Genomic DNA, 136,467 nt, shown 5'->3' with positions numbered 1-136,467 from the left:
AGCCTCTTGCCCCGGCCCTCCCTTGGTCAATCTCTGTTTCTGTCTTCCCTCTGTGTACCTTTTTTCCTCTTCCTATAAGGACACCAGTCATGTTGGGTTAAGAGCGCCCCCTACTCCCACATGACCTCATCTTAACTGATTCCATCTCCAATGACCCTATGTCCAAAGAAGGTCACGTTCTGAAGTCTTAGGGGTTAGGACTTCCACATATCTTTTTTGGGGGAAAGTTCAACCCATAATACCTATTGAGCGCCTTATACTTACCATGTCCTAACGGACTCCATACAACTGGTACCTGGACCAGAATACTTGCTGTCCTCCTCAGACTGACAGTCACACGCCCTGTACATACTACCTCTCAAATGTCTTCATTTCTACCCTTCCCAGCGTCCCTGCCTAGTCTCCCCCATCCCTCCTCCTCTCGTGTCCCAGATTTCTCCTTTGAGTCTAGCCAGTAATCCTCCCCCTTCCCCTATACAACAGTGGGGCAGGGAGGCCGGGTGTCTTTCTAAAGCACAAATCAGACCCTGTCCTTCCTTGCTCAGAACCCACTGCCTGTAGGATTGCATTCAAGCTCCTTAATGTTGCCCATAAGGTCCAGCATGAGCTGCCCCTGACCCCTGGACCCCTACCCATCATGGGACATATGGTAGAACCTCATACAAAACCAGGCCCGGTGAAAGTTGCCTTGTTACCCACTGTGAACCTGCACACACTCAGAGTAATGTAATTAAAGAAAAACCCAACTCACTTCAATTTCAAAGCCAATGACCTTGAATGATTGGGTCCATTTGTCTACATTTCCCTGGCCACTCATTCACTATATCAGGGTTTTCTCCTGTGTCTTCCCTAACCTCAGGATCTTTCTCTCACCTCAGACCCTGCTTCCTACTCTCCTGAGACAACCTAAGGAACAGAAGAGAACATTAATACGTTCCTGACAGCACATCTTGCCTCCTGCCTGCCTCTGTGTCCTCCCCATCCCGCTGTTTTCTGTAGTTGAACAGCTCTTGCCCCTTAGGCCACCCTCTACTCCTGCCCTGGGTCCCACTTACTGTGTCTATTTGAGGACATTGCTCCAGACACTCTCCCCTCCCTCATCGGCACCATCAATCTCCCCTCTTCTGAATTATCGTGAATGGGCACACAACATACTGTTACAACTCCTATCTTAAATAGGACCCCAGGACTTCTTCCAGATACACCCCTTTGCTGGGCAAGAAAGGACCATCTACACTGGCTTTCTCCAAACCCTCTCAATCAATTGATCGATCTTTTTTTTAAGGTTTTTCTTTTTTTTTTAAGGTTTTATTTATCTATTTGAGAGAGAGAGAGAGAGCGAGAAAGCGTGCATGAGTGGGGGGGAGGGGCAGAGGCAGAGGGAGAAGCAGACTCCCCAAAGAGCAGGGAACCAGATAGAGGGATGTCAGGCTTGATCCCAGGACCCTGGGATCATGACCTGAGCAGAAGGCAGATGCTTAATGAACTGAGCCACACAGGCACTCCAATAAGACCTCTCTTGAACCCATCCAATCAGACTACTGCCCCCAAGAAATTGCCCTCCTCAAGATTACTAATGACTTTCATACTGCTGGTCCCAGTGGTCAGTTCTCAGGTTCACTGGACTTGGCCTCTAGGCAGCATTTGGCCTCATTAATTCTTCCTTCATCCTTGATTTACCCCCTTCACTTGGCCTCCAGGACAGCAGACAGCCCTGGTTCTCCTCTCATTTCACTGAATGCACCTGCTCAACCTCCTTTGCTGATGTCAGCCATCTACCCTGGAGTGCCCCAGACTCGGGCCATGGACTTTCATCTACAGTTGCTCCCTCTTTAACCTCGCCTATTCTTAGGGATCTACATGTCATTTAATCACTGACAACTCCTAAAGTTATAGCTCAAACCTGAACCTCTCCCCTGAAGTCCAGTCTCAAATATCCAACTGCCTGACACTGGTACTTGGTGGAGTAAAGGGCACCTCAGGTTTGGGCAAACTTGAACTCTTTAAGATTTTATTTATTTACTTGTCAGAGAGAAAGAGAGAGAGCACAAGCAGGGGGAGCGGCAGACAGAGAGAGAAGCATGTTCCTCGATGAGCAGGGAGCCTGATGTGGGACTCGATCCCAGGACTCAAGATCACGACCTGAGCTGAAGGCAGACGCTTAACCGACTGAGCCACCCAGGCACCCCTTCCCGCCCTTTTAAAAAATATTTTATTATTTATTAGAAAGAGAGAGAAATAACATGAGCAGGGGGAGCACAGAGGGAGAAGCAGACTCTCCTCAGAGCTCCATCTAGGGACTCCAGGTTCCGCTCACCTGAGCGGAAGGTCAACCACCTGAGCCACCCAGGGGCCCCTAAACTTGAACTCTGGATCCTCTTGCAGCCCTGCCCTTCTTTGCTTCTGGTAGCTCCAACCTTCCTTGCTTTGGACAAAGATGTTGGGGCCATCCTGAACTTTCTTTCTCGAAGTTTCTGTACCCCATTATGCTTCATTTCACCTCCACAGCTAATACCCTGACTGGAATCACCACCTGTCTCCTGAACCACCTCTCTCCACAACTCAAGGGGCACCCGGCTTCCACTCTGGCTTCCTAAACCCAGTTCTCCAGAGGAATCCTCCTAAGACCAGAATGGTCGGATCGTGCCCTTCCTTTGCACAGGGGCCCTCCTGTGACTCTCACTCATGTAAAGGCCAGCCTCCTTACAGGGATCCACGAGGCCTGTGCCATCTACTTCCCTGCCTTCCCTCCTCACTGGCCTCCTCCACAGTCCTGGAACACAGGAGGCACTGTCCTGCTTCTCGCAGCACTGGCTCCCTCACCTCTTTCGTGCGTCTACTCAAATGTCATCTTCTCAGGGAGGGCTCCCCTAACCACCTTATTTTATTTTTTAAAAGATTTTATTTACTTATTTGACAGAGAGAGACATAGCGAGAGAGGGAACATAGCAGAGGGAGTGGGAGGAAGAGAAGCAGACTTCCCGCAGAGCAAGGAGCCCCCATGCGGGGCTGGATTCCCGGATCCCAGGATCATGACCTGAGCCAAAGGCAGGTGCTTAACCGACTGAGCCACCCAGGCGCCCCCCCCAACTTATTTTAAAATACAGACATACACATGAGCACCATAACCCCCAACCCCGTTTCCTACCTCCATTTTTCCCCATAATACTCATCACCTCCTCACTTAGGTATCTTACTTTGCATATCGTCTGTTACTCCCGACTAAAATGTGAGCTCCATAAAGGTATAAATTTTTGTCTTTTGTATTCACTGCACTTGGAACCAAGGAGGTGCTTAATAACTATTTGTTGACTAGATGAATGAAATACCGATTCTTGAATGACCTTGAGAACTCCTGCAGGATGCAAAACAAATTTCTCGGCCGGACTTAACTCCATCATGCTTTCTTCCAGCTCACACAACCCGTGTTCTAGATTCACTCCTGCTTCCGTGCATTTGCTTAAAGTCATACCTGCGCCAGGATCACCCTCCCCACTCGCCAGGCTCTCCCTCTAAATTCTCCCTCCCCGCGCCATGACGTCAGTGTGTGGACAGGGGGCCCCCCCAGGCACGGTTGGAAGGTTGACGGGTTGCCATGGTTACCGCACCCGCCTGAGGTGGAATATCCCCAGGGTGCCCCGCCCCAACGGGTAATAGTTGGTTGGCGGATCCAGAGCAGCTCCGCGCTGGGGCAGGTATGAGCCGGCGGCAATCGGATTTTCGTACGCCCCCACCCCACCCACACAGTTGTCATGGAAACGGAGCGCTTGCCTCCAGCGCCGTCTCCCTCCCCACTCTCCTAGGTAAAGACACCCAAGCAGGGTAAGAGCGCTGGGTTAGGCAGGAAGACTGTCAGAAAGGCGAGGACGGCGCTCGTTCTCAGCGATCTCTCCATCATTTCTCCCACCACCTCCGAGGATTGCTACGCCTGCGCGGGGACAGAGCCCCGGGTACCAAAGCTTGCGGGAGAGCCAGGGGCGCGCATGCGTGCACAGAGTTTTCCGCGTACGCCGCCGAGGCATCAAGCAGCTCCGCGACCTAACGCCTGCGCAGCTAAGCCCCGCTCGAGGCGGCCGGTGGAAGGCAATTCTGCGCTTGCTCCGTGGGAGGGGCGTGAAATTCTAGCGGTAAGGGCGTTGGGGGCTGACTGGCGCTAGGTGCGCCTGCGCCGTGGCTCTCGGGGCGGCCGGGGGCGGGGCCCAGAGGGGGAAGAGAGAGGAGGGGGGAGGAAAGAGGCCGCAGAAGCCCGAGCCTTGACCGACGGGCAGGCGGGGGCTGCGGCGGCGCCGGTGAGTGACCCGCGGCCCGACTCGGACCCCACCCTCCATGACCCTCACTCTTCCTGGAGTCCCCCACCGCCTCCGTTGTCCCCTCTTACTCCTGGACCGCATTACCCCCAGAGCTCCTCTTAATTCCTGGCAATCCCCAGAGCCCCCACAATCCCCGCAGACCCTAATCCCTCGTATTTTATAGTCCCAGCTCCTTCACTGTCCTAGAAGCCCCCAGCTCACCGTTATTCCCGGGCATCCTTTCTGAGGACCCCTTCTCAGACCGTTCTTACGTCCTATTGCCCCTGAACCCCCAGAGCGCTCCTCTGCTCCAGATCCCCCCTTCTTGCTGCATCTCTCCTTCAGCATCTCCTTACCCCCATCACCCCCATGCTTCTTCGACCCCGAGACACCCCCATTCTCCCTCCATTTCGCATCCTCCTATGCCCCCATTCTCCTCTAACTCCTGCAGACACCCCCTCTTTCGCTTTTCCTTATTTCCCTCCACCCCTCCAGACCCTCCCCCAATTTCCATCAACTCCTCGGCGTGGCACTTTGCACCGCGCGAGGCACCAGAGGAGCGCCCAGCGGGTGTCAGCTATTATTAGGCACTCTGAATGTCCCGCGTGGCCCGTCGCCCCCAGCCACGCTTCACTCCAACCCCTGGCCCCGGGGACAGAGGAGGCGGTGTCGGGGCGGCCGGGGTGGGGCGGGCGGCGCGCGGACGCCGAGCCCCCGCCAGCGCCGTGCGCCCTGTGCCTGCAGCGCCGGCGCCCCCCCATGCGCCAAGCGGCCGGACGGCGGCGTCGGGGGGCGCCATGGCCTCGGCGGCGGCGGGCGAAGCGGAAGAGACCACCCGGCTGCGCAAGCCGCGCTTCTCGTTCGAGGAGAACCAGATCTTGATCCGCGAGGTGCGCGCCCACTACCCGCAGCTCTACGGCGCGCAGAGCCGTCGGGTGAGCGTGGCTGAGCGGCGGCGTGTGTGGGACGGCATCGCCGCCAAGATCAACGGCATCACCAGCTGGAAGCGCACCGGCCAGGAGGTCCAAAAGCGCTGGAATGACTTCAAGCGCCGCACCAAGGAGAAGCTGGCCCGAGTGCCGCACTCCACGCAGGGCGCCGGGCCTGCCGCCGAGGACGCCTTCTCCGCGGAGGAGGAGACCATTTTTGCCATCCTGGGGCCGGGCGTGGCGGGGCCAGGAGCTGGTGCAGGGGCCGAGCAGACCTCCGGGGCCGCTTCCTCACAGCCGCCAGCCCCAAGTGCCGGCGCCCAACGCTACGTGTTGTCTGAGGACCGCAGGGAGGACCGACGGGCAGGTGAGTTCGTCCAGCCTCACCGTAGCCGGAGCAGATGGTCACCAAGTCAGCTGTGTTCTCGGCACTGTTCCCAAGCCCTCTCCGTGGCTCATCACAACCTCCCTTACAACCCTGTGAGGTGGGTGCTGTGATTATGCCCATTTTAAATCTGGGGAAACTGAGGCTCAGAAAAGTGAAGTGACTTACCCAAAGTCCCACAGCTCATGACTGTCAGAGTCAGGAACGGAACCCAGACCTGGCTCCAGAGTCCACACCTGGGATTATCAGCACACACACAAGATTTCATTGAAGGCGATGTAAGGTGGTAACAATGGAGGCAGGCTGTCTGGGCTCCCGTCACAACTTTGCCACGCAGCTGTGTCATTTTGGGTAAGTTCCTGTGGCTCAGTTTCCGCCTCTGTAAAATGGGGTTGAGAAAAATAGTCCCCACCTCAAAAGCTTGCTGCAAAGATTAAAGGAGCTAATACGTATAAATTGCTTAGTACATCTCCTGGACACTCACTTTTAGCTCTTGATAGGATTATCAGTGCTGGGAGGTATGAACTATTTTACCATTTTATAAATCAAAGACTCAGACAGGTTTGGTATCTTTCCCAAGGTCATGCCATGAGTAGAGCAGAGCAGAGTGCACAGACTCTCACTTAGCCTCAACTTTGGATTATTCTTTCTCCTACAGCTATTTCCCGAACACCTACCCTATGCTGGGCAGTGTTGGGGACACAGTGGTGACTGAGACATTCCCAGCCCTGCCCTCCTGGGGCTGAGCTGTGGGAGTGCGGAGGGGGCATGTGACCCAGGCTGGGAGGTCAAGGAAGGCTTCCTGGAGGAGGCGACATCAGAGGGACAGAGCAAGAATGAGGAGCTGAAGAAGTGTTCCTGGTAGAAGGAACAGCATGTACAGTGGCTTTGAGACAAGAAGGCTTAGCCAGTTTAGGAACTGAGAAGTTTCCAAGTTAGGGGAACGGGAAAGTAAAAAGACTGAAGAAAGGAAATGTTTTGAGATGAGGTCGGAGAGGTCAGCAAAGGCCAGACCAGATAGTGCCTTTTAGGCTGAGGTGAGGAATTCCATCCTAATTGCTAGAAGAGTCACTGGAGGGTTTTGAGGAAGGGAAGGACGTGGAAGTGATCAAACAAGTTCAGGATGATGTGATTCAGAGAGGTTTGTTCACCTGCCCAAGGTTACACAGCAATTAAGTAGTAGAACTGGGTCTCAAATACAGGTTGTATCCAACTCACAGCGCATGCACTTAACCACTGGGCTAGATTGCCTGGCAATCACAGCAACAATTAATATTGACTGGGAGTTAATGGGCATGCCAGAATTAGATCACACGTGGTGTGTAAGTGAAGGTCATCACTTTGGACTTTATCTTCAGGGCACTGGGGAGGCCTGAAAGCGTCCTCGGCAGGAGAGAGACACAGTTGCTTGGGACCCTTGTTCTCAATATAAATCTCAGACCCCATTGTTTCTGTGAAATGCCCACGTTGAACCAGAGCAGAGATGGCAAACTTATTTTTTCAAGAGTTGTACAACTATTTTATTCATTCATTCATTAAGTCAGCACATATTTATTGAGCACCTCTTCTGAGGCAGGCACAGTGACAGATGCTGGGAATACTGTGGAGAGAAAGACAATGGAGCTGGCTTTCCAGTTACTGGAGACAGACCACAAGTAGCCCCCAAACAGATCATATACCAAGAGGTGATAAGAACTAAGGAGAAAAATAAAGCACTTTAAAAGCATAGTGAGTGATGGAAGGGAAGTAATAGAATAGAATAAGTGAGTCAGTTGGATATCTGGGAGAACAGCTAGAAGAAGCCACACATGCAAAGGCCCTGAGGCAGCAATGTGCTAAAGCACCCTTGATTGGGACCTCACATGGAGATTACCCACTGTGTAAACTCATAAAAGGGGAACTGCTCTGACTGCAGGACTGGAACAGGGTCTGGGGCAGCCTGAGGCATCTCTGTTGACACTAGAGGGAGAACTAAGGATAATTTCTCTCAGACCTAATATTTGAAAAATAAATAAATAAATAAAATAACAGTAACGGCATTGAAGATTTGCTGTGTGCCAGGCACTGGCCTCATCCCTGTGCCTGGGGTGATTCAGTTAATCCCCGTGATGGCCCTCAGGGAGATGTTCTGTTATTGGGTCACTTGGTCCTTTGCCCACACACACACCTATTTACAGGTGGGGAAACTGAGGCCCAAATTTTGCAGATAAATGATTTTAAATCTTGTGGTAGCCCTTCTATGATCCCTGTGGACATGGCAGCCGGGCAACTTTCTGTTGTTCAGTAGACTAGAAGAGTGGTATTTTGGAGTGGCAACAGTGCCCACATCCCTCATGAGGGGGACTCCATGCCCTTGGGCCCAGAGCCCTGTCCAAGGAGTAGGCAAAAGCATGGGTTCCATCTGGGTTCAAATCCCTCTTCTCCCATTCACCAGCACTGTGACGTCTCTCTGGGCCTCGGGTCTCCTCATCTGTAAAATGGGCAAATAATGACAGCACCTACCCCCAGAAAATGGCTAAGAGGACACATTGCAAGAACATAGGAGGAAAGGTTAGCTGCTTCACCCCGGGGCCGAGCCAGCAAAGAGTTCAACAAGCATTAGAACTGGTTATCACCTCTCTCCCCGCCTCCCCCTGCCTGGCTGGCCCAGGGAGGCTGGTGCCCCACCATTGAAGGCTAGAGGTGGCGGGCTGTTGCTGGGACAAGAGAGTGGGGAGGGAGATCAGATTTGGCCTTGGAGCAGGAGGCAGGCTTCCCCAAGGAGAGTCTCTGAGCTGGCCAAGGGGCCGTGCAAGGGGGGGTAACTCCTGGTGGAAGGAACTGCATGTTCCTTGGCTGGCCCTGAGCCAAGGAAGAGGGACAGAAAGGGGTAAGAGCTGAGGCCTTGCAGGCTTCGGGAGGGGCTGGCCTGTGTCCCCTGTGGGTGCTGGGAAGCCGTGGGAGGGTTGCGGCAAGGACCTGGGGCCCAGGGCCCCAATCAGGGCTGACTCCCTGGAAGCCACAGTTCTTATTTCATTAAAGAAAAAATTTTGTGCTGGACATTGTTCTAGGCGCTGGGTAAACAGCGGTGAACAAAACAAAGCCCTGCCTGATGGAGCTGACATCAGGAGGAGGAGACAACAAACACAGAGCGACCCCATGCCAGGTGGAGATAAGTGGTATAAAAGAAATCAGGTAGGGTTAGGAGAGAGAAAAGGACAGACGGGAGCTACTGTAGATAGCAGGTCATGGAGGGTCTTCCCAAGGAGGCCATATTTGAGCGGATATGCTGAGGGAGGGAGCCAGCCAGGTGTCTGGGGAAAGAGGTTTCCAGGCCTAGGAACAGCAAGTGCAAAGGCCCTGAGGCAGGGGCAGACCTGCTGTGTTTGTGGACCACCAACAAGAAGGCCAATGCAGCTGGAGCCTCCTGAATGAGATACAAAGGGGAGGGGTACAGATGAGGTCAGGGAGGTAGTGGGGCAAATTGTGGAGACCCTTTGGCAGGGGTGTGGGGGGGGGCGCACAAGGGCTTTGATATATGTGAGAGATGAGAGCCCTAGGCAGCTTTTGAGCAGAGAAAGACCACATGTGACTTGTGTTGTTTACACACCTTGATTGAGATACAATTCCCATACCGTACAGCCCCCCATTTAAAGCAGACAATGCAGGAGCTTTTAGCACATTCCTGGAGTTGTACAACCGTCACTAGCATCAATTTGAGAACATTTTCATCACGCCGAAAAGAAATCCCCGCACCTCTTAGCCATCACCCCCTGCTCTGGGCAGCTCCAGGCGACCACTCATCTACTCTTTGTCTCTTGTAGACTTGCCTATTTGGGACATTTCATATAAACAGATCAGAGGCCAGGTGGTCCTCTGCAGGTAGCATAAATGACATGTTATTTTGGCGGGACCTCAACAGTCCAAGTGGGACTTGGGTGGTTGGACCAGGAGGGGCTGTGGAGGTAGAGGAGGACAGAACAAACAGGTTGGATGTTGAAAATAGTCTGAAGGCGGAGCCAGTGACATTTGCACACAGAAGGTGTCTTGGGGGAGAAGAGAAGTGAAAGTTTTGGCCCCAGGGTGGCAGGAAGGACAGAGGGGCCATCAGCCCATGGGGAGAGGCGGGATGGGGGAGGACCAGGAGCTCAGCTCTGGGCCAGAGAGTGTGAGCCATTGCTAGGTGATGGAGGGGGTACGCAAGGACACAACTGGAGGAGAGGTTTCCAGCGGGGCTGGGAAACCTGGGAGCCTCTGTTGGCAGACTCTGTTCAAGTTCATGAGCATGAATGAAATCTCAGGTGAGAGGAGCCAGGAATCCCAGGCAGCAGGCTTGGGTTTGAACTGGTACAGACCACAGCTGAAATAGAACTCCTCCCACCTGATTGGACAGAGCCCAGCAATGAGGCCTGAGAGGTGTACGGTGGGGGAGTAGGGGTGGGGGCGGGGGGGGGGGTCCAGAGTGTTCAGAGCCTTCTAGAATGTTGGTTCTGCCTGGCTCCGCAGGGGACCTCCAGGACCCGGGTTCCACTAAGGCTGGCATCGGCCTTCAGGTGGTGGTTAAATACGTTTGACTCTCTCCCCTGTGTTCTCTTCCAAGGCACGATCTGACTCGGGTTTTGGAAAGATGGCTCTGGGGCCAGGGTGCGTGGGAAGTGGAAAGGGAAAATCAAGACAGCATGGGGGAGTCGCCGTCACCTTACGTACCTCTCTCTCTCCACAGATACACCAGCCCACAGCAAGGGGGGCTCCAGCAGCCCCGAGCAGTGGGCCCGGCCCTCCTGCAGTCCCCAGGAAGGGGGCTGCCCGCCACCCAAGGAGCGTGAGTCCCCGCCCCCTCCAGCCCTGCAGACGGTCCAGCTGCCCCGCCTGGCCTTGTCTCCACCGCCCCCAGCCCCTCCTCCACTGCCACCACCCACGCCCTCGGCCCCAGACCCCTCCCTGGACTTCCTGCGGGCTCAGCAGGAGACTGCCAACGCCATCCGGGAGCTGGCTGGCACCCTTCAGCAGGGACTGGCCAAACTGAGTGAGGCCCTCAGCGCCCTACTGCCCCTTCTGCCGGGAACCGCGGTGGACAGGCTGCCCCCGCCCCTGCCCCCGCCCCCGCCCCCACCTCCACCCCCCAGGCCCCTCCTGCCCCCTCCTACCCCCAAAGCCGAGATCACCCCGGAGCCGGTGTCCGTGGTAGCTGCCGTGGTGGACGGAGCGGTGGTCGCAGCCAGGGGGGTGATCATCGCCCCTAGGAGCGAGGAGGGGACCCCCCGGCCACCCCCAGCCCCGCTTCCTCCCCACGACTCACCCCCACACAAGAGGAGGAAAGGTTTCCCTACACGGAAGAGGCGGGGGCGATGGAAATCTCCGTGAAATCTGCTGTTGGGTTTGAGCTCGTCTCTGCTCCTCCTGCCTGCACCTCCTCCCCCCAGCTTAGCCCAGTGGAGGAGGGCGATGCACCTTCCCCATCTCAGCTGCCCCCGGGCTCCCCTGCTGCAGGGGCACGAGCACCCCACTCCCTCTACTAGTTAGTGCCTGAGTCTCAGGGGACCTCATTGATGGGTGCCCCGGCCCTTTCTCCAGTACAGCGCTGTCTGCCTGGCTGCTTCCCCAAACCCTAACTTCTAAGCCATCGATTTTACCTTATTTATTATCGCCCTTCGTGGGTTGCGGAGGGAATCCCTCGGGTCTGCACATACCCCCTTCCCTAACAACTCCTGGTCTTGACTTGAAGAGAATTGACCCGAAGGGGCCTCCTCGCTTCCCCGATCCAGACTTTGGAGGGGCTGGGAGTCTCGAGACAAATCAGAATATGGATGACAAAGGCTACAGCAGTCTGTACCCTAGGGAGAGGGGGGTGGAGTTCTCACTGGGGAGGTGCAGGTTGGGCCCTTTGCCTTGCATTGCTCTCTCTGACCTCCAGAGCTCAACCACCTCCTTTCTCCCCAGTGGTGACAAGATGCGAATAAACTTATTTTTAATACAATTACTTTGGGCTCTGAGACAGGCCTGGGGGTTTCTGCACTTACACCTGCCCCCACCCCTCTGTGGACAGGTGGTGTCCGGTTGAACTTGGAGGCTGGTGGTTTTCCAGTCCCCCCGCCTTTTCCCCTTTCTTTCCTTAAACCCATCAAATTCTGTGTTCAAATCTTATTCTTACTTACCCATCCTTCAGAAATTAGCCTAAGTGTCATCTCCTCCAGGGGAACCTTCTGGATTTCCTATTCCAGGCTAGAATGGGCCTGCTTAGATTTTTTTCTAGTGTCCTGTGGTCCCTAAATGAGCACATGCCTTTATCTGTTTAAGGCTGGTCACCATCCCCCCACCCTTCCCCAGTTTCATGAAGGCAAGAGCTGGGTTTGGTTTTTTTTGTTTTGTTTTGTTTTGTTTTACTCCTAAACCTGTTGCAAAGCGTAGTAGCAAAGTGGCTAATAATCACCATGCCCCCATCTGATTGAGTCAGACGGGGCCCAACCCCTGGCACTACCCTGGCCAGCTGTGTGGGCCTTCTTTTTCCTCATCTGTAAAATGGGTATAAAAAATATAGGAGTCCACAAGAGCTCCATTCTGTTTTCATCCTTCAGGTCTCAGCTCAAATACCACCTCCTCAGAAAAGTCTTTTCCTGGCACTCCCTCTCCCCCAGCAGTTAGGGGGAAAGCATAGTTAAATAATACTTGAGTAAAGTTAAGTAGAACATCTGCCTCCATCACCAGGATGAGCCCCGTCAGGGGAATGCCTGAGTCTAGCTAGATCAGTGCTGTGTCCTCAGCATGGCCCAGCACAGGAGGAGAGTTGTACCATTGAGTTAATGAGCAGCTTAAAAACAGTCTCCATGTATGGTGCTCCTTTTCTGGGCCAGGCACCATGCTAAACATTTATATGCATGTTTTCATTTTAACTTGAGGCTGCCCAGTGAAATGCAGACTCTAGTGGGGTTGGGGGGGTCTATGTTTTTTCCTGAGTTTAGAGACTTACACTAAACTTGTCAGGGGCCAATCGCAATTCAGCTGACCTGAAGCTGGACCCCAGCCAGAACTCTAGACCTCACCCCCCCAACTAGTTTTGTTTTTTTTAATTTATTTATTTGACAGACAGAGATCACAAGTAGGCAGAGAGGCAGACAGAGAGAAAGGGGGAAGCAGGCTCCCCGCTGAGCAGAGAGCCCGATGTGGGGCTCGATTCCAGGACCCTGGGATCATGACCTGAGCCAAAGGCAGAGGCTTTAACCCACTGAGCCACCCAGGTGCCCCCCCAACTAGTTTTTACTGAAGAATTGCTTAAAGGCAATTTTAGGTGATACGTGGATGGCCGCTTTTATTTTTTAAGATTTTATGTATGTATTTGAGAGAGCCAGTACAAGCTGGGTGAGGGGTAGAGGGAGAAGCAGGCTCCCTGCTGAGCAAGGAGCCTGATGTGGCTCCTTGATCCCAAGGATGCTGACCTGACCCAAAGGCAGACGCTTAACCAACTGAACCACCCATGTCCATATGGATGGCTTTTTTAATAGCTCTTATGTGGTATTAAACTTGATTAAAATGTAGCTAGTTCCCCAAAAATGTAGTTAGTACATTAAAAACCTACACTTCTGCCCATAATACAGACATACCTCGTTTTATTGTGCTTTCCTTTAAGATACTGCATTTTTTCCCCTACAAGTTGAAGGTTTGTGGCAACCCTGCATCAAGCAAGTCTGTTGGTGCCATTTTTCCAGCAGTTGCTCACTTTGTGTATCTGTGTCACATTTTGGTAATTCATGCAGTATTTCCAGCTTTTGCATTATTACTACATTTGCTATGGCGCTCTGTGATCCCTGACCTCTGAGAGCTCAGATGATGGTTAGCATTTTTAGCAATAAAATATTTTTAAATTCAAGTATATACATTGTTTCTTTGGACATGGTGCTAGTGCACACTTAAACTGTAGCATAGTGTAAACTTTTAGATACATTGGAAAAACCAAAAAGTTCATTTGACTTGCTCTATTGTGATATTTGCTTTATTGCTAGGTTTGCTGTGTTGTGGTAGTCTGGAAGGAGCCCGCAATATTTCTGAGGTATGCCTGTATTGCTTAGGATGAGGCAAAAGTAGATAATCTTTTTCTTTCTTTCTTTTCTCCTTCTTCTTTTTTTTTGGTTAAGGGAGTCAATTTCCAGAAAATAATACAGATGTTAAGCGAAATTGTGAAGCTGACACCGATGTTTGGATAACAAAATGAGCAGCTAGGATTGCAGCGGGATGTAGGAGAGGGAGTAGTCTGATTAGTTTGAAAGCCACTAATGAATGCAAGTCTGACAAGTCATTCAATTTTTGAGCTCTTAACACGGACCCAGGCTTAAGAGAGAGGAAGAGGGTGATGGGAGTTAGAACCTGGAGACTTGTCCCTCCCTCCCTCCCTCCTTACTCTTCCAGCCTGACTCGCACTGTTCCCGAGGCTGGGAAGAAATCCCTCCCCGGGGGCGGGATGGGGTGGGGGTGTCCCCAAAGCCTGGTTGGTCCGATCAGGTAGTAAGCACTGGAGGTTGGAGAAAAACTACTCCCTACAACTCTTGCTGACCATCTCCGGCCTCCCTCCCTTCCCCCAAGTTAGCGGTCAGTAGAGGGTGAGGATTCCCTCAACGCAGTGCTCCCCAAAAACCTAAAACCCCCAGAAATTGAGCCGGGGGTAGGAGACAGCGGCAATCGGGAAGGCCTCCCCCCCCCGCCTCCCAGGCAGCGGAAGTGCGTCAGTTTGTCCTCCCGGCAGAGCATTTTGGGAATTGTAGTGAAGTGGCAGTGGGCAGCTGGGGAGAAACACGGTGTAACCCTTTGTAGACCAGAGCGCGCCGGCAGAGATGAAACAGAGTTCGAGGGCGTTGGACCACTCTCTTTAATAGATGAGGCAACTGTGGTAGAGGCCTGGCCCAGAGGCGTTCGTTCTTCCTCTTTCTCCGGCTGCTTCCGGCCCCACTGGGAGAATGATACACAACATTGGAGGCAAACTGGGTGCCAAGCCGTACCCTCCCTCTCCCAGTTGCCAGCTTCCCGTCCCCTACCATGAAACCACCCAATCAGGGCCTCTCCTCCCCGTCCCAGGAGCTGCTGCGTCCCTAACCAGACATTGGCCCACCTTTGAAGGGCGGGGAATTGAGCCTCAGAAAGAGCAAGACTTTTGCCTAAAGCTGCACAGCAAGTCGGAACAGAAACTAGACGCCCGAAAGCATGTCCACTTCCTACCATTTCTGAATCCGTGATAGCTGTGACCATTCATTTCTCATCCCCGCCCCCAAGCCCTGTGCCCGAGCTCCTCCGAGTGCGTGGAACTCCCTGCCTCGCCGAGATGAATGGTAGGGTTTGCGCGTCGGAGAGGCTCTCCGCCGCCAGCCGTCCCCTTTAAGAATCGGCCCCGGCGGGACTACGTTTCCCAGAAGGCTTTGCCGGCGCGTTATGTAACTTTCCCTGCGAAGCGGCCTCTGGGGCAGAAGGAGGTGGAGGCGGCGGCGGCCGTTGCGGCAGCGGCGGCGGCGGCGGCGGGATCGGCGGGAGCCCGAGGCGGCGGCGCCCGCGGCCCATTCCGGGGCCCGAGCTGTGCGCCTCGGCCCGGAGCCCAGACCGGGCAGGGGCGCCGACGTGCCTCTAACAGGCTTTTCAAGGAGGCGGGAGTGAGGAAAAAGGCTTAGGGCCCAGGGGGCGGGGAAGGGGGGCCGGGCCTGGATCGGCGGGGAGGCCGAGTCGGAGGCCTGACTGTGGATTGCGCGGTCCCGGAGACACGAATCGAACGTCTGCGGCGCGGATCGAACGTCGGCGGCGGGTGGAACGCAGGGGCTCAGCGGCGCGCGCGCGGGGGTCATGGCGTCCGTGCAGGCGTCCCGCCGCCAGTGGTGCTACCTGTGCGACCTGCCCAAGATGCCGTGGGCCATGGTGTGGGACTTCAGCGAGGCGGTGTGTCGCGGCTGCGTGAACTTCGAGGGTGCGGATCGCATCGAGCTGCTCATCGACGCTGCCCGCCAACTCAAGCGCAGCCACGTGCTCCCCGAGGGCCGCTCTCCCGGGCCCCCCGCCCTCAAGCACCCGACCACTAAGGACCTGGCTGCGGCCGCTGCCCAGGGGCCTCCGTTACCGCCTCCACAGGCCCAGCCGCAGCCGTCAGGAACAGGCGGTGGCATCTCTGGCCCGGACCGCTATGACAGGGCCACATCGTCGGGCCGCCTCCCCCTGCCCTCTCCCGCCCTGGAGTACACCCTGGGGTCTCGCCTGGCTAATGGGCTGGGCCGCGAGGAGGCCGTGGCGGAGGGGGCTCGGAGGGCCTTGCTTGGCTCCATGCCCAGCTTGGTCCCCCCCGGGCTGCTGGCAGCTGCGGTATCTGGTCTGGGAAGCCGAGGCCTGACGCTGGCACCCGGCTTGAGTCCTGCCCGTCCGGCTTTTGGCTCCGATTTCGAGAAGGAGAAGCAGCAGAGGAATGCGGACTGTCTGGCAGAACTGAACGAGGCCATGCGTGGCCGGGCAGAGGAGTGGCACGGGCGCCCCAAAGCTGTGCGGGAACAGCTGCTGGCGTTGTCGGCCTGTGCCCCCTTCAATGTCCGCTTCAAGAAGGATCACGGGCTGGTGGGGCGGGTGTTCGCTTTTGATGCTACTGCCCGCCCGCCGGGCTATGAGTTCGAGCTGAAGCTTTTTACCGAATACCCCTGTGGCTCTGGCAACGTGTACGCAGGAGTCCTGGCCGTGGCTCGCCAGATGTTTCATGATGCCCTGCGGGAGCCGGGCAAGGCTCTGGCCTCATCAGGCTTCAAGTACCTCGAATATGAACGGAGGCACGGCTCAGGGGAATGGCGCCAGCTGGGGGAGTTGCTAACCGACGGTGTCCGCAGCTTCCGAGAACCAGCTCCCGCGGAGGCCCTGCCCCAGCAGTATCCAGAGGCAGCCCCTGCAGCTCTCTGTGGTCCACCCCCGCGAGCCCCGTCCCGGAACCTGGCGCCCACGCCACGCCGTCGCAAGGCATCCCCCGAGCCCGAGGGTGAGGCGGCTGGGAAGATGACCACCGAGGAACAGCAGCAGCGGCACTGGGTAGCCCCGGGTGGCCCGTACTCCGCCGACACCCCTGGGGTGCCCTCACCCATCGCCGCCCTGAAGAACGTGGCGGAGGCCCTGGGCCACTCCCCCAAGGACCCTGGCGGGGGTGGGGGCCCCGTGCGTGCCGGGGGTGCCAGCCCCGCAGCCTCCTCCACAGCCCAGCCTCCTGCCCAGCATCGTCTTGTGGCCCGCAATGGTGAGGCGGAAGTCAGCCCCACCGCAGGGGCAGAAGCTGTTAGCGGGGGTGGTGGCGGCACCGGGGCGACCCCTGGGGCACCCCTGTGCTGTACCCTGTGCCGGGAGCGGCTGGAAGATACCCACTTCGTCCAGTGCCCCTCAGTGCCCGGACACAAGTTCTGTTTTCCCTGCTCACGGGAATTCATCAAGGCACAGGGCCCTGCGGGGGAGGTGTACTGCCCCAGTGGAGACAAGTGCCCCCTGGTGGGCTCCTCTGTCCCCTGGGCCTTCATGCAGGGCGAGATCGCCACTATCCTTGCTGGAGACATCAAGGTTAAGAAAGAACGGGACCCCTAGGCCTCCACTGCCACCAGTCTACTGCCTCCCACCCCTTTGCTACCCACCGCTGCTGCGGATAAGTTATTCCCTCCCCCGCCCAGCCCAGTGCTACCCCCATTTGTGTACATACCCCCTTCCTCATCCCAGATGGGTCCCCTGGGGTAGATGCATTGAGGGTGGGGGGAGAAAGCTTGTGGCTTCTGTTCGAGGGGCTGTGTGGGGTCCCTTGGCCCCTCCAGTTTTCCTCTCCCCTCCTTGGCTTGGCTTTGCTGCTGCTTGTAGTTGGGGGAGAGGTGCCCCCCTCCTCCTTGAGAAGGGGCCTCCTGAAATCTCGCTCTTTATAAACAAAGCAAAAGCATTTTATTGCCCCCCCTCTCCCGCCCCCTTTTCCTCCTTCAATAAACCGAAAGATGGGGTTTTTTTTTTCCTCCTTGGTCCCTTAGTTGTGTGAGATGCTGCGCCCCCTCTGGGACCGAACTGATCCCTGCAGGAAAGGACTTTGCGTTGTAGCCTCCAGGTGGCGCCCTTCCCTCAGGCGGGCCGTTGGCTGTTTTTAGGAATGCGGGCCATTCCTCCAGCGTTCTAGCCGTCTGCCCGTTTTCCAGATGACAGAACTGAGGCTCAGCCAGAGCCAAGCTCGGGAAGGAGGTTTCCCTTCTGGTCCAGGCCCTGTGTCTACCCAGGATGGGGGAGACTCAGCGCCCTCGAGGGGAGGGGAAGGAAGCACCAGGCTTCCAAGAAGGGATGGGCAGTGAGTTCTTGCTGAGAAGGCAGAATATTAAAGCTGCATTTCTTAAAGGGACTGCCCTACGAGGGAGGAAATTTACCTCCACGGGGTACACTAACAGAATCCCTGGAAAACGAGGTGACTGCTTCCTGCCTCTGGTGGTGCCCTGAACTGCGCTCTTCAAGTCCATCTAGGGAGACCAGTCTCAACGGTGGCCATCCTAGGACACCAGGACTGGCAGGGTAAAAGGCACAGCCCCCGCGGCCGCCTCTGATGTGTGCGGCCTTGTCCCGCACCTGTCCTGATGGGCTGATCATTAACCAGGACTTCCTGCTCTCTGGCGTCAAGGGGCGGGGCCTGAGCAGGCTGCGGCAAAGCAGGGGTTAAGGGGAGGGGGCAGCCCCAAGAGCCCAGCCCCCACCCCTGCGGGCTCCCTCTGCTACCCCAAAGTGGAGGTTGCGGAGAAGGGGGAATGTGGGGCGCCATGGCCAATGGATGGATGGAAAGATGGGGAGTGAGACGCAGCACTGTCCCAGAGTCCTGAGACCCCAGGTGGCCCCAGATCTCAGAAACATAGGTGTTCTGTCACCTCAATCTGGAAGACCCTAAAGTCTTGGCCATATCTTCTCAACTATCCACATGTCCCATACCTATCTTGTAGACCCACATGTCTCAAACTCCAAATATCAGAGACCTGGGGACTTTGTCCTCAACACCTGAAGGACCCACCATTCTTAAAACCCCAGTTCTTGGGCTGGGGAGGGGAGGGGTCCCATCCCCTCCTCCACCCCCCCCACCCCTGGCATCAGGTCTCAGGTGTTCTGTCACCCCTGGTACTGCCAGCCTGAGCCCTGGGCAGGGCTGGGAAAACCACCCCTGATTAAATACACCAGGCGATAAGCCTGGGGCAAGGGAGACGCTGGATGGAGCTCCAAGCCTGGGAGCCCATCCTCAGGCAAGCCTGTGACCTCCCCTCCCCCAACTCTGCAACCCCCTCCCCCCACACACCACTGGGTAGTTCCCCCTTCCCCTCCTCCATCCCCAGGGCAAGAGGCCTCCAGACAGTAGGGTCCCCCGTGAGGGCTGAAGAGCTGTGGAGGACACCTGGTCCTTTAAGAACAGCTGGTGGGGGGGTGGGCAGGGGAGTCACCCCCAGCCTGGCCGGTGTGTATTCTAGATAGAGGTTGAGTTAACCATTAACAGAGCAGAGAGCCTGACCGGTGTGGGTGTGAGGGGCTGGATCAGTCCCCCTTCCTACCACCCCCCCCCACCACCGTGCCAGGGTGGGGCCAGAGTGGAGGGCTTCTGGATTGACGGGGTGATCAATGAGTAGGTGAAGAGACTTCCAAAAAGGAGAAATGGACAAGGAGAGATGGGAAACAACAGGTGGAGAGGGAGGTAGAAAGAGACCAGCTCACTGGAAGAAGACAGAGACCCAGAGAGGGGCAAGAGAGCTCAGAGACCCTCTGAGATGGGGGAGATGAGGTAGACACAGAGAGTCGGACAGACGTTCAGAAAGGAGCTAAGTAGAGAAATACCCAGATGCGTTCAGAGAGACTGAGATACACAGATGACATGCCAAGAATAGGGACCTTGAAGGAGGGAGAGAGGAGAGATGGAGATTCAGAGAGAGAGGACTTGAGAGGGGGAGAAAGGAGGAGAGACTGAAATCAGGGAAAGGTATAGGTTTGAACTAGAGTTAAGACCTCTTCAAACTCAAGTTCTATGAGACTGAAGGAGCGAATGGAGATCTGTGAAGAAAGGCAAGGCTGGGTTTGTCTTGATCACTTGGTCCCCAAGACAAGGCCTGGCTCATTCCCACTTGTCCTACACGTCTCAGCTGAGCTGACACCTCCTCCAGGAAGGCCTCCTTGACCTCCCAGGCTGCATCAGTTGCCATTTCTGGGCTCTCACAGACCCTGCACATTCTGTATCATCATTGGGGAATGGACTGTCAGCCCCACGAGGGCAGGGCCAAGGCTGTCTCAGTGATCACTACAAACCCAGCAATACCTATCACAGAGTTTAAAGGGTGGATAGATTAATGTGCTCCTTTCCTTTAAGAAATATTTATTCAGCATCCTCTGTGGGACAAGCAGTGTGCTGGGTGCAATGGATAGAGCAGGGAGCAGAATGCAGCCCTTCCTCTCACGGAGCTGACATTTGGGTAGGAGAGACAGATCCATAAAATGTGACAGCCATGGAACGGTAAGTCCTAAGAAGAAAGAGTAAACCAGAGGAAGGGCCTAGAGAATGACGGAGGTTGCTGCTGTAAAGAAGGAGGTAGAGAAGGGTTTGCTGAGGAGCAGACAGGAAACTAAAAGAAATGAGGGAGCAAGCCAGAAGAAATCCGGGGCAATGGCACATGCAAAGGCCCTGAGGCGGGAGCCTGCTTGGTTTGTTCCAGAAGCAGCCAGGTGGCCAGTGCCACTGTGGCAAAGAGGAGGGGTGTAAGAATGAGGTCAGACTGGCTGGCTCAGTCAGCAGAGTGTGCAACTCTTGATATCAGGGTGGTAGGTTCGAGTCCCGTGTTGGGTGTAGAGATGACTTAAAAAGAAGATTTAAAAAAAAAAAAAGAATGAGGTCAGAGTGATGGTAGGCCATGATAAGGCTTCAGATTCTATTTCCATGAGGACAGGTGGAGGGTTTCAAGCACTGGGTAAAGAGACGGAGGAAATGAGACAGAAGTGGCCCAGAATCAGCTGGGATGGACAGCATCTCATTGCTCTGTGTCTGGGGCTTCGCAGACAGCCTCGCACGTACGCCCAACAGCAGTGTGCAGTGTGGGGACAAGTGAATAAGCCCCAGGCCAACAGAGAAGAAGTCAGAATGACATTAGATGGGTGGACAGACTCCCAGGCAGAAGCCAGGTGAGGACCCGGGGACGCCCAGGGACAACAGACGCAGACAGGCAGACAGCAGCTGGCTGAGAAGTCCCGTTTCTTCCCCACCCGGAAAGCTTCCCCAGAGCTGGAAAAGTCCCCAGGCCCCCCTGCCCGCCTCGCCCGTGGCGTGCCCACTCACACCTCAGGCAAAGGAAGCTGGCAGGCCCCACAGGAACCTTTCTGTGGGGCAGGGGGGAGTGGAGGCGGGCGGGTGGCAGGGACGAAGGGAGAGGAGTGGCGGGCAGGCAGGCAGCGGGCAGAGGCTACACAAAGGCCCCAGTGTCTGCCCCTCCTGCCCCCGGGTACAGATATAAATAATATGTACATATACATTTATATATATACCAGCGGGCTGGGGAGCGGGGGGTGGGGGCCACACACTTCCCTAAGGGCCCGGGGATGGCAGAAGTCTGATCCTGCAGGGGGCTGGGGGGGCTCCGAGACACACGGAGAGAGTGGCCAAGCCTGACAGACGCGGGCTGAGAGGGACACAGGGACTGAAGGGAAGAGAAAGAAATTTACAAAGCACGAAAGAGCACCAGAAAGACGGGCAGACAGAGACCCAGAGTCAGATCAGGAAGAGAGGGAAATGACACCACCGAGCGACAACAGAGAAAGGGGTGGTAGAGGGACAGTGACCGAATGGAGATGAGGGTCGTTCCAGAGAAAGGCAAATCTTCAGAGTAACTCAGGAGAGAGGAGGTAAGGACAGAAAGGAACAGAGAGAGGCCAGGAGACACCCAAAAAGAGAGAGAGAGAGAGAAGCAGATGGACAGACAGGGCCGGGCCTGGGCTGGGGGCTCTGGGACACTTGTGACCGTGGCGAGGGGTGGGTCAGGGCACGCCTCCAGTGTGGGGACAGCACCTGCGGGGGCTTTGGGGCACAGCCCAGTCCCAGGCAGGCTGAGGGGCAGGGAGCAGAGGGGAGGGAGGTGGCCCTTGGGTTCCGGATCTCAGTGTTTACCTGTGGCAGGCATTGCAAACAGGCGCCCAGCCTGGCCCATGGCAGGCGAGGGTGGGCCGGGCTGGGCCCCCGCCCTGGCACCAGTGGGCCCGACACGCCCACCTGTGGCCCGGGCGGTGAGTAACACACACGGTGACACTGGGTAGATGGTGACACATAGGGGAACAGACATGGTGACAAATAGGGACAGATATAGGCAGACCCAGAGTGACAGAGACATAAACAGACCCGCCGAACCCGGGGACAGAGTCACCGGAACAGACCCAGTGATAGACACACACCAAGGACAGACATCAGGCTACGAGTACAGGCCAACAGGAGGCAAGGCACAGAGATCCAAGGACAAAACACAAACAGTGACAGAGAGGACACAGTGACAGACAGGCAGATGCACCATACACCGATACGCGGACCAGAGACACATCACGGGTAACACAGAAGACTGCGGCCCTGGGATCCCAATGCACTGACACCAAGCTAGATGTGTGACAACCAGTGACATGGACACACACTCAGACACACTTGTAACCCCCACCCGCCCAGGACTGCTGGCTTCTCCCGGGGATGCTTCCCTCCTCCTGGAACAGGTCGTGCCAGGAATGGGGCTGACTCTGAGAGAGGGCTTGGGACCCCAGGGCCCCGTGGTGCAGTCACTGCTCCCATTTTCCCCAACACCACGGTGGTTAAGGGCACTGACTCTGGGCCAGACTGCCTGGGGTTCAAGTCCTTGGTACCTCCCCCCCGCCCCCGCTCCAACACTATCCCTGTGACCTTTGACAAGTAGCTTTACCTCATCCTGCCTCAGTTTCACCAATAATAAAATGGGGGGGGGCAGGAAGGATTGGGTCAATCCTTTCTATCAAGTGTTCACACAATGCTGGACAGAGGATAAGCCCTAAAAGCCACTATTAGCATTTCTCTTTCCAGCATTGTTATCACATGCCTTCTGATGTCATGGGACCTCTGTCCACAGCTAGACGCTACCCTGGCCCTCTGTTTTCCCACCCGTGGGCCCCTCCCTTGGACCATGTCCCCTCAGGCCCACCAGGCTCTGTCCAGCTTCACCTATCCCAAAGCCGGCTTCTCTGTGTCCCTATGGCTATCCCTCCATTCACGATCCCTGGCACCCTCATGTCTGTCCATGTGCCCCACGTCTGACCGTGGTACTTTTCCACGCTGGACATCAGCCGGCTGTCCCTGGGGTGGGGGGTCACACCTGCCCACGCCAGCCGAGCCGGTGGCCACCAGACACCCTGATGGATGGCCCCACCCTCCCTCCAGGACCCTACAACAACACCCGCCCCTCCGGCCACCTGAGGTCCCTACTGGGGCGGCCTGAGGCCCAAGCCTGGGGACAGGAAGCCCCAGGCCTGGCCGCCCTGAAAGCCTCTTTCAGCCTGGGCCTCCTCCCGCCACCACCGGCTCCTCCTGCGGAATAATATTTGGGCTGTTGGCCGGGGGGCGGGGGCCAGATCCGGAGGCCGCCTGGGAGAAGCCAGAAACCGCAGGGCTTCCTGCCTCAGGCCGGCAGACTCCGGGAGAGACCCCCAGGCCCGAGGGAGGGGGGCAGGCGCCCGGGGAGACTGAGGGCCTTTCTCTCGGCCCCAGTTGTTTTTTCCAGGAACCAGGAGGAATTCCCCAGCCTGCCCAGGACAGCGGGGCCGGTGGGACGGCTGACGGCTGACGGGGAGCCAGCACGGCAGGGGGCGGGGGGGGGTGGTGACACGCAGCCGGCAGGGCGGGCACCGCGACAGAAATAGAGGGCCTGGCCTTCAAGGTGGCAGGTAGAGGCAGAAACTCTGGAAGCTGGAGAACAGAGAAGGAGGAGCGAGGCCAGAGATCCAACGTCGTTGGGGTGAGGGGGGGAAGGAGAACCCAGAAGGGAGTCACAGTCCCCAAGTAGGGGACAGAGACATTCAGAGCCCAGAGACAGGGAGGGAAGGACAGAGTCAACGCAAGGGAGTGAACGAGAGAGAATGCCCAAGGTGGACCGTGTAAGAGGTAGGCTACAGAGGATGAGCAAAGGTTTTCAAAAAAGCCAGGAGGAGACAAAGGCTCAGAGAGAGGACTAAGGACAGAGTGTCCCAGAGAGATGACATTTAGGAGACAGACAGACACACAGAAACTGGGGGAGACATCTGTCACACACACACACATACACAGGCAGCCCTTGGTCTGATGAACAAATTAATGAGCTGCTAGAGAATAAAAGACCAAGAAAAGCAAACCCCAAATAAGGAAAAGACAAAATGAGACCAAGCCCGCCCACCTGCCCTAACCTGGCTGAATGACCCTGGCCCAGTCCCTTTCCCTCCTGAGCCTTGGCTTCTGGTCATTGTCTCCCCCCAGCCCCGCCCAGAGCCATGCGCTCAGAATATCTGAGCTACTGACCCCAGACTCAGAGCTTAGGGAGAGCCCCAGAGGAACAGAGACACCCAGACACTAACCCTAGGGGCCCACAGCCACCCAAAGAGGACGGAGCTCTTCCTCCACACACCTGCCTGCTGAAGTGACTGCCGACCCTCCACGCAGAGGTGACAGGCGTAATACCCAAGCGCGGACAGATCCTTTGAAACATACAGGCGGATACTGACTCACAGAGGTGCACACAGAACACACAGTGACAGGCAGGCCTGCAACATGGATCGAGCCCCACACAGACCCCTTGAGGCGGTGGGTATGCAGACGGATGGACATGAAGACCTGTGCCTAACAGTGGGAGACCCACCAGGACCCAGGGGTAGGGGGACAAAGAGAACCACACACACGAAACCATAAGGCATCCCAGGACACCGATAGGTAGCAAGCACCCAGAATGTGGGACAAACCCACAGAATGGAGGGATACAAACCAGAAGGAACAATGGGAGGGCCACAGAGACCCCAGCGGGCACAGTGATATCCTACGACCCATGGAGGCCCACCCCCCCAACACACACGCACGCACGCGCGCACACACACGCACACCATCTCCTTCAATTAACACCTTGTTTGTGCTTTCCCCTCCTCCACAGTTTAACCAAAAATCAAGCAGCCCCTGGGCTCCTTGGGCCTCAGAGCTAGAGGTGTGTGTCTGGGGAATGGGGGTGGGGAGATGGCCTTGGTCACTGCAGAGCCACCTCCCCCTGCCCTGGCCCCAGAGCTGCGGGGGCTGCTATCTGTGAGCAAACTGTCCTTGGGGTCAGGGACAGCAAAGAGCCAAAGGTCAGGTCGATGCCTCCCCCAACCCCTCCCCCAGAGGCAGCCAGCTCTCGGGGGCAGGCAGGAGAGGGGACAGGGACATGGCAATTCAGGTGTTCAAGCCCCATAGGGCCCGCCCTCCAAAGAAAAGAGACATTCAGTGAGAGGCAGAAACAGTGCCTTTAATGGTCCAACACAGGCAGTATCCCGCTTCCCAGGCAAGAACCAGACTTCAGTAGAAATTCCCCACACCCTAGCCAGTCCTTTCTGGTTTCCCCTGGACCAGAGGGGGGAATGGGCTCTAGAAAAAACCAAGGAGTAGCCTCACCTCCATCCCTCACTCAACTCACCCCAAAGAGACGGTGACGACAATGGCCAACCCAGGGGCTGTGGCAACTGTCACGGTGCACAACGGTACACTGTTTATGACAGCCAACCAAGATGGTGACCATCATAGCACGCAATGTGCCCAAAAAAAGATGTTATGCAGAATAATGATCAACTCGCCTTCCAGTATGCCAAGAAGTCAACCAAAAAAGAGGTGATCACAGCATCCAACGGGCCAAAGAAGATGTCACTGGAATGGTATCACCATCCCATCCAAAGGGTCAGCCAAGAGGATGTCCATCACCATGTCAAAGGGCCAACTGAGATGTCATCCCAGGTAGCGGCCATCAGCACACCCAATGGATGGACTAATAACGTCAATCAACATGGCAGTCTTGGTAGAACCCAGTGGGCCCACCAAGATGTCAATGGCAATTATCACAGTACCCAAAGGATGGATCCGATGCCCTCAGACACCGCAGCCACCACAGTAATAGACCAGACAAGATGGTAACTGACGGGGTGAGCCAAGTGTGACCGGGAGGATCAGGCCCCAAGTGCCCGATGGTGTGAGCTATAGCCATACTCCACCCACAACGCTCCCACACCCCCACTAGGACGCGTTAAGCAGAGAGCGGGAATAGACACCCTGGTAGTAGACCCCAGGCTCCCCACTCTCCACCCCATAGCCCCCAAACCCCATGTCCAGCTTAGGAGGTGCTGGCGTCTGTTCCGACATCAAGTTGTTGATGGAGAAAGGGTGATTGAAGTTGTAGGAGGCATCAAGCTTCAGCTCCCCGGGGAGCTCCAGGCCAGTGAAGTAGGGTGAGGAGGAAGGGGGTGAGCCACAGTCCAGAGCCCCCACATCTTCCCCGGCCTGGGCCTCTGGCTCAGGGGGTGGAGGCTGGGGCTGCGGGGTAGAGGTGACCGTAGCAGCAGGGGTGGCGGCCGAGGCAGCCGGCCCTGCACTGTTCCTGGGGGTGGAGGTCCCGCCAGCCCCTTTCTTCACCTTCTCCTCCAGCTTGAAGCGCTTCTGGCGACGCAGGTAGCAGCCGTTCTCAAACATGTTCCCTGAGCTGGGGTGCAGAGCCCAGTAGGAGCCCTTGCCCGGCTTGTCTGGGGAGCGCGCCACCTTGACGAAGCAGTCGTTGAAAGACAGGGAGTGGCGGATGGAGTTCTGCCAGCGCTGCTGGTTCTCCCGGTAGTAGGGGAAGAGGTCCATGATCCACTGGTAGATCTCGCTCAGGGTCAGCATCTTGCCCGGTGCCTGCTGGATGGCCATGGTGATGAGCGAGATGTAGGAATACGGCGGCTTGGCGTGGGCCAGCGGCCGCCGGTAGCCTTTCGGCATCTCCTTCCCGTGCACCAGCCCCGGGCCCGGACCCCCGTACCCTGAGCCGCTGCCTCCGCTGCCGCCGCCGGCCCCCAGGCCCGGGAAGGTGGGCCCCAGGGGTGCTGCGGGCGCTGGGGGCGCCAGGGGTCCTGAGGGCAGCGGAGAGGCAGGGAGCCCCCCGGGGGGGTAGGGAGCGCTCAGAGGATTCAGGCTCATGTAGGAGTTGAGGGGGCCCATGGTGGGCACTGGGGTCACCGGCGAGTAGACCTGCAAGGAGAGAAAAAGAGATGGGGGGAGGTCAGTGAGTCGCCACTCTGCTAATCGGCAAAGGGTCGCCAGTGTGTCCGCCACTGTGTGTCCGTCCGTCTGTCTGTCTTGCCCCTTCTACAAGTCCCCTCCCCCATCCTTACCTGTGTCCGCAGATGGCTGTCTCTAGAAGTCTCTCTCTCTTCCCCATTCTAATGTACCCCCACCCCGACCTCATCTTCCATCCCCCAAGTACTGGAGGTCATGCTTTAGGTGGTTCTCTAAGTGGGGGTCTGGGGCACCCTGGGAAGTCTCCAAGACCCTTTCTGGGTGTCCAGGAGGTCAGAACTATTTGCCTGTAATGCTAGGAAATTACTAGCCTTTTTCACTGTGTCTCAGGAGTTACAGTGGAGTTCTCCAGAGGCCACCGGACACGGGACATTGCAACAGACCAAATGTAGAACCTGCCATGAGAATCCCGCCGTCTCCTATTGAACCAGACACTGGAGAGATTTGCCAAAAGTGTAACAGTGCCACTCCTCTCACTAAACGTTTTGAAATATAGTTATTCTATTTTACTTTTAATTTAAAAAAAAATTAAAATTAAAATCAATGTAGGGCTTGAACTCATGACCCTGAGATCAAGAGTTGCCTGCTCTACCGACTGAACCAGCCAGGGGCCCCTGGAAATATAGTTATTAATAAAAACATAGTATTTATGCTAAAAAACTGTTGGTTTTATTAACCCAAGGGCGCCTGGGTGGCTCAGTCGGTTAAGCGTCTGCCTTCAGCTCAGGTCATGATCCTGGGGTCCTGGGATGGAGCCCCACATCCAGCTCCCTGTTCAGCAGGGAGTCTGCTTCTTCCTCTCCCTCTCCCCACCCCCACCCGGCACCCCCCCACCCGACTCATGCTCTCGCTCGCTCGCTCTCTCTCTGTCTCTCTCTCAAATAAATAAAATCTTAAAATTAATTAATCCATATTTTAGGGGTGCCTGGGTGGCTCAGTGGGTTAAGCCTCTGCCTCTGGCTTAGGTCATGATCTCAGGGTCCTGGGATCGAGCCCCACATCGGGCTCTCTGCTCAGCGGGGAGCCTGCTTCCCCCTCTCTCTGCCTGCCTCTCTGCCTACTTGTGATCTCTCTCCCTCTGTCAAATAAATAAATAAAATCTTTTTTTTTTTAAATCCGTATTTTTAAAATTTCTCAGTTTTAATTTCTAATGCAGTGATTTTTCTTTTTTTAATCCAGTAACTATCGATAGACATAATTTACACAAGTGAAAGGTGTTTGGGGTCCTCAATAATTTTTAAGCATGTAAAGAGGTCCTGAAACCGAAAAAATAAAAAACTCCTCACTTATCTAACCATACCCTCTATATGGGTATGCTCTATCACCCTTTCAGGTTATAGAATTACAGCTGTTAGAGCCCAAAAATGTTTCAGGATTGGGGGGACGGGCACCTGGCTGGCTCAGTCAGAAGAACCCACAACTCTTGATCTCAGGGTCGTGAGTTCGAGCCCCACATTGGGTGTAAAGGTTACTTAAATAAATAAAACTTAAAGAAAAAATTTTTTAATGTTTCAGTATCAGAAATCACATGTCTCAGCTTCATCTACATCATCTCTTTCCCATATATCATTACATCTAAGGCATCGCTATTTGTAAGCTGTAATGTTATTTTAAAATTTTATTTTTTAATTTATTAATTTGTTAGAGAGAGAGAGCGAGTGAGCACAGGCAGACAGAGTGGCAGGCAGAGGCAGAGGGAGAAGCAGGCTCCCCGCCAAGCAATGAGCCCGATGTGGGACTCGATCCCAGGACGCTGGGATCATGACCTGAGCCGAAGGCAGCCGCTTAACCAACTGAGCCACCCAGGCGTCCCCGTAATGTTATTTTAAGTACCAGTAAGAATGATACCAGTAAGGGGGGGGCAAAAAAACCAGCCAGTCCTAGACACCATTGATTGTAAAACCCATGCCATTTTCAGAAATGTTCAAATGAAAAACGTGCATCTTAGCTCAATGAAATACAGTAGACATGGCTAGGTCTCTCTAAGTAACCATCTCTCTTTCATCCATTCAACAAATATCTATATGGTCCCCCTACGTAGTGCCAAGCACTGCTCCAAGCACTTCACAGGAAAGGTCTCCATTTCAACCATTACAACCGCGCTGCGACGACACCCACTGTATAATTGAGCAAGCTGGGGCCCAGAGAGGTCGTCCAGGGTCACACAGTAAGGAAGGGGCAGAACTGGGATTCTGATTTAGGCAGTCTGGCTCCAGACCAGAGCTCTGGATCATGAAACCAAAGCAAGACAGGAACAGCGATCCTCACAGACCTGACAGTCTAGCAGGAAATGAACGAGAGAAACGCGGAGAACAGAAAGCATGATGGGTGGTGACTTCTCCCTCGCTGTGCGTGTTTACCGGTTCAGTCCACTGTCCACCATCCCCTCTCCCTCAGTCCGACAATGGCTTCCCCCCTCCCCTCCCCTCCCCCTCCGTGTGCCCTGCTCCCTCCCCACGCGGGGGTACAGCTATCTTTCCAGCAGGAGCCACCTTTGCTGTGGGTCAGTGGGTTCTATCTTGTCCCCTGTCACTGCAAGGATCTGCAGGTCCCAAGGTCGTGAGAGCAAAGGGAATGGCCGGGGTCACTCAGAGACTCAGGGACAGGTGGCAACCAAATCTCCTCTGAGTGCAGGCAGAGAAACTTTTCTCTTTCACGCACTTCCAGGCAGTTCTTTCGTCTCCTCCGGTCTCTGAATCTCCCATCTGGTTCCACGTGTAACTGTCCACCTCCTTCCCCGTTTCAGTACCTCCCTGCTCCTCCTCTCTACTCCCCAGTCTCCATCCAAGCTTCCTCTCCACCATCCCCGTCTCTTTCTTGCCCCTCTGTCTTCCCCTCCTTCTCCTGTCTCTCTCTCCTCTTTCCCCAATCCCCCTGCCCAGTCTTTCCCTCCTTGTGACTCTCCCCAACCCCATCTCTCTCCTCCCACTCTCTCTCTCTCTCTCTCTCTCTCTCTCTCGGCCCCACCCCCGGGCCAGGTCTCTTTCCCCCCAGCACATATCTGTCCCTCTGTCTCATTGCTTCAGCATCATCTTCCCAGAAGCCTCCCATTGAAACTGGAGTCACAGGTACCCCTCCTCCATGCATTGGTGTCGCCCCCACCACCCCCTTGGCTGATTCTGCCCCCTCCCCAGGATAAGGGAAACGTGTCCTTCAGAGCTGAAGGAAGGCAATGGACTCAAAGAGCTCCTAGATCCCTCTGCGACCCCCACTCCAATTCTCCAACTCCATGTGGCTCCTCTGGATCGCAGAGGAAGATGGACTGGGACCCCAGGACTCTCCTTTTCTGAGTCCCCACCCACCCGGAAGTCCTCCTTGAGGTCTGACCTCAAGCACTCCAGCTGCCCTAATCCACCCTTGGCTTTCCCACGCCCCAGGGCTGGGATGAACCCCCAGTGTCCGGGTGTGAGCCGGATCTCCCCTGCCAGGGCGGGGCTGAGATTGGGGGGAAGCCCTCAGGGGACCGGCACCCCCATCCCAGGAGGCTGGAATTTCTCTCTCTTCGTTTCCTTATTGTCTCTGGGGGGAGGGTGTGACAGGGAGCACAGGAAGGCCATGTGAAGCCAGAAGCCTAGTTTCTAGTCCCAGTCCCAGTCCCAGTCCAGGTCCTCCAGCAGCTCCCCCCTTCCCCACAAACACACACTTGGAGTGACTTCTGAGTTCCCATCTCTAAAAGGGGGGAGAACTTGGACCAGCTGATCTGTGAAAACTGGAGGTCAGTGGGGACACCCCAGGGTGCTAACTTTCCAATTTCCTTCCTGACAGGGAGCCTGACCAGGGGTGTCAATCACCCCAGCAGGAGGGTGCTGTGAGCAAGAAGCAGTTTGGGGACCCTCTTAGTTCTTAGTTGCTGAATGAGTGCAGATGTTTCTTTCCCTATTGTTCGACCCGGGGGGGGGTGGGGGGTGGGAGGAGGTGGCTCAGTGCATGGGAAGGCTGGGGACACCATATTTCCATTTCCGGCCCCCTATATGTTAACTCTTCCAAAATATGCCCCCAAATGCGAATCATCTCTAGACTGTCCTTCAATTTCTGACAGTTTCCACGCAAGTTCTTAAACTTCAGACTGTGCCCTCATAGCAACTCCTCCATTCTAGACCAATACAACTTTCTTCTTAAAGATGTGCCCCCCCCCCCAAACATAGATCTGTAGTTGGGTCTTCTTCAATCATGTCCCTAGACTCTGAACTCTCTCAGCTGGGGCACCCCCCACCCTCACCCCCTTGCCGCCTGCCACTACCTGCGAGACTCCACTTCCCACCCGTTCTCTGCCTTCCCCACTGTACAAGTGACACCTCCAACTCTCAGCACTTCCAGTCCCTTCCCTGGTCAGCCTGCCCCATCCCACATGCACCTCACACCTCCACAGCCCCAAGACTGGCCCCTCCTGGGCACTCTGCCAAGCCCTGCAGTCCTGGGGAACCAGGAGTCCCAGCCCAAACTTCAAACCCCAGACCCAGAATTCAGGCATGGTGGGGCGCCTTGTAAACCCCCAGATCTCAGAATCCTTGGAGATCTCACACATTCCAGTCCCTCTGTGACCTGAAACCCAAAGTCTCCTTCCAGGTTAAGAACCCAAATATCCGGACCCCCATAACCCTCCTACTGGGACCCCTCCCTCTGCCATTTCACAATCTTGACTCTAGAAAGAACAAGCTAAAGAGGAGCCCTTGCAGTAGTGGGAATGGGAGTTAGACTTGGGGAAGGACTTTCCCTCTGTGGAGGTAAGGGAATTAAGATACACCCTGCCCCCTACTCCAAGGGCAGCCTTGTCAGAGATGGGACAAGTGAGGACATTAGCAATTACTGGAGATTACTGGAAGGCAGGGGTGTGAAATCTGAAACCCTCCAGCCTCCGAGTATCCCTGCTGAGGGTCTCTAAAAACAATTAAACCACTGAAGTTCAGTCAGGAGGGGTAAGGGTCATGAATAGAGATGGAGGGCGGAGACTGACCCCTCTCCTGACAATGCCGTTGCTCACATCTGCTCTCAGGTTCCCAACTCTGACCCCATCTGGGCTCCCATCTCTCTGAGCCCCAACTCTCACCCACCTGTTATTCCAGGCTCCCAAACCGTGTTGAATTCATCTCTGAGCACCTCTGTCTCTTAACTTTGAGCACCAATCCTTATTTCTGTGACTCTTAGATAATCACCCCGGAGATGCTTACCCCACAACCCCAACACTGATTTCTACCCCAGAAGCCCCATCTTTAACTATATTCCACCCCTGAGCTCCCACTTCACTTTCCTTAATGGTGAACCTTCTCTCCCATCTCTTAGCTCCGGCCTCCCCCCGCCCCCCACCACCCGCTTTGGAACCCCACCTCCTAATCCCCCAGCTCTGTCCCCTATCCTGGAACTCGGATTCCTATCTTTGCTTTTGTTTTGTTTTTCATTTTAATCCCTTGGAATTTGGGTCCCCAACACCCAGTCTTCATGTTTAAACTATGAGCTGCCCCTTGCCTAAATTTTTCCGTTTGAGCCTTCGCTCCAACCAGCCTAAACCGCACCCCCACGCCTCGTCCCCCATCCCGGACTCCTACACCTGGTCTGCGTGTCTGTAGTTCCTCCGCTCCTCAACTGTAGTTGGGGCCCCCATTGGATCCCACACCCCATCCTTGCCCCCATTCACGCTCGCACCCTGATTCATGCCCCCCACTTCCCGCTCCGCCATCCCCGAGGACACACCTCGCCCGCCTCCGGGTAGTAGCTCCACTCGGCCAGGTCATGGGCCTCCATCTTCACCGAGCCCAGCATCCCCCGGGCCTGCGCCCCCTCCCGCCCCCCTCCGGCCCGGGGGGAACCGAGCGCTTCAGATCTCTCAGCCGGCACGGCCCGAGTTGCGACCGGTGCCCGCCCGTCCGACCGCCCGGGGTCCCAGCCGTCCTGGGCGCTGCGGGAGGCGGCCACGCTTTATAGCTGGGACACCCCCACCCCCCGCCCTCGCACGCCCCGGGCTCCCCTCCCGCCTCCCCGAGGGCGGCGCGCTCGGACTGGGGCGCCCCCTGCGGGACTAAGCGGAGACAGACCTCAGGCGCCGGGAGCCGCAGCCCGGGGCCACGAGAGCTGGAGGTGGCTGAAGAGAGGGAGCTACGGGTGCGCAACACTGCCGAGGCTAAAGGCCTCCAGGGCAGAACTCTGGGGCTCTTCTACCCCAGCGGGCTTCATCTTCTCGACAGGAGAGGGCGAATGGCCAGAGCCCAGCATGACCGCGGCGGAGGAGAAGGGCCTCAGAGCGCTGTGGACTCCGGAGGTCAGTATATGCTACCATAAAGACTGTAAGAGACCCTCGAACCCACGTTCCCATTGGACGGACTGGAAGACTGAAGCTTCCGACAGCTGGAAAGGCTCCAGACTGCGTAAACGGTCAGGACCTAAGGTGGACGGGATCGAGGACTCTGCTTAGACTCCACTGGGGCAACAGACCACCTCCAGGTCCTCGGAGCTTTGCCGCCCGGACTCTCCGCCAGCTCTAACACCAGCCGTCCAGGACTCAGAACTACCAAGAACTCCATTTCCCAGAAGCCTCTACCTTCCTTTCCGTCCAATGCCTCCGCTAAGGGACTACATTTCCCTGAAGGCATGGCAATCAAAGGCCGGAAATGAAGGACACCCCGGCGTCGTCTGGGGGAGGGTGGAAGACCTCTCGCGTTGCAGGAGGTAGGGGCGGGGTCGGGCCGCAGTGTGGACTCCATTTCCCGGCGGCCCTGTGTGCGCGGCGCGTGCGCAGTGTCCCGGCGGCGAACGGAAGATGGCGACGGCGGCGTCTGTGAGGAGGCGCTGCTGAGGGGGCGCGAGGGGGACGGAGGCCGGCGCCGCGGTGAGCGGGGGGCGGAGTGGGGGCCCGGGAACGAAGGGAGGAGGGACCCTGAGGCGGCAGGGGCGCTGGCCGGCGGCTTGGGGCGCTGCGAGGAAAGAGGAGCAGTGACGTTCGGGACCCCAGTTTCTTCCCCAGCTTAGGACCCACCCGTGGCTCTCCAGTGCCCTCAGGGCAAAGTTCCAACGTGGCCCCTAAGGCGCGTCCGCCCCTGCGGCCCCGGCTCGGCCTTTCTGCTCGTTCCCCACTTCGCACAGCTGCACTGGCCTTCCGGTTCCCCAAACTCGCCATGCGCCTTCCCGCCTCAGGATTTTTGCACATGCTGTCCCCTTTGCCCGCAACATCCTTTTACCAATTCTGCCTGGCTAACTCCCATTCATCTTTCGGGTCTGTGCATCAACGTCACTTCCTCTGCGAAGGCCTGCTTTCCCGCCTTCCGTCCCGAAATCCGCCTGTTAAACCCTCTCATAGGTCCCTGTTCCTTTCCTTCATGTCACATGTGGTCTGATTTATCATTGGACCTTTATTTGTGGGGTTTTTCGATTAGATCCTTGGCCGTGAGGTCCACGGAGACAGGGACTTAGAGTGTGTGTTCCCAGCACAGCGCTGGTCGCACTGAAGATGCCCGGTTAATGTTCGTTGCATGAATGAAAGATACTCCTGGGGTTACTTCCTATATGAGGGGAGTCGTCATACTTCCAGGTGGGAGTGAGGCAGTGGGACTCCATAAGGAATACACCAGGAGGGAAGGGGAAACAGTGATGGTTGGTAATAGCAAAAAGACTGCAAGCACCCCCAGATGTTTTTCAATAGGGAGGCTGGCAGAAAAAAAGCTGATAATACCTACATAATAAAATACTATGTAACTATTAAAGGGGGGTTGGGGGGAGGGAATGAGGAAAATGTCTCTCCATTGATATAGAGAGTGGGCTCCAGAAAATATTAAGTGAAAACAAACAAAAGAGAAGGCGGTGCTAATTATGTGCTCCCTTTTTACTAATCATATGCTTCCTTTTTTTACAAAAGAAAGGAAATGTGCATATACTTTTTTTTTTTTGAAGGATAATCCAAAAAGTAGAAGAGGAAGAACACAGGGTTAAAAGAATAAAAAAGGTAGATTTCAATCTGTTATTGTCATGGAAAGAGTGGAAAGGTTGGAAAAGTTCATCATGAAAAGGTTCATTATGTTCTGATAAGGGACTGCAGTGTGCTGGTTGTCAGGTGACCATGCCCCTTGGCTTGCTTGAACAGACCTGTCCTGGAGGAGTGCCTTTCAGACAGGCAGGACTGCCTAGTGGTGAGGAGGATAGATTCTGCAGTCATACTGCTGGGTCTGTGTCTTAGAAGCTGTGAGCCTTTGGTCAAGTGACTTTACCTCCCTTACCTTCAAATTTCCTCATTTGTAAAATGGAGATTAAAAATAGTAACTGCCTCAAAGAGTTGGTGTTGGGAGCTTTAAATAAGTTAACATGTGTGTTCAAATTGTGCCTAGCACATAAATATTAGCTATAATTTTTCAAGTGTTTTAGAGCCAAAGGGCGGGGATACTAACTAAGTCCAGTGATTGGGGAAGCCCTTTGGCATTCATTCAGATATTTACTGAGCACTTACTCAGTGCCAGGCGCTGTTCCATGCTGGAAATCTAGAAAGTGAACAGACACTTGCAAATCCTGGCCTTCACGGAGCTCATACATTTGTAGTATGCTGATGGTAATAAATGCTGTGCAGAAAAATAGAGTAACACAGATAGAAGGGAGAAGGAATTGACATTTGAAATAGGGTAGCGGGGGAAAAAAAAAAAGAAAGAAAAAGAAAGAAAGAAATAGGGTAGTGAGGGAAAAGCTGGAACACAGAGACCCGAGAGGAAAGTGAGGGCAGAGGTAGAAGGGGCCGCTCATACAAGGTCTCCTAGGCCTTGGTGAGGATGAAGGCTTTGATGCAACAAGATGTGACTGTGACAGGTGGCAGGGAGTCTAGGAAGGAGGCTGCTGGATACTCGTTCATTCAGCAGACATCTGGTGAATAACTACTGTATTGTAATATATTACATTCCTTTTTTTAAATTTTTATTTTTTTTTAAAAGATTTTATTTACTTTTTGACAGATCACAAGTAGGCAGAGAGGCAGACAGAGAGAAGAGGGAAGCAGGCTCCCCACTGAGCAGAGAGCCCGATGTAGGGCTTGATCCCAGGACCCTGGGATCATGACCTGAGCTGAAGGCAGAAGCTTTAACCTACAGGCGCCCCTTACGTTCCTTTTAAAAGGTGCATCTTTTTCAGCCTCCTCAAATTGTTAATGGTTTATGCAACATCCTTCAGATCTTTTCAGGGGCACATAAAAATAGTAGCTGTACTTATCTTGTGTTTATTTTGCATACTAACTCATCTACTCAGAAAAGTCTTGGGAGGTAAACACTGTTGCCGTCCCTGTTTTTTGGTTTTGTTTTGAGATTTTATTTATTTGAGAGAGAGAGAGCATGAGAGGAGGAAGGGTCAGAGGGAGAACCACGCTCCCCACTGAGCAGGGAGCCCGATGTGGGGCTTCATCCTGGGATCCTGGGATCCTGACCTGAGCTGAAGGCAGCTGCTCAACCTACTGAGCCACCCAGGTGCCCCATCCCTCTTTTATAGAAAAGGAAACAGACCCAGTTCGTTGTGTGTCTACATACACAAACTTGACAAAAATGGATTGAATTAATATATTCTGTGATGCCATAGATTGTCGCAGTTGCTTTTTATGATGATATATTGAGACCCACCAGATTTATTTTACTGTTTTCCCTCTTCTTCTGGTTTTTGATTTATCTTTTCATTTTTTTTTTTTTTTTAAGATTTTATTTATTTGACAGAGTGATCACAAGTAGGTAGAGAGACAGAGAGAGAGAGGAGGAAGCAGGCTCCCCACTGAGCAGAGAGCCTGATGTGGGGCTCGATCCCAGGACCCTGAGATCATGACCTGAGCCGAAGGCAGAGGCTTTAACCCACTGAGCCACCCAGGCGCCCCTATCTTTTCATTTTTTAATATGTATGTAGATATAGATATACACGTGTATCTATATCTACATATATATGTATTTCTCTTTTGTAAAAAGGGAGGGTGCAGCAAACATTGTCTCCCACTTTGCATGTTTTCAGTTAATATATGTTGAAATCTACTGCTAATCAATGTATAGAGATATTCCTTTTTTTCATCCCTCGTTTTTTTTAAAGATTTTATTTGAGAGAGAGAGAGAAACAGAGATAGCGAGAGAGAGCATGAGCGGGGAGGAAAGGGAGAAGCAGGATCCCACTGATCAGGGAATCAGACGTGGGACTCTTCCTGGGATCACGACCTGAGCCGAAGGCAGATGCTTAACCGACTGAGCCACCCAGGTGCCCCCATCCCTTGTTTGTTTTTACAGTTGCATAGTATTTTATTACATGGATTTATCTTAGTTTTTCCAGCCAGTCTCCCTGTTTGAGAACACGGGTTGCTGATAGTCTTTTGCTGTAATTGATCCTTATTAAATAGTTCTGCCAAGTGTGACTCTGGGACAGATGCCCAAAAGTTCCCTTCCCCCCCTCCCCTTTTTTAAAAAAAAACAACTCCATAGTATTCCAGAAAATGACTGAAACCTAATTTATTTTAACTAGGCCTTTTCGGATGTGTTGAATACTTACCGGGTAGGACTCTGTGACTGGTATTCCTCAGAGCTCCCTTGCAGAAAGCTTGCTGTCATGTCTGGTCCCAAGTACAGCCCTGACGGCATGACAAGGCCCTGAAACCAGCAAGGAGGTTGCTGTGTGTTCATTTGTTCTGTCATTCAGCAGGTGCTTGTGGTCAGCCTGCTATAGACAAAGTCCTGGAGGTGAGGCCTGGCACTCCACAAGGGACTGTCTCCGACCTGGGAGACATCTGTCTCTCCCAAGTCATAACCCCTATGTACACACACAGTCTGAGACAGCCTTGATGGGAGAGGGAGTTCAGAAGACCCAACAGGGACAGGACAGAATGGAAAGGAGGGTTGCTCCCTGTGTGGACAGTCGGGTGAAGGTCCAGCCTATCCACAGGGTCCCAGAGCTTGATCGATCCTCTTTTTCTCCAGGAAGTACCGGACAGCAGCCATGGCAGGCAGCAGTGGCGACAGTGTCACTAGGCGGAGCGTGGCATCACAGTTCTTCACACAAGAGGAGGGGCCAGGCATCGATGGCATGACCACCTCAGAGAGAGTGAGCATGGAGAGAAGGGCTTAGAATGGGGGAGGCACAGCCCCTGTCTTATAGGGCAGTCCACCCCCAGGTGCGGAGCCCAGGGGGTGCCCAAGGGGCTGGGCTGGTAAAGCTAGCACCATCCCCTGCCTCTCCTCCTCCTTCCAGGTGGTGGATCTCCTGAACCAGGCAGCACTGATCACCAATGATTCAAAGATCACAGTACTCAAGCAGGTGAGGGGCTGGGGTGATGCTGGGCTAAGCAGCACAAGGGGAGGGACTGGGAACATGTGAAAAAGAAGACACTGGTCTGACACCAGTGTCCCCATTTAGGCATTTAGGATATGCTTGCTGTGCTGCCCAGTGCTGTACAGGCATGCTCTCTTTTAATTCTCACAAAAGCTCTGGGTAATTTGGTCCCCAGTTTCTATAGAAAGAAGCGGAGTTTCAGAACTTAAAATAATGATCCTCAGGTCAGTCTGCTAGGAGCCGGCTGAACCGGGACTTGCATGCTGGATTCCAGCTCCAAATCCTCCGCTCTTCATCCTCGTATTTCTTCTCTGCCAGGTTCCTGTCTAGTGGGGAAGATGTACAGGCCACCAGACAGTGGAAACAGAGGGGGCAGGGCAGGGCTGGGTTGGAGGAACCCAGCTTGCTGAGGAGCCTTGAGGGGCCTGCTGACCCAGCCTGTGGGTGGGAAGTCCAGAAGGGCTCTCCGGAAGAGGGCACATGGGAGCTGAGACCTGGGGGACGAGGAGAGAAACAGGCTAAGTGAGAGAGGGAGAGTGTCTCAAGTGAGGTGGAGGGCACAAAAGGTTATACAAAGGCAAAAGAAGACAGGAAGAATTGGAGGGGAGGGGCTGGGTGTAGTTAAGACCGGGAGGCGGGTGAAATTCAGGGTTGGAGGGGGTCAGGTTGTGTGGGTGAGAACCTTAGTTCTGCTGCTTGCTCGGTGTGTACAGCGTGTAGCCTTGGATGGCTGACTCAGCCTCTTAGCAGTGGGAGCCAGGCCTGTGCTGCCACTGGGCTTCTGTGAGAATGTCTGTGGGAAGGGCTTATTGCAAAGTACTTGGCAAGTCCAAGGACATCAGGAAATAGGTTCTCACTGTCATGAAATGCCTGATGAATTGTGGCAGTGTGGCTGGGGAGTAGAAACAGAAGGAGAATGGAGAGAGTTGATGGATGAGCCTCAGGAACGAATTCCGGCAGCATTCCCCGCTTCTTTAGCTTCCATCACGTGTCATGTGCTCCCTACCGACCAGGACCTTATACCTTATAGGATCTTCTTACTAAAGCTTCACAAGAGCCCTATGAGTTGGTGTTTAAGATCCCCATTTTATAGAAACAAAGTTGGGGGAATCCCCTTGCCCAGGCCATGGTTGGGAGTGGCAGAGCCAGGATTTGAACTGAGTTTATCTGCTGCCTGCCTCCATGCTGTTTTCTTTTACACGCTCCTGTCTGAACTGATTGGAGCCTGCTTTTATATGTGTGGCCCTCCTCCTCATCCCCAGTGTCCTTCTAGGTCCAGGAACTGATCATCAACAAAGATCCTACACTACTAGACAACTTCCTGGATGTGAGTGACCCGTGGGAGAGAAAGGGTGTGGGTATAGGGGTAAGGGGATGGATCCTGGCACGGCCTTGACGCACATTCTTGATGTTGGCAGGAGATCATCGCTTTCCAAGCGGACAAGTCAATCGAAGTGCGCAAATTTGTCATTGGCTTCATCGAGGAGGCATGGTACGGGGTGGCGCAGGGAGCCCCTGAGAGCACCCCGGTGGACATAGCCTCTTCCACTCCCCGCCTGGCCCTTCTCTCTGCTTCTCGGGCCCATTTTTCCCTCCCATGCACACTGATTCCTCAGCAAATACTTAATAAGGTCAAAGTCCTGGAGTCATTCATAATGGCTCTACTTCTCCCACACTTCACGTCTGCGTCATCAGTATGGACTCTCGGCTCTACCTTCAAAATCTGAACAGCATCTGGGTATTTTTCAACCACTTCCTTTGCTATTAGGCTGCTCCAAGTCACCATTACCTCCCACCTAGGTGGCTCCAGTGGCCTTCTGTCTGGTTCTCCTGCTTCCCCTCCCTCTCTTCTGTTTAGTTGAAGTAAATTCACATACCATAAAATTAACTATTTTTAAGTGAACAATTCACTGACATTTAGCACGTTCACCCATCTAGTTCCAACACATTTTTAACCTCCCCAAAGGAAGTACCAGACCCGTGCCCTGCTTCCTCTCACACAGTAGCCAGAGTGATCCTGCTAAAATGTAAACCAGCTCTCAGTGCTCCCCTGCTCTCAGAACTCCACTGGCCCACTGGCTCACTTAGATAGAAACCCAGACTCCTCCCCTCCATCCCATCTTCTCCTGGTGCCTTCCCTGATCTTTATTGACAGCCTCCAGCCTCCCTGTTGTTCTCAAAACCTACTGTTCTCTCAGCTTGCTGTGCCCGCGAGGGATGCTCACTCCCAGGGAGCCCCCTGGCTCGCTCCTTCACTTCTCTCTGGTCTTCCTCAGCCGGCCTCTCCTGGCCCTGCCAGTGCAGCCCCCCACCACTGGCACCCGCTCTGCACGGTCTTCTCTTCCCCCCAAAAATGTCAGCTCCACGAGGGCAGGCCTTCTCTATATGGCAGGCTGCTGTATCCCCATGCCCAGGACAGTGTTGGCACGGAGGAAGCACTGAATACATATTTGTTGAACAAGAATTGAACTGGAGGAGTGACCACATGGGAAGCTTACTCTGCCATGTGCTCTGTTAAGTCCCCTCCTCTCTCTTCACCTGTAACCTTCACAGCGGCCTTGGGAATGGAGGCTTTGTTATCCTCCTTTTAAGGAAAGGGAAACTGAGGCTCAGAATGATGAAGTGATTTGTTCAGGCTGAGTCATTTGTTCATTCAGCATTCATCGGATGCTTTGTGACTCAGAGGAAGTGAAATAGCCCCTAATTAGTGACTGTTTTCTCTTTGTCGGGCACTGTACTAAATGCTTTACCTAGTTTGTTATGTACTTCGATCTTCAAAAATAACACCATGGATTAGTTTTGTGGCCCATTTATAGGAAGACAAAACTGTGACTCAGAGAGGTGAACTGAGTTTCTTAAGGCCACACAGCCAGTATGTGGCAGGGCTGCAATTTTAGTATATGTGCTGCCGAAGCGAGCACTGGCAGGGCTGCAATTTTAACCCATATCTGTAATGCCATTGCCCAAATTCGTAATCTTCACTTTTTACTGGGAGAATTTGTGGTAAATTTCAGTATGCATTCAACAGGTGTATGCCAGGCGTTTGTGTCTCAGGCTGTAGGAATACAGCAGTGAGTAAATACAGATACTGCTTCTGACTTCACATAGCTGGCAGTTGAGTTTCATTTTTTCTTTAAGATTTATTTATTAGAGCATGCACACGAGCAGGGTTGGGGGGCAGGGGAGAGAGAGAGAATCTCAAACAGACTTCTTCCTGAGCACAGAGCCTGAGTCGGGGCTCAATCCCATGACCCCGAGATCATGATCTGAGCCAAAATCAAGAGTCGGCCGCTTAACGAACTGAGCCATCCAGGTGCCCTGAGTTCCGTATTTTTTGGCTGATTAGCTTAATATTTAACTTCAGATTATAGAATGTTGTAAAAATTATATTCACGATCTGAGGTCTAGGTGTGGCCTTCTTGAATTTTTTTAATTCATCAAACAAATACATATTTCATTCTTCAACAAAAAACAAGACTCTGCTCATATGACTAGAAAGGATCCCCCACTTTCAGAGCCCTCAGACTGAGATAAACAAATGAGTAAACAAAACTAGGGATTCCATAAAACAAAGTGCCTGAAAGTAATAAGAGTTTATATTTCTGAAGGCTTTCTATACCGTCTTAAGTACTTTATAAGTATTATTGCCATGTTCGCAACAAGCTATGAGGGAAGTACTATTCTAAATGAGACAATTGGCTTGTCCAGGTTCCCACAGTTGTCTGGCTGTGCTACCCCTGATGGGAACAGCTGGGCCCTACTAGAGTGAAAGAGTGGGCGTTGCAGGACTAACCCAGAGAGAGGGTTCGTGGGTGGCTATATCCGAAGGTGCCAAGCATTGTTCTTGGTTTCCGGACATGTTGACAAACAAGACAGATGCAGTCCCTGACTTTGGGCCCCCCCCCCCCCGTCTCCTGACAACACCTGACCTCGATTTCCCTTTCCTCATGGACCCCAGGCTTCCGTCACATACCCCAAGACCACACCTTGACCTTGACCTTTTTTCTTTACCCCCCAGCAAACGAGACATTGAGTTACTGCTGAAACTGATTGCAAACCTCAACATGCTCTTGAGGGACGAGAATGTGAATGTGGTGAAGAAGGCCATCCTCACCATGACCCAGCTCTACAAGGTGGCCCTGCAGGTAGGCGCTCGCTCCCACCCGGGGGCATCCTGATCTCACGGGTCTCATTTACAGCTTCGTCGGGACACGGGCAGGTCAGTTAAACCAGGAACAGATCAGACTCTTTACAGGCAAGACATGCTATTGATCTTTGGGAACAGGCGACAAGGGATCTAATTTCCTAACAGGGACTCGCCATCCGTACACTCAGGTGCTGCACAAACATTCCCTGAGTACTTGCTCTGTGACTCAGATGGGTTGGGTCCTGCCTTTATGGTGCTCATGGCCCAGTGAGGGAGACAGATGCTTATTAAAGAATCACAGAAATTTTCGTTTTGCTCCGAGGTCAGTGCTGTAAGGAAAAGCACACACTGGTGAGGTGTTCATTAGCATTAATGAAATAAATGAATCCATTTACTCTTGGCCACCACGTTGTGAGGGCAATATTGTTATTCCTGTGTCTTAAGATTTGAGCCTTTTCACTCTGGGTTGTCGCTGTCTGTGAACCTCATGAAGGCAGAACCTGACCTGGGTCTTATCTCCAGTATCATCTAGCACGGGGTCTGGGGCAGAGCTGTAGCTCAGTACATTTCCCAGATGAATTTATTCATCATCTTCATGGGTCTCTGGGTAGTGATGGAGTTGGCAGTCGATGTCTTGTCCCTTTCTCTGTCTCCATTCCATCCTGGCCCCTCGCAGTGGATGGTAAAGTCACGAGTCATCAGTGAGCTGCAAGAGGCCTGCTGGGACATGGTGTCTGCCATGGCTGCGGACATCATTCTGCTGCTGGATTCTGACAATGACGGCATCCGCACCCACGCCATCAAGTTTGTGGAGGGCCTCATTGTCACCTTGTCACCCCGCATGGCTGACTCAGAGGTGCCCCGACGCCAGGAGCATGACATCAGCTTAGACCGCATCCCTCGTGACCACCCATATATCCAATACAGTGAGTATCCATCAGCTTGTCCCGTCTATCAGTCACAAACTACACTGACTCCCTTCCTCCCCCTTTTCTTTCTCAGTTTTTCATTTCTGGAGACAGTGTGAGTAAGACATTGATTAAGAGGGGCACCTGGGTGGCTCAGTCGAATGAGCATCTGACTCTTGGTTTTGGCTCAGGTCATGATCTCAGGGTCAGGGATCGAGCCGATCGGGTTCTGTGCTGAGCAGAGTCAGCTTGAGAGTCTTTCCCCTCCTCCCTCTCTCTCCTCTACTCCTGCCCTGGATGTGTGTGCACCCACACACGTTCTTTTTTTTTTTTTATCAAATAAATAAATAAAATCTTTAAAAAAAAAAAAAGACACTGGTTAAGAGCTCTGATGCCAGGTTCCAATCCCAGCTTCACCACTTAAAATGTGAACTTGGGCAAGTTACTTCTCTCTGAGCTTCATTTCCTTTTTTGTAAAGCGGAGCTGTAGTTGTACCCCTTTCATGGGTTTGTCGTGAGGTTCCATGAGGATGTGAGCACTTAGTAAATGGTAGCTAGTTTTAAGTGGGGTTTTTTTTTTTTTTTTTTTTAAGATTCATTTCTCTATTTGAGGGAGAGTGAGAGAGCATGAGTAGGAGGAGGGGCAGAGGGAGAGAATCTTCAAACCAACTCCTCACTGGGCAGAGCCCACAGCGGGACTCAGTCTCATGACCCATGAGATCAAGACCCCAGCCAAAACCAAGAGTTGAACACTTAAGAACTGAGCCACAGGGCACCTGGGTGGCTCAGTGGGGTAAAGCCTCTGCCTTCGGCTCAGGTCATGATCTCAGGGTCCTGGGATCAAGTCCCGCATCGGACTCTCTACTCTACAGGGAGCCTGCTTCCCCCCCCACCCCCCGCCTGCCTCTCTGCCTACTTGTGATCTCTCTCTGTCAAATAAATAAATGAAATCTTAAAAAAAAAAAAAAAAAAAAAAGAAAGAACTGAGCCACCCAGGTGCCCCATTTTTTAAAAAAATTTTCTTTATTATTTATTTATTTATTTATTTAGAGAGACAGAGCATGTGCAAGTAGGGGTATACAGAGGGGAGAGGGAGAAAGAGAATCTTAAGCAGCCGCCACACCCAACGCGGAGCCCAGGGCAGGGCTCAGTCTCACGACCCCGAGATCATGACCCAAGCCAAAATCAGGAGTCACCCAGGTGCCCCTTAACTGTTTTTTCAATTGCAAATTATAAGCGTGGGTCATGTACACTAGTGAGGTATCAAGCAAAACATAACAGAGGGGTATAAAGGGAAAATACCACTCCCCAGTTCTACTTCCCAGAGATAAATACTACTAACAGTATGTTTCTTTCCAGACCTTTCTTCTTCAGAAATGGACATTTTATATATATATATATATACACATATATATATACACACACACACACACACACACACAGATATATATGTATATATATGTATGTATATAACCCCATTTTTTTTTAAAGATTTTATTTATTTATTTATTTGTCAGAGAGAGAGAGAGAGACAGAGAGAGAGAGAGCAAGCGTGCAAGCAAGCACTGGCAGACAGAGGCAGAGGGAGAAGCAGGCTCCCCGCTGAGCAAGGAGCCCGATGTGGGACTCGATCCCAGGACGCTGGGATCATGACCTGAGCCGAAGGCAGCTACTTAACCAACTGAGCCACCCAGGCATCCCACCCCATTTTTTATATATATATGACCCCAGGATCACGACCTGAGCTGAAGGCAGATGCTTAAATGACTGAGCCACCCAGACACCAGCTCCAGTGTATTTTTTCATAAAAAGTATCAAGATATCCACCAAAGTTATTAAAGGTTAACTTTTGGGGACCAGATCACAGAGAGTAGTGGTACAAAGGACTGAGTGCTTTGTGTGTACATACACATTTTTACATAGTTAAAGTTTTACCTCAACATCACACATATCATCAGATTCCTATAGTTGGATATTTAAAATCATTTCTAGTCGTTCACTGCTGGAAACTCATGCTTTGAGCATCATCTCTAATTTTTTCTGTTCCTTTCTTTTTCCCTTAAGTAAGCTCCACACCCAATGTGGGACTTGAACTCATGACTCTGAGATTAAGAGTTGCATGTTCTTCTGACTGAGCCAGCCAAGTGCCCCTAAATTTTTATACTCATAAGCAGTCTGCCTCATAGGATTCCTCAACCACTAAATTTTCTGGGTTTTTTTCAGCCCTTCCGAACCATCATGTGTAAGAATCTTTCTCCTTTTGGCTCCAAAGGCTGCTCTTTCCAGAGACCAGGGAGAAAGGCCCCTGCTAACTGGTACTCTTCTCTCCCTCATTAGATGTGCTGTGGGAAGAAGGCAAGGCAGCCTTGGAGCAGCTGCTCAAGTTCATGGTGCACCCCGCCATCTCCTCCATCAACCTGACCACAGCACTGGGCTCCCTTGCCAACATCGCCCGCCAGAGGCCCATGTTCATGTCAGAGGTGATCCAGGCCTATGAAACCCTGCATGGTAGGTTGGTCCTCTCCCCTCCCGCTCTCCACTGGCCAGTCTGCTCTGTCCTGAGAAAATGTGAGCCTGATAGTGGGTCCATGAGGGATTCATCCATCTAGTAGTTCTAGACACCGGAAGCATTCTCTGGATTAGACAGGAATCTTTTGGTTGCGTGTGACAGCTGTTTCAAAGCTGACTTTAATATTAAGGTATGTATGGATGAAATGACATGATGTCTGTGGAATACTTTAAGATATTTCAGCCTTCCCCCCTCCAACATTCCAACAACAAAAAAAGCAGGAAGGAAAGTGTTGGGTGCCTGGTGATTTGTAACAGTCTTTTCTCTACTTTCGTACATGTGTGAAAACTGAAATGTCCAGGCTTGAGGTGTGAATATGAACAGATTGTGGATCTGTCTCCATTTCTTGGCTCTTAATTTCCCCTTGTTGGCTTTTTTGTTCTGTGTCTCTTTCCTTGGGATAGCAAAGATGGCCCCTGATGGCTCCAGGCTTCCATTCTATCCACTTGGCAACCACAGGGGACATAGTGTTTCCTTCCCCATCATTCCAGCAAAAGTCCAAAGACTGATGCCCATTGTTCCTGATTGGCTGAGAAGACATTGATAGCCTATCTCTGGACCAATCACAGTGGCCAAGGGATTGCATTGTTCTGACTGGCCAGAGTCTGTTGCCCACTTGGACTGAGAATGGAGCCGGGGTGGTTCCCTCAAAGGAAAATGGGAGCATTGTTGGCTGAGGAAGGAGGGAAGGATGCTGGGCAGGCAAAATTACAGGCATCCTCTTTCTCTGTGGAACAGGGAAGGCTTGTTCATCAAGGTGACTGTTAGACATGGGACAGTCATTCTGGTGGCAGGACCAACAAGGCGCACTGTTGCGGGGATCAGTTGGGGGATTGTGGAGGTGACGATGGTGATGATAGCCTTCCCCAGGGGAGGCACACTGGAATTTCCAGACCAGAGATGGGGGGTGATGACCCTTTACGTTTAATAAAAAGACGGGTGAGCCTCCTCTTTGTTTTAAGGTTGACTAATCCTGATGGAAGCCTCTTGAGGGTTTCAAGCATCAGCTTGTACAGGGGGAAGGCTACACAGTAGATCCGAGAGCAAAGGAACTTTTCTAGGAGGTGCCTGCAGCCGCCCCCCTCGCTGGGGCTTGGGCAGTGAGATGAGCAGGGCCCCGTGGGCTGTGTGCACAGAACAAAGCTTCCGCTTCTTTCCTCACAGCCAACCTGCCCCCGACGCTGGCCAAATCTCAGGTGAGCAGTGTGCGCAAGAACCTCAAGCTGCACCTGCTGAGTGTCCTGAAGCACCCAGCCTCCCTGGAGTTTCAGGCCCAGATCACCACCCTGCTGGTGGACCTGGGCACGCCCCAGGCTGAGATTGCCCGCAACATGCCCAGCGGCAAGGACGCCCGCAAGCGGCCCCGAGACGACTCGGATTCCACGCTCAAGAAGATGAAGCTGGGTGAGCTGAGGGGCTGGGCCAGGCCTGGCCAGAGGCGGTGGCAAGGAATGACCCCATACATTTACATTAACTATGAGTTTCATTTGTATTAGTTAATAGTATATTGCAAATTACAGTGTAAGGATATGACATAGCAGATGATACCAGAATTATTGAAATGTGTGATACACATGTAATTATGAATTACTTGAATCGTGCAGAAAGGAATGGAATGAAGTCTCCCTCTTATTCCTGTCCCCAAAAATAACTACCCCTTAAGTATTAACCCTTATGTTTTCTTTCAGAAATACTTGAGTTCTCCTTTCCTTTGTTTCCTTTATAATTGGATTTTCTTTCTGAAGTAATTTCTTATTTATGTGTTTATTTACTTTAGAGACATGGCTGGTGCAGGGCTGGGGGAGGGGCAGGATGAGACAGAGAGAGAGAGAGAGAATCCTCAGGCAGACTCCCCACTGAGTGCAGAGCCAGATGCAAGGCCTGATCTCACAACCCGGAGATGACAACAACTGAACCACCCAGGCACCCCTCTGCTGCATCCTTTTAACGGTGGTATAATAGTCTCTAGTGCTTGTGGATCGCTTTAACCAGTCCTCCTGGTGATGGACATTTGTCTTTTTTTTTAAGTGTAGAGATTGCTATAGTAAGAGTCTTGAGTGCCTGGCCACTTACAAGACAGGTTCCTAGTAGCGGGATTGGTGCATTTAAAGCTGTTTTTTTGCCCTCCAGTTTTACTGTTTCCTCAAACTTTTTATTTATTTTTATTTTAATTTTGGACATGCAGACAAGTCATAAGAATAGTCCAGAAAGCTCCTGCATCCCCTCACACGTTGCACTCAGTTGTCACACCTCCTTAGCCTCCCTAATCGATTCCGCAGCCTTCCTCTGCTTCGTGACCTTGCCATTGTGAAGAGCCCAGGACTGCCTTTGGGTCAAATGTCCCTCTCTTTGGGCTTACCTGCTGTGGCCTCCTGACTGCATCCAGGTTCTGCACTTGGGGCAGGGACACTGCAGAGTTGATGCTCTGACCGCCTCCATGGGGTGTCAGGAGGCACATGATGCCGATTTGTCCCCTTACTGGTGATGGGAGCTTCGATGACTTGGTTGAAATAGTGCCTCCCAGGTTTCTCTAGTATCAAATGCACTTTTCCCCATTGTAAATCCTAAGTTGAGGAAGACACTGGTACTGTGTCAAACTACCTGTTCCCCTTCAAAGTTTGACCCGGTGATTTTAACATCTGCTATTGCTCTAATGATTATGAGAAGCTTTCCTTCTGTGTTTATCAGTTGGCATTCTGTTAGGAAGAGCTTTCTTCTCCCTACTTCATTATCCGCTGCGCTTGTGGATTCTCACTTACTCTCCGGGCTATGATCCATTACTCTCAATACTCATTTTGTGCCTCACACTGCCTCATATTGAGCCAGGGGAGCCTTTGAGCTGGCTCCAGTGACCCCTTGGTGTGTCCCGTAAGTTGTTTTGAGCAATTCTTACTTTCTGGCACAACATGATGTTCTGGACTCCCCTTGTACTTTCCTTACCCCAGCCTTGGAAGCAGCCTTTTCTCTAAGGAGCCCTGGTTTCTTTTAAGCAGGCAGTAGTTTCAGAAACCGATATCTGAGTGCTGAATGTGCCCATTGCTACTGCGTGCATGGACATTTTTTTTTTTAAAGATTTTATTAATTTGTTTGACAGAGAGAGAGCACAAGTGGCAGAGGCAGGCAGAAAGAGAGGGGGAAGCAGGCTCCCTCTTGAGTAGAGAGCCCGATGCGGAGCTCGATCCCAGGACCCTGAGATGACCTGAGCTGAAGGCAGAGGTTTAACCCACTGAGCCACCCAGGCACCCGTGAATGGACATTCTTTTTTTTTTTTTTAAGATTTTTTTTAAAAAAATGATTATTTATTTATTTATTTGACAGACAGAGATCAGAGGCAGGCAGAGAGAGAGGGGGAAGCAGGCTCCCCGCTGAGCAGAGAGCCCCATGCGGGGCTCAATCCCAGGACCCTGGGACCATGACCCGAGCCGAAGGCAGAGGCTTTAACCCACTGAGCCACCCAGGTGCCCCAAGATTTTTTTTTTTTTAAGATTTTATTTATTTATTTGACAGACAGAGATTACAAGTAGACAGAGAGGCCGGCAGAGAGAGAGGGAAGCAGGCTCCCTGCTGAGCAGAGAGCCCGATGCGGGACTTGATCCCAGGACCCTGAGATCATGACCTGAGCCGAAGGCAGAGGCTTTACCCCACTGAGCCACCCAGGCGCCCCAGTGAATGGACATTCTTGATAACTGTTGCCAAACTGTTTTCCAAAGAACCCACACCACTGTGCACATCCCCAGCGGTGTGTGAATGCCCGTTACCCCACTCTTCCCAGCCCTGGGTGCTCCATAAACCCTTTGGGTATAAACGGTATCCCTGGTTTAGATTCGCTTTCTTGCACATGTTGCAGTCAGGCTGTGTGTGTGTCATTTTACATTTATTAGCCGTTTGCATGTCTGTGAAGCGTCTGTTCTGTTCAGCCTTTCGTAGCTGACTTGTGTGTGCCCTTGCTCTTGGTTAACGCAGGGTGTCAGCTTTCTGTTACGTGCGCTGCAAACTTTTTTAAGGGACTGAATAACAGGGGTGCCTGGCTGGTTCAGTCAGTAGAGGATGAGATTCTTGATCGTGAAGTCATGAGTTCAAGCCCCACACTGGGCCTGGAGCCTACTTAAAAACAAAGAAAAAAAAACCCTATAACATTGCACCATATTTTTGCCATCATCTACTTAAATCATCACCCTATTAAATATTCCAGCTTCAAAAAAAAAAAAAAAATCCGGCTTCAGGGAACATCTCTGTACGTGAAGGTTTTTCTCTGTACATTGTACCTTCACTATACATTTATATGAGTTAAGTGTTTAGGGTCAATATCTAGAAGTAGATTTTCTGGGTCAAAAGGGCATACATTTAAAAGTTGGCACTACAGTCAAATTGCCCTTCTAGAAGGCCATACCAGTTCACATCTGCACAGTCCATACCCCTACTAACAGCTGTCACTACCAGCCTTTTTATTTCTTTGTCAATCATGTAGGCGAAAACTATCTTATTAGGTTGTCTTCAGGTTTTCGTGATTTCCTGGTGAGGTCGAGCCTATTTCAAAGATAGAGGTTTTTAAACAATAAAGCTCAGGGAAATGACTTGTTAATCTTTTCACCTTCTTGGAGTTTAGTGTAATCAGCCAGGCTGACGTGGCTTATTCCCATTTTGCAGATGAGGAGAACGGGCACAGACAGAGGCAGGTCTTTTCCCCAAGGTCACGTGGTGCTCTGATGGCAGAGCACGGCTACGGCCCGGCTTTTCGCCCGCTGCACTCTGCTGCTTGCTGGGGCCACCTGGATGCAGGGACCCCACTGGGCATCCGGAGGGAGAGGGCCTGTTGCTCACTCTGACACCAGCATCTGGTCTCCTTTCCTCTCCCAGAGCCCAACCTGGGGGAAGACGATGAGGACAAGGACTTGGAGCCAGGCCCGTCGGGAACCTCTAAGGCCTCAGCCCAGATCTCAGGCCAGTCAGACACAGACATCACAGCCGAGTTCCTGCAGCCCTTGCTGACACCTGACAATGTGGCCAATCTGGTGAGGATGAATGCGGGCCATTTCCCACAGGGCAGGGAGGAAGGGTTTCCAGTCCTTTTCCTACCCTTCCCTCCACGCTGCCCACCTCTTCCAGACGGTATTAGTCCCAGCACACCACTCTGGTCTTGGTGTTGGGACGGTGTGGTCCTGTGGGCCCTCTCTATCTTGGATGGACCTTTTCTCTGATCTTTACTCCTTTAGGAGATCCCTTGTCACCAACCCCCGAACCATCCCTCTTTGGATAGTCTGAGTCCCTGTCCAAACCCCACCCCTCTCCTCTCCTTTGAAGGGAGGGCAGAGTAACGAGAGCAGACCACACAACTTACTTGCTATGTGATGTGGGATTAGCATGGGTGGGGTGAGATGGCCCCCTTTTTCCTTAGATTCTCAAAGATAATCCTGCTCTACAGTGAAAGAACCACTGGTTCGAGCTGATGGTGTGGTGGCGGGGGGTATCTCCCATCGGTCCTCAGGCTGTAGCAGCACCCAGGCCTTTCCACTGGGTGCTCGTGACAGTGCCTCTTCCCATGCTCACCATCGGTCTTCTCAGCCTTCCCTTCTCTCTGCCTAGAGGCTCCACGGGGCTTAGTTCTTGGGAGAAGGAAGTGGGGTTTTTGTCACAAGGGTAGCAAGAGAGAGTTTTCTGTCCCACTCAGATCTCTTTGGTGAGCTCCAGGCCTGGAAACGTGTCTGCCTCTTGCATTGTTCTCCCCTTGGAAGTTCCACAGGCACCGCAGACTCATTATGTCAGAATAAACCTGTGGAATTTCTCCCTGTGCTCTTCTGCAGGCTGTCAGTGCCCTGTGTTCTTGGCATGCCTGCCTCCTGGTTCCCGACCCACAGACCTGGAGTTAAGCTCTTTGCCTCCCCACCAGGCCTTCCCCTCTTCTCTGTCTCCCCTGGCCCCTGCCCGGCCCCAGCTCTGCCTGTCTGCGCCCTGGCTCTGGCTTCCACTCCCCTTGCGGTGGCCAGAAGTACAGCTTGTGAAGCTCTCCTGCTCCAGCCCTGCCGTGGCACTTTGTTTCCTTCCAGAACCAGTTTGAATGCAGCTTGCTGAGGCCCCGTCTGGGGCTTCTGTTAACTCACCGTACCTGGTCTGTCCTCTTCACACTCTTCGAATTATTGGCCTAAAGTTTTTCACAGGATTCTTTTTTATCTTTATAATACCTGCTGGCTGCATAGTAACGTGCAGCTTTTTTGTCTCTAGCATTGGGTCCTTCACTCCTTTTTTTGTTGTTCAGTCTCACCATCAATTTGTTTGGTTTTGGTCATTCCAAAGAACCGGCTCCGAAGTTTCATTGGTACTCTTTTATAACCTTTTCTGTTGTTGTTTTTTTAAGATTTTATTTATTTCTTTGACAGAGAGAGAAGGAGAGCACAAGCAGGGGGAGAGACAGAGGGAGAGGGAGAAGCAGGTTCCCTGCTGAACGGGCAGCCTGATGTGAGACTCGATCCCAGGACCCTGGGATCATGACCCAAGCTGAAGGCTCTACCGACTGAGCCACCCAGGCGCCCCACCTTTTCCATTTTATTTCTGTTGTCTTTATTCTTCCCTGCTGCTTTCTTTGAATATTTTACCCCACCATTTTATGTTAAATGTTTCGCTTAATAGTTTCAGCAGTCTTTTCCAATGTAAGCATTTAAGGATCTGATTTTCCACATAAGAACCATTTTAGTAGCATCCCACACATTTTGATTTGTAGTGATTTCATTCTCTCTCTGTTCTAATTATTTCCTTATTTCATATATATATTTAAACATCTAAGCATGTGGGGAGTTGGAAATGACCTTTTGTTACCAATTCCTGACAAAACTGGATGAGTTCTTATTAGGATACCGATTTTTTTTTTTTTTAAGCCTGTTTCTGGTTCATAGGACACCCTTCAGTGAACTTAGGCTCTCTGGGCAGGGTTCTGCTGCTGCTCAGCCTTCCTCCGTGCTGCTCCTCTGCCTGGAATCCATACCCCTCTCCCCCTGCGTCAGCCTGACACTGGCCCTCCTCTCAGTTCTCAGCCTGGCTGCTATTTCCCCAGGGAGCCAGAGCCGCGCCCTCCTGACCTGTCTCCTGCCCCCTTTACTTCCCGGTCTGGTGCACCGCACTGCACCACTGTTGGTTCTCTCTCTGACTTCCCCAGGAGTCTGAGCCCCATGGCAGCAGGCCCAGGGCTCTCTGAATCACTGCCCTGTCCCCAGCCTTGGCCTGGGCGTGGAACAGAGGCTTGTTGAGTCTGTGAGTAAGGAAGGGCTCCTCTCCTGGCCATCTTGCAGGTCCTCATCAGCATGGTGTATCTGCCTGAGGCCATGCCCGCCTCTTTCCAAGCCATCTATACCCCAGTGGAGTCAGCAGGCACCGAAGCCCAGATCAAGCACTTGGCTCGGCTCATGGCCACACAGATGACGGCTGCAGGACTAGGGCCAGGTGAGTGTCCTGCGGCGCTGACCCAGGCCAGGGGTTGGCACCGTGGCTGCTGGGTTCCCCTTCCTGGAAGAGCGCCTCCTACCGTGGTACAAATGAAACTCATGTGAGATGGTAGGTGTAAACAGTTACAGGTCCCGTAGATACCCCAAGTGCTTCATAATTTCAGGCCCTGGGCTTTGAATGCAGTGGACCTGGATTTGAGGTCTCAGTTGAATCAGACTGCCTCAGCCACTCAGTAGCAGTGCGACCTTGGTCAAGTTACTAAACCTCTCTGACTTGGGTTTTCCTACGTTAACAGTACTAGTGAGATAAACTATGTACAGAGAAACACAACTCTTAACTGTACATCTTCGTGAATTTTCACAAAGTGAACACACCTGTGTAGCTACCACCCAGATGGAGATATAGACCATTTCCTCCAGAACATTCCTTCTTGCCCCTATCCAGTCAGCACTGATGGCATCCCACCTCCTGAGAGAATCACTTTTCCGATTTCTGTCTCTATAGATTCATTTTTCTGGTCCTGAACTTCATATAAATGGGATCCTAGAGAGTCTGGCTTCTTTGGCTCAGCATAAGTGTTTTTTTGTTTGTTTGTTTAAGATTTTTTTTTAATTTATTTTACCAGCGGGTGGGGGGGAGCACAGGAGTGCATGAGCAGGGGGGAGAGGCAGAGAGAGAAGCAGGCTCCCCGCTGAGCAGGGAACCCGATTTGGGGCTTGATCCCAGGACCCTGGGATCTCGACCTGAGCGGAAGGCAGATGCTTAACCAACTGAGCCCCTCAGGCGCCCCTCAGCATAAGTTTTTGAGAATCCTCTGTGTTGTGTGAACCACTATTGCTCAGTAGTATTTCCTTACACAAACAGGCCGTTGTCTGTTTGTCCACGCCCCTGTTGATGGACCTGTGGCTTGTGTCCAGTCTTTGACCATTGTGAATGAAGCTGTACAGGGGTTTTGGGGGGTTTGTTTGGGATTGGGGGGTTGTTGGTCTTTTTGTTTTTGTTTGTTTGGTTTACATACAGACGTTTTGGTGTACACATGCCCTCATTTATCTTGAGTATATACTAACGAGGGGATTGTTGGGTCGTATATTAGGGTGTATTCAGTGCTCTTAGAAGCTGCTCATCAGTGTTCCAGCGTGGCTGTGCCATTTGCTACCTGCACCCACGGTAAACAGCACATCTAGTTTGAGCCTTGGTTGTATGCAAAGTGGGGATAAAAAGTGTGCCTGTTTCAGAACGACGTTTTGCAGATCGAGCTGGGCTTTGTGTGTACAAGGCTTGCACACAGAAGGTCCCTGGAGGGGAGCAGGGGTGTGTGGCATTCCTGGAGCCCATTTGCTCCCTCCCCCTCAGGTGTGGAGCAGACCAAACAGTGCAAGGAGGAGCCTAAGGAGGAGAAGTCAGTGAAGCCGGAGAGCGTCCTGATCAAGCGGCGTCTGTCAGCCCAGGGCCAGGCCATCTCGGTGGTGGGCTCCCTGGGCGCCATGTCTGCTCTGGAGGAGGAGGCGCCCCAGGCCAAGAGGAGGCCGGAGCCCATCATCCCTGTCACACAGCCCCGGTGAGTCCCCTGTGTGTGCACGGGGGTGTGCACGCGTGTTAAAGGCATACCAACAAAGACGTGGGGCTGGACAAGGGTCTGATTCCAGAGTCAATGCCACCATAACCGCCAAGCCTTAATGGTTGTTTTCTTTTACATAAAATGCCCCCTTCCTTCCTTCTAAAGCTGGGATGACAGAATCTCTCTGAGCATCAAGGGAGAGTTAAATGAGTTCACAGTGATAGATCATTAAATTAGATAACTCTTGGGATTGGAAGTGAATTTGATACAAAGTATTTAGCGTGATTCCTAACATGTGAGTGCTACTGGTCATTATCCTCCTCTTCATTATTACCCACCTACAGACAAAAAATAATCCAGCCAGTCTCTGCCTGCGTCCCCCCCAAGACCTGCTGTCCGAGCAGTGCCTGATTCGCCCTCCAGTCTCTCCATCCCCCTCGCTCCCTCCTCCAGTCTCACTGGCCCCTTGGTTCTCTGTGAGCAGCGAGGCAGGTCCCCACTGGAAGGCCTTTGCACTTCCTGTTCTTTCCACCGGGAAAGCTCATCCCCCAGATCTCCGTGCGGCTCCTCCTCTTGCTTCATTCAGATCTGCACTCGCACGTAGCCGCCGCAGAGAAGCATTCCCTGAGACACGCTTTACAGAAACAGAATGGCACCGTGTTCTGTCTCCTTGCCCTGCGCCCTGCCATGCCTGAGTCATGGGAGGGTTAGAAAGGCAGTATGGTGGGGGGTAGGGATGGGGGTCTCTGTATGGCCTGGGGTGGGCCTGGGCTCCAGAAAGGATGTTTTGAGTCACCGTGACCCTGTCCCTACTCTCCCACCTAGGCTGGCTGGCGCTGGTGGCCGCAAGAAAATCTTCCGCCTGAGCGATGTGCTGAAGCCCCTGACAGATGCCCAGGTGGAGGCTATGAAGCTGGGCGCCGTGAAGCGGATCTTACGGGCGGAGAAGGCTGTGGCCTGCAGCGGGGCGGCCCAGGTGTGCCCCTGTCTCCCCTGCCCATGCTTCCCGGCCCACTCCCCACGACGGTCCTGCCTCACAGCCCAGGGATGAGACGGCCCCGGCCTCCCTGGCTCCAGGTCCCAGCCGGGCTGCCCACCAGCCGTCCCTGCCTCTCTTCTGTCCTCCTGCCAACGGAGGCGGCGACAGCAGCTCTGCACAGTGATGAGGAGGAAGAAATGCGTGGACACACATGGCTCTCGCTCAGCACAGAGCTGGCCGCCTGGGAGGGCCCTGCAAGCGGGGCTGTTGCTGGATTCTTTCTCGCTGGCGGTTAATAGTGCTCTTCTTGTTACTGCTGACATTTAGATGGACCAGGTCTAAATCCTAATTCTGCCACACGCTGGCATCGTAACCTCAGCCAAGCGGCTTTTTCACCACTTTTTTTAAGTGTAATTTTAATTAACCAAGAAGTACAGAAAAGTACTCTCTGTTAAAAAGATATTTCCAGGCCATAGAGGTACCATAAGTCTTCCTCGGCCCCCACCCATGTCCCATCCCCCTCCTCCAAGGGGACCAGTGAACAAAGTAGGGGAAGTCTTTAGGATCTTTCTCTGTGTACTTAAGTATGTGGGTGCTACTTTCACAGACTCAGTTTTGTTCTGTGACGATTGATCGCCCACACACAAACGAGACCTACGGTTATAAGGTTCTCAGCTTGCCTTCCTTGCTTAACACCAGGTCTGCAGTGGGGGGTCCCTGAGCCTGGGCAGGAAGACTTGTAAGGCACGATCACGAGGTGCCTGGGATTGCCTCCCACACCCACACGTACCTCCACTCTCCTGTCAGGTGCGCATAAAGATCCTGGCCAGTCTGGTGACGCAGTTTGATTCGGGCCTGAAGGCCGAGGTCCTGTCCTTCATTCTGGAGGATGTGCGGGCCCGCCTGGACTTGGCCTTCGCCTGGCTCTACCAGGAGTACAACGCCTACCTGGCAGCCGGTGCCTCGGGCACCCTGGACAAGTACGAGGACTGCCTCATCCGCCTGCTCTCCGGCCTGCAGGAGAAGCCAGACCAAAAGGATGGGTGAGGGGGACTGCCTTGCACCCTCCTGTGTCCTGCCTTTTGTGGTTTCTGATCACCTCTTTCCTCACCACCCAAGGCCTCGTGCCCGTCCCCTGAGACTCCCTGCTCTCCCTGCTCTCTGGAGACACTTGTGAGGCAGATTCCAGGTGGGCTCTGGGGCCTGCTCTGTTGCGTGCCTCTGCACCTCCGCTCTCGTAGATGACTGTCTGCCTTAGAGGCTTGTTTCAGAGGTTGACTTCTCTCCACCCCATCTCTCACCTGAATTGCTCTTGTAACTTCCTCCTTGTTCTCAACCTCCTGCTGATCCGTTCTCCACACAGCAGCCTGGGTGACGTTTTAGAATGTAAATAGTCTTGTTACCCACTAAAAACCTTCCATGATTCACCATCGCTCTTGTGATAAAATGCAGCCTTTTTTTGTGCCCTGAGACCAGTGTAACCCAATTCCTACCAACATCTTTGCCTTCTTATTCTGCCCCTCTACTCCTCACTGCCCCCAGACTTTAGCCACGCTGGCCTTCTGTCTTCTGACCCTGGAACTTGCCAAGTTCAGGGCTTGGCAGGCCATTTTTGGCCACCACATCTGCAGAGCAGTACCCTTCCCACTCCCTGTCATTCTCTTCCCTTACTGTAGTAAACGAGTAAAGTTAGGAATCCCCGTTTGACAAAGGGGAGAGCTGAGCTTTGGAGAGGTAAAGTCTCCCCTTCGGTCAGCCGGCCAGCTGCGTTTGAACTCGCTCTGTTTACCTCCAAAGCTCTGTCACCAGTTGAGCAAACTGTCTGTGAGGGGCAGCCCTGCCAGCCCCAAGCTCCAGCAGGACTGGAAGCTTCTCCCCGCAGCATTCCCTCACTCTTCCTCCCTGGCAGGATCTTCACTAAAGTCGTGCTGGAGGCGCCACTGATCACGGAGAGCGCCTTGGAGGTGATTCGCAAGTACTGTGAAGACGAGGTGAGAACAGCCCGCCTGTCCCCTCAGCTCCCCCGGGGCCTGTGCTGGGGGCCTGAGGAGCCCACAGGCTGGGCCTTGTGGCAAGGGACTCTGGGAGGGACCTGTCCTATCCTCTGATCTGAGGGAGGCAAGGGAGACCTCCCAGGGGCACCCTGCAGGTGCGCTGAGTGCTGGTGTCCCTCCTTTCGGCCACAGAGTCGTACGTACCTGGGCATGTCCACTCTTCGAGACCTGATCTTCAAGCGGCCATCCCGCCAGTTCCAGTACCTGCATGTTCTGCTAGACCTCAGCTCCCACGAGAAGGACAAGGTGATCCCCTGCCATCCTGTGCTGGGCCACACTCTGCCCTTCGTCTGCCCCAAGCACCTGCCCCCAGCCTCTTACACATGCCCCCGAACGTCCTCTCTGGGCCTGACGCACTCCCCGCAGTGGTGTGGTGGTGGTGGTGGGTATGTTGTCATTTATGGTGGCACAAAGCTGCCTAGACTATACACATGCATATACATACACTCAGCCCCCCAGGAAGGGCAGTCGCATTCTCCCTCCTACTCCACGCATGTTGGGGAGCCCCTGTGCAGCCTGCTGCTGTGCCGGAACCTGGAGGGGGAGCTGACAGGAGAGGAGCCATGTGGCCTATCAGCAAGCAGTGAGGACACAGCCAGCCCGTGCAGTAGAGCAGCACACAGCTGTGGGAGCCCTAGGGAGGGGCCTGACCTACCTGATGGGGGGATGGGAAGGATGGGGTTTAAGGAAGCCTTCTGAAGGAGGGGGCAGGTGAGCCAAGACCTGAAATAGGAGTAGAGGGTGTGACTGAACAGTGGGAACTAAGTGTGCTTACGTGTGATTGAGAGGGCCCTAGACCCAGCCCCGCCAAGCGTTTTGCTGCCTCCTCTCTTGGTGTCTTGTGTCCATTCATTCAGCAGACCCTCACTGCAGACTCTGGCTTGGCCCTTTGGTGCTGCTGGGGACACAGCAGTGCCTAAGAACAGTCCCTGTTTTCAGGGCTCCCAGCCGGTGATGTCTGAGTAAAATGGGGTAGAGCCAGTGACAGGCATTCTGGGCAGTGGGAACCTTTCGTGCCAAGTCTCAAAGCCAAGGAGAATGCTGTCACTTTGGAGGAACTAAAGAAAGCTCTTTCCGGTTGGAACGTAGCAAGTGAGGCAGGAGACGGTAAGGGATAGGCCTGAGCAGGTCGGTGGAGAGGTGGTGCAGGCTCTGACTTGGGCCAGGAAACCTCTCCCCCAAGTGCACACGTGACTCAGGTAGACCAGGCCTGTCTCAGTCTTGGGCTTGTTTTCCCATTGGTCCTGCCAAGCTCCGAACGGTGGTCTCCTCCCTCCACCATGTTGCCCGCCGTCTCTCTCCAGGTGCGCTCCCAGGCCCTGCTGTTCATCAAGCGCATGTATGAGAAGGAACAGCTGCGAGAGTATGTGGAGAAATTTGCCCTCAACTACCTGCAGCTCCTGGTCCACCCCAACCCGCCGTCCGTGCTATTCGGAGCCGACAAGGATACAGGTCTGGCGCAGCTTCATCCGATGAATACTGAGCATCCTCTGGATCCCAGGCTCCTGGCCAGGCCCTGGGAATAGAGCTGGTTTGAAGCTGGGCCCTGCTTAGCCTCCTAGGGAAGACAGCCAGGCAATAATGGCCAGAATGAGCAGGCCTGGGGGCTGCGAGAGTCCAGAGAGGAGTCTCTCCCCAGCCCCGGGGTCAGGGAGAGCATCCTGGAGCAGGGGGTGGAGGGCTGAGAGCCAGAGGACAAGGAGAGCTAGCCAGTGACGGGGCGCCAGGAAGGGCCAGGCGTTGTCCCCTTCCTTCAACAAGGCCCCGGGTCCCTCAGGATTATAGGTGGGAAGACCCAGGCCCCAGGGGAGCAGACCATTAAACTGGAAGGTTCCGGGGCTCCGGCTGGCTCAGTGGAACATGCAGTTCTTGATCTGGGGGTCATGAGTGTAAGCCCCATGTTGGGCATGGAACTTACAAAAACCTGGAAGATGCAGGCTATGACAGAAAGCACGGGATCTTCAAGAGCCCTGGTACAGCCTAGGTGCCCGGAAGACCTCCCAGGAGAGACACTGGTTGTGTGAGACCCAGAGGATGAGGAGATACAGAGAAGGGAGTTGGGCAGCAGCGTTCAGGCAAAGGAGTGATGTGTGCAAGGGGACCTGTGCGGGCTCTGGGGGGGACTGTCAGAAGGAGGCTGTGGCTGGAGCATGGAGCCCCGGGGAGCAGGGAACATACAGCATCTGGCAAGTAGAGCCAAGGTAGGCGCTGGGGATTTAACCCGGGCACAGGGTAGTCGTGGAAACGCAGAGCCGGAGAAGGGCAAGCTTAAAACTTCCCTTTGGAAAGACCCCTCTGGCTGCCCTGTGGATTGAGGTCAGAGACGAGGTGGGACTTCAGTGCAGAGGCTTCCAAAAGGGGAGCAGTCCTGGTCCCTCGCCATTGCCCTGATGCTTGGCTTCCTGCCCTAGAACAGTTCCCCTCTGTCCCTGCCCCCAAAAGAAGGGACAGACAATGAGGGTGGGAGATGCGGGGAGGAGAGTGGTCCCTGATCCCCGCCCCCTGCCCTATTAGAGGTGGCGGCGCCCTGGACCGAGGAGACTGTAAAGCAGTGTCTGTACCTCTACCTGGCTCTCCTGCCTCAGAACCACAAGCTCATCCACGAACTGGCGGCCGTATACACGGAGGCCATCGCCGACATCAAGCGGACGGTGCTGAGGGTCATCGAGCAGCCGGTGAGGCCCCTGAGCCCACCAGGCTCTGCTCACCCGTGGGCAGGGTTGAGGCCCCATGTCCAGCCCTTCCCCTGGTATCTCCACCTCGGCAAGGGCTCAGCACCGATGGTGGGAGCCCTGGGTCCTGCCGCTCTGGAGCTTGTGGGTGGTCCACCTGCCCCGTCTGCCAGTGAAAGGACAGCAGGGTCGCCCTGCAGTTACGAGGCTGGAGCAGGGCAGACCCGGGTCCACATCCTGCCTCTCAGTTTCTCCCTGTGCACACTGACCCCCCTTCAGTAAAAACGGGGAGGATTATTCTGTCCCCCCAGCTTGCTGCGGGGACTCCAGGAGCTCATGCACATAAATGTCTGTGTCACTGTCACCGGCTAGGAGCTGGCCTTCCCTTGGCTGGCCGATGGGCATCTTGAGTTGTCATTACACAAGTCCCGCCTGCTCTCTCTGGAGCCACAAGGTCACCCACATGAGAAGCATTGGGCCCCTGAAATTCAGACTATCTGTTCTTCCAATCTGCAGCTAGATCAGAAGCCACTTTTTTATATCTCTCTGCCCCTGCTTTATTACAGAAAATCTCCAGCATAAAAGGAGAGTCTGGTAGGCTCAAACCCAAATACCCGCCCCCCAGATTCAGCAGTGTCCTCCCTTATTTTTCAGAGTGGGCCCACCAGATGGTGAGCTCCCGGAGGGCAAAGACTGCCAGCTCCATGGACCATTATAAACGTTTATGGCAGAGGAAGGCCTGAGCCCTCATACCCAGCCCGGTGCTCCCTGCATTGGTTGCCCACTGAGAGGGCCAGGCTGCACGCACAGTCCAAGCCCTGATCCGAGCAAGCCACCATGCAGGGCACTGGCTGCTGCTTACACCTTTAGGAACCTGAAAAGTCTTTGCCGAGGAATTGGAGGGCAGGCTGGGCATCAGAGGTCAGGTTAGGTCAGAGGTGACAGGAAGGGCCCAGCTGCTCAGTAGGTAGCCAGCACTGGCGAAGGCTTCGGAGCTGCAGCGAGTCTGTACCCTGTGAGTGGGGGTAGGGGAAGGCCCCATACTGCCGCCCTGCCCCCTCCCACCTTCCCCACATTTCCCCCAGTTCCTGAACTCTGTCACCGGTTCTGTTGTCCCCCAGGTTCACTGAGGTGTAACTGGCACACAGGCTGTGTTCCCGTGAGGTGTCAAACCCAGTGTCTAGGGATGTGTATGTGTTGCAGGAGGATGACCACAGAACATTAGTTAACATCCGTCACCTCACATCATTTGTTTCTCTGGTGACAAGAACTTTTTAAGATCTTTGTCCAGTTCGTGCCCCAGAGCCCCCTCATCCCCCACAGCCACACTGCTTCTGGCGCCTGGGCCTCCCTGAGTTCTCCCCTTGGGCCTCCTTGTCCTGCCCATGTCGCCCAGCCCCTTCCCCAGCCTGCCATCCCTTCTCTCCCTCTAGATCCGAGGAATGGGCATGAACTCACCAGAGCTGCTCCTGCTGGTAGAAAACTGTCCCAAGGGGGCAGAGACACTGGTCACACGATGTCTGCACAGCCTCACGGACAAAGGTGCCCCCGGGACTCCCACTTCTCAGCCTTTTCCTCCACGTCCCAGACCTTCCTCATGGGTCCTTCCCAAGACCTGGCCCTCAGAGCTGCTGGCTGTATTGCTAAATGCATTTGAGAAACCAGAGGCCAGCGATTTCTGCTCTGAAGCGGAGTCGGCCCTCCCCTCCCCTTGCCCACAGCCACTGCCATTTCTCCTTCCTCTCGGGGCTCCCCCTCATCCCACCTGTGCCTCCTGCTTACTCTTCTGCCTGCAGTCCCACCCTCCCCAGAGCTGGTGAAGCGAGTCCGGGATCTCTACCACAAGCGATTGCCAGATGTCCGCTTCCTCATTCCTGTGCTCAATGGACTGGAGAAGGTACAGAGCTGGATGTCGGGATGCCCCCGACGAAGACGGGAGGGCAGGGGTGGGGAGGAGGTAGGCACCCAGGTACCCACGTCAGACACTTGCAAGCCCTGGGAAGGGCTTTGGGGCAGTCTCAGCTCTGCTTTCTCCTCTGAGACCTCAGGCAAGCCACCCCCTTCTCTGCTCCTCGGTCTTCTCTGTCAAATGAGGATCACAGTGACGCACGCACACAGGCCGGTCCAAAGGCCTAACTGTGTTCCCCCCACCCAGGTCTTATTGCTAACAGGCTGTGGGGCCCTGGTGAGCCTCAGTCTTCTCCTTTGGAAAAAGGGGTTGACGATGACACCCTCCCCCTGCAGGGGCCATCAGGGGGCATGTGGCACAAGGAGGGTTCGGATGGGGAGTGACGAGGCTGGGACTGAGCCAGGCCCAGTGACTCAAGGAGAAAGCTCAACCCCGAGGAACCAGAGGGAGCGAGAGGAGGGAAGCGTCAGAGGGCACGGCAAGGCTGGAGCTTCTCCTCGCCTCATCCCAGGGCAAGCACCTGGGATGGGGGTGCCCTCTGACCCGCCTCCCCTTCCATCCCCCTGCAGAAAGAAGTGATCCAGGCCCTGCCAAAGCTCATCAAACTCAACCCCATTGTGGTGAAAGAGGTCTTCAACCGCCTGCTGGGCACCCAGCATGGTAGGTGGCGTCTTCAATGGGGTCGAAAGAAGCAAAATAGATCTTTCAACCTAGAAAAACAGCCCAGTGTCCTAGGATGGACCCCTCACCCTCACTCCAGGGGCTTGTGGTATTAGCAAGGGAGTGGAGGTTGGCTGTTGCACCCATAACATGATCAATCGATTGATTGATTGATTTTTTAAATATTTATTAGAGAGCGCACAAGTAGGCAGGGTAGCAGGCAGAGAGACGGGGAGCAGGAGGCTCTCTGCTGAGCAGTGAGCCCGATGCGGGGCTCAATCCAGGACACTGGGATCATGACCTGAGTCAAAGACGCTTAACGACTGAGCCAGCCAGGCGCCCCCATAACATTGGTTTAAAACCCCCACACAAGAGTGTCTGGGACCCCCCAAACCACACCAGCAGAGCGCCATCTCCCCTAGCTGCCCGCAGGCAGCGTCGCCTCTAAGCACGGTCATCGAGTGCATGGCCTGGCCCATCTGTGCTGTGCAGGGGTCTTGCCCTCCTGGGGGCATTGCCCAGGGAGGAGGGAGAGGAGATGCTGGAGCGCATCAGATGTTGCCCTAGAAGGGTGGGAATCCCGTGCCCGGAAGGAGGAGAGCAAGGTGAAGGCTTCCTGGAAGGGGTGGCATTCAGTCCCTTCTTTTTCATGCCCTGCCCCAGCCCTCTGTCCTCCCAGTCCAATCCACGCAGAGGGTGCCTCATACTCGTTCACACTCCCTAGTCTAGGAACCCAGACACACCTCTTAGGCGCCACCCTGTCTCCTTCCCCTTCCTACTCCCTCCCTGCAGGCGAAGGGAACTCGGCCTTGTCCCCGCTGAACCCTGGAGAGCTGCTGATCGCACTGCACAACATCGACTCAGTGAAGTGTGACATGAAGTCCATCATCAAAGGTGAGGCGCTCCCCCCATGCCCCCCCAAGTGGCCTGGCTGCTGCGGACCCAGGGAGGAACCTCAGTCACTCACATGTCCCCGCTGGAGTCTGCCACGCTGGAGATTGTGCCACCTGCAACCCCATCTCCGCTCTGGACACCTACCCTCATTCCTTTGCCTTCCCTCCCTCCTCTCTTTCCTCCCTCCCTCCGTCCAAGGAACTGGTGCATCTGCTATGCACTGGCCCAGAGTAGTCCTCAAGAAAGGTGGGGGGCCCCTCCCTCCCCAGCCCTGGCTCGAGGAATGAAGGAAGCAGAGCCCTCGGCCGTACAGGGGGCAGAGGGACGGCCAGCAGAGCAGATGGAGCCCGCCAGGGCCGTTGTCGGACCAGGAGTAGATGTCGAGTCCAGTCCGGGCTCCAGTTGAGGCAGGAGAAGGTGCCTCCAGGGCAGGGGGTTGGGGACACACTGGCCGGCTCCCCTCAACCAGCAGTTTCCTAATAGCTGCCGGCACCACTTCCCGAACACTTACACTGAGCCAGGCTCCCCCGAGTGCCTCTCAGGCCTGCCTGCTGACACACATGCCAGCCGTTACCTGGTGAGTATGCGGACTTTCGTCTTCTAGACGAGGAAGTGAAGGTTCCAGAGAGATTGAGGAACTTGCTCAGGGCCGCGCACAAGCTAAGCAGTTTAGTGGAGCCACACAGAATCTGAAGCCCACTAGACCCGAGTTGGAACCCAGGTCTGCCAGTTCTGCCCGCCTATGGCACCCTGGGTCCCAGCGCTGCCACCTCCCATAGGAGGACTTCTCCCTGTCAGCTCTCCTCGGCACTGCCCCCGCTCCTCCCTGAGGGAGGTTTCTCCCACCAAGGTGGAAGCCCTTACTGTCGCCCCCCTCTACTCAGACCCCGTCCTTCGATTCCTTGTCTCTCCTTTAAGAGCGGAGAGAGGGTCCCCCTTCCCCCGCAACCACCACCACTTAGCTTCTCGTCTAGCCTAAACTGGCTCCTCCCTTGACTAATTTCCTGGCCTTCCTCAGCAAGTTCTCTCAGAATCTTTGAGATTGAGAGAGGAGCTTATGGAAGTCTAAAACTCATGCTACAGCTAAGGAGGAACTAAGGCCTCTGGTGAGAGAACAGTAACATGAAAAGGGTCTCGAAGCTGAGCATCCAGAAGTGGCCTTTTTATTTTATTTTTTTACGTTTATTTGTTTATTTAAGTAATCTCTACATCCAAGGTGAGGCTCGAACTCATGACCCCGAGATCAAGAGTCACATGCTTCTCCGACTGAGCCAGCCAGGTGCCCCCAGAAGTGGCCCTTTTACAGGCTGTAGCCCCTTTGATGATGTCAGGGAAGTGTGGGCCTCTTCCCGAGGAGGACAGACTCACACAGTTTTGTGTACAATTTGGGGGGATTCACAGACTGCACCACCCCACTAAGTCCGTTCGCAGGCCCAGAGTAAGTCCGAGGAAGGAAGAGCCTTGCCACAGGTCACTCAGGTGGGCAGTGGCCAGGTCCCTGGAGATGTCATCAAGGCCTGGCCTTTAGAAGCCCACCTGTTTCTTTCTGCAAGCCCTGGCCTACACACAGCCTCCGTGCCTCTGAGCTCCTAGCAACCTTCCAGCCGCCCTCCCTACCTGCTGTTTGTCCCCAGCACCCGAGCTAGCCAGTTCCCAGAGTGCGTTTCTCCGCTCAGGCGCTAGTGGTTGTCCTGGTTGCACTAGGAACCCCATTCACCTCTAAGCTCCGGATCCAAGTCCAGTCCTGTTCTGTGCACCGTTGGATCCCCCATGCCTGATAGTACAAGCATTCTCTCCTCCTTTAAAAAACACCCTCTTTCTCTGGTGAGTTTTTCTATAACGGGACCTGCCCCCTGCGGTCTGGTGCAGCAGTTAAAGAAAACTCACTGAGCACCTGTGCTCAGTCCTGTGCCGGACAGTGCTGGGGACCCAGCAGGGATGGAGACAGCCCTGATCCTGCCCTCCAGGGCTCATGGTCCCTCCTCAGATGATGAAAGCCCACAGTGAGCAGGGCTGGCACGGGGGAGCCTCAAGAGGACACCTGAGCTGAAACCGCAGAGGGATGAGTAGGGGTGAGGTAGCAGGGGAGACACTGATCCCAGAGAAAGGAAGCATATTTGCAGAGGCCAAGAGATGTGCTGGCATGGTCTGGTTCTGGAACTGCAGAGGTGAGGCTGACAAGACCTTGTGGTTTAGGGGAAGGGGCCTGGTCAGGAGAGGTCAGACCATAAGCGTTAAGAACACCATGCCTGGACCCCACCCACACGGGGTCTCCTAGGCCCCAGTAGGACTGGGATTGGAGATTGGACTTGATATCTTGAGGACCCCTGGGAGGTGTGGGGTCAGGCTGAGCTTCTGAAAGGACTTTTCCTCAGCCTGCTATGAAGGGTAGAGTAGAGGGCGGGGTAGAAGGCCCAGGGGGAGACTGGGGCAGAGTGGGAGGAGAGGAAAAGGGGTTTGGCTATGGACCCTTTTAGGTAGAGGAGGCAGGAACCAGCCACTAACTGGAAGGGAGGAGGAGGAGCTTTCTTGGTTTCTGGTAGGTTCACTCTGGCTTCTGCACTGTCCTTACCTTCTTCCACTTTCCTCTGCTCCTTTGGCCTAGATACCTGCCCTACCCCACTCTCGTCTCCTTCCTGCCTGTGTTCCTGTAATGCCTCCATCCTTCCCCTGTTCCTTATAGGAGCCCCCCTCATTCCTTATAGGCACCCACCCCTGTTCTCCATTAGCCTCTCAAGGATTGGGGGCCTCTCTTCTGGCTCAATAAAGACTTCCTGGTTGACAGACTCACATGGCAAGTGGTGTTTGGGGAAGAAGGGGTTCAGAGGCAGTTCCTGGGGTCTCCCCATTAGCACAATGGATTGGAGCACCGCCGATCCCACTGATTTTTGGGGTACCACTACCCATTCCCCAGGGAACAGACCCCAAGTCCTGTCCTGGCCCTCTTGCCTTCGTGATGCCCCTGTCATGCCAGCCCTTCCTGGGCCCTTCCTGGCACTGGGTGTTGAGCTGGGGAGCACCTCGTTGGCCCACGCTTCCTCCTTTTGCTCCCTTACTCTGTGCACTGTGCTTCCCAAATGCCCCCACGCCTGGTGTCCCTCGAGCACCAGCACAGATCCTTATGCTCTGATCAGGACTGGGAGTGGGCAGTCCCTTGACCAGCCTGCTGGTAGAGGGCATCACTGGTCTCTTGCGGGGGGTCTTACGGAAGTCAAAGCTGCCTTCCCTCTCTGGGACAGGTGGGAAGGGCAAGCCAGAAAAGGCCCCCAGGCATTGGCAAACTGTCTCTCCTGCCTCAGCCTTTCCATGGGTTGTCCCCAAAGAAAAAAGGCCAAGGTCTGCCCACTCCGCCCAGCCTGGGGCTTCCAGCAGCTGGACATGTCTTCCCTCGGACCAACACCCCAGGCCACAGTATCCCCTGAGGGCCCTGCTGGGTGAGGAAGTCTCCCTTCCAGAGCTTCCGGAATGAGGGCTAGGTCTCCACTCACGGGGGCAGATTAACGGGGCTGAGGCTCTCTAAGGGTGGTGGGGCTTCCGCCTTTTCGGGGGAGCTGGGCAAAGAGGACAGGCCCACTCTCCGCCTCCTCGCAGCCACCAACCTGTGCTTTGCGGAACGGAACGTGTACACATCGGAGGTGCTGGCCGTGGTGATGCAGCAGCTGATGGAGCAGAGCCCCCTGCCCATGCTGCTCATGAGGACCGTCATCCAGTCTCTGACCATGTACCCCCGCCTGGGGGGCTTCGTCATGAACATCCTGTCCCGCCTCATCATGAAGCAGGTAACCCGCCCCCGGCTGCCCCAGTCCTGCAGGCAGTGGGCTGCAGCAGGACACACTGAAGGCAGATTGGAGGCAGGACCCGGGGCTTTTCCAGCCCACTGGCCACCCACCCTGCAGAGGGAGGCAGGATGAGGAGGGCACACTCTAGACCCACCAGCCCCTTTGCTCTGCCCTAGGCCAAGGACAATACACCCCAACAGGGGTCGCTGAGTCGACTCCAGGATGGCAGTGTGATGTGTGAGGGCAGCTGGGGGCCAGGAACAGCTGGTGGTAGGCTTCACGGGGTGGGCGTTCCAGAAGAGGCGTAGTCCCCCTTGCCACCACCTCTGCACCCAGCCACGATACATACTGGAGCGGAAAGAGAGGCCCATTTCTCAAGAGAAGCTAGAAATACCATGATGAAATTAAAAACAAAAAAACAACAACAACAAAAAACCATTCACGTTCTCTCAGACTAGATTGAGCCCACTGGTTGCCACTCTGCAACATCCAGCTTAGAGGTGAGATGCAGGTTCGGACAGCCCTGGGTTCAAACCCTGGTTCTGCCCCATGGTCCCTGCCTGACTATGGATGAGCCCCTGCACCTCCCTGGGCCTCATCTGTTTAGCAGGGCTGACGTCGCCCCTGGAGGCTGCTTGCAAGAGTGAGATGAGACTGTGCTCATGTGAAGGGGGTGGGGGGTGGCGGGAATCCAGAACTGGAGGGCCAGAGGTCAGGGCTGTGGGTAGCTCAGAGGACTCTTGGCTGGCAAGGATTTGGGCCCCATCTTGGTAAGGTCTTCCCGTTTCTGGGGTGGCTGCCTGAGCACCCACTCAGGACCGCTCCCTCCCTGCCCCGTTCAGGTGTGGAAGTATCCCAAGGTGTGGGAGGGCTTCATCAAGTGCTGTCAACGCACCAAGCCCCAGAGTTTCCAGGTCATCCTGCAGTTGCCACCCCAGCAGCTGGGCGCCGTCTTTGACAAGTGCCCAGAGCTCCGGGAGCCCCTGCTGGCCCACGTCCGATCCTTCACCCCCCACCAGGTACCCCAGGGTGTGGGATGGGTGGTCCCATGGGTTCAGCCCTGGAGGACTGGATGGGGGTGAGCAGAGGGGAGCCCTGCACTGTTGTGGAAGCTCGGGCTCTGGGGGGGTCCACTAGGGGTCTTGGGTCCAAGCACTCCGTAGAGCCCCCATCCTGCTCTTCCCCTAGCAAGCACACATCCCCAACTCCATCATGACCATCCTGGAGGCCAGTGGCAAGCAGGAGCCAGAGGCCAAGGAAGTGCCTGCAGGGCCCCTGGAAGAGGTGAGGGCCCACAGCTCCCTAACCCCCAAGCCAGCAAGGCCCATCCTGTTCCCCCCACCCCAGCCCCCTCTGTCTGGTGGAGGCTCCTGCTGAAAGGGATGGGAGGTGGGGGAACAGTTGCCCCTTATGTACTCCCCATGCCCACCCTGCTGGCTCCTTGCCACCATGCCCTGACAGCAGCCTATGACCTGGTCCCCCCTCCCCCCGCGCTGAGTTTCCGTGTGCCCTTCACCACCCCCAGGACGACCTGGAGCCCTTGGCCCTGGCCCCGGCCCCCGCCCCCCGGCCCCCTCAGGACCTCATTGGCCTGCGGCTGGCCCAGGAAAAAGCCTTAAAGCGTCAGCTGGAGGAGGAACAGAAGCTGAAGCCGGGAGGAGTGGGAGCCCCCTCGTCGTCGTCGTCGTCCTCCTCCTCCTCTTCCTCCACCCGGCCAGGCCCTCCCCAGCCCGAAGAAGCCATAGATTTCCGGGAGGAGGGTCCTGAGTGTGAGACCCCTGCCATCTTCATCAGCATGGATGACGACTCGGGGTTGACCGAGGCCGCACTCCTGGACTCTAGTCTTGAGGGGCCCCTACCTAAGGTAGGGATGACAACCTCAAAGCAGCAAAGGAAGAAGACAATTAGGGTCCCCGGATAGAGGGTGTATGCCAAGTGCCCAGGGTCGGGGGGAGTGGGGTACAGCCCGAAGGAAGCATGGAGGTAGGACCACGCTACGCTATCCTTGACCTGCTCCCCCTTCTCCTGTCACCAGGAGGCAGCGGGCGGGTTGACCTCAAAGGAGGAGCGCAGTCCCCAGACCCTCACCCCTGCCGGAGAAGACACCATGAAGACCCCCAGCCCTGCCGCCGAGGAATCCGGGGAACCCGAGACCAAGGGGAACAGCTGACCGGGCTTGGTGGGGAAGGGGCGTGGGGCTGGGAGCTCGGGAAGGGCGGGGCGGGGCCTAGCCGCAGGGGCTTTGCCTTTAAAATTAAAAAGATCGCGGGTCTGGGGCGTGGATGCAGTCTCTCGTCTCTACCTGCGTGTCAGCTGTGGGACTGCCCCGTGTGGAGTGAACGCCCCCAGGTGCTGGCTGGAAGATTGGCAGGCCCTGGGGCTGGGGGGCCGCGCCTGCGCAGAAGTCAGGTCCTTGGCCGGGCGTCCCCGCGCGCCCTCCCCTGGTAACGGCCCGCCCCCTCCCTCCTTAGAAACCGGCGCGGCGGGCGCAGAGGCTACCGGGCCTGTGCCGGCAGGCGGGCTACTACGCTGGCCTCCCTGTCTGCAGGCCTTCCTTCTGGAGGTCTGCGACCTCTTCTGAACTATGGGGGACCCACCGCCCGACCCTGAGCCCCATCCCCAGCAACCCTCAAGTCGAAGGAGTTCCCAGGTGCCCCAGCGGCGCAGTCGGGAGCTCAGTCTACCCCAGCCCAGCATCTCCGAGGAGGTGCCTCAGACACCATTTGATGGCCCGGCCGTGCAGAGCAGTCAAGGGATCCTGGCGAGCCAGACCAACCTCCAGGACTGGTCATCAGGGCCCCCCCTGACCGCACAGGAGAACTTGTCGATGTACCCCACTGAGGAAGCCCAGCTGGGTGGTGTAGAGTACCCGTCCCTGAATATGGGCTTTCCTTCCGAGTTACAGCCCCAACCTTCCCTGGAAGAAGGCGGGATGCAGGCCGCCGGAAACGTCAGCCTAATGCTGCAGCAACTACAGCAGCGCCAAGGCAGCCTCTTCCAGCAACTGGACTCTGCCTACCTGGAGACGCAGCCCGACTACCTGGGCGAGTTCAACATGTACCAGGGAGAAGACCTACAGTTCGACCAGGGTGTCCCGCATGGGCCCTACATGAGGGATGACCCCACCCTCCAGTACTCGCCCTCGGAGCTGGGCTTCATGCCCTTCAGTGCGGAGGTGCCTGAGCCAGAGCCTCGGGAGCTGGCGGTACAGAATGCCAAGGCCTACCTGCTGCAGACCAGCGCCGGCTGCAGCCTCAGCCTGTGAGAAGGGGCTCTCGAGTGGGGAGGGAGTGGGACGCAGGCAGGGAGAGACCCCATCCAGCTAAGGCTCTGCCTCAGACCCAGGGGTCTCTTCTGTCAGACGGCATCACCTCTCATGGGTAACCAGTGCCTGCTCCAGGGGCATCTGACTAGCATCTGACTAGCAGTTGGGATGAAACTAGTAATAGTTAACTTTTTTTAAAGGTTTTATTTATTTGAGAGAGAGAGAGCATGAGAGGGGAGAGATCAGGAGAAGCATACTCCCTGCCAAGCAGGGAGCCTGATGTGGGACTCGATCCCAGGACTCCAGGATCATGACATGAGCCAAAGGCAGTCACTTAACCAACCGAGCCACCCAGGCACCCCATAATAGTTAACATCTACTTACCAGATGTTGTGCCACCATCTAGGTGTTAACATCCAGTTCTCACAGCGGAGATTATCACTCCTACTGTCCCTGTTTCACAGAGGATGAAACTGAGACAGAGAAATTAGGTCCCATAGCCCAGATGATAACAGTTGGATGCAGCAGATGTGCGTGATTTGGGTCCTGAGGCCCCATTCTCCACTCAACTTTTCTGCCTGGGGAAGGCACTTGCCAAGCCTGCTTAGCTGTAGTCAGTACACTTCTCAGTCCCCATTATGTCGTGGTGAAATTTACATTCTAGTTGGGAGAACGGACAATAAATATAAAATGATAGGTGATGATAGGAGCTAAAGCTGGAGGGGTGCCTGGATGGCTCAGTCGGTTGAGCGCCTGCCTTCGGCTCAGGTCATGATCCAGGAGTCCTGGGATCAGGCTCCCTGCTTCGAGGAGAGTCTGCTTCTCCCTCTCCCTCTGGACTCTGTTTATCTCTCTTTGTGTGTCAAATAAAATCTTAAAAAAAAAAAAAAAAAAGCTAAGGAGGAAAATAAGGCAGAGTAAGGGGGAGTTAGGGAGTACCTGTTAAACAGCATGAGGTTAAGGAAGGCCTCTGAGGAGGTGACATTTGATCAGGGACCTGAAGCAGATGAGGGAGAGCCCCTTGGAGGTAACTGGAGGTACAGTGGTTTAGGTATAGGACCCAGCATGTTTAAAGGCTTTAAGGCTTGCAGTATTTGAGGAACAGCAAGGAGGCTGGTATGATTGGAGCCAGGGGAGAAAGGGGGAGGAGACAAGGCTGAAGAAGTAACAGATGTTGCTCCCGTACAAAACTAACCCTATCCCTCCGATGTGCATATCTTGCCATGGCTCCCCAGTGCCCTCAGGAGTAGGTTTATGCTTCTCACAACAGCCGTTCAGCCCCTACCCGCTCTCTAAACTTCATCTCTAGTCAGCTCCCTATCCGGGCTCCTAGAGTCTAGTCAAAATTAACCTCTAGCTCTTTTCAACGGTTCCCAGCCTCGGGAACTTCAAGGTCTCCTATTGAAAAGCCAAGGCCAAAGTCTGTCTTCTTACCCTTCCCAATTCAGTGATGGCTCTCCAGCACACCCCAGACTGCCACCAAACAGTTTCCATCCAGCAGAGGGTCACACATACATGCTTTGAAATTAGACCAACCTGGTTTCAAATCCTGGCTGTGCCACCACTCTGCGACCTCATGACCTCATGACCTCAACTCTTCTAAGTCTCTGTTTCCTCATCTGGAGAGTAGGGATCACGATTGTTCCCCAGCTGTGTGGCTGGGGTGAGAATCCAGCACAACTCTCAAGTGTCCAGCATAGTCCGGGGCTCAGGTACAAAGAAGCCATTACAATACGGCCATGACCCCACCTCCTTTCTCCCCCTATAACCCCTCTCCCCTCTTCCACCGCAGCCACTCTGACGTCTTCAGTGTTCCTCCAACACACCAGAGACACCCGCAGCTCAGGGCCTCTGCTCATCATTCCCAATCACATCACCTGCACACCATGGCACTTTCCCCTCCTCCTCTCCAATCCTTTTTACCTTTCCCTTCTTTTTCATGTCAGATTGCATTGGCTGAGACCCCCAGTGCGATCCCCTTTATACGATTATAAAAAATTACCTTCTATTCCTAGTTTGCTGGGGGTTTTTAAAATCATAAATGGCTGTTGAATATTCTCAATTTCTCTGCACCGGTTGAGGTGAATATATATATATATATATATATATATATATATATATATATATATAAATTTAAGACTTATTTATTTATTTTAGAAAGCGTGCACAAGTGGGGGCAGGGGCTGAGAGAGAGAATCCCAAGCAGACTCCCCGCTGAGTGGGGAGCCTGATGTGGAACTCAATCTCATGACCCTTGAGATCATGACCTGAACTGAAACCGTGAGTCAGACGCTTAACTGAGCCACCCTGGTGCCCCAACTTACATATATATATTTTTTAACATATTAACATGATGAGTATTTTTTTTCTATTTTTCTAGTATCAGCCCAGTCCTGTTACTAGCCCAGTTTAATTATAGTGTGTCATCTTTCTGAGAGCAACTTTTTGCTAGGTGCCATTTAGCTTAGGACCTCAGCATCTATAATTCGTTTTTTAAAAGATTTTCATTTACTTCAGGGTGAGCCAGAGAGAGAGCACAAGCAGGGGGAGCAGCAGAGGGAGAGGGAGAAACAGGGGGCTTATCCCCAAGGCCCTGGGATTGTGACCTGAGCCGAAGGCAGATGCTTAACTGGCTGAGCCACACAGGCACCCCTGTAGCATCTGTATTTCTAAGCAAGTTTGGCATGGAATGTTCCTATCTCCTAGTTTCCTTGAGTTTTGTCAACATTCTGTTAGACTCATGAAATGTCTCAGGGTCTATCCAGCAGTTGTTCCCTCTGACCAAAACACCCCCAATATCTGTGTTGAGATCTTCACATCATTCAGATCTCAGCCTAGATGTCCCCTTGGTGTGACCTTCCCTGGCCTCCCAATTTAAAATTGGAAGCCATCTTCTATCCCTGGCATTCCCAGTGCCCATTCCCTGCTTTGTCTTCACAGAAAGACACACTATATATTTCTGCCTATTTGGTTAATGTCTGTCTCCATCATCAGAATATCCCCTCCATGGGGGCAGGGACATTTTCTCTACAGGGTCCCCAGTGCCAGGCTCAGGGCTGGGCACACAACAACAACTCACTGAGCTGAGCGAGTAATGTCTCCCACTTCCCACTCCCTCCCTGGGGAGGCAGGTATGAGCACCTGGTGAACCTGCTGACCAAGATCCTGAACCAGCGGCCCGAGGACCCCTTGTCCATCCTGGAGTCACTGAACCGCACCACGCAATGGGAGTGGTTCCACCCCAAGCTGGACACTATGCGGGACGACCCTGAGATGGAGCCCACCTATGAGATGGCCGAGAGGCAGAAGGGGCTATTCCTTCGGAGCAGCGCGGGAGGCGAGGGCGAGCAGGAGATGGAGGAGGAGGTGGTAAGTGAGCCGGTAGGAGGGGTGCGCAGCGGGACCCGCAGTGGCCCAGCCCAATTTTACGTACAGCCTGTGCTTAGGTCTGGAGCGGAGGGAATGCACAGTGTGACCCAGCAACACAAACAATTTCAGTTTCGTGTGTGCACGGGCCGGAGGGGGCCAGAACCGGGTCACAGAGGGCTTTGAATGCCGGGCCAAGGGGCTCAGGCTTTCTCCTGAGGCGCCTGGAGTGCCCTGAAGTGCTTGAAGCAGAAGGGCTAGTTGGCCCTCCGCACTCCTGCGGCTACATGGAGGTGGAGCTGGCCTCTTACCATCCTCTACTCCTTCCTCCCAAAAATAATTCTGGTTTGCAGACATTTTCTGTGAAACCCATTGCCTCCTGGAGTCTCTCAACGCTGATATACTCCCTAGTCCCCGGACTCAGTTTCCCCTTTTGTTAAGTTGAGACCCTCTAAGAACTCTCCCACTCTTGGCCCCTTAACGTTTCACCGTCCTCAGAATATTTAATTCCACGATTGTTTCCAGAATTGGACAATGGCAGAAAATTCAGGTAAAGCGTTCTTTCACTAGTTCAAGAAACATTTGTTGAGAACTGTTTATGATCATTCTGACACCTCCCAGGCCCCTGCTAAGAGCTTGAGCTCTCATTTTATCCCTAAAACAACCATGCAAGGCAAATGCCACCTACTCCTATTTATAGAGGAAAGACGCCGGCTCAGAGGGCACGAAGGTGGGAAGTACCAGGGACTGCATTGGGAAGACAGGACCGTAATCTCCAAAGCCCATCCTATATACAACCTTTGACCCATCTGCAGACTCTCTTGCTCTGTGCTCACTTCTGTCTACGCTTCTGAGACTCCAGGATTCTGACGATAGTGGGGTGGGATGGTGAGAGAATGGAGGAACGACAATCTGACAGAGGAATGCGCCCTTGGGTGAGCAAAGTGCAGGTGGAAATTCCTAGGTTTGGGCACGAAGTTCTACCCCGGAATATGGTTTTGAATTTCAGATCCAGTTTCTCCTCAGGAGGCCCCACCCACTTAGAACTGCGCCCTTCCTCCCCTACCCCCAGGTCTTGCCCGCGTCTAACTCAAGTCCCTCAAGGACCCGCCTCCTTAGAAGACTTTGCTCCTAGAAGCCCCGACCCCTTAGAACACAGCGGCACTCAAGGCTCCGCCCCCTTGAAATTCTAATGGTCGTGAGACTCCGCCCCTTCCAACGCAGGGTCCCTCCGGGCCCCACCCCGTTAAGAACTTGGAGCTGGAATACTTTTTTTTTTTTTTTTAAAGATTATTTATTTATTTATTTGACAGAGAGAGAAATCACAAGGAGGCAGAAAGGCAGGCAGATAGAGAGGGAGAAGCAGGCTCCCTGCTGAGCAGAGAGCCTGATGTGGGGCTCGATCCCAAGACCCTGGGATCATGACCTGAGCCGAAGGCAGAGGCTTAACCCACTGAGCCACCCAGGCGCCCCTGGAGCTGGAATTCTTAATGGGAGGTCTGCAAACCCGCAAAATTGTGGGCGTTTGTGGCCTGTGCAGACTTAAAGAAAGAAGAGACTTAAATCCGTGATTCAGCTTTTCGTATTTATTTTTCTGACAGGAGATGAGGCTCTCATTTCCCTTTTTCTATTTCTTCTAAGTCGCTGACCATGATCCCCAACAGCCTTTGTGGGAAAATGCATCCTTTCCTTACGCCCTCCTTTGAAATGCCATCTCTGTGATTTATTTACACCTGTATGGACTCGACCGGTTCGTGGATTCGCTATTATTCACCTTCGCTCTGTGGATGGTTTTTTGCTTAAGAAATCTCCTGCCTGCTGTGTACAACCGCCGCCTAGCAGGTTCGGCTGTTTGATAGCACAGAGCTCCCCGGCTCCGGGCCTCTGTTTCATAAAGGAGGCTAACTATTCTTGCATTTACAATTTCAGACTAACTTGGGGGCATGCTCAGCGTGGAACCTGCTTGGGGTTCTCTCTCTCCCTCTGTCCCTCCTGCCACTTGTTCTCTCAAGCTCTCTCTCAAAATAAATAAATCATACCTTTAAAAAAATAATTCAGACTAACCTTAGTATTACCGCATCACATTCCAAAAACTAACAATTTCCTGTACTTGTTTGACGGCACAGATCACATTAAGGCAAGAAACAGATGATGTTGCAGAATTGGGAAACAAATGCTTAAAATGAGAGAGAAGGTTTTCTCACACCTGATACCCAGGTGCAAGCAGTCCAAGCTGACAAGGTGGCTCCCCCTGGGAAGGGGCACTAGGCTGTCTTCTCCCCCATTCACAACTGCCCTCCCTGTTTTTGTACCAAGAGAACAGTTTTCAGTATCGTAGAAGCCCTGGGTATAAATCCCATCTCTGGCCAGCGCAGTCAGTCAGGCTTGCTTTTGGGTGCAAATGCTTAATTAAAGTGGACCAAACGTTTCAGCAAGACGTTTAATTACTTCACTTGGCCAAGAGTGGGCAGAGTTGGGGCATCTTCTCTGTGAGATCATGAAGAATCCCGGATCTTTCCCCCTCTCTGCTTGGTCCATGTTTGGTCCTTGAGATCATCACTTGATGTTCAGAAAATGGTTGTGGCGGCTTCTAGACATCATATCCTCACACCAGTGCCCCAAAAAGGGAGGAAGGGAGCTTCTCTTTGTGTGTCTCCCCTTTTTAAAAAGAAATTGGGGGGGTGCCTGGCTGGCTAGTCAGAGGAGCCTACAACTTGATCTCAGGGCTGTGAGTTTGAGCCCCATGTTGGGGGTAGAGATTTCTAAAAAAATGAATAAACTAGGGACCGCTGGGTGGCACAGTCGGTTAAGTGTTGACTCTTGTTTTGGTTCAAGGTCATGGGCTTGAGCTTCCAGCTGAGCTCCATGCTCAATGCAGTCTGCTTGAGATTCTCTCTCCCTCTCTCTCTCCCCTTCTGCTCATGCTCTTTCTCTAAAATTAAAAAAACCAAAAACCAAAAAACAACAACAACAAAAACAAGCCTTTAGTGGCATCTGGGTGGCTCAGTCAGTTAAGCATCTGCCTTTGGCTCAGGTGGTGATCTCAGGGTCCTGGGATCGAGACCCGCATCGGGCTCTCTGCTCAGCAGGGAGCCTGTTTCCCCTCTTTCTCTGCCTGCCTCTCTGACTACTTGTGATCTCTTTCTCTGTGTCAAATAAATAAATAAAATCTTTTAAAAAGTAAATAAACAGATTTTTAAAAATAAAAGTTAAAAATGAAGTTATAAAATCGAGAGTAGAAGTTTCCCAGAAGCCTCTCAGAAGACCTCTGCTTGCATCTTGTTGGCCAGATTGAGTCACCCAACCATCCCTGGCTGCAAGGGAGGCTGGGAAAGTGACCTGGGAGCAACAGAAAAGGGGCTTGCAGATGGTGCTGGCTCAGTGGGCTTTCCAAGTCAAGGGCGGAGATGTGGCTGGGCCGCTGGCAGAGCTTGAGAGATCCCAGTGCTCATCCTTCACCTCTGCCCCTCTCTCCTCCCGGTCCCCTACACCTTGCAGCATACAGCTGCGCCATAGCGCCTGAATTCACTTTTTAAAACTTCGGTCCATTTTTCCCTATGAAATCATTTCTCCCAGACCACAGATGGGATCTTCCTGGAACCTGGGAGGAAGAAAAGAAGAAAGAATCTGGCCACAGAATCTGGGCTCAAACCCAGTAATACCAAAGGAGTGATTTCTAGGCAGGGGGAATGCTAGCCGTACTTTTTCTCCGATTCAGTCACACATTACAGGTGGGGACAAGTGGTAGGGAGAGAAGCAGAGTCTGATCTGTCCTTTCGGGTCAGTTTTCCACTCTTGCTCCAATCAACAGTGCCAGGATGGAGGCATAATCATTTACACATGGTTAGAGAGGTTACTTCATTGCTATGTGGATGGGAGGGGGATTCCCAGAAAGAGGGTGATGGCCACTGGCTCATGGGCCAAGAACATACTCCCAAGAGAGTTCCCTACGCTCATTCCTGTATCTTCCTTCCCGCCAGCAAAGTGTCTTAGAATTAAGTTTGACTCAGCCCTCCCTGACTTGCTGGTGTCCACATCAATTAGGGAAACAAGCTTTCGGGCACCTGGGTGGCTCAGTTGTTTGAGCAACTGCCTTCGGCTCAGGTCATGATCCTGGACTTCCAGGATCGAGTCCCGCATCGGGCTCCCAGCTCCTTGGGGAGTCTGCTTCTCCCTCTGACCTTCTCCTCTCTCATGCTCCCTCTCACTCATTCTCTCTCAAATAAATAAATAAAATCTTAAAAAAAAAAAAAAAGGAAAACAAGCTTTCGCATCATGTTCATGACTGAGGGAAAGTACCAGAACGTTGGGGTGCGCCCCATCGAGCTGAGATAACAAACAGCACCACAATCTCTGTGGCTTCAAAGGACACAGCCTAGTTCTCACTCACATCACCTGCCCATCCGGAGCTGGCCAAAGGTTTCCGCGCATCAGCTGCTTGAGAACGCAGGGCAGTGGGGTTTGCATTGTGCCACAGGTTTCCACCGTTGCAGCGGGGAGAAAGACAGCATATCAAACCCCACCTTGGTTCTTACAGCTTCTGCCTGGCTCTGACATGTGTCCCTGTCACTGCTGTTTCAAGAAGCCAGAGCCAGTGACACAGCCCCTCCTGAGTGCAATGGAGGTGGGGGATGGGTGGGAGTGTATCATTCCTCTTTGGGGAGGGACTTCAAACACTTGCGAACAATAGTATGCCTATTTCCATCAGGACGTTCGTCACCAAATCTTTCGCAGCAACTGGTGTGATTGAAACATCACCACCATTGTATTTACACCAGCCATCTGTTCTGGGTTGTTCCTCCAAAAATACTGATGCAGGGAGAAGTATCACTCACCCAGGTCCTGCAGAACGGGAACTTATCTGGAAGGAGGGTCACTGTAGATGTAATTAGTTAAGATGGGGTCATTCTGGAATAGGGTGAGCCCCTAGTCCAATAGGACTAGTGTCCTTACGAAAGGTTACTGTGGACACAAAGTCTCAGTCATCTGCCTTGTGGCTCCTACATGTAACCTGTTTCACCTTCAGCTACTTGGACCTGTATTTGTTTCTTGTTGCTGCTCTAACAAACTTCGTGGCTTAGGACAACGGAACGTTCCACTTTATAGTTCTGGAGGTCCGAAGTCCACTTTGACTTGGTGTTGCCAAGGCTAAAGTCAAGGTCGGCAGGGTTGCCCTTCTAATGGAGGCTCTTGAAGAGAGACCATCTCCTAGCCTTTTCCAGCTTCTAGAAGCAGCACACGTTCCTTCATCCTGGGTCTGTCTCCAGCTTCAAAGCCAGCAAAATGCAGCACCTTCAATCTCTCAGTCTGATTTCTGCTTCTATCGTCACATCCTCTCTGACCCTCCCACCTTCCTCTTTCACTTATCAAGACCCTTGTGATTATATTGGGCCAACCCGGATCATCCAGGAAGATGTCCCCATCTCCAGATCCTTAATTTAATCACACCTGCAAGTCATGTTTGCCGTGTAAGATATAACGAAGTCACAGGTGCAGGGATGGGGGCCTGGACAACTTTGGGGGAAATCATTATTCTACTTACCATAACACCTCTCTCTCCATTCTGATTTCAAATCCTGGCAGGAGAGCATGTGGTTTGGGCAATGTGTTTTCCTGGACCTGTCATGTTGGTCAAGGGCAGGTCAAGGGCTGATCTCATGAGGAAGGACCTCATGTATTTTGTTCTCTGATATATCTCAGTGCCTTCCCTAGCCTGGGACTGGCATCCACTGCGTCTTTATTTTTTTATTTTTATTTTTTTATATATTTTATTTATTTATTTGAGAGAGAGAGACAGTGAGAGAGAGCATGAGTGAGGAAAAGGTCAGAGGGAGAAGCAGACTCCCCGTGGAGCTGGGAGCCTGATGCGGGACTTGATCCCAGGACTCTGGGATCATGACCTGAGCCGAAGGCAGTCGTCCAACCAACTGAGCCACCCAGGCGTCCCTATTTTTTTATTGTTTATAAATATTTTATTTATTTGTTTGAGAGAGAGCGCGTGCACATGGCGGGAAGAGCAGAGGGAGAGGGACAAACAGACTCAGAGCTGAGCATGGAGCCCCACGTGGGGCTGGATCCCAGGACCCCAAAATCATAACCAAAGCCGAAACCAAGAGTCAGATACTCAACTGACTAAGCCACCCAGGCACCCCTCCCACTGAGTCTTTAATAAAGATGTCTGAACTGACTAAATGAAAAATTATTGGGTTCAGCCTTGTGGCCCATGTGGCTGTGCGGGTGGCTGGGCTCAAACCTCACTGTATTCTAGTCTCAGCCCTCGACTTGCTTGTTCTCACTCCCTTTCTGCCCTCCCCAGTCTCTCTGTCTCCCTGAACAAAGTAGACGGTGAAGGAGGAGGCAGTGAGGGCAAGAGTTATCACTGCCATCCCCCAACACCACTGATTCCTGGGTTCAAGACCTGCCTCTTCCCTTAATTTGCTATATGACTTGGGGTATCTGTTAGGGGTGCAGTTGGGTGCAAGTAACAGAAAACATGACTAAAAGTGGCCTCTTTGTTCCACAGAACAAGAAGGCCGGGGAGGTAAGGCAGCTCAGTGATGCCACTGGGGACAAGTGGTTTCCACCTTTCAGCTCTACCATCAGTAGGATATGAGATTTTTTTGTTTCCTCATGGTCCCAAAATAGCTGCTGTGCCTCCAGATCTCACACCCCATTCCAGGCGAAAGAAGAGGGAAGGATGAAGGAGCAACGGATTTTCTCCGAGTGGTTTGTTGTTGCTGTTGTTGCTGTTGTTGCTGTTGTTTTGCCTTTTCTCTTCCTGTAACGAACATCCTCCCCAAGGACTTGCCCCACATCTATCTCACCAGCAGTGGTCACATGAGTGGCTGGGTTACAGAGCAGTTCACTTCTCTGGATTTCAGAAGAGTCAGGCTAGGGAGCAGGGCTTCAGCCTTCCTCTCTCTGCCCTCCACCCCACCCCTGCAGGCTGAGACAGCAGTGCCCAACATCATGGAGACGGCCTTCTACTTCGAACAGGCTGGTGTGGGCCTGAGCTCCGATGAGAGTTTCCGCATCTTCATGGCCCTGAAGCAGCTGGTGGAGCAACAGCCCATCCACACCTGCCGCTTCTGGGGCAAGATCCTGGGGCTCAGCCGCAACTACCTGGTGGCGGAGGTGGAGTTCCGGGAGGGCGAGGAGGAAGGGGAGGAGGAGGAGGTGGAGGAGATGATGGAGGGCGGGGAGGGCCTGGACCCACACGGTGAGGAGGAGGGCGAGGAGGACGAGGAGAAAGTCACCGACGTGATCCCCAAGCCCATGTGGAGGCCACCACCCATCATCCCCAAGGAGGAGAGCCGCTCGGGCACCAACAAGTACCTGTATTTCGTGTGCAACGAGCCAGGCCGGCCGTGGACGCGGCTGCCACACGTCACGCCCCTCCAGATCGTGCAGGCCCGCAAGATCAAGAAGTTCTTCACGGGCTACCTGGACGCCCCCATCATCAGCTTCCCGCCCTTCCCCGGCAACGAGGCCAACTACCTGCGGGCCCAGATTGCCCGCATCTCAGCCGCCACGCACATCAGCCCCCTCGGCTTCTACCAGTTCAGCGAGGAAGAGGGAGATGAGGAGGAGGAGGGTGGCGCGGGGCGCGACTCCTACGAGGAGAACCCCGACTTTGAGGGCATCCCGGTGCTCGAGCTGGTGGACTCCATGGCGAACTGGGTGCATCATACACAGCACATTCTGCCGCAGGTGAGGCCCAGGAATCCCAGTTTCCCCCTCCCCGCCCCCTGCACCCGACTCCAGCCTCCTCCCCCAGCCCTCCCTCTAGAGCATGGCACCCTTGTTTCATTTGCCAGCCGGTGTCCCCTGTCGGTGCCCCTGTCAGAAACCTTCTGGGGTGACGCCTGGGTGGCTCAGTCGTCAAGCGTCTGCCTTCAGCTCAGGTCATGATCCAGGGTCCTGGGATCCAGCCCGGCATCCAGCTCCCTGCTCAGCGGGAAGCCTGCTTCTCCCTCTCCCACTCCCCCTGCCTGTGTTCCCTCTCTCGCTGTGTCTCTCTGCCAAATAAAGAAATAAAATTAGAAAAAGAAAAAGAAACCTTCTAGGACCAGACACATCTTGGTGGCCTGCGTTTTTCAGATTTTAGAAAGGTGATACAGCGCACATACCACTGCCCTCCAAGTCTTTACTTCTGCTGCAAAACTGAGCAGCCGCTCATGAGTCCAGGCCAGGCTTGCTGCCAAAGGGCGCAGGAAAGCAACTCTTGGTTTTCACAGCTTTTCGGGTTTGGGAATTATGGATAAGAAACTGAGGACCCGCCTTTCCGGAATGCCGGACGAGTCGGACTTTATATTCATTCACTCACTCATTCAAGGAAACGCAGTTCCTAGCTGTGTGCTAGGAACTTTTCATTCATTCATTCGTTCATTCAACGAAACTTTATTGACCCCGGCGATGTTTTATTGAACCCGAATAATGCCTTTTGAGGTCGTTATAACGGCCGCTCCTATTTCATTCTGGAGGCAACTGAAGTCGGCTCTGTGCTGTGCACTTTGGGTTATTCATTCAAAGAACATGGATCAGCCCTCCAGTGCCTCATGGACCCCAACAGCAGTCCAATGAGAGAGGCCCCTATGACATCCCCATTGCACAGAGGAGCAAACACAGGATCATATGGGCTGCTGAATGTCAGCTCCACAGGCAGAGATTTCGGGGGGGGGCGTCTCTTCTCTCAAGGATCCCCAGCACCTACCTGTATATACTAAGCACTCATTAAATGTACGATAAATGAATGAATCAATGTCCAGATGGGAACCACATAGCTAGCGGGTGGCAGGAGTCTCCGCCTCACCACTACAGCTCTCTCAGCCTGTCCTCCCTCTCCCGACCTGTGTGACTAACCCTGTCCTCCTGCCCATCCCTGGGTTGCCGAGGACAGGGCCAGTGCCCAGTGTCCTTCCTGGCCCCTCACCTCCTCCCAGAGTGCAAGCCAGGCTCTGTTCACCAGGGGTGTTGACTGACCTCCCCCTTTCCCCGTTCCCACCCCCAGGGCCGATGCACCTGGGTGAACCCTTTGCTGAAGCTGGAAGAGGAAGAGGAGCTGGGGGAGGAGGAAGAGAAGGCAGATGAGGGGATGGAGGAGGTGGAGCAGGAGGTCGGACCCCCACTACTGACCCCGCTCTCAGAAGATGCAGGTAATGGTCTTCTTCACCCTCTTCCCCTCACCCACGCCGGCCTGCGAGGCCAGGAGGGACCTGGGGAGAAAGTGGGAGGGACAGCAAGACTGCGGGGGGGGGCACCTCTCTGAACCTCAGTAGTTCTCTCCTCTATAACACGGGCCTGATGACAGAGACTGCCTTGCGGGGTTGTGGGCACACGTCCGTCTTGTGATGGCACATGGCGATGTCCTGGATGGGGGGGGATATGAACTTTCGAGTCCCATGTGGGTTTGGGGAGAGAGACAGAGACTTAGAGAGGCCTTCCACAAAGGAGCCAGGACCCGAGCTGGATTTTGGAAGCCTGGAGAGGGATTTCCTGAGGTCAGAGCTTCAGGCACGTATAGGAAGAGGCAAGGAGAGGCTGAGAGTGGGTGAGTGGACAGAACCCAAATTTGAACCCAGATTTCCAGGAGCCCAGGGCTTGAACCGTGCCCTCCGCACCCTGGTCCAGACCAATGACCAGCCTGGAAGGAAGATCATAGCAGCTCCTGAAAGGCAGGTGAGATAAGGATACCCACTTCTTAGGTGCGGTCACTGAGGCTCGAACAGGTGCAGTGGCTAACTGGGGCCACACAGCCAGAAAGTGATCTAGAGCCAGCCTCAGTTCCCTCCATGCCCCTCCCGTCCTCCTCCTCTGCTCTATCCCCTCTTTCTGTTTCCCCTCCAGGGGGGCTGTGCAGGGCTGGAGGGAGCTCTGACCTCCCTGGTGCTCTCCACTCCCCTGCAGAAATTATGCACATGTCTCCCTGGACCGCCCGTCTGTCCTGCAGCCTCTGCCCGCAGTACTCCGTGGCCGTCGTGCGCTCCAACCTTTGGCCAGGGGCCTATGCCTACGCCAGTGGCAAGTAGGTCTTCTAGTCCCTTCCAGCAGAGAAAGCCGAGGGCAGGAGGCAGGGTGGAGACCAGAAGACCCCCTTCAGGAAGCCCCCAGGGCCGACCTCCACACTCAGCTCCAGGAATTCCACTGGGGCTAAAATGAGAACTCCTGGACAAGGAGTGTGAGCCCCTTGGATAAGAGAATGGAGGATCAGAGAGGAGAAGGAACTGACTCAGGGTCACACAGCATATGCAGGATTCAAACTTAGATCTCTGGCCTCCTTGCCTAGGCTTCTCAGCTATATGGGTCACAGAGCCAGACAGGACTCAGGGGTCCATCTTTTTTTTTTTTTTAAGATTTTATTTATTTGGGGGGGTGTTTCCTCAGTGAGAGAGGAAACACAAGCTGGGGGAGTGGGAGAGGGAGAAGCAGGCTCCCCCGCTGAGCAGGGAGCCTGATGCGGGGCTCGATCCCAGGACCCTGGGATCATGACCTGAGCTGAAGGCAGATGCTTAACGACTGAGCCACCCAGATGTCCCAGGGGTCCACCTTGAGGTGGCCCTGACAGGGTCAGAGTCTTGTGTCTGGGGGACCTAACTCCTTCCCTGGGTCCCCTAGACCGTTCTTTCTACGGGGCAGAAGTCTTCCCCACCAGTTGCTCCAAAAGATCTGTAGGTCGAAGTCACTCCTGCATTCTCCCACCCGCAGCTACACGCTCACTGAGATGCTCACTGCACACCTACTACACACTGAGAGTCCCTCAATGTCTCCCACCAGGCGCATCCCAGCCTTTCTGCTTAGCCGCTCAGGGAATGCCCTCCACCGCCACGGAGCGGGTGCATTTACTGGCTCTGTCCACCAGATGGCATGAGACGTTGTCATAGGTTTTCCTGTTGCATCTCCCATAAACCTGGACTGTGTTGGATCCCATGATGAGGTTTCACGTACTCCTGATACTTTACGTTCTTGGCAATTTTTCCCCCTCCAGAAACAGGGAAGAGTCTTGCTTGCTTGCTTTTGCCAACCCCCTTCTTCTGGCCACACCCTCATTTGCCAACATCTTTCTTTCCTTTCTTTTTCTTTTTCTTTTTTTTTAAGATTTTATTTATTTATTTGACAGAGACACAGCGAGAGAGGGAACACAAGCAGGGGGAGTGGGAGAGAGAGAAGCAGGCTTCCCGCTGATCAGGGAGCCCCACACAGGACTCGATCCCGGGCCCGTGGAATCACGACCTGAGTTGAAGGCAGACGCATTAACGACTGAGCCACCCAGGAGTCCCTAAGGTTTTGTTTTTTAAAGATTTCATTTATTTATTAGAGAGAGCTTGAGCATGACACAGAGAGAGAAAGGGATAGAGCAAGAGCAGGAGCAAGAGGAGAGGGAGAAGTAGACTCCCCATGGAGCCGGAAGCCCGATGTGGGGCTCGATCTCAGGACCCTGGGATCATGACCTGGAGGCAGATGCTTAACCCACTGAGCCACCCAGGCCCCTCTAAGATTTTTTTTTTTTAAGGATTTATTCTAGTTTTACACTAGCTAGAATTGGGTTTTCACTTTTTTTTTTACATGTTCACCGCAGCACTATTCTTTTTTTTTTTTTTTAAGATTTTATTTATTTATTTGACACAGAGAGATCACAAGTAGGCAGAGAGGCAGAGAGAGAGGGAGGGGAAGCAGGCTCCCCGCTGAGCAGAGAGCCCGATGGGGGGCTTGATCCCAGGACCCTGGGACCATGACCTGAGCCGAAGGCAGAGGCTTTAACCCACTGAGCCACCCAGGCGCCCCTGCCCCTCTATTCTTAAGTGATCTCAGCACCTAACACAGGGCTCGAACTCACAATCCCTAGATCAAAAGTCACACGCTCCATCAACTGAGCCAGTCAGGCACCCTGCCAACATCTTTCTGAAAGCAAAAGATCCAAATTTGGAACTTCACTCATCCAGCCATCCTTCACCCATCCACCCACCACTCAATCATCCATGCCTTCAATCATCCATGTTTCTTCCTTTTTTCTTTTTTCTTTATAAAAGACTCTTGGATGTCCTTGTCTGCCAGCTGTATGCTAGGTCCCAGGCCCTTTATTGAAAAGACGATGTGGATCCTGACCCTGAGAGCAGAAGGAGGAAGCGCCGACATTGATCATATAGCACCTCTCCCCCAGCCGAAAAATACCCTGTTACACTAGGGACAGACGGTTCAGGGACCAATTGCAGCTCCAAAGTCTCATCTTAAGGGGATCAAAATAGGGTTCCTGGGAAGAGTGATCTTTACATGAAATCTCTGTGGGAAGGAGAGAAGTAACAGGGGGAAATACAGGTAAACATTCTAGACCAGAGCTTCCCAGACCTGGGTGCACAGGACCCCAGGGATCTGGTTAAGGGCAGGTTCCGGCGGCATGGGAGTGGGGTTGGGGCCCACAAGTCCATCTTCCTAGCAAGCTCAACTGCCCTGGTGAGGCTTCCAAGGAGGCGGCATATTTGACGGCTCCGAGGAATTCCTGGAGGAAAACAATTGTCTTAGGAACAGCAAGGCTGGGAAACAGGGCAAAACCTCGGAGCCCCCATGGCAAACTCTCCATCCCTCTTCCTTCCCCCTGGATTCTCCTCTCTGCCTCTCTCCCTGCCTCCCAGTCCCCCGCCTTTGCTCCCATTTCCTCCTCTAGTTAAAATTCTGGGAACAGGTGGACTGGCAGGGCTTGGACCCGACCGGTTATGTTCTTGTTTATTCCAGTCTCCTCCTCCCAGAATGTAGGCACCACCGCAGGGATTCTTGCTTAATGTGTTTTCTGCTGGGTCCCCACATCCAGACCAGCGCTATCCAACACCAAGGAAATACAAGCCGCCTGTATCATTTTTTTAAAAAAGATTTTGTTTATTTATTTGACAGGCAGAGATCACAAGTAGGCAGAGAGGCAGGGGGAAGCAGGCTTCCCGCTGAGCAGAGAGCCTGATGTGGGGCTCGGGATCACGACCAGAGCCGAAGGCAGAGGCTTAACCCACTGAGCCACCCAGACGCCCCTTTCTTTAACTTTTTCAAGAACTTTTTTTTAACTTTTTAAAATTTTTTATTTTTTTGAAAATTTTCTACTACTAGCTATGTCCAAGAGTAAAAACAGGCAAAATTCATTTTAATAATTTATTTTATTTCACCCTAAATATCCTAAATGTTATTATCACAGTGTGAAAGCAATAACCTAAAAATCAACAAGCTATTTTACATTCTGTCTTTTATCTTCATACCACGACTTCAGAATCTGGTGTGTAAGTTGACACTTACAGCATACATTCCGTTTGAAGCTACCTTGTCCTCAGAAGTAATTGGCCTGTATTTAGATCTTACAAAATTTGTAGTTGAGAAAGTAGATTCATGTACCCGAGTTGTCCTGGACCTGCTTAGACATTTTCCAGTAACCAAACTGAGTATCAGTTTTATTGCTTAAATTTAAATTCATTACAATGCAATAAAATCCACTCCGACAACAGCAAGAACACACATTCTCCTCAAAGTGTTCATGGAACAGGCCCCAGGACTAGACCATATACCAGGCCATGAAACAAGTCTAGATAAATGTTCCCAGATATCAGTGGTCTAAAATATGTTCTCTGGCCATACTGGAATGAAATTAGGAATCAGGGATGTCTGGGTGGCTCAGTGGGTTAAGCATCTGCCTTCGGCTCAGATCATGATCCCAGGGGCCTGGGATCAAGCCCCACGTCGGACTCCCTGCTTGGTGGGGAGTCTGCTTCTCCCTCTCCCTCTACCTACTGCTCCCCCTGCTTGTGCTCTCTCTCATCCTATGACAAACAAATAAACAAATAAAATCTTTTTTTAAGAGATTTTATTTATTTGGCAGAGAGAGATCACAAGTAGGCAGAAAGGCAGGCAGAGAGAGGGGGGAAGCAGTCTCCCGCTGAGCAGAGAGCCCTACGCGGGGCTCGATCCCAGGACCCTGGGGTCATGACCTGAGCTGAAGGCAGAGGCTTTAACCCACTGGGCCACCCAGGCGCCCCAACAAATAAAATCTTAAAAAAATAGAAATTAGAGGGGCACCTGGGTGGCTCAGTGGGTTAAAGCCTCTACCTTTGGCTCAGGTCGTGATCCCAGGGTCCTGGGATCGAGCCCCGCGTCAGGCTCTCTGCTCAGAGGGGAGCCTGCTTCCTCTCTCTCTCTCTCTCTGCCTACTTGTGATCTCTGTCAAACAAATAAATAAAATCTTAAAAAAAAAAAGAAATTAGAAATCAAAAACGAAGGAATCTGGGAGAATTTCCCAGATATGCAGAAATTACCATACTCCTAAATAACCAGGGGAACCGAAGAAGAAATTGTGGGTCAGACTGGAAAATGAAATATTAATTAGAAACTCAGCTCTGGTCCCACTGTCCACATGTCAAGTGCCCAAGGGTTCCACATGCTGTTACAGAGGGCAACTCTAGGCACACCTGGCACTTTTAGGAGACAGATGTTCAATAACGACTGAAGAACACACAGAGAAACCCCATGGGCACAGATGACCCTACCAGCCACTGCTCCACAGTTGGCTGTGCCCAAACTGGGTCCCATCTCCAGCGAAAGCCCGGGCTGAGGCTTCAAGGCCTTCAAGGGAGGGAGGATTTCCCAGTATCTCTCTGACTTTCCAGGAAGTTTGAGAACATCTACATTGGCTGGGGCCACAAGTACAGTCCCGAGAACTTCAACCCACCGCTGCCAGCCCCCATTCAGCATGAGTACCCCAGCAGCCCCGACGTCGTGGAGATGAGTGACCCCACGGTGGAGGAGGAGCAGGCCCTCAAGGCAGCCCAAGAGCAGGCCCTGGCGGCCGCAGAGGAAGAAGAGGAAGATGAGGAGGAAGACGAGGATGAGGACCTGGATGACTGAAAGGGGGCCCCTAGCCCCGTCCCCCGAGCAGGTAGATAGCAGGTTTTCCCTTATACATAGTGAGTGATGTGTTGTTTTGTTCACAGTTGGTTTGCTTTCTGCCCCCGGAGGGCAGGGGTAGAAGAGGAAGGTAACTGCTCTTAATAAAATTTCCCCACAGCTTATGGCCGAGGTCCTCATTCTTTTGTTGACATGGCCTCCAAGTCAGGGCTGTTGGGCTCTGCTGGGAACAGACATTGCCCAGCATCGTGTCTCCTATCTGTGTCATTTATTCCTTCATCTGGACAGCAAACGACTACTGAAGTGCCTTCTGTTGGCCCAGCCCTGCACTGGGGACACAGAGGTGGCCAAGCAGCCGCAGCTCTGCTTTCCCAGGGCTCACTGTCTATGGGAGAGACAGACACATCCTCGGCAGTGACAGCCCAGACGGGGGAGCCCCGAGGACGGACAGAGCTCCTGAACTGACTCTTAAAGGGTCCAGAACAGAGCAGGGAAGAGCATTCCAAGCAGAGGTAATGGCATGTGCAAAGACCCAAGGGCAAGAAAGCGTTGTGTCGAGGTAGTTTCCTGAATCTCCGTGTTTAGGACATGGTGTGAGGAGTGAGTGGTGAGGGATGAGGTTGGAAAGAGAGACTGGCAGGAGCAGATCACTCAGGGCTTGACTTTGCTGTGAGAGCAGTAGGGAGCCACAGATGGCCTTGGAGCAAGGGAAGGCCCCGCTCACATTCATGCTGTAGAAAGACCTCTCTAGATGCCAAATGGAGTGTACATGGAGGGGTGGGATGGGAGTCCAGGGGAGCAGAGACAAGGCTGACGCTGAGAGGGCCCCAGTAGGAGAGGAGGATTTTGGACCAGGGCTATGCAGAGAAAGGGACTGGAAAAGAGGACTTCACTTGACAGAATGCACAAGACTTGGGGACTGGAAGTAGGGGATGAAGGGAGACGATGCAGATCTAGGAAGACCCTAAGGTCTGCAGCCTGGATGACTGGGGGGATGGCAGCGTGAGCTCTAAGTTGAGGACACAGGAGAGGAGCAGGATTTGGAGGAAGATGTCAGTTTCATGGTAGGACTACTTATCGAGTGTGAGATGCCTCTGGGACATTCCGGTGAGAAATCTGAGAGACCACTAAGAATGGGTCTAAGAAGTTCTGTGATGGGGGCAGCGTGGCTTCAGCAGAAGTGAGGGTCAGTGGCAATCAGCGGGGGGCTCCTGGGATCAGCAAGAGCTTTTAGATTACTAGTGGATCATTGGGACACTGCGGGCATTGTGGGGCTCAATGAAATTCTGGAATCATAAGAGGGTGTTGGAGGGCCAAGTGAGACTGTTGAAGATAGTGAAGTCATGGAGATACATACTGAGGGTTGGTGGGAAATGTGGAAATGTTTAGGGTTAACGTTAATCGGTAGTGGGTTGGATGAAGTCCTTGGAATTCTATGGAGACGCTGGAGATCTGCGGGATCTGGGGGATCATCAAGGATGGGGGAGGAGTGTCTGGAGATGCTGTCGCCTCTCACGGATTTTAAGACGTCAGTGGGAAACACTGGAGGTCAGGAAAGTGTATGTTGGGAGTCTAAGGAGGCGCTGGAATCACTGGGGTCATCTGTGACGTGATGGTTATGAACCAGGCCTTCTCTTGAGGGTCCCTCCGTTGCTAGGCAAACCGTTCCCAGGGCGCCGTTGCTAGGGATTTGGGCTTTTCCACGACCCCGCCCATCTCCCTCTGGGCCGCGCCCTCAGCCAACCACACGTCGGTCGCAGGCACAGAGGCCACGCCCACCTGTCGGCCCGCCCCCAGCCCCAGAACCGTTACCCGAGCGACGGCCAGACCTCATCCCGCCTCCCGATCCTGTTGCCAATCGAAGAGGCGTCGCCTGGGTGACCACCCCACCCCTTCCGGCGCGGGCCCGAGGCTTCCGGCAGGGGGCCCGGCGGCGGGCGGCGGTCCGGCAGCGGCGGGGCCGGGGCTGGGGGGCGGGGGGGCGCCCAAGATGGCGGCGGGCGGCGCGGAGGGCGGCTCGGGCCCCGGCGCCGCCATGGGGGACTGTGCGGAAATCAAGTCGCAGTTCCGCACCCGCGAGGGCTTCTACAAGCTGCTCCCCGGCGATGGCGCCGCTCGCAGGTCGGGTCCGGCTTCCGCCCAGACCCCGGCGCCGCCCCAGCCGCCGCAGCCCCCGCCCGGCCCTGCTTCCTCCTCCGGCCCCGGCGCCGCGGGCTCCGCGCCGTCCCCGCCGCCTGCAGGCCCGGGACCAGGGCCCGCGCTGCCCGCCGTGCGCCTCAGCCTCGTGCGCCTCGGGGAGCCCGACGCCGCCGGGACCGGGGAGCCGCCTGCCACGCCCGCGGGGCTGGGTGCCGGAGGAGATCGCGTCTGCTTCAACTTGGGCCGCGAGCTCTATTTCTATCCCGGCTGCTGCCGCCGCGGGAGCCAACGGGTGAGCGGCCTGCATCGTGGTGGCCTCGGTGCTGGCAGAGAGGATAGGGGCCCCCTGAGGTGATGCAGAAGTGATAGAAGGGTCCCCGAATGGATTTGGGGTTCTGAGATGGGCATCCTCGATGTGACGGACATCCCAGGGGGAAGGGTGCCCAGAAGTAATGCAGAATTCTAAAAGGTTGGGGGGGGGTGCTGGGAGGGCCTCCGGGGTTCTGGCCCTCCTAGAGGTGATGGAGAATCTTGAGGTCATGCGGGATCCCCAAGTTATGCTTGGGGGTTCTGGAGTGGCATTTTGGAGAGATTCTGAGATGCCATGGGACTCTCCGTGGTTCTGGGTGGTAGGGAATCTGCCCGTGGTGGAGAATCCCTAGGCGATGCAGGCTTGCAAGTGATGGAGAACCCCCCGGTGTTGCAAGTCTGGAGGTGTTGTGGGGGGTGGGGGTATCTTGAGACTTTGAGAGCCCAGAGGTGAGGATGATTGTGGAATTGATGGGGCACTTCGAGGTGATAGAGATCCCGCAGGTCTATGAAGTCTTAAGGAACACTGGGGCTCTGGGGATCATGAGGGTCCTGGAGGAAATGAGAATCTCTGAGCTGATGGGGAGCTGGAGGTGATAAGAGCCCAAAGGGGACATCCTCAGGTATGATGGGTATTTCTAGAGCGATGTAGGTCCCAGAGGGGATGAGACCCTTGAAGGTTATGGTAGTGCCCAAAAGTGATGGAGACCCTGAGAGCCTAGAGGTGGTGAAGGACCAAAAATGTGGGGGACCATGAGGTTTAATGTATCCATGAACTGTGGTGGGGGTCCTGAAATTTAGGGACTCCAAAGTAAAAAGAATCCTGGGATGTTGGGTGTTAGAGTCCTGGGGATTTGGGTAACCCTGCGTTTGGGGGAGCTTGGAATATTGAGGTGCCAAGATCCAGGGGGAGTTGCTGAGTCTGTGGGCCAGGACTGGAAAGAAATTGGAGCTCGGGGACTGTGGGGACCCCAAGCCTTGATACTGCAGACAAGGGTGTCCAGAGTTAGGGAGTCCAGCTCTGTGGGGGGAGGCACCGTGGCCTCATGTGGGGTGGAGGGGGGGCACCTTCCTGTCTGTTTTTTCCTTTACTGGGTCTGTGATTGGGTCCCCCTTCCTGCTGTGGTTGCCCACTCCCCCATCCACCTACCCACTTCCCTTCGGGATTTAACCCTCCTTCCTTTTAGTGGTTTCCCCCAACCTCAACACCCTCTTCCTTCCTCTCAGTGGTAGGAGCTATTAACTCCTTTTCTCCCACTGCTCAGTCCATTGACCTCAACAAGCCGATTGACAAGCGGATCTACAAGGGCACCCAGCCCACCTGCCATGACTTCAACCAGTTCACTGCTGCCACAGAGACCATCTCCCTGCTGGTGGGGTTCTCCGCCGGCCAGGTGCAGTACCTGGATCTCATCAAGAAGGACACCAGCAAGCTATTCAATGAAGAGGTGATTATGAGCCCCCGGGGCCTAGAACGGCTCCCCCCTCCCATTCAGCACCCACACACCATTGCCGTGAGACTGCAGCTGCCTGGGGAGCAGTGGAGGCCTGGGAGGGGCAGGAGACAGGAGAGAGAGGGGACGGACTGACAGATATATGGCTGGGGTCTCAGACAGTAGCTAGTGGGGTATCAGCTCATAAAGACAGCTGCACCTCCCATGCTCGGGGCCTCTGCTCTTACCCCTGTGCCGAACACTTTGCTCCTTGTGTTTTCCTCCATGGGTTAGGGATTGTGGTGCCCATGTTGCAAGGGAGACAACCGAGGCTAGTCCCTAGTTGGGACTTGTTTGAAGCCAGAGCCCTTGATCTTCACATTCTGGACCTGTGAGCATCAGATTGAGATCATTGGTGTGCCTGTGAGTCACTGTATGGTTTTGGGGAGGTGACTGTCCCTCCTGAGCCTCACTTTTACTTCTCTGCAAAATGGGATTCTCATCCTTGCCTCATGGGACCATTATTACAAAATCGGATGTGGAGATGGCTTAGTCCTGGCTAGACTTGGTGCCAGAGGACATGCCAAGGAACGACCTTATCCATGGGCGGAGGCCGCTCTTGTCCTCTGGCTTTTTCTCTCTGTTCAGAGGAAGTGTTCCGTATACACAGAATGAATGCGTGAATGGCAGAAGGGAGCGAGGGTAACAACAGTGAATGGATTAAAAATGCACCAGCTCGTCCATTCACAAAATACGTATGGAGCATTTGGTCTGTGCCAGGCGTTCTAAGCACCAGGGATCTCACATCTTAGTGAGCAGAACAGACAGAGGGCCGTCCCTTTGTGGAGCCTTCATCATCTAGCTCAGGGAGCAGACGGTTCTCAGATAAGTTCAGTATGCTGCATGTCAGAAGGCGGTGAGTGCCACCGAGAAGAATCCAGCAGGGAAGGGGGATGCGGAGTGTGTGGTGAGGTTTAAATTAAGTAGGCTGGTCGGGGAAGGCCTCACGGAGGGGGGTGACATTGAAATAGAGACCTGAAGGAGGCAAGCAAGTTGTCAGGGGAGGACATTCTGAGTAAAGGGAACAGCAAGGACAAAAGCCTAGAAGCAGGACAGCAGAAGGACTGTGTGGCCAGAGCAGTTACTGAGGGGGAGTGTGGGAGACGGGTCCCGAGAAATAACTGGGAGGCATCGGCCCCTGGAGGGGCCGGAAGCTCATGGCAAAGACTTCGGCTTTCAGAGCATTTCTCGACCAGGGTTCATCTCAGCCGGAGAGCACAGAAATGATGTGATTCTTTTCCAGCTTCTCCCCAAGAACGAGAAGCAACTGAGATGCCCGGGGAAGAAGTTAATTCATTGTGTACAGTGGGTGCCAAGGGGCCTCAGGGCTCAGTTCTCTCTGGAGCCCTGCTTGCGAAGGGCTGCCATGCTGTGGGGTTCGTTGGGAGAGGAGGGCGGGTTCTGGGTGTCAGCAAAGGATTGGTTCTGAGTTGCGAGGGGGAAAAGGAGCAGAGGCGCATGCGCAGCTGGCAGGACAGGGCTGTCCCTCGTGTGTCGAGGAAATCGTTTCCAGGCACCTGCTATGTGCACAGGTCTATGCTCTGGGGCTAGAGCAGTGAACCACATAGACGAGTTTCACTTCCCTGGGGGAGCGGATGTTCTGTGAATCGTTCTCTGGTGAAGCCTGACGCAGTAAAGACAAAGGAGAGGGTTAGACAGGTGAGGAGGGTTCTCTGAAAGGCAGGACTGTCCCCTTGCCAGAGACGGGACACCAAGGCTCCATGGAGCTCCCCGGGGCTGCCTCACAGGCCGCCCTTCTTCCTTTGCGTCCCTGTGGCCTGTTATCTGGCCCTTACCTTCAGTGTGGCGGGGGCGGGGGAGGGGAGGCCGTCGGAGGAGGTGAAGGCCACGTCCGAGGGGGCCGTTTCAGGGAACCGGCTCGGGGAGGAGGTTGGCCAGGAACGGACCGCCTCCCCCAGCCCCCGCCATCTGTCCCGGCAGCGGCTGATCGACAAGACAAAGGTGACCTATCTGAAGTGGCTGCCCGAGTCCGAGAGCCTGTTCCTGGCCTCGCATGCCAGCGGCCACCTGTACCTGTACAACGTCAGCCACCCGTGCGCCTCGGCCCCGCCCCAGTACAGCCTGCTGAAGCAGGGCGAGGGCTTCGCCGTCTACGCCGCCAAGAGCAAGGCGCCCCGCAACCCGCTGGCCAAGTGGGCTGTGGGTGAGGGGCCCCTCAACGAGTTCGCCTTCTCGCCCGACGGCCGGCACCTGGCCTGCGTCAGCCAGGACGGCTGCCTGCGCGTCTTCCACTTCGACTCCATGCTCCTGCGCGGGCTCATGAAGAGCTACTTTGGGGGCCTGCTGTGTGTGTGCTGGAGCCCCGACGGCCGCTACGTCGTGACGGGTGGTGAAGATGACCTGGTCACCGTGTGGTCCTTCACCGAGGGCCGTGTGGTGGCCCGGGGCCACGGCCACAAGTCCTGGGTCAACGCTGTGGCCTTTGACCCCTACACCACGAGGGCCGAGGAGGCGGCCGCAGCCAGCGGTGACGGGGAGCGGAGCGGAGAGGAGGAGGAGGAGGAGGAAGAGGAGCAGCCTGATGCCGGGGGCACAGGCTCCGGCGGGGGAGCCCCCCTCTCCCCACTGCCCAAAGCCGGCCCCATCACCTACCGCTTCGGCTCAGCCGGCCAGGACACGCAGTTCTGCCTGTGGGACCTCACCGAAGACGTGCTTTACCCCCACCCGCCCCTGGCCCGCACCCGCACCCTCCCTGGCACGCCTGGCACCACGCCCCCCGCCGCCAGCAGCTCCCGGGGCGGCGAGCCTGGCCCCGGCCCCCTGCCCCGCTCCCTGTCCCGCTCCAACAGCCTCCCTCACCCGGCAGGCAGTGGCAAGACCGGCGGCCCAGGTGCCACGACTGAGCCGGGCACACCGTTCAGCATTGGCCGCTTTGCCACGCTCACGCTGCAGGAGCGGCGGGACCGGGGGTCGGAGAAAGAGCACAAGCGCTACCACAGCCTGGGCAACATCAGCCGGGGGGGCGGCGGCGGCGGGGCTGGTGGCGGTGGCGGGGACAAGCCCAGCGGCCCTGCTCCCCGCAGCCGGCTGGACCCAGCCAAGGTGCTGGGCACCGCACTGTGCCCGCGCATCCACGAGGTGCCCCTGCTCGAGCCCCTGGTGTGCAAGAAGATCGCCCAGGAGCGGCTCACGGTCCTCCTCTTCCTGGAGGACTGCATCATCACCGCCTGCCAGGAGGGCCTCATCTGTACCTGGGCCCGGCCAGGCAAGGCGGTGAGTGGCCCCAAGCCAGCCTCCCCAGGGCCCAGGGAGAGGCGGGCGTCGGCAGGAGGGTTTGTCCCAGTCATAGCCTTTAGCCCTGTGGGATGAGGGGAAGCCAGGGAAATCTTAGCGTCCCAGAGCAAGACTTCTCAGATCTTAAGACTACCGGGCTTCTAGAACTCTCTGTGGCAGCAGAGAGAGAGGGTTGGGTGGAAGAGAGAGCTGGGAGTGCTGAGGACCGTGGCCAGCTAGCTGAAGGGCGGCCAGTGGGCCCAGCACACCCAGACCTTGTCACTTGTCACTCGAAGCCAGATCTGGGTTTCTAAGGGGCATAAGGATTTGTGAGTTGTGAAACCCTTTGAATAATGCGGGTCAAATTCTGTGGGCAACACTGAGCCTGTGGGCCCGCCTTCTGGCCTGGATCTTAGACTCTGGATCCGAGCCCACCTCTAGTCCCAGCTTTTGGAATCCCAGCTTGGGTTCCGGGGCTGCTCCCTGTGCGACCTTGGGCAAGTTGCCGCTCTTCGCTGACCCTTGAAGGTGGGTGGGAAGTGGATGGGTCCAACTCCTGGGATAGCTGTGGGGCTCAGGAAGGGCCCGGGGGGGAAGATCCCAGTGCGGGGAGCGCGGGCCTAGCACCTTCCATCTTTGGAGCTCTTGTCTCAGAGGGCTCAGCTCTGCGGGGTTTGGCCTTGTGTGCCGGGGATGCTAGGTCTGAGGCCCAGGGAGGGAGTGGTTTTAGAATTACAGGGTCTCGAATCCTTAGAACATCCTAACAGTCTCAGAGGCAGGGTCTTTGGGATTTGGGGAGTCTGACGAGTCCTGAAAGAGACCCCTCTATCTCCCTAGTTCACAGACGAGGAGGCGGAGGCCCAGACAGGGGAAGGAAGTTGGCCCAGGTCACCCAGCAAGTCAGTGGTAGAGGTAGGATTGCCCCTGAGTTCTCTCCCCCTCACCTCCCCAGTCAGAAAGGACCCCCGAGTTCCCCCAATCCTCTCCACTCCTACCCCCCTCCCTGTGCTCAGGACCACCAGAGGACTTTAATTATGGTCCAGGAGTGCCGCCTGCAGGGCCGGAGATGCTAGCGGGACTGGGACCTAAACCAGCGGCCTCTGTCTGGGGGGCTCTGGGGTGGCAAGGGCAAGGCCAGGGTGGCAGCCGCCTTGGGGGACTCCAGGCAGGCTTCCTCCCCACGGGACGGGTGGGAGCCCCAGGCAGTCTCTAACCCTCCTGTCTCCTCTGTCCTCTTCACCAGGGCATCTCCTCCCAACCAGGCAACTCCCCGAGCGGCACAGTGGTGTGAAGCCACGGATGTCGGGGTTCCCTGCCCCCACGCTCCCCGTCTCCTAGCCATATCCCTCCCGCTGACCTCACGGATCAACGTATTAACAAGACTAACCATGACGGATGGACTGCTCCCGTCCCTTGCCCTGCACAGATTTGGGGGGCAGAGGGTCCCCCAGACCGGCCCAGACACTCGGGGGGATGTAGTGGCCCGTGTGGCCTCAGCCTTGTCCCCACCCACTGCCAAGTACAATGACCCCTTCCTCTGAAACATCAGTGTTCGCCTCATCCCTGTCCCCAGCATGTGACTGGTTGCTCCTGGGGGAGAGACTCCCTTCCCACAACCTCTGCGGTGTGCCCCTCGTCCCGGGGGCAGGGCCGAGGTGGCCCACCCCTCCCCTGGCCTCCACCCTGCCCTTGCTGTTGTTCGTGCTTTTGAAGAGTGTTAAATTATGGAAGCCCCTCTGGGGCCCTCCCTGTCCCCCAGGACCTCTTATTTATACTAAAGTTCCCTGTTTTCACAGCGTCTCAGTTCCCTTCTGGGAGGCGTGGAGGGAGTGTGTGTGCCCTTTTGCTGCAGTCCTAGAATCCAGCTACTTCCACCAAAGGAAGAGTTGGGCCTTGCCTCTCCCCGACCGGTCCCCTCCCTGCTCTGTTCTCACCGCAGGAGGAGCTGAAGGCCTGAGGAGGGACTCACTCAGGGCGCACAGCGGGTGGGCCCCCCCTGCCTGCCAGCCCTCCAGCCCTGAGCCCTGGGCCCCCAAACTCTGGAGGAGAGAGGGCCGCCAGGGCTCCCTTACTGGTTTGAAAGGGCTCGAACTATCCAGATCAGATATGGAGGGGGGCTGCCCGGATGGGTCCCCCAGGTAGCTCCTGAGGTGCTCAGAGTGTGCCCCAAGTCTTGGCCTCCTGCTGCTGCCTCAGGGCTCCTGGCTCGCAGGGCGCCAGCTGGAGACCACGGTTTCCTCCGGGAGCGGGAGCGCTGTCCGCCCCTGCCGGGAACAACGAAAATCCCTCCTGGCTGGCTCTCCGGAGCTGCAGGGAGGGGTGTCTTCCCGCTCTGCCCTCCACCCCCCGAAATGTTTCTGTTTCTAATCCTGGCCTGGGCAGGAATGTGGCTGTGCGGCCAGGGTCCAGGGAGCTATTCTGGGGGCTCCTTTGCCTCCCCCAGGCTTTGGCCAGTGGGTCACCCCTGGTCCTGGCTCCTGAGGGCCTCCCTTCCCAATTCTCTCACCACCCCTTCCCCACCTCCTGCCAAAAAAAAAAAAAAAACACCACACAAAAAACCGTCAGTGTAAAGCAGAGGCCCCGGGGGCTAAATTTAAACTGTCCCAAAGTCTGAATCCCTGGCTGAGTCACCCTCGAAGCTGCCCTGGCCTCCTGCCCCCCCCCCAGTCCTCCCCCCTTTTCTCCCCCACCCCAATTCCAGGGCTTGAGAGGGGTGTTAACGCGATCATTCTGAACCTCAGTTGGCCCCCTCGGGATGGGAGGGCTCATCTTTGGCCTCTGCCACACCTGTAGCTCCCTCTGGGCTCCGCCTTTTTGGGGGGCAGGTGTGGTGCGAGAGTTGGGATTCTCCATCCCCCCATGTCACACTGACTCGTCCTGAGGGCCCCTGGTAGGAGGGAGTTGGGGGGCCTGGCTCCAGAGGGGTTAAGGAGGGGTTAAGGCCGGGAGGCGGGAGGGGGCCGGACCGAGGGGTGGGGAGAAGGGGAGGAGGCCTCAGCAGAGAGAGAAGTGGCCAGAGAGGCCCAGGGGACAGCCAGGGACAGGCAGACATGCAGCCAGAGCCCCGAGGCCTGGACAGGGGCTGCCAGGCCCCGTGACGGGAGGACCCCGAGCCCCTGGCCCGGGGAGGGGCCATGGTGCTGCCTGCCCAACATGTCAGCCGAGGTGCGGCTGAGCCGGCTCCAGCGGCTGGTGCTGGACCCTGGCTTCCTGGGGCTGGAGCCCCTGCTCGACCTTCTCCTGGGCGTCCACCAGGAGCTGGGGGCCTCCGACCTGGCCCAGGACAAGTATGTGGCCGACTTCTTGCAGTGGGGTGAGTACCTGCCTGCATGCGTGCCCCAGATTGGGGGGTGGGGAGGACAGGGCAGAGGTTGGAGATGGGGAGAGTTGGGGGCAAGGTGAATGTGGGAGAGCCTCCCACTCAGGAGCCTGAAACTTGGTCCTGGGTCCTAGGGTGCCATGCCCCTACCCTTGAGCCACCCTGGCAGGGCAGGCCAGGCTCAGCAGAGGGTGGCACAGCCATGGCTCAAGAGCTGTAACCTGGGAGCCGTGGTAGGCTGGACTGGGCACAGCTTCCTGTGGTCCTGCTGTACTCCCTCCCCAAGGTCTAGGCCTAGGGACATGCTGGGAGCCCCGTGTCCTGGGACCCCCCCAACACACACACACCAAAATGGGCCCCATGGCTCTCCATCCTGGTCTCCCAGAGCACAGGGGCAGGCAGAAGGGACAACATGGGGCAGCTGCCAGGGGCGAGGCCAGTGGGCAGGTGTTCGGCGCCAGCCTCTCCAGCTGCCGCAACAGGTGCCCAGGCCCTGGGAGGGCGCGGTGACTCAGGCCCTGGGGGAGAACCAGCTCTGCAGACAGGCGCCACCCAGCACCCCTCCACCCCCTGGATGCCAGGGGAACAATTTAGGGTTCTCCTGGGTGTGCCCATTTTCTAGGGTCTGGCCACCCCCCCCTTCCCAGCCCTGGTCCCTCTAGTCCGCATGGGGCAGCCTTGACTCCCCTCCAGCTCCCCAGGTCCCTCTTCTCATGACTTCTGACATTCCGGCTCTTGCACAGAGTCCCTTCTGGCCAGGTCTTCCCCTGGAGACCAGTCTGGAAGGCAGATGTTTCCACCTCAGCCTCTGGCCATGTCTGCCTCCGCCCCTCCTCCACCCCAGCACTCCGACTCTCTCTCGGTTCTCTCTCTCCCTGACACCCTGCCACTCCATCCCTGCAATGGCTTGTCTCTCAGTGGCTTGCGCTTGGTCGTTGGGTCATCGGTCACTGGTCTCTGTCTCTCTGCCTCCCCCTCTCCTCCATTTCTCGTGTTCATCTCATTCTGACCCAGGCCTCACTCCTGTCCCTCCCATTTCACAGATAGGAAGGTGGAGACCAAAGGCCCGGCCACTCAGCCCCTGGGAGAACTTTCTCCCGGCCTCCACCAGCCCTTAATAACTCTCTGGGCCCTGATTTTGCAGAGTGGGAAGTTCAGCTGGCTGGGTAAACTGAGCCCTGAGCTGGGGGGCAGGGGTCTGGCCCTCCTGTAAGGAGCACTCCTTTTGTGGCCTGAGCCGTATTCTGCGGCCCCTCCCCTGCCAGGCCGCTGGGGCGGGGGAGGGGACCTGGGTTCCTGCTGCCTTAAAAGGGCTCAACGCCTTGGCTCTCTCCTCCCTCCCCTGTCCTGGGCCCTGGCTGGTTCTTCCTTGCCGGCCCACTCTCCCCAAAACTCGTGGGGGTCCGTCTCTCGCTGCCTTGGCCACTCTATCTCCCCTTACTCTCACTTGAACCCATCCCTCTCTCTGTGTTGCCTCCCAAGTCCCCAGCGTCCTCCACTTCCCGGGCCTCCCTCTCCCTGTGCCCCTGCATTCCCTCCGCCAGGCCCTTCCCGAACTCCCTACCTGCCCTCTTTAACATTCCTAGCTGTAGGGCCTCGGCCAACCTCTTCACCCATCTGAGCCATGACCTCCCCACCCATAATGAGGGGTGACTGAAAGAAGCTTTCTTCCCCAAGTTGAGGACAGAGCGAGTACCCTAGAGCCTGGAATTTGGATCCACGCTGGCTTTGACTTCCTCTCCTGTTCCCTCTGGGGGCCCCATCCCCAAATCCAGTGTTTCCCAAAGTGTGGTCCAAAGCCACCAGCATCTAAACCTGGAGGTGCTGGACTAAACTGAGCGTTCCAGGACAGGATCTGAGACGGACTGAGAAGCCTGGGGTGGGCCTGGCAGGCATTCCCACTCCCAGCGGGAGGATGGGTGAGGCCCGAAGCTCGGGGCCCTAAGGACCGGGCCTCACATCATCTTCTGTTCTCCAGAGCCTCCCTTTCCCAGAGCCCGCCCTCTCCACCTGCACCCACTAGAGCCTTCTGGCTCAATGCCCTTCTTTAAAAGGGGTTCCTCAAGCATCCCTCCTTTTTTCTGTAGGAGGGGAGTTCAGGGGTCCCCAGAACTTCTCACAATGTTTTTGTGGAGAAGCCTTTGGGAGGTTGACAGTCCTAGGAGAGAGACAGAGAAGAGGAGAGAACAAGGGACAGAGGAGACCGTGGGACAGAGACCGGGGCCTGGGGGTGGGGTGGGGGGAGACTGAGGGGCAGAGGGTGGGACTTCCTCCAGTCTCTAGTGTCAATCCCAGTTACCCTCGGTTCTCACCTCCCCCTGCCCCCCAGTGGAGCCCATCGCGGCGAGGCTTAAGGAGGCCCGACTGCAGAGAGATGACTTCGAGATTCTGAAGGTGATCGGACGCGGGGCGTTCAGCGAGGTGAGCCTTGAGCGGCGGCTGCAGCTAGCCGGAACAGGGGACGCGACTTTTCGTGCAGTGGGCTGGACCCAAGGGTTTGGGGCGGGACCTTAGAAATTGATGAATGACTGAGTTGGGAAAGCCTGCACCAGCCGGGCGGGGGCGGGGCTTGAGGGCGCTGGGCGTGGCGTTAATAGTGGGGCGGTGCCACGAGCGTGTTAGGGGTGGAGTCCAATCTGGGCCAGCCCCCGTGTTTCCCCTGCCACCTCGGCCCCCAGTCACCCCGTTTCGGCCTTCAGGTGGCGGTGGTGAAGATGAAGCAGACGGGCCAGGTGTATGCCATGAAGATCATGAATAAATGGGACATGCTGAAGAGGGGCGAGGTGAGGGCCGGGGCCGGAGGTGCAGGGCGCTAGGGTTACCCACCCCGGCTCTGGCCCCCGGCCGCTTCAGTACCTCTGGGGGCCCCGCAGGTGTCGTGCTTCCGCGAAGAGAGGGATGTGTTGGTGAACGGGGACCGGCGCTGGATCACGGAGCTGCACTTCGCCTTCCAGGATGAGAACTACTTGGTGAGCCCCACACCCGGGAGGACTAGGGAGACAGACTCCGACCTCGAGGCTGTTAGCGAACGTCGCGGGGTCAGGGATAAGTTCTAGGCTTGGGGAGCTGCCTCGAAATGGCAGCAGCGTCTCTGGGTGTGGTAGGAATTGGTCTTCCTTTCCCGGGATGGGAGATGTCCCTCACCGCTCTTTTCCCAGGCTAATTCCAGAGGACCCTGTAAAGACGCCACCGTCGCTGGTGGGGTGGGATCCTTCACCTGGACTGCGATAGCTCTCTACAATCTATTGGGGGGCCCCTGGGCAGGGTATTTAGGCTGTGTACTTTGGGCACTGGGAGCTCTCTGGGCTCTCTTTTCCCTTCTCTCTTTGGTTTTGGGGAGGAGTGTCTCTGGTTTGGCCTGGGAGATCTGTCGGGCTCTCCTTGGGCTGGGACTACAGGGCCTCTGCCCAGGGATGGGGCATTTGCGGACAAAGGCAGAGTCTTTGTCCGGGGCTATCAGCAGTCAGCAATGAGGGGTGTGACTGACTACCCCCCCCCATGTCGTGCCCCCTGCCAGTACCTGGTCATGGAGTACTACGTGGGTGGGGACCTGCTAACGCTGCTGAGCAAGTTTGGGGAGCGGATCCCGGCAGAAATGGCGCGTTTCTACCTGGCTGAGATTGTCATGGCCATAGACTCGGTACACCGGCTGGGCTACGTACACAGGTGGGCGCAGGGGGTGCTGAGGGGCGGGGGCTGAGGCCAGGGCCCAGAGAAGGAAAGCAACAAGTTGCACCCAGGCAGGGAGCAGGGTACCGCTAAGGTTGGAGCCCAGACGGGGCGAGGCCTGGAGAGGGACCTCACTGGTGGGGGCCACTGGGGACAGGGCCAGAGGAGTGGGGTTCAGATTTCAGAATCCACTAAGGGGAGGCCGCAATTGGAGAGCATGGTCCCTAAGAGGGTAGGGACCCGAGGCCGTGCTGTCTGGAGGGGTGGAGCCTGGTGAGATGAATGGAGGGAGGCTCACTTATTCCACTTTCCCCCTTCCGTTTGCTCAGAGACATCAAACCCGACAACATCCTACTGGACCGCTGCGGTCACATCCGTTTGGCCGACTTCGGCTCCTGCCTCAAGTTGCGGGCGGACGGAACGGTGAGCGGTGCGGTGTGCGGCTTCGAGCAACTCGGGCCACCAAAGAGGAGTGGGGTCAGATGGGGGGACCGGAAGTGCAGCGTGGCGGCGGGGCTGAGGCGCACAGGTAGAGTTAGGGTGAGGGCACGACCAGATTTGGAGGGGGAAAGAGGAAGAGGGCACCTGCGCCTAAATTTGTGAGTGGCTTGGGGTTAGCACACGAGAGGGGAGGACTACGCATTCGGGGCGTGGTTGAGAGGGGCGGGGCCAGAGCCTGGAGGGGCGGGGCCGAGCCCACCTCTGCACCTTTTGGCTCAGGTTCGGTCTCTGGTGGCTGTGGGCACGCCGGACTACTTGTCCCCCGAGATCCTGCAGGCGGTGGGCGGCGGGCCCGGGATGGGCAGCTATGGGCCCGAGTGTGACTGGTGGGCGCTGGGAGTGTTCGCCTATGAGATGTTCTACGGGCAGACGCCCTTCTACGCCGACTCCACGGCTGAGACCTACGGCAAGATCGTGCACTACAAGGTGAGCCGGGCCAGAGGAAGCCCTGGTCTCCCTCACACATCCTGCCCGGCTGACATCCCCTGCCCTCCCTCTCCCTCGGGCAGGAGCACCTGTCTCTACCACTGGCCGATGCGGGGGTCCCTGAGGAGGCTCGAGACCTCATCCAGCAGCTGCTGTGTCCCCCTGAGATGCGGCTGGGCCGGGACGGAGCAGGTGATTTCCAGAATCATCCTTTTTTCTTTGGCCTTGACTGGGACGGTCTCCGAGACAGCGTGCCCCCTTTTACGCCGGATTTTGAGGGTGCCACTGACACGTGCAACTTCGATGTGGTGGAAGACGGGCTCACTGCCATGGTGAGCGGGGGCGGGGTAGGTACCTGCGACCACTGCTGGGCAGAGGGTATCCCACCCCCCCAATCCCTCATCCATAAAGTTGGGCTTAGGATAGTACCCATCTCCTGGGGTCTTGAAATCATTCCTCCCCCAGAGGACGTGCTCTGAGCACCCCCCCCCGTCCCGCCCCCCCCCCCCCCCGCCCAGTGCTGGGAACCCAGCCGGGACCTGGATTCACAATCCAGTGAGGAGACACTGACTGGTCCCCAGACAACGACTTCCCAGAGAGACTGGGAGGACGGGGGTGGGGCTTTTGACCCAGCATGGAAAATCTTGGTGGGCTTCCTGGAGGAGGCGCTATTTGAGCGGAGGCCTGGAGGATGGAGAAGTGAGAGGCAGGAAAGCACAGTGGTGTGAAGGAATCTCTCTTAGGCCACCTCTGTCTCAACTGTGACACAAGCTGTTCCGAGCGCGTGTTCAGCCCGGGTGCCCTTGTGCCAGGTGCTGCTGGGGACACACAGGGAGCAAGCCAGCTCCAGCCCCTGGCCTCTTGCCCTCATCCACTTACAGCCCGGGAGAAGTATGTAATTACAGCGTGGGGAGTGCCCCAAGGGGAACTGCAGGATACAATGAAAGAAGATGAGGCAGGGGCCACTTGAGATAGTGGGAGCAGGTATTTAAGCACAGACTGGGAAGGGCCCAGGGACCAGCCCCGAGGAGCACAGGTCACCCACATCTGTTTCTCTTGTATAGGAGACGCTGTCGGACATGCGGGAAGGCATGCCACTGGGGGTCCACCTGCCCTTTGTGGGCTACTCCTACTCCTGCATGGCCCTCAGGTAGGCGTGGCCCCAGGGCAGCCTGTGAGGAGTGGGCCCAGGTGCCAGCCTCCGGAGGCCCAGGGAGGGGTGCCCAGTCGAATTGCAGGGTTAATCTTGAACTTTCCTGCCTTGGGACCACAGACTATTAGGATTCCAGAGATGTAGGACCTTAAAAGCTCAGACCATAAGTACTGTGAAATTTTAGATTCAGTTGTAAAACCTCAGAGCCAGACTCGGCCTTCCAGAATCTTCCAACCTTCCACTTTCAGATTTCTGGTACAGTCATGGGACCTCAGAATCTTAGAAAATATGTTTAGAATTTCTAAATTGCTCTTAAAAGAATACAGACTTGTTGAATCACTCTTATAACCACAAAGCCTTTTAAGTACATTAATTATACAAGCAGTACTTTGCTTGTCACAAGTAAATTAGAAAATGCGGACAAGGACAAGGAAGCCCACCATGAGCGACGGTCCCTAGCTCATATGTGCATGCACACATACTTGACAACTGTAAGAACATGACGTGGTCTAACCTGTTTTGTTATCGGACAATGTATTGCAAATGCCATTTCCTTTTTAAAAAAATTTTTTTAATTTAAAAAGATTTTATTTATTAGAGTGAGAGCATGCACAAGCACAAGAAGGGGGAGGGGTAGAGCGAGAGGGAGAAGGAGACTTCCCACTGAGTGGGGAGCCCCATGTGGGGCTCGAACCCAGGACTCATGACCTGAGCGGAAGACAGAGGCTTAACCAACTGAGCCACCCAGGCGCCCCACAAATGCCGTTTCTTACCACGAATGAACAACAGCCTGAGCCACCGAGCAGTGTGCTCCTCACTGGGCGGGGCGGGACCCAGCTGTCCATCTCTGTTGTAACCCAGGCTGGATGAACAGCTGCGGCAGGTCAGGCTCACCCAGGCTCACCAGGCCCTTGCGACCAGTTTCCACGAGAGGGAGTGTTGGGTTGGAGGGGACATCCACTTTTATGGCAATTTCACATTCCCAGGGAGGGTGTGACCCCGTCCCAGCAGCTGGGGATGGCGGGGGCGCTGATGACCAGAATCACAGTCCCGGGATCCCACACCCAGTCTAAAGACCACATCTTTGGAGCTGACTAGAGTCGGGTGGGGCACTCCTCACTGTCCTGACATCCTAAGGAGAGGGGTCTGCAAAGGTCACATGGAGAGGGAGGAGATAAGCAGGCCCCAGAGCATGGGTGTCTGGATCCCAGGATCTTCCAGAAGGTGCAGAGGCCGGCTCCCAGGGCCATGAGGCCATGCGAAGGGCAGGCCTTTCCTAACAAGGGGATGTGTCACACCTACCTGGTGGTTCCTTCCCTTGTCTCTGCCCTTCCCCCTCCTCACACTAGGAGGTCTTCAGGGTCTGGCTCTCCCATGGCCGCCGGAGAGGGAGTCCTGGCTCTAAACGCAAGGGGTGGGCAACCTCTCGAGGGGGCCCAGCTCTCCCTCCCCTTGCCCTGCTCCTCTCCCCAGGGACGAGGAGGTCCCAGGCCCCACAGCCATGGAACTGGAGGCCGAGCCATTGCCTGAGCCACCTGTGCAAGCAGCCAGCCCGGAGCCCACCGTGCCCCCACCGGAGGAAACAGTGAGTCTTTGGAGGAGGTCAGTCAGGCACGAAGGGGAGAGAAACGCAAGGGCTTCCGGGGTCTTGCGTGCTGTGGAGTGCTAAGCTCTCTGGGAGCTCACTTGACAGAAAGGGACAGAAAACAAAGTAGAGACAAAGTCACTTCAGTCGGAAATGATCCCTATGAAGAAATGAAAACAGGCCATTGTGTTTGGGAGGAGAGGGACGGTGGAGCGGGGCAAGCCCAAGAGGAGCAGGAGGAGGAGAACAAGGAGGACCATCCCTGGGAAGAAAAGTACCTACTGGTCAACAGACAGAACTTCAAGGCAAAGGTTTATTCTGGAAAAGGAAAGGAGGGTTGTAAGGCTGACTTACTTATCCCAGGGGGAGGGGCGTGGAGAATGAGGGGAGGGGAGACTGAGGCCAACAGGAAACGAACCAAACAGGGAGGCAGGCCTTCCCCTGAGGGCGCTGAGGGGCTGGAGAGGAGGAGAGGGACGCGGTCAAACTGGGGGTGAGTTGTAGGAACAGCCCTTTGGTTCCTGGGTGGAAGAGCCCAGACCAAAGGCAGGAGACCAGGACAGCGGTTGGGGTTAGTTAGGGAAGGAGGAGACCTGGGTCACTGCAGGAGCTGGGAGGATTCCCAGAGATCTAGAGGACAAGGAGGGGGGCGGTCTCCAGCCTAGAACCCGGGCCCAGGTCTTGGGTGCGGCAGGAGCCGCGGGCAGCCCTAAGCGCGGTCCCGCCCGCAGGCTGAAGCGGCGATTCCGGAAGCCATTCCAGCCTCGGCGGAGGCCCAGGAGGCCCGGGTGACGCTGCGGGAGCTCCAGGAGGCCCTGGAGGAGGAGGTGCTTACTCGGCAGAGCCTGAGCCGGGAGCTGGAGGCCATCCGCACAGCTAACCAGAACTTTGCCAGGTCGGGGTCGGGGCGCCCGGGCCCGTCCCTGCCGCCTGCAGCCCGTCTCGCTCGGGACCGGGAGGGCTCACGGTCTTCTGCTCCCCGCAGTCAGCTCCGTGAGGCCGAGGCCCGGAACCGAGACCTGGAGGCGCACGTCCGGCAGCTGCAGGAGCAGATGGAGCTGCTGCAGGCCCGGGGAGATGCAGGCGAGTCCCTCATGCGTCCCCTTTCCCGAGGGCGACGGGGGGAGGCGGGCCGCGGCGTGTGTGGACACCTGGGGGCGGGCGAGGGGCCCAGGCTGGGGCACGCCGCGCCACCGCCCTCCTCCGTCCCTCCACGCACCCTATGCCTCTCTCTTCTCCTTCCAGCTGTCACGGGGGTCCCCAGTCCCCGGGCCACGGATCTACCTTCCCATGTAAGACCCCTCTTTTTCCCCTGTATCGAGCCTGTTAGCCCCTCTGCAGACCCCGCCCCGTCTCCCCGCCCACATTCAGGGATCACCCTAACTCTTGGGGGTTCCAGACAGCAAACACCCTCCATTCAGCCCTACGTCTACCAGATACTCCTCGGTCCAGGCCTCTAACCACATTCCGTCTAGGCTCTCCCTCGATTCCTTCCCCAACTCCCTCCGCTGTCTCTCGCCCCCTGCTGAGGGCGGCCGGGCCGGGCTGGGCTCCGATCGGGTCACCTGTCCCTTCTCTCTCCAGCTAGATGGCCCCCCGGCCGTGGCTCTGGGCCAATGCCCGCTGGTGGGGCCGGGCCCCATGCACCGCCGCCACCTGCTGCTCCCTGCCAGGGTACGTCCGGCTGCTCACGCCCGCCCGCCGCCGCGCCCCCTCCTCGCTCCACGTACCCCCAGGCCGCCTCTGCTTAGCTGCGCCTCTGTCGCGCGGGGCCCGCCGCGGGGAGGGAGGATGCCCGGGCAGCCAATCAGCACAGGCCGCTAGGAAGCCTCCAGTGGCGAGTTCGGACAAGACCTGAGGCTTGCCAGCGGACCAACCGCAGCTGCCCGCGGGGGCGGGGCGGAGTGCAGAGAGGATGGCGGACCCACCTATGGGAGTAGGCGTGGCGAGTCCCAGGAACCAATTGGTGTGCCGTGTCGCGGGGACCTGATCCCGCCCTCTTGTCCGCAGGTCCCTAAGCCTGACCTATCGGAGGCGCGTTCCCTGCTCGTGTTCGCCGTTGCTCTGGCTGCTGCCGCCGCCTTGGGCTGCACTGGGTTGGTGGCCTACGCCGAACATCTCGCCCCGGTCTGGCGCCACCCAGGAGCCGCCTTCGCCCCCTGAACCCTAGAATCCCAAGCCGGAGGGTTGGGTGACCTGGGCCATCGCCCAGAAGCCGCTCCCACCGCCTCCGCGTTCACAACGCTCCAAGCGTGGGTCTCCACCCCAGCTCCAGCCCTGTGATCCGGGCCCGCCCCCTGGCGGCCGGGGAGGGAGGAGCCGGGCCCGCGGTCGGAGCACGGCGCTCCGGGAAGGCTTGTAACCGGGAATGCTGCAGCTGCTGCCGGGGGCAATCGCAGACCACTTCCTTCCTGCGGCCTGGCTGAGGCCCCGTCATGGATGGGCAAACTGCCATCTAGAGAAGGCAGCAGGGCCAGGGCTCGGCCATCAGTTTATCACCCTCCCCGTCTCCCCACTGCCCCTACCCCCGCCCCCATAGGCTCGCAGACCACAAATCCTTCTGCATGAGGCCCCGCTATCCCGGGAACGTCCTCTTCCCGCGGCGAACGTCTAGTGCGAGCTCCGCCCGCCCGCTCTCTCGGGAACCTTGTGCTTTTGCCAGCCCCGCTTTTTCGGGGACTCCCGCGCCCTCCTCACGTGAGCTGCTCTCGGAGCCACCGCAGGCTCCGCCTGCCTCGGCAGTTTGGGTATTTATTGACCTGTCCTCCGACCCGCTGACAGGCTCCAGGACCCCAGCGCCCTAATCCACGTTTTGGATGCACTGAGACCCCGACATTCCTCAGTATTTATTGTCTCTCCCCACCTAGGACCCCACCCCCGATCCTCGCGAATAAAAGGCCCTCCTGTCTGCCCAAAGCTGGGAACTCCAGGGTGTCCGCTCTCTTTGCGTTGTGGGAAGGCGGCTGCTCAGGGGGCCAATCGGAAGGCGAGTGGAGGCGGCCAATGGCCTGGCGGGAAGCTAGCGGGCCGCAGAGCTGACGAATCAGGGCTGGGGTGGGGGTGGGGACGCCGGGAGGCGTGACCTCGGCATCGGGCCAATAGGAGATGGCTAGCGAGCCACCAGGAGGCACCGCCCCCTGCCCAGCTGTGGCCCAGCTGTGCCACCAGCTCGCGGGGAAGAAGGGGGCTGGGCCGGCAGCGCGCGGCCATCCTCCTACCACTGCGCCTGCGCTGGCCACGCGCCTCAGTTCCAGAGACTTGCTCAAGAAAAGTTGCCTCAAACTTTCTAGCCCATTTCCCCCGCCCCTTCTCCCGGCCAGACCCGCCCCCCTGCGGAGCCGGGAATTCCGAGGGGCGGAGCGCAGGCGGAGATGGGGAGTGGGGGGGCCTTCAGAGGACTCTGGAGACGGAGGCGTGCAGAAGCTTAGTCTCGGGGCGGAGGTGGCTTCGCGCCCTTAGCCCTCCCGGACGGCCCGTTACCTTCTCCGTTGTCCCGATGGGGAAACTGAGGCCCTGAGCCTGAGGCACACGCGGGGGGAGGCAAAAAAGCGCGGCCTGAGGCGGAGGGAAAACAAAAGGAGAATCACGGACAGACGGGGAGGGAGGCGGGCACTCACACAGATACTGGGACCGAGACCCAAGTGGAGAGCTGGGCCTGGCATTGCTGGGGGAGACGCGGGGTCGGCGCGGGGGAGAAGATCGGGAAGCGCGAAGGGGAGGGCGGAGAGGGGGGACGGGCTGGGGAGGGGGTTGGGGGAAAGCCCGAGGGAGGAGGAGAAGGAGGGAGGAACTTCCCAAAGTTGCAAAACATGGCTACCTTGCCTGCGGAGCCGAGCGCGGGGCCGGCGGCCGGGGGGGAGGCGGTGGCGGCGGCGGCGGCGACCGAAGAAGAGGAGGAGGAAGCGCGCCAGCTCCTGCAGACTTTGCAGGCGGCCGAGGGTGAGGCGGCGGCCGCGGCCGGGGCCGGGGCGGGCGAAGCGGCGTCGGGAGCGGAGGGCCCGGGATCCCCGGGCGTCCCCGGGTCGCCCCCCGAGGCCGCTGCCGAGCCGCCCACGGGCCTCCGCTTCTCGCCGGAGCAGGTGGCGTGCGTTTGCGAGGCGCTGCTACAGGCGGGCCACGCCGGCCGCTTGAGCCGCTTCCTGGGCGCACTGCCCCCGGCCGAGCGCCTACGTGGCAGCGATCCGGTGCTGCGCGCTCGGGCCCTGGTGGCCTTCCAGCGGGGAGAGTACGCCGAGCTCTACCGGCTGCTCGAGAGCCGCCCCTTCCCCGCCGCCCACCACGCCTTTCTGCAGGACCTCTACCTGCGCGCGCGCTACCACGAGGCCGAGCGGGCCCGCGGCCGCGCGCTGGGCGCAGTGGACAAGTACCGTCTGCGCAAGAAGTTCCCGCTGCCCAAGACCATATGGGACGGCGAGGAGACCGTCTACTGCTTCAAGGAGCGCTCCCGCGCCGCGCTCAAGGCCTGCTATCGCGGCAACCGCTACCCTACGCCGGACGAGAAGCGCCGCCTGGCCACGCTCACCGGCCTCTCGCTCACGCAGGTCAGCAACTGGTTCAAGAACCGGCGACAGCGCGATCGGACCGGGGGCGGCGGCGGCGCGCCTTGCAAGAGGTGAGGGGAACCCGGGCGGCGCAAGTCCTGCTTTCCCGGGGACGTGGTACCCACCGGCCTCCCTCTCCCCCATGCCCATGGCCGGAGTCAGCGCGCCGAGCTCCTGGGACACCTCCTGCTCACACCGTCAGGTGCCCCCCCCTCCCAGGGCGCGGGGAATACGTGTGGACAGAGCAGGCACACGCCCCCGGCCCTGTCCCCGACCCCGCTGCTCCTGTCGCGGAGGCCGGGAGACCTCATCCCTCTGCACCACTCGGAGCTCCGTCCCCAGTCCCGTCCGCGTTCGTGGCTGGGGGGAGGCAGTGAGAAAATGGGGGGCTGTGGAAAGGGAGACGGGCCCTTGTCTACCCACCCACGCGGGCCTTTCCCGGACTGTGTCTCTTCCTCACCCCCCCCGCCCCCCCCTCGGGGCCCAAACAGCGTGGTCCGTCGTCTGTCTTTGTTGTGAAACGTGAACCTTCCTCAGCTCCGGTTTCCCTGTAACCCAAGCCCTTCCCCTCCCACCCTGCGCGCCGGCCTCTCACTCCCTTTTCTGACGCCCGGCGGGGGTTGGGGCGGGGGAGAGGCCCCGGGAACTGAGCAGGCGGCTGCCTCCACTCCGGGAAGACGCTGGGCTGCTTTCAGCCCGACCCAGGGGACGCTGTGCTGCCCAGTGCTCAGCTTCTGGGGCCCGGAGGCCAAGGGGCTGGGAGAGGAGGGCCTCCTCCCTCCGATGGGGCCGGCTTTAGCTTTTATGGAGAGGTATCAATGCTGGACTTGCAGAGGCTCCATCCTTGGGTGGTCTCAGGAGGTTTTATAACCCACCCTCACGCTTTCTGCTGCAAAAGTTTGGACTGGGGCAAGGTGGGGAGGGAGCAGTCGGCCGGCGCCCCTGCAGGCGGCTTGCTGGCGGCCAGTGGGGAAACGGGGCGTCCAGGGCTACAGCTCACAATCCTTTCTCTGGCCAGCGAGTCTGACGGGAACCCCACCACCGAGGACGAGTCCAGCCGCAGTCCCGAGGACCTGGAGAGGGGAGCGGCTCCGGTGGTTGCGGAGGCCTCTGCCCAGGGCTCTATATTTCTGGCGGGGACCGCCCCGCCAGCGCCCTGCCCCGCCTCCTCCTCCATCCTGGTGAACGGGAGCTTCCTGGCCGCGGGCAGCTCTCCCGCCGTGCTCCTCAACGGCAGCCCCGTCATCATCAACAGCCTGGCCCTTGGGGAGGCCTCCAGCCTGGGCCCCCTGCTGCTCACGGGTGGCAGTGGCGCCCCTCCACCGCAGCAGCCCGCGCCCCAGGGGACCAGCGAGGGCAAGACCTCCCTGGTCCTGGACCCTCAGACCGGGGAGGTGCGGCTAGAGGAGGCTCAGCCCGACGCCGACGCCGCTGAGACCAAGGAAGCCCAGGTGGCTGCCTCGGTGCCGGCTGGAGAGGAGGCTGCTGGGCCTCTGCCCCAGGTGGTGCCGGGCCCCCCACCGGCCGCCCCCTTTCCTCTGCCCCCAGGACCAGTGCCCTCTGTGGCTGCTCCACAGGTGGTGCCCCTTTCCCCACCCCCTGGGTACCCTGCAGGCCTGGGCCCCGCATCCCCACTGCTGAACCTGCCCCAGGTGGTGCCCACCTCGCAGGTGGTGACCCTGCCCCAGGCGGTGGGGCCGCTGCAGCTGTTAGCCGCTGGGCCAGGCAGCCCTGTGAAGGTGGCGGCCGCCGCGGGCCCTGCCAACGTGCACCTGATAAACTCCGGGGTGGGCGTGACGGCCCTGCAGCTGCCCTCGGCCACTGCCCCAGGTACCTCCCGCCTTGCTGGGACCTGAGTGACTGGGGCGGTGGGGGGAGGGGGACGAACCTGGGAGGTTGGGCAGCCCATCCCTGGCACAACCCGAACCTCCAGAGCCAGTCGGCTGGCCTGAGGCTCCGGCCACGCAGACACAGCCCCCATCCCGAAGCCCCCCCACCCCGATCTCTCTCCGGACCCTGTGGAGCACCAGCTTCACCCCACGCCCGGCCCATGTCTCATCCCCACAGGAAACTTTCTCCTGGCCAACCCCGTGTCCGGCAGCCCCATCGTGACGGGCGTGGCCGTGCAGCAGGGCAAGATCATCCTCACGGCCACCTTCCCCACCAGCATGCTGGTCTCCCAGGTCCTGCCGCCTGCCCCCAGCTTGGCCCTGCCCCTGAAGCCAGACCCGGCCATCTCAGTGCCCGAGGGAGCCCTACCGGTGGCCCCCAGCCCCACGCTCTCGGACGTCCATGCCCTGGGCCCACTGTCTGCGCCACAGCCGCCACCACCGCCCGTCCCTGCTGCCACCGCCGCTACCAGCCTGCCCTTCTCCCCAGATTCCTCCGGCCTCCTGCCTGGCTTCCCGGCGCCCCCGCCCGAAGGGCTCATGCTGTCACCCGCAGCCATGCCCATCTGGCCCGCGGGACTGGAACTGAGCACAGGCCCGGAAGGGCTGCTGGAAGCCGAGAAAGGGCTGGGGACACAGGCCTCCCACACCGTGCTGAGGCTGCCAGATCCCGACCCCGAGGGGCTGCTCCTGGGGTCCACGGCAGGCGGTGAGGCCGACGAGGGGCTGGAAGCCGAGCCCAAGGTTCTGACCCAGCTGCAGTCGGTGCCTGTGGAAGAGCCTCTGGAGCTGTGAACCCCCCCCCCCACAGCCCCCCGGGCCTCATCGCCTCTGCTGCCAATGGTGCTCGAGATCCAGGACCGCCTGGGCCGAGGGGCTGCTCAGACACCATCGCTGTGAGCCCGAGATTTTACCCACGGCGTCCACCCCCCCACCCCAGGCTGTGTAACCTCTCCGAGCCCTGGAGGTGCCAGGGGGACTCGCCCCTGTCCGCTCCCGTCCAGGAACACCGTCCTCTGGATCGGGGCCCTCTGTTACAGCCCTCTCCGTGCTCTGTGCCCCCAGATACGCAGGGAGGTTTGGGGGTCCTGACTCGGGGCTGCCACCCCCAACCTGGTACTAGCTGTGAGCCGAAAGCTCGGCCACGTGGCTGATTTCCAGCCCCCTGAGCCCTCCCCTGTCACTCCCTCAAACACTATTAATAGCTCCGCTGACGTCCAGTGTTCTCAGAACCACTTGGAGTCGGAGGGTGGAGGCCGGGCGGTCCCATGCCCCAGACCGATGGAGCCTCCGGGCTGGGCCCTTCCTACTGAGAAAGGGGGGCAGGTGCGGGGAGGCCAGGGGAAGACCCCCTCCCCGGACTAGAGCCCTCATTCTCACATCCGGCCCCAGACCAAAGAGCCCCTCACCCCTGGGGCAACCCTGACCCCTGTGTCTAGTTTGTATCAAATCTTTATTTTTCTAGGACATGTTATGCCTCCATTTCAATTAAAATAAAGTTAACAGACAACTAGACCCTCCAGAGGTGTGGGCTACCTTCTGCGTTACTTGCCCGAAGGAGACACGGAGCCAGAAAAAAGCCGCACCTGAGATTCTGGCTTTCTGGCCTCCACTCCTGACGGGGCCCGGGGGTGGAGGTCAGCTCCGCGCGGCCGCCTGGGAAGGTGTGCGTTCTCCGCCACCGCAGGCCCTGGGGCCTCCAGATCCTGCAGGAGGAGCCCCCACCCAGGGAGGAAGCAGGGGACCGAAGGAGCCTGCCTGCCTTTCTTGCTGGTAACAAGGTCCCACTTTATTTTGTTGCAAACAATAAATAATCTATAAATAGAACAGGGGACGGAGGAGTGGGGTGAGGGAAGAACAGGGTTGAAACCACCGGGTCCTGGGGTGGCCGGCAGAAGGGCAGAGCGAGCCCCTTGTCCCGTAGACCGCACCTTAACTGCCTTTCACTCAAGGCTCCCCTCCTCCCACCCGCGGCTCCCCAGAGGCACCCAGGCAAGGGAGGGGCTGCGGGCAGGGCAGTGGGGTCTGCGGGCGAGTTCCGGGGCGGCCCCAATACCAGGCAAACGCACATAGCAGTGGGGGCCATCAGGACGGCCCCTCCCAGCCTGCCCCGGGAGGGGTGAGGCCCAGGAGGGAGGAGGGTTGCGGCAGGGTTACCCTCTCAGTGGTGCTGAGGGGGCAGCAGAGGGGCCAGGTCTGGGGAACGGCGGGCCTTCTCGGCCAGCAGCTGGTAGAAGGGCTTGGGGGTCCCCCAGTCCTCGTCCTCGCTGCTGGAGCTGTCCCGCTTCACGATCCGGTTGTGCTGGAGGCTGAACCTGCGGGCTTTGATGCTGGGGGAGAAGGGGCCACCGGCGGTCACGCCTTCCCTGCCCCCCAGGGTGGCCGTCTCCGCCCCACCCCCGCCATCCCAGAGCCCGGGGGTCCCCGTCTGTACAGTGGGGCTGGGCCCCAGGCTCCTGTGAGATCTGTTAAGAAGTGCGCACGTGGGCTGTGTGTCTCAGGGGCCAATGAGAAAGGGGCAGGTGGCAGCTCTGAGCAGGTGGGGGGGAAGGGGAGAAGGGGGGGGCGGGGAGGGGGTGCGAGTAACAGGGAAATGAGACCCGGCTTCCTGCTCTGAGAAATTTCCCGTGGCAGGAAGGGCAAAGGGGATCTAAAGCTAGAATTGGGCTATTTGCCCTTCTAAGCTCCCCAGGTCGAGCACCTCCCGACCTCTGTCACCCCCAACGATCTCATAAGAGTTGGCAACACCCAAGTCTTCCACCCCAACAATAAACTCCAACCTGTTTCCAATACCACGAAAATCAGAGCAGGTGACCGGAGCCCGGGGGCCCCACTGCCCCGCCCCCCCCCCCGCCCCCTGGGCAGGGGCTTCTCACCAGTATGGTCTCCGCTCCTCCTGGGTCATCACCCGCCACAGCTGGGCCAGCTCCTTGGTGGCGGCCGTGGAAGCGGTCCCGGGACAGGCTCTGTGACAGGAGGGAGGAGGTGAGGAGAGGGCAGCCCATTTGGGCAAAGGCTGCCCGTCTGGCCACAGGAGGCTCCCCTGCCCTCTCAGGGCCTCAGTTTCCCCCCCTGAGAACTCGGATCTTTTCTACCCACTTTGGCCTGTAGGGCCTCAGGATACACCCTCTGGAGCCCGGGTGTCAAAGAAGGGAGCTGGACGGACGGGTTGTCGGGAAGGGGACACTTGAGTCTCGGGACCCGGAGGGGACCCGTGTCTTCCGGTCACGAAACCAGCTCTTCAGGGCTGGGCGCCCGACCTATCAAGTCAGCCCCAAGAACTTTGGCGGGAGATGAGGAGCTCTCCTCCCCCCGGGGTCGCTGGACCCAAGCCCTGGGGTGACCCTTCACCAACCCCACCCCGTGTGCTTGAGGACAAAGACGACCCAGAAGAGCAGGGCGGAGAGACGGGCCCCCGGCCAGGCGCCACCGTCTGAGCCCTGGGCCCAGCCGCACCTGAAGGCTGTCTACGTCCTCCCCTCTCAGGCTCCCGGAGCTGCTCTCCTTTCTCTCTAAGTCTGAGTGGGGTTTTGTTGCGTATAATTCGCGGGGCTTGACCAATGCAAGGGGACCAGGTAAGGTGCTGGGGGACGGGGAGGCGGAGGGAGGGTCAGTGTGGCAGACAGCAGGGCACCGAGCTCTTGGTGGGGGCGGCGGGGGTGGAGGGCGGTGACAGTGAAGGTCGGGCCCCACCCAGGGCCCAGAGGGACCCCCACCCACCGGATATACTGCTTCCGGTTCATCCTGCAGAACATGATAAAGCCGTTGACGCACTTTTTCTTCGTCTGGGTCGGGCAGGGGGCTTTCTTGTTTTCCTTGGGCTTCGCGGGGCCCTGGGCCGCCCGGCCTTTCCTGACCTTCCTCCCGGCTGCGGGCAGGCTGGCGGCCCGCCGCGTGGGGGTCCACGTGTAGTCCCCATCCTCGTCGCTGGAGGACGGCGGGCCCTGCGTCAGGGTCGTGGGGGTCGGGGAGGTGAGCGCCGGCAGGAGGCGGGTGACCCACCTGGCTGCCAGCTGTCCCGCCCTCACCTCCTGCCGCCTCCACACCGACTCGGCGTCTGAGCCCTCCCAGCTGGAGCTGGAGCCCGACGGCGCCTTGCTGTTCTCGCTCAGCGACAGGTAGCAGTGGTCCAGCGACACAGAGGACTGGCACAGGCTGTGGGAGTCGGCGGGGTCTTCGGGGGGCGCTGGGGGCGCCTCCTGGCGGGTGAAGGGGAAAGACGAGAGACGTGAGGGGAGACCACAGCGTCCCTTCATGTCCCCACTCACGGGTCACCAGAACTCGAATTTAAGACAACCTCGTCCAAACAGTCCCTGGACGTCCAAGCAAGTGTCCCCAGGTCCCCACAGTGGGTGGGCGGGGGCGGGGGGGGGCGTTGGCTGGGGCTCAGAGGCTCGCCACCCTCCTCCCTGTTCCGGGCCAGTAGCTCTTAATATCATCTGGTCAGCAGCCATGACGTCCCCGTCAAATGGTAACTTCTCAGAGCACCAAGTTCCCCTACAGAGCGGGGGTCACGCCACATGCCTCGTGGGGCCAAGAAGCACCCAGCGCTCTGCCCGGCGCCTCCTCAGAGCTCTGCCAAGAGGGGCTATTTTTGTTTCTGCCGCAGACTCAGGCCCTGGTTGGAGGAGCCGGTGGAGGTGGAGGCCCACTCGTGTGGGGACCTGAGCTGGGGCTGCCCCTCGGTCCGCTGGGCGGTGAGCCCCTGCGGGAGGGCGGTGGCCACAGGTGAACCCCCGGCCCGGGAGGGAGGCTCTTTCCCACTGAGGGTCCCTGGGCTCATTCTGCTGTTTTCAGTTTCCTCGTCGGTCGACTGGGGTCACCAGAGACCCTGCCTGACAGCACAGCTGGAAAATGACGTGGGGTCTTTTCTGGGTGCCCGGCAGCTTTTAGCTCTTATCCTTGGGGTCTAGTTCATTCCAAATGCCCGGCACAGAGTGCGGCCCCCAGTGGCCCGTAGTGAGGGCTCCAAGGGCGGGCAGATGAGGACAGAGATGGAAAGTGTCTGGAAGGACGAGCAGACGGACAGTGAGTGGGTCGGGGCGGGGGGGGGGGGAGGCGGCTGCCCGCTCGCTCGCAGGGACGGGGGAGTCCATGAAGCAGGAAGCGGTGCGTGTGGAACGAAGGGCGGACCCGCTGCCTACCTTGTCCTGGAGCGCCTCAAGCACGCCGTCAGGCGGCGAAGACTCGGGATCTAGGAACACGTCCTCGAAGAGAGCTGTCAGGGAGGGAGAGCGGGCAGTGGCTGGAGCAGAAAGGCCTCCCTCCCGCTGGCCCAGGTGGCCCCGGTGCCCTTCTCCAGGTCTCTGCTTTGGGAATCTCCTGTCCCAGGACCAAATCTGGCTCATGAGCCAGTGCCCCTGGGGCACCTCCACGCTGAGCAGAGGGGGTGGGTCCCTGACGTGGGCTCCAGGAGCCTCCCCCTCACGGTGCCGGCCTGGGGCCGCCTCCCCCCACCCCGGGGCACCCAGGACAGCTGAGCCTAGGGCGGCACACTTGGTGGGTATCGCCATATGTTTCCTGAATGCACCAAACATCGGGCCCGGCCCCAGGGGCTCACCTTGGGTCAGGAACTCCGTGCCATCCCCCAGGATCTGTTCTGGAGGCAGCTTTCCCGGGGAGCTGAAGAGGGAGGGGCTGAGCCCTAGGATCGCACTCGGGTGGCCTGACACGGCGCAGTTGTTGATCTGGGGAGGCCCCAAGGCCAGCGGGCTCCCTGGAAAGGAAGCATCAGGCTTGAAGACGTGTCGGAAATGACCGTCTCTCCCAGCACAGTGGCCGGCGTTGAGACGGTGTTCGATGCGGCGGAAGGGTGACTCTGTGGACCACTCCTTTTGAGGGCTTTGTAAAGGAAGAGACGCGACGCCTGGCGTCACGTCATGGGCGACCGAAGACAGAAAAATCAATGTCTGCTCTGCCACATCTGGCAGACTGACTGTAGCTCCCTGGAACTCTGTGTTAAGAAAGATTCTGAGGCAGCGTCTGGGCTCCACAGAAGGCGTGATGGTTGGCCAGCACCGTCTGCGGTGGCGACTGCCGGTCGCTCACACAGCCCTGTGCTAGGCAGACCTCGAGTCCCTGTCCTGCTTTCCTCCCACCACAGGGCTGCTCAGAGGGAAGTGAGCGGGAAAGACCCCACACCAGCCTACAAGGAGGAGACACGGAATTTCAGTCACCAGGGGCGCTGCCCTCCGGGGTCCAGGCAGGAAGCCAAGGGTCAGCATCTGGGGACTCCTTGTCCAGATCCTCGCTGGAATCGTAGAACACCAGCTTCTGCCTGCGAGAGATGGAATTCGAGAGGCAGACGGGGAGCCCTGGGCCGGGAACTGCTCTATGGCCCTGGGGCCCAGCCGTTTCCCTGGCGTGTCTTGGTGTGGCCTGCTGGGGTCGCTGTGTGCCGGCTGCTGGGAGGGGGGTGCTGGGGGGGTGCGGCGGGAAGCTCAGCTGAGGCGCCTGCCCTCAAGGGGGTTCGGGCTGGGGAGGAGAGGCAAGGGCTGGGGGGTGCAGGGCTGTGGTGGGCCGTGTTCCAGGAGGACCACACTGAGCTCAGCCTGAAGGGTGGTGGTCTTCTTGGCGGACGAGGGAGACAGGCTTGCCAGGAAGAGAGATCAGGGGTGAAAATTCCGGAGGGCACAAGGCCATGGCTCCCGAGGAGCAGTGAAGCTGTGGTGGTGTTTCAGGTCAGGTTCGTGGGGTTGGGGCAGGGGAGGGGGCTGTCAAGATGAGTCGGGGCCAGAGAAGCGCTCGGGTGCCGACTGAGGTACGGGGGGGGGGGGGGGCTCCGTCCCACGGGCACGAAGGGAGGCCTGAAAGCCTTGAACTGACGTGACCGAGGTCCGGGACTAGAGAAGGCGCTCTGGCAGCTAGGGAGGACGGGCTGGAGGGGTGAGATGGGAGGCAGGGAGGCCGGTGGGGGCCGGTGGGGGTGGGGGTGGGGGCGCAGCCCTGGGCCAGCAGCCCCAAAGCTAGGCTCTGCTGGTCCTGCGGTGCCCTCTCCACAGACACCGGCGCCGATGTCAATCGACCTCATTTCTCACCGCCCAGCCCTCAGCCATGCCAGACTGGACCCCCCCAGCCTACCCCACTCAGAGCCCTTGGGGTTCCCTTACCTGGGACAGGGCTGGGTCCTGTTAAGAAGGTGGATCCGCTCAGCCCCTTGCTGGGCCTTGAAGGCTTGGTAGAGCCCCTCACCCTGGGCACTGGCTCGGCAACAGCAACCTGGGGGGAGGGGAGGGCAGGTCAGGATGCCTACTCCTGCGGCCGCAGTGAATCCCGATACCCGGATGGAGAGGAGCCCCGGTCTGCCACGGCCTCTCCCTCCCACATCCTCGCAAGACCTTGGGCTGCGGGGCCTCTGCATGAGACTCTGGGGTGCCCTGAATGACCCCGTCGGTTTCTGGAACCCCACATCCCTCTCAGAAGCTGTCAGGGAGCTCAAATCCTGAATACTGTCGAGGAAGCCGAAGAGAGCAAACAAGTATGGGGAGCTCGCCCTGCCGGCACAGTTTGGGGCTGTTTGTATACGAGTCAGTAGTAGCCCTTGGCCAGAGGGTACCATGATTACGCCCATTTTACAGTTAAGCAAACTGAGACCCTGAGATACCAAATAACTCCCCCGAGGTCACACAACTAGTGGAAGGGCCGAAAAGCTCTCCCTTTCCAGGCGGGGCGGGTGCTTCCTCGCGGCCCCCACGGCCTCCTGGGCGACCGCGGGAAGTCTGGGTCTCTTTGTGCTCCTTCCCTAGACTGTGGCTGCAGCACTGGCACATGGCCTCGCCCCGAGATGCTCGGGAAGCAGGGACCAGATGAACAGATGGGGGCAGGATGGCTCCGGGCCTCCCTCGCCCGCCAGCTACCCCCATCTCACTCGGCGCTCTCCTGGGTGCGTCACCACGCCTTTTCAAGGTGGCCCAGGGACGGGAGTCACAGGAGCCATCGCCTGTCTTCCCCCGGTTCTGTGACCCACAGCCTCGCACCAGAGCCACGATGACGCTGCAGCACCCTTCCACCCACAACGGGACCTAAAAGGAGGACGGCGACGATGGAAAGGAGGCCCGAGACAGCGTCCTTTTTGCCTACGGCGGAGGACCCAGCGCCTGGGCCCAGGCTCAGGACGCTGCGGGTGCCTGCCAAGGAGTGTAAGAAGGGACTAAGTTAACGGTGAGGGAAGATAGCGACCTGAGCAGTCACAGTGGCTGCTGTTCTCAGCCATGTCCAGCAGCGTCAGCCGGGACCTTCCTCCCCTCCTGTCACCTTGAGGCAGCGATGATGCAACTTTGGGGTGACAGCAGGAGCTGGCATGTCTTGAAGGGGTGGCCGTCCCCCCCGCGTTCCTTCCTTGCTGCTCTGGAGACAGGGCCACCCACTTCTTGAGCTTGTCCAGGGCCAGACAGCGGCGCGGGTTCTGGGCCCGGCTCTGGCGTTCTGGGGGAGCAGAGAGACGAGCGTCAGAGGGGGCAGCGCATGGGTGGGGAGGAGGGCCTCTTTGCTCCGGGCCCCGCCGGGCCTGGTCGCTCACCAGCCCTTCCCCGGTGAGCTCGGATCCTCAGCAAGAGATCACCTCAGCCGAGGCTCCCTGCCCCTGCCCACATGTTCGAGTCATCTTGGGAGCTCTGGGAAAGATACTGACGCCCAGGTTGCCCCCCAGGCCCCTGGAACGTGACTTTCTGGGTGTGAGGCTCAGGCATAGGCATTTTTCACAGTCCCCTGGATGATTCCATAGGTACGCAGCCAGGACTGGAAAGCACTGATTAGGTACAATTCCCATTTTAAAGATGGGGCAACTGAGGCCTGCAGAAGCGAAGGGACACATGGCGAGTTAGCCGCAGGGCTGAGGCTGGCCTGGGGATGCTTGCTGTCCACACTTGGGTCTTTTCATCAGCCCGCGCTCCTTGATGCTCTGGCCCGGGACTGATGACAATAAATGGTAACAGCAGCTTCCCCTCACGGAGCCCTGACCGTGTGCCTCTCCGCTCAGCGCTGCCGCAGGGGTATGCGCGCAGGCTCCCGATCCTGAACAACAGCCTGTGGTCCAGCCCCCCGGACACTGAGGCTCAGAGAAGGAGAGCAACCATGCCAGTCCTCAGGGCTAGGGAGAGAGGGACCAAGGCCCGGGACGTCGGACAAAGTAAGTCTCACTGTAAAGCGTGGTCAGGGGCTCTGGGTAGCTGCCTGGGCGGCCCCGGAGTGAGAATGGCTCTGGAGAAGGAACTTCGCTCCCACGGGGCCTGGCTTCCTGTTCCGCCTCGCTCATACCTGACGATCCAGTGGGTTTCTTCTTGTGGGGTTTCCGACAGGCTCCCTGAAGACAGGACTTGCGAGAACGTGGGGAGCTCGAGGGGGCGGAGTGTCTCCGCCGTGCAGGGCCTGAGCCCCAGTTCCGACCCAGCCCTGCACAGGGCGGAAAAGTCAGGTCAGATGCCCACACTTCCCAATCGTGGGCAGAGGGCTAAGGGGGCGGCCACGGCCTCCAAGCTGACTTTACAGATGTGGCAACTGAGCTCCCGGAGGAGCCTGGGCTGGTCTGAGGTCACACGGCCAGGCGGCAGAGGTTCCCTGGCGAAAACTCAGGTTCCCCCAGGGCCATCTGGGGTCCACCCAGAAGGAAGACAGACGCAAAGCTTTCCCAAATGCTTTCCCTGCCATCATCCCCATCCCAAACCAATTCCTCCTCCTACCGTCCTCAGGGCAGCGAGGGCTCCGCGGTCCATCCTGGCTCACCCAGGGGCCTCTCCATCAGGCCTCTCAGTTCTCCGTCCTCAATGTCACCCAAAGGTCCCACTTCTGTTCCGAGCCTCACCCTCCACGCAAGACCGGCCTGTCTCCGGTCCAGATCCCTCCTAACGGCCTCCTCACTGACCTCCCTGACTCCCTTAATAACCAATTCTTGCTCACTAGGCGTCAGGCATCTCTTTCTTAAAAAATACCTGATCATAGCTTTCCCCGGCTTTTTAAAGTCCTTCGGGAATTCTCACCTTCATCTCCCTCCTTAGCCAAGCCCTGCGCTGTGGAAAATCCACATCTAATTCCGACCCTCCAAAAACTTAACAATTAATAGGCTACTGCTGACGAGAATCCTTACCAATAACACAAACGGGTCATTAGCCTGTATTTTGGATATCCTGTGTTATATACTGTATTCATACAGTCAAGTAAGCTGGAGAAAAGCAAGGATTGAAAGCATAAGGAAGAGAAAAGACATCTTACAGAACTGTACTGGATTTATCTAAGAATGTCCGCGTGTAACTTGGGCCCATGCAGCTCAAGCCTGTGTTCTTCCAGGGTCAAGCATACTAGTATCGGTTTCATTTTGCAGTTGAGCAAACCGAGGCACGGGGAGGCTAAGGTCTTAAGACACGCATCTGCGTCAGGATCTGGTTCGCGAGCCTGCGCACGTCGAGCTGATGTTACGTGGTCCCTCCGTGCACACCGGCTGCCGGCCTGCCCTAGACATTCCACGCGCGTCTTCCCGTGCTGGTGCGCTCCTGCTCACGGCGCCTCCTGCCTGCCGGGGCTCCCTCGGGCTAACGTTGGCCCTGGCCCATCGCGAGGCCCCAGACACCCTGTTCGGAGTTAACAGCATCAGGCCCGTCTCTCTGACTCTGTCCGCTCTGCCAGGCTCTGAGATCCCCAGGACTGGGGCTCATTGATGTCACTTGGTGTCCCTGATGGCTCTCCCTTGGTGGAAAGCAGACCCTGGGAATGGTGACTGAATTTACTTACCCCGGAGTCCGCCTTCCCCATTGGTGGTGTGGAATTTGAGCAAGGTCTTGGCCACATCAATGCTTCTCTGGAGGTGCTGGATGTAATGCAGGACATGCAGCAGAATCTCCTTCTGCCCCCAAAAGAAAGACAGGGCTGAGCACAGGAATGGGGGCCCAAGACCATGCGAGGCTGTGGGGGACCAGAGACAGAAAGGCTGCAGGAGCCCGTTCCTCAGCCTGATAATCCTTCCAGGGGCAGAGATATTCCTAGTCTATTTAGACCTTGCTGCAGCTCAGGAAGAAGTCTGTTGCAGCTAAAGAAACCGAGGCCTGGAGTGCTAGCGTGACTTGCTAAGGTTAGAGAGATCTGAACTCAGGTCCGCCTGCCTCCTGGCCTAGTTTTTCAATGCACACTGGCTTCCCACCCCTGGCCCTTTGCACATGCTGTATTCTCTATCTGCAAAGCCCTCCTCTTCCCTCTACAGACTCCCACACTAGCTTCTCCTCCCCTGAGCCTTAGCCCAGTGGTCTCCCCTTCCAGATTTCCCACCTCCCTGAGTCAGATGTCCCTCCTCAGCACCCTTGCAATGTCCTGGCCTAATGACCTATTCATGAGTTATTCTCTCTCATCGACCTTGAACTAGTTTGAGAGTAGAGCCTGTGGCTAAGTGATTTCTGTATCTCGCGCTCCTAGAATCAAGAGGTAGCTTAGCCCCTGATCGCTGAAGAATGATCTCTGTAGCATGGAGCACAATGCCTTCTGCCCAGCAGGCCGCCAAGTACCAGGTCCGTACCACAGACACAAAGCTAAATGAGACTTCTATCCACTGAGGGCCAGGGACATAGGGGTGAACCAGACATGCCTTTGTTTACCTTCATGGAATTTTTAATCTAGTGAGGACAGCGGCCCTTAATAAACTCATAAGTCATATAGAATTATCAATGGTGTGGCCAACATTATGAATAAGAATGTAACAAGAGATTCTGAAATTGGACTTGAGTGTCTGGAAAGACCTCCAGCATTTTTTTTTTTAAAGATTTTATTTATTTGAGGGAGAGAACGAGCACAATAGGGGGACCAGCAGAGCGAGAGAGACCAGCAGACTCCTTGCTGAGCAGGAAGCCTGATGTGGGGGCTCGATTCCAGAATCCTAGGATCATGCGCTGAGCCAAAGGCAGCTGCTTAACCGACTGAGTCACCAAGGTGCCCAGCATTTGTTGTGTTTAAAGATTTATTTATTTTAGAGATGGGGAAGGGGCAGAGGGAGAGAGAAAGAATCCAAGCAGACCCTCCGCTGAGCCCGGAGCCCAACCTGCGGCTCGATCTCACGACCCTGAGATCGGACCTGAGCTGAAACCAGGAGTTGGACGCTTAACCAACTGCGCCACCCAGGGGCCCCCAGGCCTCCAGCATTTAAGCGGAGACCTAAAGAATGACAGAATTAGCCTGGTAAAAAGGTGAGGGAAGAGCACCAGTGAGTATTTCGTGGATTGGACTAGATCCCTAGAACACCAATAAAATGGTTAGCAGTTATCTTCTGAACCCTAGGTCAGGAAACATGGTCCCACAAAGGGACTTGTGTGAAACCGCTCCATAAACTAGAGTCCCAACGGTCGCTGAAATGATGTGACCTGATCCATGGAAGGGAGCTATAATCTAACTAAGGAATGTGACACAGGCAGGAGACTTTGGAAGGACCTGGATCCAACTTGCCACTTCCTGGCTGTGTATCGGGAGCAGGCTGTTTTACCTCTTTGAGCCTCAGTTTTCTCATCTGGGCAATGGGAGTGAGGTCATTCAGTGAGGCTCACTGGATTATCCTTAGGACGGAATAAAGGAACATGTGTGAAATCACCCAGCACAAGTCCTGGTATGCTAGTTTCCTAATAAATACTTTGTCGATGATCGAACGAGAGCGCTTTCAAGGTTCTCAAAGGACTAAATGAGGGCCTTTTCTAACTTGGAGAACTGGACGGTGTGTTCGCAAGAGCAAATCTTTTATCTCTAACCCCAGGCTTGGCCCATGATCGGCACTCACTGCACTGAGTGTTCGTAAACTGTCAAGTGATATGAAATGTGATTAGTAGGAGTGTAAAGGTTTTATGCAGAAGGCCGTTGGGCATCATCTCAGAGTCTGAGACCGAAGGTTCAGGAAGGTTAGCTTGGGGGCTATGGCAGAGGTTCAGATCCCAGAGACCTTCTGAAGGCAAGATCGACAGGTCCCATGACTGTCTGAGCTGAGACGATTCATTCATTTGCTCACTCATTCATTCGTTCGACGAACACCTGTTGAGTGCTCAGTGACCAAGCGGCTGAGGATGTGGGCCTTTGGAGTGGGACAGATCCGAACCAGCCGTGTCCTTCTGGGCAGCAGGACCCCTCTCCTCGCAGTGGAGAATGGTCAGAGAGAGAAGCCACAGGACCACACGGGCCAGGAGGCACTTCGTGAGTCAGGACTGCGAGGAAGGACACCCCAGACCTAAGCCACACCCCAAATCTCAAACACGGAAAGGCAATACGTAACAGCTCAGTTCATTCATTGAGCATCAGATGGAGCACATCACCCAGCCCTGTGACAAGTCGTGGTGATGCCCTCCAGGAAGGTGTGTTGAGGGGGAGGCTGGGGACTGGCAGGGACGCACGCACGTTGTCCGTGGAGCAGGAGACTTAGACTGAACCCAAGGAAGGGTGAAGGTGGGAGGAAGAGGGTCCTTAAGACTTCAGAGGATCAATGGTCACTAAAGCAGCCTGAGGCCTGGGGAGAATTCCACGAGATGTCATCATGCGGTCATGCATGAAACGTCACCTGTCGCCGGACTCCACTGTCACTCCTTCAGGGCCGGGACTGTCCCCCAGTCGTCTCTGCCCCCCCACCTCCCAGGAGTCGATCTCGGTATCTATGCACACTACATACACAGATGTTTGAGGACAGAGGGGGCCTGCGAACATGTTGCCAAATATGTCAAAGGGGACTCGGCAGGTGTGACTGAGTGAGGGTCCTGAGTAATTGAGTGGCCCACTGGGGTCCCAGGGGTCCTCACAAGTGGGAGGCAGGAGGATCGAAGGCAGGAAAGGCAAGGTGAGGATGGAGAGAGCCTGGAAGGTGCTCCACTGCTGGCCTTGACAGGGCCGTGAGCCGAAGAACACAGTCGGCTTCTGGAAGTTGGCAAAGGGAAAGGAGACAGATTCTCCCTGGGAGCCTCCGAGAGGGACCCTGTGGCCGATTTTGGACCTCAGGCCTCCACACCATGCGTGAATAAATTCACGTTGTTTCAAGCTACTGGGTTTGTGGCCCTTTGCTAGAGAGGCCACAGGAAGGTAGGATACAGCGTCGACGGCCACGAGGTGCTTAGGAGGGAGAATTAACGTGACCTGGCGATGGATGGAAGGTGGGAGGCCTCAAGGAGGTGAGGGTTAGGATCTGGCACCCGAAGGTCTGGATCTTGCCCCAAACACCCACTCTTCTGAGCCTCTTGGGAGGCAAGTAGCATGTTCTAGCTGGGGGTCGGTTATTCCTGTGTTCGTATCTTTTATCGCCCTGACCACATTCTGAGTTCCCAGGGGATGCCAGAGCTCAGGTTCCTTTGCCTCCCCTCGTTGTAACCAGAACAGTTTCTGCTATCCAGCCATCTTTCTAGAACTGGCTGATGAATGAGTGGATACGCGACCGAATGAGAGGAACTACAGCAAGAAAACACAGCACGCCTTCAGGATCTCTGAGTCCCTTAATAAGTTGTTGCCACTGGCGGCTGCGAGGTGGCAGCTCAGCACGTGTCCCCTGGGGACGCGAAGAGCAGATTTAGCTCTTGCTACCTCGAGGAGACGCCCCAGGACACAGGACAAGGGACTCAGGGAGGGAAGTGACATTTCTTCAAGGACCATCGTGGCTAGTGTGTTGTTTGAGCCTCTCAATATCTCTGGCGAGCAGACGTGATTTTTTCCTCGGATTACAGCTGGGAAACAGGATGCCTGAGAGGTCAGGACGCCGAGAGCCCTGCCCAGAGTCCTGCCGTTTCGGGCTGATGGGCTTGAACCAAGGGCTGTTTGATTCCCCAAAGTGATGACCTTTACCTGGCTCCTTGCCCATTTCCCCCCACCCAACTGCCCCTGCCCTTTGCAAGAAAGGATTCCCCAGGCTTCTCGTGATGGGATCACAGAAAGGCCCACGCAAGGCAGGACCGTGCGCATCTCCGTGTTGTCGCTGGAAGAGTCTGTGTCGGGGCCCCAGGACAAGGGATGGTTACTGAGATTTTCGGATCTGCTTCCCACATCTGCCTCCTCTCCCTGCATCCCCATACCTTGGTGAGCTTCTTGGTGCCCGTCTTCAGGGCCACAGGCAACAGCAATGCCAACTCATGGAGTTTGCTGGTGTGATTCTTCCTCTGCCTCCTGTTTGGGGCCAAGAGCTGGTGTTGGTTAGGATGTTGGCACCTGACCCCCAAACCACCCATCTCTGTGTTCCCCATCTCTGAGAGGCTCCCCGCCCCAGGCTCCCCAGACAGAGTCCTGGGCATCGTAGGTCCCATCAGATCTTTCTCATTCCCCTTCCAGTCCCTTCTATCCAGCCCTAGACCCTGCCCCAGTCCACGTGTGGACGTTCCCCTTGCCTTCCCACCCATCCCCCCGGCCTCCTCCAGTCCATCCTGTCTACAAGCATCAGGGTGAGCTTTCTGCAACACGGATCTGGCCACAGTTTTCTCATCTGGGCAATGGGAATGAAGATATTCATTGAGGCTCAGAGGTTTATCAGTAGGACTGAATACACCAGTGTGTGTGAGATCGCCCAGCACAGAGCCTGATACTCTGGTTGTCTAGTAAGTGCTTCAAACCTCTCGACGTCATCCCATTATTAAGGACCAAGTTGAAACCCTTAACCTGGTTTATAACGGTCCTCAGGCCCTGGCCTGGCAGACCATTCTGGTCTCAACCCTTACGGGACAGGGGAGATACCTTGGCTAAGGGCCCTCAGCCCCGTGTTCATGCATTTCTCTGAGCCCTGCTCCGAGCTGAGAGCTGGCGGGGTGGACAGGACAGGTGGGTACTGTGTCTCTAGCATCCAGACAGGGTCTTGCACACCGTGGGAACTCACTGCTTACTTGGTAAATAAATAAATGAGGGCACGACAGAAGCTGACTGCTGGGCGGACACAGAACTTCCAGGATCGAATCCCTGCATTCATAATGCATAATATACTCTTGCACACACATAAACCTCCACCTCTCTCTCGGCAGATGGGGACACAAAGACATTGGAGTCTCTCTCCCAGATTCTGCACCATTGTCACGACTCGCACGACTCCTTTGGGAATGCCTGGACACCCCTCTCTCCACCAATCCTTGTCTCGCCTCCCCTCAGGGTTCAGTACAATTGCCACCTGCCCCAGGAAGCCTCTGGTGACCTCCTTTGCCTTCCTCTCCTGCTCTGAACAGCTAAAACACCTTTTCACCGGCAGCCTGGCCACGCCCCCAAACACTCCCTTGATTACAGACAGGTGTTTAGCTCCTACTCAAACACAAGTGGACCCTACACTGGACGCCAGAGAAGGAGAGGGTTTGAAACCACTGTCACTGCCCTCAAGGAGTTGGGGGAGCAGGTGGGAGACGCACTTATCTCCCTAACCAAACCCTGAAGTCCTCAAAGAATCATTTTCACTCACTCATTCACCAGTTACTTATTTTATTTATTGATTGATTTGATTTGATTTTTTAAAGATTTTATTTGACAGAGAGAGAGACAGCAAGAGAGGGAACACAAGCAGGGGCAGTGGGAGAGGGAGAAGCAGGCTTCCCGCTGAGCAGGGAGCCTGACAAGGGGCTTGAATCCAGGACCCTAGGATCATGTCCTGAGCTGAAGGCAGATGCCAAATGACTAAGCCACTCAGGAGCCCCTACTTTTTTTTTTTTTAAGAATTTATTTATTTATTTATTTGACAGAGAGAGAGAGAGAGAGAGGGAGGCACAATGAGAGAGGGAACACAAGCAGGGGGAGTGGGAAAGAGAGAAACAGGCCTCCTGCCTAGCAGAAAGCCCGATGCAGGGCTCAATCCCAGGACCCTGGGATCATGACCTGAGCCAAAGGCAGATGCTTTAACAACTGAGCCACGCAAGCGCCCTTCATTCAGCCATTACTTATTGAGCACCTACGATGGGCTGGGAATGGTGTTAGGTGATAGGGATGAAAGTATAAAAATCAAAATACAGTCCCTTCTAGAGCTCACAGGACCGTCAGGGGTAAAGTCATTAATCAGATTGTCACACAAACAAACATAAAATTCCAATGAGTACCAGAATGGGCTATATAATTTGCTGGGGAGGGGAGCCTTGCAAATGAAAATGTGGGGCCCCCTTTTTAAAAATTAAGGATTTCAAGGGGATGAGAGCAGGGCATTAAACCAAGCATCGGGCTCTTCTAAAGACAGGGCTATGTAACCTCAGGAGTTTGCACACCCAGAGAGCTGATCCTTTTGGAGACAAAGAAGAAGGCTGCTAGAAACAGGTGGCTTTGATCTAATCTACAACGTTTTCCCTGAGGAAGTAAACCTGGCCGGAACTGGTTCTGAGGGATAAGTGGAGACGCATAGGTGAAGATGGAACAAGCACATTTCTGATAGAGGGGACATGTGCAAAGGCCCTGTGGCACGAGGAAGCATGGGGAACTCAAAGGAACTAAAGCTGCCCTGTCTGGTGCACAGAAGGCAAGGAGTCTTATGGGGTGAGACAAGGCTGGAGAAGATAGGGGCCAGATGAGGCAGGATCTCAAAGGCTCGTAGTACAGAAGTTTTTCCCCTTTATCTGAAGACCAGCAGGAAGCCATAAAAGGGCTTTATGTAGAGGAGAATACCATTCGTGCAACCTCTCGAAAACACCATGAATATATTTGTCAGCTGGATGAAGGAATTAAAAAAAAAAAATCTCTGGTCTCCAGTTACCTCTTTTTTTTTTTTTTTAAGATTTTTATTTATTTATTTGACAGAGATCACGAGTAGGCAGAGAGGCAGGCAGAGAGAGAGAGAGAGTGGGGGGGAAGCAGGCTCTCCACTGAGCAGAGAGCCCGATGCGGGGCTCGATCCCAGGACCCTGGGATCATGACCTGAGCCGAAGGCAGAGGCTTTAACCCACTGAGCCACCCGGGCGCCCCTCCAGTTACCTCTTGGTATAAACTATAACTTTGAGGGGCAAGGATGTTGGGGTTCCGTCTTTGAAGGAAAACTGGGGTAGGCTGACCTCTAATGTCCTGTTTAGCCCTGATATTTACTTTTTGCATACCACTTCCCTTCTGTTCTAGAAGGACCCCTGGAACCCCCAGCGAGAAACAACACAGAAAGCAAGGAAGAAAAAAGTGTCCGGTCCTATTTAAGCTCAAGGTGTGACCTGACCATGGCTGAGGAAAAGAATTTTGTATCATCTGTAGTCGCTGGGTGTTTACTCTGGGTTTTGCAAAGCACTGAGAGCCTTCTGTGTGCAAACACAGAAGTTCCCAGGGGAAAAATTTGGCGGGAGGAAAACGCCAAATTTTGGCGTTTTTGTGACGACGAGACATCACAAAATCTTGACATCTCCTGGGCAGTAGTCCTGAATAGGTGGGACTCGGGGTGTGCTCCCAGAGCCTCTGGGAGCCGGACACTTCCTCCCGAGGCTGCCCCTTTCCTTGCTGGATGGTTCTGGTTTCAGACAAGTTCTTTTCTGTAATTTTCACCCACTAACCCCAGCTCTGCCCTCTGGGTCTTCAGGGAACAGGCCAGCTCCAGCCACACATGTCCTTTTTCTGTTTCTCTAAACTGCCAAGTTTCTTTCTGCCTTAGGGCCTTTCCTATTCCTTTCACCTGGAATGTTCTTTTGCCCTGATTGTTGTATGGCTGGTTTTTCCTTTGCCATTCACCTCGGAGCTTAAACGTAACCCCCTTAGAGAGGCCTTTCCTGACCAACTGATCTAGCTAAGCATATTCTTGGTCACATCCTCTTATCATTTATCAGAATCTGAAATCTTCTTTCTTTATTTTCAACACCACAGGGCAGAGATTTTTGTCTATTTGATTAATGGTTATATCCCAGACTGACTTATCCATTACGTGCAGTAAGCACAGTGCCTACGTCTGGAGCCTCTTTTCAAGGCTCCTGAAAATGTCTTAATTTCTTTTTCTTTTTTAAGATTTTACTTTTAAGTCAGCTCTATACCCAACGTGGGGCTCAAACAACCCAGAGATCAAGAGTCATGTGCTCCGGGGCGCCTGGGTGGCTCAGTGGGTTAAAGCCTCTGCCTTCGGCTCGGGTCATGATCCCAGGGTCCTGGGATCGAGCCCTGCATCGGGCTCTCTGCTCAGCAGGGAGCCTGCTTCCTCCTCTCTCTCTGCCTCCCTCTCTGCCTACTTGTGATCTCTCTCTCTCTCTCTCTGTCAAATAAATAAATAAATAAAAATATTAAAAAAAAAAAAGAGTCATGTGCTCCACTGCCTGAGCCAGCCAGGTGCCCTAAAAATGTTTTAATTTCTCTTAAAAGCTATGCCGATGTTGTTGTAGACTATAATTTTAAGTATGTTTTTAATGGGGGCGCCTGTGTGGTTCAGTGGGTTAAGGCCTCTGCCTTCAGCTCAGGTCATGATCCCAGGGTTCTGGGATCGAGCCCCGCATCAGGGTCTCCGCTCAGCAGGGAGCCTGCTTCCCCCTCTCTCTCTGCCTGCCTCTCTGCCTACTTGTGATCTCTGTCTGTCAAATAAATAAATAAATCTTTAAAAAAAAAAAAAAGGTATGTTTTTAATGGATGAAGGGGCCTGGGCGCCTGGGTGGCTCAGTTGGTTAAGCATCTGCCTTCAGCTCAGATCACGATCCCAGGGTCCTGGGACTGAGCCCTGCGTTGGTCTCCCTGCTCAGCTGGGAGCCTGCTTCTCCCTCTGCCTCTGCCCTTCCTCCCCGCTTGTGCTCTCTTTCTCTCAAATAAATAAATAAAATCTTAAAAAAAAGAAACAACCACAAACAAACAAAACTTAAAAAAAAAAGTGGAGGAAGGGGCCCAAGAAGGAAAAATTGCCTAGGGCCTAAGCAAGTCATATGTGGCCTTGGCTCTATCCTTAGCTCCCAGAATAATGATTAGCACTTAGTGTTCAACAAAAAATTGTTGATTTTATGAATGCTCTTGTCTTCTGATGGTCTCAGCCTTTGAAATGGCAAATGATTCTAATTCCCGAGTTTCCTCTTCTCTGAGCCAATCAGCCTAAACTCTCCCTAGTTCTTTTATTTTACAGGAGCTAGAAGAGCCTGTCCAAATTTCTCGTATTAGATATAGGAAAAGCAAGGCCCAGGCCCTAATTTGCTTTGACATGTGCAGAGATTTAAGACTAAGAGCTGCCCCAACGTGGGACAAAGCAGGGGGCAATCCCAACAGGCAGCCTCATGGTTGGTCTTAAGCTACAGCTTTTGAATAAGGGAGACCTGGGTCGGAATTCCAGCTCTGCCATTTGCTGTGTGACTTTGAACACATGTTTTCATTTCTCTGAGGTTGTTTTTAACCCATTGATAGAATGGAAGTGGCCAGAAAGTTTGGTCTTGTCTGGAAAGATCTTGTCTGGAAAGACCTGGCACACTGAGAGTACTTACAAAATGTTAAAGACAGAAAGTGGACAGTCGTTTGTCAGAATTTTTTAGGGATAAGGAATGTTGAAGAATGGGGTCAAAGTATTGTATTAGCTAACTATGGTTGATAAAGCTGTTGCTTTTGGTTGACAGACATGTCATCCCCCTTGCCTGGTAACACTTTCCTTTGGGGCCACCCCTCCCCCACTCTCCTTCCATGAGGTTCAGAGAGGTCGACCCCAACCTCCCCTTTCACTAGCAGCACAGAACTAAGGTCCAGCTAAGAGTCACAGTGATTGGTTCAGGATTGGGGTCATAACCCAGGTTTGGCCAATCAGAATCAATGCTCCCAGAAAGAGGCCCTCTGCTGTGCCTGTCAGGCTGACAGGGTGTTGCCTTGGAGCTGCTGGGAGCCATCTTGCCCTCACAAAGGGAGGGCCTGCTTGAGGAGGAAGCCGATGTAGGGCAACAGCAGAGCCCAGAGAGGCAGGTTCCTGGCAACATCATTTAATCCTCACCTGGAACCAGCCAACCCTGATGCCCCTGAATTTTTGGATTAAAGGACCCAGTGAATCTCCTTTTATGCCTAAGCTGGTTTTAGCTAGGTTTCTGTTCATGGTAACTAAGAGTTTTTATTAATACGATGCAGTCCCCACACACACATCTAGAAAGGGGGGAAGAACCCCCCTCAACACTGTTGGTGACCTCTGGGATTCCAGGAGGAATGGGCAGTGGGATGGTCATTCTTCATTTTATTCATGGTGTTCCTTCTGAGCACAGTACCAAGGTAGAGAATCTGAACAAAGCAGATGCTTAATTTTGGAGTTAATAAATGAATGAATAGGGGCGCCTGGGTGACTCAGTTGTTAAGCGTCTGCCTTTGGCTCAGGTCATGATCGCGGGGTCCTGGAATCCAGCCCTATGTCAGGCTCCCTGCTCGGCAGGAGGCCTGCTTCTCTCTCCCCTACTCACCCTGCTTGTGTTTCCTCTCTCCCTGTCTCTCTCTGTGTCAAATAAATAAATCTTAAAAAAAAAATGAATGAAGAGCTGGGTGGACAGTAAGTCATTCGGGAAGATAGTGAGGATAAGATGAACTCTGGCTCCCTTTTTTTTAATCCAGGCTGCGGGTGGGGCAGGAATCTAATACGACCCTCAGTCTCCTGTGAACATCCCCTCTTAGGAGATTCCTGACACTTGGTGGTTGCTTGATGGATGAACGAATGCATGAATAGAAGAAAGGAAGGCAGGGCATTGACAAAGCTCCAAATGTCACAGCCTGCAGGGCCTCTGAGGTGATCTTTGGCAACCATTTCAGAATACTCTCATCTTGAAGATGGCGGTAATATTCGCACCTACTTCCTTGTGGAGGTGTAGTACAAACAAAAGGGCTTAGCAAAGAATCTGACAAACACTAAGTGCTCAGTAAACATTATTGTTATTATGCGACCAGAGTGGCCAAAGCCAGAATGGAGATAGGCAGGGGTGAGCCCTTACCTGTCACTGGAACCCAGGGAACTGGCTCTGGGCCATCCAAGGGAATACAAGTGTCTGCTGGAACCCCACATCTGCAAAGAGGGAAAAAGAAAGAATTATTACTGTGACCTCTGAGATTCCAGGAGGAATGGGACACATGGTGGGTAGCCTTCATTTTCCCTATGTTGTTCCTTTGAGCACTCAGAGATCCCAGGAGTCCCCCACCACCCCACAAATATGGGCCCAGAGACCAAATTCAAACCCCCAAACTCTAAACTGAAGTCCATGAATACCAAGTTGTAAATCTGGGCCAAGTTGTGATCTGCACCTAAAACTAAAAGCAGCAAATTCCCAAACTTTAACTTCAGAGCTTGGGTCTTAATAGTGAGATGTCAGACCACCAGTGAAAACTGTGGTTTGAGATCTCTAAACTGCGATGTTCGGACACCAAAACTATGACTTTAAACTCTCACAGTGAGGATCTAAAACCCAAAAAGTGTCCTCCCAAACCTAAAACCCCTCAACTCTAATACTGAAATACTCTAGACCCCCAAACTGAACTCCAAAGGCAACCCAATCCCAATCCCATTAAGCCACAGACCACAAACTTTAAGAGAGAACCCAAACCCTAAACAAACCCAAGCCCCCCCAAAGCAAACGACAGTCTCCCAAATTGGCCTTGGATCCAAAAGCAAAGACCTCTAGATCCTCAAACCATCCAATTTCAGACCATCACTTCAGACCATCACTTCAGACCATCCAATTGTGCACCCCCCAACCTTACAATTGAGATCTCACATGTGAGTCCCAAAATTGAAGGCCCGAACTCAACGTGGGGACTCCAGGCCCTAAAATTTAATCCTCAAAGTCCCAAATTGTGACTCCAGACCCTAACTCCTGTACCTCATACTCTATACTGAGATTCTGGACCCTGAATCTATACTGAGGCTTCAAACCTCCCAAATCAGACCCCAGGCCCCCAAATGATACTTCAGAATTCAAAACTAAGACTTCCAGATCCTAAAATTAGGATCTTCATATTCCAACAGGAAAACTTCCAGTCACAAACCCCAACACCTTCAGATTCCAATACTAGTTGTATCTAGATACAAAGCCAGAGATCCCACAGCTTGTGACCCCAAAGCCCCAGCACTATTCAAACAGAGCCTTCCCTGTCTCAAACTTGAGCCTGGATCCCAAAACCTAGGCCCAGCCTCAAATCCAAACTCCAGCTCAGCTGCCCCTGGCCTGCCTCGCTCCCAGCACCCCAGCACGCCTGCCTT

General features: G+C 55.7%; 9 protein-coding genes across 25 annotated transcripts; 7 read left to right on the top strand and 2 right to left on the bottom strand.

Annotated features, from left to right (window-relative positions):
• Positions 1-4,234: 4,234 nt before the first annotated feature.
• MYPOP (Myb related transcription factor, partner of profilin) lies at positions 4,235-11,559 on the top strand. Of its 2 annotated transcripts, XM_080829531.1 has the most exons (3): positions 4,235-4,289; positions 5,034-5,585; positions 10,306-11,559. In XM_080829531.1, the coding sequence occupies exons 2-3, from the start codon at positions 5,087-5,089 to the stop codon at positions 10,944-10,946; spliced, it is 1,140 nt and encodes a 379-aa protein (XP_080685657.1). In that variant the 5' UTR covers positions 4,235-4,289; positions 5,034-5,086; the 3' UTR covers positions 10,947-11,559. The 2 variants fall into 2 exon arrangements, with proteins under 2 accessions (XP_080685657.1, XP_080685656.1); XM_080829530.1 differs by having other exon boundaries at positions 4,264-5,585.
• Positions 11,560-15,276: 3,717 nt separating this feature from the next.
• On the top strand, positions 15,277-20,406 carry IRF2BP1 (interferon regulatory factor 2 binding protein 1). Its single transcript, XM_080829157.1, has one exon. It carries the CDS (start codon positions 15,399-15,401, stop codon positions 17,151-17,153), a length of 1,755 nt encoding a protein of 584 aa, XP_080685283.1. The 5' UTR covers positions 15,277-15,398; the 3' UTR covers positions 17,154-20,406.
• Positions 20,407-25,051: 4,645 nt separating this feature from the next.
• On the bottom strand, positions 25,052-32,741 carry FOXA3 (forkhead box A3). The gene is made up of 2 exons (XM_080829060.1): positions 32,554-32,741; positions 25,052-26,817 (listed from the first exon to the last, which is right to left on the bottom strand). Exons 1-2 carry the CDS (start codon positions 32,620-32,622, stop codon positions 25,831-25,833), a joined length of 1,056 nt encoding a protein of 351 aa, XP_080685186.1. The 5' UTR covers positions 32,623-32,741; the 3' UTR covers positions 25,052-25,830.
• Positions 32,742-33,544: 803 nt separating this feature from the next.
• On the top strand, positions 33,545-69,998 carry SYMPK (symplekin scaffold protein). Of its 2 annotated transcripts, XM_080827705.1 has the most exons (27): positions 33,545-33,685; positions 37,767-37,890; positions 38,038-38,103; positions 39,392-39,445; positions 39,537-39,610; positions 42,137-42,263; positions 42,942-43,191; positions 45,511-45,681; positions 46,907-47,146; positions 50,600-50,754; positions 53,023-53,173; positions 54,530-54,734; positions 55,560-55,710; positions 56,521-56,756; positions 57,623-57,704; positions 57,900-58,013; positions 59,072-59,219; positions 60,282-60,442; positions 61,873-61,981; positions 62,236-62,336; positions 62,918-63,008; positions 63,801-63,902; positions 67,494-67,681; positions 68,524-68,700; positions 68,870-68,965; positions 69,207-69,545; positions 69,717-69,998. In XM_080827705.1, the coding sequence occupies exons 2-27, from the start codon at positions 37,786-37,788 to the stop codon at positions 69,849-69,851; spliced, it is 3,828 nt and encodes a 1,275-aa protein (XP_080683831.1). In that variant the 5' UTR covers positions 33,545-33,685; positions 37,767-37,785; the 3' UTR covers positions 69,852-69,998. The 2 variants fall into 2 exon arrangements, with proteins under 2 accessions (XP_080683831.1, XP_080683832.1); XM_080827706.1 differs by lacking the exon at positions 33,545-33,685 and having other exon boundaries at positions 37,846-37,890; positions 39,381-39,445.
• Positions 69,999-70,265: 267 nt separating this feature from the next.
• RSPH6A (radial spoke head 6 homolog A) lies at positions 70,266-89,183 on the top strand (the record flags this gene model as incomplete). The annotated part of the gene is made up of 6 exons (XM_080828098.1): positions 70,266-70,942; positions 74,078-74,315; positions 81,258-82,022; positions 83,323-83,467; positions 84,219-84,336; positions 88,946-89,183. The coding sequence occupies 6 exons, from the start codon at positions 70,266-70,268 to the stop codon at positions 89,181-89,183; spliced, it is 2,181 nt and encodes a 726-aa protein (XP_080684224.1).
• A 1,922-nt stretch (positions 89,184-91,105) lies between these two features.
• On the top strand, positions 91,106-98,151 carry DMWD (DM1 locus, WD repeat containing). Of its 2 annotated transcripts, XM_080828694.1 has the most exons (5): positions 91,106-91,614; positions 92,897-93,079; positions 95,066-96,358; positions 97,196-97,270; positions 97,602-98,151. In XM_080828694.1, exons 1-5 carry the CDS (start codon positions 91,174-91,176, stop codon positions 97,647-97,649), a joined length of 2,040 nt encoding a protein of 679 aa, XP_080684820.1. In that variant the 5' UTR covers positions 91,106-91,173; the 3' UTR covers positions 97,650-98,151. The 2 variants fall into 2 exon arrangements, with proteins under 2 accessions (XP_080684820.1, XP_080684821.1); XM_080828695.1 differs by lacking the exon at positions 97,196-97,270.
• A 1,212-nt stretch (positions 98,152-99,363) lies between these two features.
• Positions 99,364-109,941, top strand: DMPK (DM1 protein kinase). Of its 14 annotated transcripts, none has more exons than XM_080828309.1 (15): positions 99,365-99,671; positions 102,007-102,098; positions 102,377-102,460; positions 102,551-102,646; positions 103,195-103,343; positions 103,676-103,769; positions 104,067-104,273; positions 104,357-104,605; positions 105,338-105,423; positions 106,900-107,011; positions 107,743-107,906; positions 107,997-108,094; positions 108,257-108,303; positions 108,596-108,685; positions 109,022-109,941. In XM_080828309.1, exons 1-15 carry the CDS (start codon positions 99,512-99,514, stop codon positions 109,172-109,174), a joined length of 1,881 nt encoding a protein of 626 aa, XP_080684435.1. In that variant the 5' UTR covers positions 99,365-99,511; the 3' UTR covers positions 109,175-109,941. The 14 variants fall into 14 exon arrangements, with proteins under 14 accessions (XP_080684428.1, XP_080684435.1, XP_080684433.1 ...); XM_080828307.1 differs by having other exon boundaries at positions 104,357-104,620; XM_080828305.1 differs by having other exon boundaries at positions 104,357-104,620; positions 106,858-107,011.
• An 847-nt stretch (positions 109,942-110,788) lies between these two features.
• Positions 110,789-114,961, top strand: SIX5 (SIX homeobox 5). Its single transcript, XM_080828297.1, has 3 exons — positions 110,789-111,623; positions 112,571-113,382; positions 113,620-114,961. The coding sequence occupies exons 1-3, from the start codon at positions 110,821-110,823 to the stop codon at positions 114,234-114,236; spliced, it is 2,232 nt and encodes a 743-aa protein (XP_080684423.1). The 5' UTR covers positions 110,789-110,820; the 3' UTR covers positions 114,237-114,961.
• Positions 114,962-115,211: 250 nt separating this feature from the next.
• Positions 115,212-134,128, bottom strand: MEIOSIN (meiosis initiator; the record flags this gene model as incomplete). The annotated part of the gene is given in 14 exon segments (XM_080828556.1): positions 115,212-115,771; positions 116,318-116,407; positions 117,162-117,640; positions 118,586-118,659; positions 119,002-119,157; positions 119,618-119,718; positions 120,551-120,659; positions 121,418-121,567; positions 121,620-121,865; positions 122,697-122,831; positions 124,164-124,275; positions 128,444-128,551; positions 133,920-133,972; positions 133,975-134,128. Coding segments are annotated over 14 exon segments (2,136 nt in total). The 3' UTR covers positions 115,212-115,602.
• Positions 134,129-136,467: the final 2,339 nt, after the last annotated feature.

The sequence above is a fragment of the Martes martes genome (assembly GCF_963455335.1).
Source record: "Martes martes genome assembly, chromosome: 17".
NCBI lineage: Eukaryota > Metazoa > Chordata > Mammalia > Carnivora > Mustelidae > Martes > Martes martes.
This window is presented reverse-complemented; position numbering and strand designations above follow the sequence as displayed.

Excerpts from the sequence above, each read along its gene's own strand:
- MYPOP (XM_080829530.1), top strand. The coding sequence starts at position 4,886 with ATGTCCCGCGTGGCCCGTCGCCCCCAGCCACGCTTCACTCCAACCCCT. Across the intron at positions 5,586-10,305 it reads CAGGGAGGACCGACGGGCAG|ATACACCAGCCCACAGCAAG; the intron begins GTGAGTTCGTCC and ends CTCTCTCCACAG.
- IRF2BP1 (XM_080829157.1), top strand. The coding sequence starts at position 15,399 with ATGGCGTCCGTGCAGGCGTCCCGCCGCCAGTGGTGCTACCTGTGCGAC.
- FOXA3 (XM_080829060.1), bottom strand. The coding sequence starts at position 32,622 with ATGCTGGGCTCGGTGAAGATGGAGGCCCATGACCTGGCCGAGTGGAGC. Across the intron at positions 26,818-32,553 it reads ACTACCCGGAGGCGGGCGAG|GTCTACTCGCCGGTGACCCC; the intron begins GTGTGTCCTCGG and ends CTCTCCTTGCAG.
- SYMPK (XM_080827705.1), top strand. The coding sequence starts at position 37,786 with ATGGCAGGCAGCAGTGGCGACAGTGTCACTAGGCGGAGCGTGGCATCA. Across the intron at positions 55,711-56,520 it reads CCTGCAGCGGGGCGGCCCAG|GTGCGCATAAAGATCCTGGC; the intron begins GTGTGCCCCTGT and ends CTCTCCTGTCAG. Across the intron at positions 59,220-60,281 it reads CGGAGCCGACAAGGATACAG|AGGTGGCGGCGCCCTGGACC; the intron begins GTCTGGCGCAGC and ends CTGCCCTATTAG.
- DMWD (XM_080828694.1), top strand. The coding sequence starts at position 91,174 with ATGGCGGCGGGCGGCGCGGAGGGCGGCTCGGGCCCCGGCGCCGCCATG. Across the intron at positions 91,615-92,896 it reads GCCGCCGCGGGAGCCAACGG|TCCATTGACCTCAACAAGCC; the intron begins GTGAGCGGCCTG and ends CCCACTGCTCAG. Across the intron at positions 97,271-97,601 it reads CCAGCAAGTCAGTGGTAGAG|GGCATCTCCTCCCAACCAGG; the intron begins GTAGGATTGCCC and ends CCTCTTCACCAG.
- DMPK (XM_080828298.1), top strand. The coding sequence starts at position 99,512 with ATGTCAGCCGAGGTGCGGCTGAGCCGGCTCCAGCGGCTGGTGCTGGAC. Across the intron at positions 104,621-105,337 it reads CCATGGTGAGCGGGGGCGGG|GAGACGCTGTCGGACATGCG; the intron begins GTAGGTACCTGC and ends TCTCTTGTATAG. Across the intron at positions 107,012-107,742 it reads TGCCCCCACCGGAGGAAACA|GCTGAAGCGGCGATTCCGGA; the intron begins GTGAGTCTTTGG and ends TCCCGCCCGCAG.
- SIX5 (XM_080828297.1), top strand. The coding sequence starts at position 110,821 with ATGGCTACCTTGCCTGCGGAGCCGAGCGCGGGGCCGGCGGCCGGGGGG. Across the intron at positions 111,624-112,570 it reads GGCGGCGCGCCTTGCAAGAG|CGAGTCTGACGGGAACCCCA; the intron begins GTGAGGGGAACC and ends TTCTCTGGCCAG. Across the intron at positions 113,383-113,619 it reads GCCCTCGGCCACTGCCCCAG|GAAACTTTCTCCTGGCCAAC; the intron begins GTACCTCCCGCC and ends TCATCCCCACAG.